The sequence below is a fragment of the Malaclemys terrapin genome, chromosome 11 (genome assembly GCF_027887155.1).
Source record: "Malaclemys terrapin pileata isolate rMalTer1 chromosome 11, rMalTer1.hap1, whole genome shotgun sequence".
NCBI lineage: Eukaryota > Metazoa > Chordata > Testudines > Emydidae > Malaclemys > Malaclemys terrapin.
The window spans coordinates 23,669,238-23,791,133 of NC_071515.1; the positions used below are offsets into that span (position 1 = coordinate 23,669,238).

At 40.6% G+C, this 121,896-nt stretch overlaps 1 long non-coding RNA gene across 1 annotated transcript; it reads right to left on the reverse strand.

Annotated features, from left to right (window-relative positions):
* Positions 1-43,962: 43,962 nt before the first annotated feature.
* Positions 43,963-121,460, reverse strand: LOC128845075 (uncharacterized). The gene is made up of 3 exons (XR_008446612.1): positions 121,435-121,460; positions 119,633-119,703; positions 43,963-45,693 (listed from the first exon to the last, which is right to left on the reverse strand). It is a non-coding gene; the product is annotated as an uncharacterized LOC128845075 (long non-coding RNA).
* Positions 121,461-121,896: the final 436 nt, after the last annotated feature.

Consider the following 121,896-nt stretch of genomic DNA (forward strand, 5'->3'; position numbering starts at 1 on the left):
ACGTCAGTCTTGCCTCTAGCAAGGTCTCTATTGCCACCCCTTTCAAATCACCCCACTTCACACTGTACTCCAGAACCCCTAGCATGTTTATCACTGCAGCACCTCTCTCCAGGGGAGGGTGGAAGGGACCTGCACTCAGGCTAGGGGGCAATAGCATAGGAGTGGCCAGAGGACCAGAACTCTGTGAAGGCCAGAAGAAGGCAGTGTGGGCTGTGAACACTACTGCTCCTCAAGGGTGGCAGCAGTTTGTACTTTTCAGGAAACAAGTCTGACATTTTCCAGTGAGGTGCTGTTAAGCTAAGGTTTTTGGTAAAGGATTCTGTGGGAGCCACTTGTTAAAATATTCATACTTCTCTGGGAGGAAAAGGAGGATGAGAGGGAGGTCACCAGAGGTAAAAAGGAAGAGCAACAGTCTGAGGTAGAGAATAGAAGGGGAGTTGCAAGGAGCACGGGAGTAGAGGAGACAGGAAAAGGAAGGGTAGAAATGTTATGTGATGTGGGTAGGACTGAGCAATGAGAGCGGCGGGCAGGAACCAGAAGACAACAATGAGAAGGCTTTCAGTGAGCAAGTGACAGAGGAAGAAAGAGAAGACTGAACCAAAGGCCATTTTTTCTGGAGGCCTGTGGTATGAGCCAGGGAAGAGAAGACCGTACAAAGGACTGCTTCAAACCTGCTGTAGGTGGCACCAGTGGGCTTGTTATGGGTGGAAGAAATGGTGATGGCTGCAGTCATAGACCATGGTAACCAGTGAGCTCCGGTGCAAGAGCACTATCAGTTCTGCTTCATTCTCAGATGGAAACAAGGAGAGAGCTAGCACCATGTGACCATAGAGTCATCTGCAAATCATCAGCAAATGCTGGGAAACTTATTAATAAATTAAGTCCTATGACACCACTGTTAAGTATTATTTCACCCACTTTATTGCTTGCTGGGTAAATTGAATTGCACATTAGGGGACTTGTTCAAAGTCAGATTAGGTCAGTTTACATGTTGTAGGGCGGAAGGAATGGACCGCGCAAAGGATTGGTCATGTGACATAGAACCTTTCACTTTTAGGTCACTGGTCTAAATCCAACCCAGGATGGTACTGAAGGATAGTAGTTGCAATTTGGTGGCTGTTTGGTGATATGTGCAATATTTTTGGTAGTCTTCCCAATGTACAGGTGTTTGATAATGGAAGTCTGAGCAGAGAGAGGCTGAATGAATAGGTACAGAGATTAAGATCCCCATCTCACCCTTAGAGTTGGCCCCTTCCATGTCAGGTTGAGATACATTAGTGATACAGTCTGGGGAAGTTTGCCCATGCTAGACCTGTTGTATGGTTAAAAAGAGGACTTCCGCCTTCAGGCCTGATAGTCTGTGATGCCTCTTATAAGCACCTGTACTCCTTAAGGCTCTCACACTTTTCACAAGCATTACAGTCTCCTTTCCTGGAAGAAAAATGATCATGCAACAGAGCATGTTTCACTAATGCAAAGACAAATGTATTACATCTAGCATTCCAGTGTACCAAATAGTGTGGTGTAGCCCCACTTCCTGGAACTGGGAGGTTCCCAGTGTATTCTGAGCTGTTCATTTACTTTCCATTTGAAAACTGTACAAACCCCCACCATAAACAGCCTGAAACTAATTGTGAACCTGAGTGCACCTTGCTTGCTCTCCATCTGGAACTATAGATAGGCATTAGTGGAATGATAAAATGCTGTTCCTCTATACTCCAGTCTCTTGTTTCACTGGAAAAGTGGTTAGTCTCTCTGGGGAAACAGATGCTCAAGCACCCCATTCACAGCATGCACCCTTAGGCCTAAATATGTTATCTATTTGCTAGTAAGCAAAAGAAGCATTAAATATTACTGACAGTGATGAAGTATGGCAGGGATCACTTTTACCACAACACGTTGTGTTTTTCGTACTTACTTCTCTGACTGGTTAGAAGGGTAAATTAAGAGAAGATTATTACATGAGACCTTTATGTAGTTCGCTGCCCCAGGATGGTCACTCTTCTAGTTGGCTAGCAACTGTGGCAAACTTCTTTAACCTTGATGATGGAGATATCTAGAGTGGTAGCCAATGGAGAGAGAATACTAACAACTAGAGCCTGATTGTCAGAGATTCTGAGCACCTGTAATACAACAGCCAGGCCTTTCCCTGCCTATGTTGTTGTTTAGCAAACACCTCTGACTATTGTGGCTAACCCCAGTGCTTTCAGTCTCAGGTCCTGCTGGTGCTTTCCATACTGCATCTCTCAGCGTTTTAGTTATAGGCAGAGGAAACTGGTTCCCGAGTCCTAGTGCTTTTCTCTTCCATCTGCAGTCCCCCCCCCCTGACTAGTTGATCACTTCCTTCCTTGCCTCCCACCACAGTGGATATGGTGGACTAGGTTAGATAAAATAATCTACTAGGTAACATACCTATACAGCAATAGAGATGTCAGCCATGCACCCCAGGGTTGGTCTTGAACCTCTCAGCTTGGCATAATTTGGAGAAGCAGTAATATGAAATGTTCATGAAAACTGGATATGTTTTAATAAGTGACATTTATTTGCTAGTGAGCAGAAGAAGCAGTAAATATTATTGTACATCAAGGATAACTTTTACCACAATGTTTTGCTTTTGGGGGGAAAAATGTATCAACGATGCTCATGTGGTCAGCACGTAAGTAATCAGTCCTATGGGACTGCGTCTGTGACCTGGCCAAAAAGTGTAGAGAAGCTGTAAGTGTCTCGGCTATAGCAGTAGACTCGGTGTAAGCTCTGCTTCCATCTGGTTGACCTCTCCAGGTCTATCTTTGGTGTCTAGTAAAACAAATATAAGTATTTTCTGAGGATCTGTAGGAACCATTTTTTTTTAAATGTGTAAACTGCAAATACTTGGCCAGTGTACTGCTAGGTTTTCCTCTCTCTGACTGCATCCGTCCTCGAGGCAACAAGAAGCAGCACTTGAGTACCGTGTGTGAATAGATATTTACTAGAGTAGGCCCAGAAGCGTTTTTCAACAACTTTCTCTGTCTGTGTTGCTAACACAACATTGTACATGTTTACCAAGGGACCAGCTTGAGCAGAGTCACAAATGTTTCTCTTTACAGTGAAAAGTAAGCAGAGAAGGTCTAAATGACAAGCATGGCTCCAATGTATACATTTGTCACAGATCTAATGTCAAGTCAGCAGAGGCTCTTTGATGTCACATAAACATGTCATTTTGAACTGACTCAGTTTTGCTGGCATTTCATCAATGAATGCACAACAAACCGCTCCAATTATGCTTCATCACTGTTTAACATTTACCTCTTTAAAATGCCCATCCATTACCAGCAGGGTGGCTTGCAATGTTTAGTCTCTGGTAAAGATGGTATTCAAGGACCCTAAGCCCTGAGGCAAATTCTCTCTCTTTCTCTGTTTAACCCACTAGTTCAATTACTGTGTGGTTACAATGAATTCCTTTTTGAATTTTGTATTCAAACATATATAATATTTAGACAGTCTCAAAAAGATACATTGGAAATCTCAATTAGAAAGAGACACATTGGAAACATGGCAATTTCCTGTTTAAGGAAGCGGGGTGAGGACCTAGTTTAATCAAGTATTATTTTATTTGCCCAGTTTTTACTTCTATCTAGAGCCCCTTACAAAATCTTACTCACTTGAGTAAACTTGACTCGCATAAGTACTCCAGTGAAAGTCAAGGACTTGCATAAGTAAGGGGACTGGACTTTTAGGGGGAGATTTCCAGCAGCACAGAAAGCAATTATGTGCCCCACTCCCACTCAAAGTCAATAGGCTTTGGATACCCAACTCTCCTTTATGCCTCTAAAAATCTCCCTTCAAGATGAAGATGCCGGTTCAGCAAAGCACAATAAGCATACACCTAAGTCCACCCATCTTCATCAAAGCACTTAAGCAGGTGCTTACTTTTAAAGTCAATGAGAGTTAAGCATGTGCATAAGTGCTTTGCTGAACTGAGCCCCAGATACAAACCAGACATTTGGTTTACAATAATATATTGAAAAGAATTTTAAAACATTATTTGAATCTTCACTTCCATGCTATAAAAATATATAACTGGGTGGAGACATTAAATACATTATATTACATATAGGTTGTTTCATGCAGCTCTGGATACTAATAATGCATAGTTTGAAATAGCAGTACTACCAAGTGCTGTGCTTACGGAAAATAATACATGCGTTCTGTTCCCTTCTCTGCTAGTAGTTAAAAAGTAATGAGTCCTTTTATGCTTTCTTTACATAATAAGCTCCAGCCAGAAAACTGGATGTTTCCTAGTCAATAAAATAAAAAGAAAATCCCAGTATGAAATGAACAAAGATGAAATGGAGTAAGTCCTAAGTTGTTGTGGTTAACAGTCAATAAGGAAACCCAGAGTTTATTTGTTCTGCTAACTTAAAGAACATTAAGCTGTAAATTTCTAACTCCATTTAATTTTAGTCTTTGAACTCAGTTCATGAAAATTTGCCTTCCATTGTTTTGTGTCTTGTTCAGTTTTTTTAAAACACTAGTCAGGTTAAAACAACGAGGAGTCCTTGTGGCACCTTAGAAACTAACCAATTTATTTGGGCATAAGCTTTCATGGGCTAGAACCCACTTCATCAGATGCATGGAGTGGAAAATACAGTAGCAGGTATATGTATACGCATACATACATACATAGTACATGAAAAGATGGGAGTTGTCTTACCAAATGGGGGTGAGACAATTCAATTAACAGTAGAATACCCAGGGAGGAAAAATCTCTTTTGTAGTAGTAATGAGGGTGGCCCATTTCAAACAGTTGACAAGAAGGTATGAGTAACAGTAGGGGGAAACTAGTATGGTAAAATTAGTTTTTGTAATGACCCATCCACTCCCAGTCTTTATTCAGGCCTAATTTGATGGTGTCCAGTTTGGAAATTAATTCCAGTTCTGCAGTTTCACGTTGGAGTCAGGTTAATGATTCCAGGCATGCTCTTGCTAAAAATCCCACTGATCTTAATGGGAGCAGTACTTGGTCTTTCATGGACTGCACAGTATAAGTGGTATTGCAAAACTCAGGAACTTTTTTTTTTTTTCGAAGGATAGAACTGAAGGCCCAATGCTGCAGTCCTCATATAGGCAAAAGGAGTGGGGCTTTGGTTGGAATAAGGACCTCATGACTGGGCCCAGGAGATGGGTATAAGGAGAGAAATAATCCAAAGGGTTGAATGCTTGAGGGTAGAGGTGGATAAAACTATTCATGAACACACTTCTGAAAGCCAAACTGCAATAAGGATTTGACCACTTCCTGTTCACCTGTCAGAAAACATTTGTAAGACCATGTTTTGTTTACACGAATGTTTAGGCAAGTGCTAAAGTAGGGCATTCATCAGCAAATGAACCTATTCCCACTAAAAGTGATCACTTTAGTTCATCTGAACAAAAACCATGCCATATGATTTGGTTGACAAAACCAGTTTGAATAGTGAATTCTGAACATTAGATGCAATGGTGATGGGCCTGGTATATAATATTGCAATATTCATAGACAGATGAAGATTTCATGATTCTAAGGAAATGAAGGAGTTAGAGCAGAAGAATAAGGACAATAAACCACCAAAAAATAGACTTTAACAAACTCAGAGAACTGGTAGGTACGGTCCCATGGAAAGAAAAATCTAAGAGAAAAAGGACTACAGGAGCGCTGACAATTTCTCAGAGACAGTACTAATGGCACAACAGCAAACTATGCAGATGTGAAGGAAAGATTGGAAGACTAGTAAGAGGCTAATGTGACTCCATCACAAGCTCTTTAATTACCTGAAAATCAAAAAGCAATCCTACAAAAAGTCAAAACATGGCCTAATTGCTAAGGATGAGTACAAAAGAATAGCTCAAGCCTGGAGGAACAAAATTCGAAAGGTTAGACATAAAATGAGTTGCTCCTCTCAAGGGACATAAAAGGCAGTACGTAGAGATTCTATAAATACATTAAAGGTAAAACAAAGACAAAGGAAAGCATAGGTCCTCTGCTTAGCAGGGAAGAGGAGCTAATAACAGATGAAAACAAGAAGACTGGGGTGTTTAATGCCAAATTTGTTTGTCTTCATTAAAAAGGTTAATAGTGACCAGATACTTAATATCATTAATATAAACAACAAGGGGAAAGGACTGAAAGCCAAAATAGGGAAAGAACAGGTTAAAGACTATTTGGATATGTTAGATGTATTCAAGTCAACGGGACCTGATGAAGTTCATTCTATGAGCTAACTGAAGCAATCTTGAACCGTTAGTAATTATCTTAGAGAACTCATGGAGGGCGGATGAGGTCCCAGAGGACCGGAAAAGGGCAAACACTGTACCTTTCTTTTTAAAGGGGGACAAAGAGGACCAGGGAAATTATAGACCAATCAACCTAACTTTGATACCCTGGCATAGTCCTACATGAGTTAACTAGGGAGATGTGGTCTAGATGAAATTATTCTAAGGTGGCTGCAGAACCAGTTGAAAAGCCATACTAAGAGTAGTTATTAATGGTTAACTATCAAATTGTGGGAACAGATCTAGGGGGGTCTGTTCTGGGTCTAGAACTAGTCAATATTTTCATTAATGACTAGATTGGATTTATAGAGCAAGTTGTCATTTTTGGATTATTGCATAAATCTCTTAGAAGCCTATTCCAGAACTTAGCTATCCTTATAGTTAGAAAGTTTTTCCTGATATTTAACCTAAATCTTCCTTGTTGCAAATTAATCCCATTATTCCTTGTCCCACGTTCAGTGAATATGGAGAACAATTGATCACTGTCCAGTTTTTCTAATCTTTCCTCACAATTCAGGTTTTCTAAACCTTTTAGTCGCTCTCCTCTGGACTCTCTCCAGTTTGTCCACATCTTTCCTAAAGTGTGGCACCAGAAGCAGACATAGTACTCCAGCTGAGGCCTCACTGAGGGTATCAATGTATTGGCTGCATTGTTTAAGGAGAAATGGACCCTAAAAATTGCACTTTACAAAAAGTGTGATGCAATTTTTAGGGTCCATTTCTCCTTAAACAATGCAGCCAATACATTGATACCCTCCGCATTTTCACATTATTATGCAATAATCCAAAAATGACAACTTGCTCTATAAATCCAAAAAAGCGAGATAAGCATATAGTAAAGGATCTCAGTGCTTTTTGACCTCTTTGGCATCCACTGATAACATATTGCAGTACTTCCCTCAATTAGACACACAATTTAATCTTACTTTACTATGTCAGGAGCAATTTGGATATCTGCAGTGAAATAGCATATATTGTACATGACAACAATTTAATAATAAAAATAGAGGTTTTAGTAACTTGATGAATGCAGTGCTGGCCCTTTGTTACTAGAAGGAAAATGGTTTAAATCCATCTTATTTAAAATACGTCTGGTTAATTTAAGTTGCTCAAACTGAGGTCTGTGCATAGGCAGTCAGATAGTTTATCATGAGCAGTTATGCTCAAGTAGCTCCGGAGTCCTATGAGTGAACTGTTACTGAAAACTAAGTTGGCTCTTACCACTTAGAAGGTGGGCTTAGCAGAGCTCAAACAAGGCGATGTTCAGCTCTTGGAAATACTGTGTAAATAGCCAGTGGAAAAAAATCATAACATCCATAACCAAGAATGGATTACTCCCTTCAAAACATCCATGTTTCAATAAAACAATGTACAGTCAGTGTAACTGACCAGCACTAAACCCCAGCAATGCAAGCTGAATGTACACAAGTGGCATGACTGTCACACCCAGGCTTATAGTGCCTGAACTGAAAACTGGCCATCTAAATATCCCAAGACTTGTAAGGCATCTGAAGACTTGTCTCCACGTCAAGAAGGTTGCATAGTTTAGTGAATTTCTCTTAGGTGAACTTATAGTCTTTCCCTTCATTTCAATGAATTTTGGTGCAGGTTCTAAAATTGAAAGTGTCATCTGGGGATTCTTTTTTATTTTTTCCCTCAATTATTATGTTTAACAAGCGTATAGCTACATTGTCAATCAGTCACACAAGAACCTGATACACTCTCTGCTAGAGCTCATGCTGCAAAAGCCTCCGATTTCTTCGAAGCAAAGCAGCAGGGAGATGAACAATACCAAAGACACAAAAACAATCCTGTGGTAAACACCAGCTGTTCTGGTTATGAAGACGCATACAGCCCTTAAACCAGAGGGGATCTTGTGGGACCCTCTCGGTACGTCATAGCCTAGTCCCACACTCAGGTTGATCATCAGTATGGCAGTGGAAAATTGGGCCCAACGTGCGTTGCTATGTGAAATAGCATTAGATGTGTGTTGCTATAGCTTACAAACATTGTTTAGTACTATCCCATGATCCCCTCATACAGCACTGTAAATGGTTCACCTTCTAACTCCACCCACTTCTACCCAAGCCACATGTCCATTTTATTTTTATATAACCAAACTGGGGGTGTCCTGTGTACTGCCAGATGTATTGTTTTCCATCCAAAGGCATCATACTGACATTGGCTGCGGGGGAGAGGCGTGGTGGTGGTGGGGGGGGGGCAGATCTCTATTATGTTGGAATGACTCTTTGCTCTGCAACATGCAGCACATGGGAGCATATGGCTCTCTGGTTTGTTGGCTTGTTGTTTCTTTGGTTTACTGTCACAAATGTTTTAATTATCCTATGACTTGCCATTTCAGTTATGCATTGTCTCTGTTTCCTTTTGACTCAGGGCAGCTGTTGAGTTCTCCAGATTTAGGGCTCAAATCTGCTTATCGTTATGTGAGAGCACATTGCTGTCTTCTAACATCAGCCACTGTGCCTGGGTGGGTATGTGCTAGGACGGACGGTCTAAAATCAGTGTGCATTCTCACTTCACAAGGCAGGATTGAGCATTAACACTCATTTATGGCTTCTGAGCTTTTAAAGAATCTTGGGAATGCACAGAATAGAGTTATCTCACCGAGGGAAACAATCTTGTGAAAACCAAGCATTCAAACACTGAGCAGACCCCAAAGTCATATGGCTGACTTTAAAAAAAAGCCTGAGACTTTTTTAGGTCAAATCAAAGTTGGGTTCTCTATTGGCTTTCTTGTTTCTGAGCCATTAGATTATGCTAACTTCACTCTTTCAAGGCTTTTTCCCAAACCATGAGGACTAGAAACCTACCAACTCTTTTTAAAGAAGCTGAGACTCTCAAATCATGACTTGACTTCAGCAGTTGCAGCTTAAAGAAAAAAACCCAATAAAAATATTGTGAGACTTGCAATAAAAGCGTAATAGTTGGCAACACTTGGATAATGTTCTGTTGCTGCTGTTAAATGTACTAGGAACTATGGCCCCAGTTCACCAACATATTTAAACGTGTTTAAATCCAAGGATGTACTTGAAGTTAAGCACAGGTATAAGTGCTTTGCTGAATAGGGACGGATTCTGAATCAGGGCATGTAGGCGTGCACGGAGAGGAAAATAACCCTGTATATTTTGGCTTTCATCTATGTTTTTCCTTCATGATTAAAAACTACAAAATACAGGGAGAGAAGCAAAGATTCCAGCAATATCCTTCTAAGTGCTATAGACATTTGTAAAACATACAGCTGTTTCTCTTTTTAATTTGGAGTAATACACAGGGTGGTTGGTTGTTCCTACAAATAAAAGCACATGGCTCAAAGGCAAAATATTTTGAAGACAATGTACAATAAGAGCTTTTTTTTTTTAATCCATGTAAAAAGCTGTTTTATGAAATTAAGCTGGAAATATTGTAATTGGGAAATGACCACAAAATAAATAGGAACTTTTTAGAAAGACAGTAAACATGTGTTATTTATTTTCCTGGTAAATAGAAGTGGCAGATTCAATCAGCAAGAAACATCAGATAGTTATGACCATGTTAATCACATTAAAAAGTTCATACGTTTTGTTAATGGCGCATTTAACAGCATTTGCAGTTTAATATTAAGGGAAGTGACTAACTTGTATTTATCAATAAACTAGAAATAAGATGGAGGCCTTTCTTTTGATGTGGGAAGTAGCACAATGAGCCAGACATGTTGTTACCTTTTGCCCTCTTTCTAAGAGGATGGAAATAAATACAACCAATTGCGTCAGAAATATTTCAAAACTATCAAATGGTTCCAAAGCTTGTACTGTACCACTGTGTAAAGAGAGAGCCGTTTCCATGCTTGCCATCTCCAAAGGCTTGTAGACATGCCAAGCAAACCTGGTTTATAAATTCTGTCTCTGCCTATGTGCTCTTTAAGCTTTAAAATCATGTTCAGAACCATTAATGTTAGATGTGAATTGTGACCACGTGTGTGTAATGGCCAGTTGAGGTTAAATCCCTACATAATGATCAGTGCTTCGGGTTTTGTTACCTAACTGCTAGAGGAATACAGGGGGGAAGTGACCTGGATGGCATATCTCTGAGCTTGGGCTTTGTCTGTACAGACCAAAGAAGAGCAGATTAAATGTTTGTTCTTCTTCCCCTATATTCTGGATGCTGCATAATTCATCTTAAAACCTGCTATAGGGTCACTTCGCGAGTTGCACCAGATAAAAGGCAAGCTCCTATTAAGCAGATGTATAGATTTTATACAGTGAGCTAGTGAAATATATACATTCTTGTAGCTAAATCACTTACCTCCTCACCCTCCAGGACTTTTCGACACATCACCCTTGCTTTGCTTAGTGTGTGGTCTGGGAGTTGGGGAATTCTAATTGCTTGGTGATAAGGTTAATTTGCCCCTGAGTGGAACACTTAGTTGTAGCAAGGAGGGGAGAGGGTTCTGTTTGAGGGAGATGGGGGTGGGGGGAGATATACAAGCAAAAATAAATACAGGGAATACTAACTGTAACAAGAAGTTAGACTGATTTATGATAAGAGGAGGCTGCATGTTGTGGAGGGTATCACATGTGGTATTAACGTGTCTCCCAGGGCGCAAGTATTGTAATAACACAGACATATGTTTCTGGGGAGAAATCTGGGACTTGGGGGGGGGGGTGTTGGAGTCACCCTGCAGTATAACCCAGGCTGGTAAGAGCCCCAGTGTGGCAGGCTGGCTGCAGCAGTGACTTACATGCTGGAGGCTGTTTGTGAGCAGTTGAAGCTGGAGGCGGCAGCAGCGAGGGGTTGTAAAGGGTACCCCAGGTTAGAGGGCAGGGGTGACACAACTACTCATTAGTCTGGATTGTACCCTGGAATGTCACAGGAGGACAATGGTGCTTATGGGGAGCCTTAAATTATGGTGTGTCTAGGCCTCATTTACCCGTAGTCCTCCTTGGGAGTGGGGCATGCGCTAATTTCAGTGGCTTTGAACCGAAGGACTGAAAACCTGGTAGAGCCAGGCCAGGATTCCAGTGCTGAGCTGTTGACTCTCTGTGTGACGTGGAGCAGTTATTAGCCCTCCACGTGCCTCAGACAGCCCAGGTGCAACGTTAGTAGAATATTACGTGCAAAGCATCTGGTACACACTGTGCTCCTGCTTTTGTGTGTGTGTGTGTGCGCGCGCATGCACGTGTGTGTATTTTCAAAGCAACTGCATGTGGACACACAAATGCAGATATGTGGAGAGAGACCAGATGGCTCGGGGAGCTGGTAATCGGTTACAATACAAAGCCTTTCAGCTCTGTCACTTGTTTGACGCCAGCCGCACTCTGGAGTGGCTGAAGGAATTATCGTCTGATGGCAGTTCAGTAATATGTATGGAAATAAATGCGTTGTTTCTAGTGAGTAAGTATCCACCTCATAAAACCCATCCTAATAATTAACCACCATAAGTGTGCTGACAGTCTTAGCAGAGAGGTCAAGGGCAAAATGCACAGACTGAACTGGAGATAACAGAACTTACCCTCTTATTTACACAGGTGGTCTCTGCAGCATGGTCAGCCATGTGAGGGGAAAGTCATGCCTCTACCTGTAGAGAGCACTTCGGCTGTGATGCTGTCAGTCAGCCTTACTCCAAAGTTACAAAATTAACTCATGGAATTCTTACAGGGCTAAAATGCATCATGCGAATGGGGAGTATATATCCTTTTAATATCTAAACAGACCATCTTCCTTCAATCAGGCATATGAAACCTAGCAAAACATCTTCTGACAGGAGTAAAAAAAACTTTCTATAATTAGAACTTAATAAACTCCAGAATAATGGCAAAGATTGTACTAATGTGGATAAAGAATGAAACTTTAACAGTGTGCAACCATACCAGTATCCTTATGGTATGAAACTTTGTGTTATCCAAGATAATAGTTGTAGAGCGAGGGGAAAAAATTCCAGAAGAAATCAGAGAACAGTGAGGGATGGGGTGCCAAGTAAAACTTTGTTCTTAGTTTGGTTCTAAACTGATGGCAAGATAGCATCTTCAAGGAATAAATGAAAGAATCTATTTTTATTATCCCGCCTGGAAAGAATAACGTTTCCATAGCCAGAGTAAATGCAATTTCTTATGTCCATTTGCTCATTGGGTAAGGGAACTGGCTGTATAGGATCCCTCTAGTATTCAGACATTGAAAACAGAACAGAAAGTTTAGTGTAGTAAATCACTAGTTGCATGGTGTCTTGAACTGCATATGTAGGGAAAAATAGAGCCCTAAATCTTTAAGATAAGTATATCATGCATGTATTATAAATCGGCACAATTCAGTGCTATTCGTTTTGCTTACAGACTTTGAAATACCATTTCCAAATAACACAGACATAATTATGGAAAGTGTTAATTATTGAGATAGACAGAATCATGAAATGTGTTTTCTGTTGTGTGCTGCTAAATATATAATTACAGTAGAGAAAGGGTTACTGTTAAAAAGTATTATGTAGCATTGTTGTAGCCATATTAGTCCCAGGAAATGAGAGAGAAGGTAGGTTAGGAAATATCTTTCATTGGACCTCACCTACCTATTCTCTCTCAAAAAAAAGTATGATAGCAGCGTCTCAGCTAAGTCACGTGAACTCTTTGCTCTTAAGTTCTGAACATCATTTTATGATCTTATTTACCCAGCTCATCACATACTGTGGGCTAGGTCTTCAAATGGTGTAGATTATTGTAGCTTCATTGACTGGGATGGATTATTATTTTCATATATTATTTTATTACATAAAGGTGCTAGCCCCTTTCTGCTGGGTGCTCTATTGATATACAAGAGACAGTTCCTGTCTGGAAGAGCTTACAGTCTTAAGTATAAAATAGGAGACAGCAGCTGGATACAAAAAACAAATGAGAGGACCAGAAGGTAAGGATGAGACGATTACGATCAGCAGTGGTTATAGCTCACCAGCTGCCTAACCATTGAGGTTTTTGGCATGAGTGTGTTAAGGAAGTATTTGAAGGAAGACAATGCGGTGGCTTTGTGGGTTTTTATCAGGAACTTCTTCCATGCATGCCAATTTACGCCAGCTGAAAATCTGGGCCTGTGTGCTAGTGATTAGCCTCTGATCTAAATCCTGAAATCGGTTTGTAGCCAAATACAGAATGTAACTATGTTCGATGTGGGAGAGATGACCAAAAAAGGACTGAGGGATGAATGTCAGTAGGTGTCGCCCCAATCCTGCCTTATTCCCTAACCAACCTGTGCTCTGAATTGGACAGAGGTCCAGTATTAAAAATAGCATGTGGTCATGTAATCAAATTATGCCCACTCTGCGAACCTACACACATGACCGTTTTTTAGGCGTTATGGTAGGAGGTGGATAAGGAACCAGGAGAGGAGGTTGTAGATGTCTTTGGGCCTGGGACACACAAGGTGTTTACCCCTCACCTGTAAATTCCTGCCCATGTTCTGAGGAACATGAGCACCTACAGCATGTGGACAGCTGCTGAGCCTCTTAGTAGCACAGGACCATATCTTATTCAACGTAAGAGCACTAGCTAGCTGCAGTTAGGGCCAGCAGAGAGAGGCCCAACTTGGGGCATTTCACAGGATCCACTCACCGGACCTCACAAAAAGTGCTTCCAGAAAGAGGTGCCGGAATATTTATCCTACATTTTTGCTAGAAGAAACAACATGCTGGAGCAGATGATGCTTGTGTATGGAAGTAGAGCAGATTGCACTGCTCCCATTGCAAAGCAATAATGCCACCTTGTTCCCAAGATAGTGGAAGTTCCTCCACTTCTCCAATAACCAGGATTGCTCCTGAATTGGCAGAATTGGGTAAGGCCCATGATACTCATCAGTGCTGAATTGCCCAGGCATGTTTGGGCTCCACTGCACCTCTGAAGCAATTCCAGGACATGAGCTAATGAAGCATAATATCTTCATGTGAGACGGTTGCAGATTTTCTCAAAAGATGATATTTGTACTGTACAAATAAGTACAGCTGGCAACTGAGTGCCAGGATTTTTGACAGCTTAGCATCTAATTGGTGCGTGTGTGCGTGCAGGTAAAATGGAATTTAGACCAGGAAGCAGTCGGTAGAGTTCAACTTCACTGTGGATTTTGAAAGTAAGTGTAAGCCTTTATTTCTCCAGTTATTTCCTTGGGGGCCCTTTTAAAATGGGCCATCTAATGAGATGAAGAGGAGAAAGTTCCTCTCTTCTGTAGATTGTATTTTTATCAGCCATTTCATTTAATTTGTCCCATTTTATTGCAGATGACTTGAATCAGTCCATCACAAAAATGGTGACAAGCACAGCCAATCACAGAAGAAAGTGTGGGGGGGGGGAGGTGAAGGGAATTAATGAATTTCTAGCCATTCCTCCCCACCCCCAACATTCCAACTAGAAAGTTGACCAGCTCCATAAGGAAACAACAGCAAATCTGATGCTGACGCTTAACGCTGTGCCGCTGACGCTGCCAGTTATATTAAAATGAGCTTAGCCGCAGAGTCAGTGCCCTGGTCTTGTCCCCAGTCAGGAGTCTCATGTTAAAGTTACCTAAACTGTTCAGGGCTGGGATTCTGTCTCCCTCTGTGTCTGTACAGCACCCTGAGCCGGACTGGGGCCTCCGAGTGCTCTCGTCGTATAAATATCTAATAATAAAAAATGACTGAATCTGGCCGATACCCTTCAGATTCAGTCATAGGACAGCAGATGAGAAAATCAAAGTATAGGAGAGGTGATTTAAAAAATATAGTCCATGGCAGTATTTTTGCTTTCCCACACAATTAAGTTCCTATACATAAAATGTATATATGAGCATGGTACTCTCTTATACCTTGCTGCAGTTAAAATGTTGCTCCTTTAAGTGCAACAACCATATAATAATAAAATAATCTCATGCAGCAGATGATGAGATGGCCTCTTCCGCAGACCTCAGATGTTTTATAGAAAAGGGAGTTTCCATGAGAGAATGTACAGTGTTAGTTTAATATTAAAACTGAAATTATGCTGTCCCAGGTTACTAGAGAACTCCTTAAATCCAGGTATGCTAGTCAGGTTTGTAAACTACCAGCTTTTTTGGTCATGTCTGTCCTGTGTAAGGATTCACAATGCACTGAGTTAACTTTCAAAGTCCTGTCCAGGCTCCAGGGAGCCCAGCATCTAAAGTAGGATTAAGCCAGTGAGGGCACCCTGTTGTTTGGTTGTTGTAAAGATCCAGTCAGGAATCTGGAATCCCAAGCACATTAGAGGAACCAAAATGAGAAATTGGACACCCCTTCTGACCCACCCATAGAGGATTTTTCTGCACCAGAAAATTGAAATGACTTGCTCAAAAGTTAAAAGGTGTGAATGAGAGACTTGGCCCTGCTAGAATAACTAGCAGTGAACTTGGCAATGTAATGTCTGCTCTGCACTGTAGCTTGTCTCTTTCTCTCTGCCCCCCAACACACACTCGATAACTAGAGTCACAAAAATGTTCTCTCCCAGGAAGGCAGCCCTGGCTGCAGTACAATGCTGTGCACCCTGTGGATGATGACAATGTTGGGAGAGGACTTTCATACTAGCCTGGTTCTCCCTCTCCTAGCTAAATACAGCATTGCTGTTACACTCTTCCTAGCAGCAGTATTGGCTAAAAGAAGTGAACTAATTTGGTTTTTTAATAGTAAAATAAACTCCAGAACTTGGACCTCGTTTTCTTTTGTCTTGGACCTTTGTAGGCATTTATCACAGTTCAAAGTAAATATAAGCTCCGCTACTCTGATTTAGTAGCATATTACTCTTATAATGCACTGGTGTTAATGACTAAGCTCAGTGCAGGATGACAGAAAATGAGGCTCCTTTCTGTCTATAGAACTGGCTGTTTCACGGTCAAGTTAAACTTAATATGGCCTGAACTGCACTTCCCTTTCCATTTCCACTTCCTCGGTCACTTCTGACTGACAATGCCACCACCCTCCTGTTTGCTCAGAACCATAACATGGGTGTCATCTTTGGTTTCACCCTTTCTCTTGCCAGGCTGTGTGTCTCCATATAATTTCCAAGATCCAGCCTTTTCTCTGTCCAAACTTTCATCCAGGTGCTCAAAATCTCATCATTACTGCAACCTCTTTCTTTGGCCTCTGGGATACCCACATCACCTGCTGCAGTCCAGGTGGGATATATCTCCAGAACTCTGATCTCTTCCAGGGGCCTGTAAAACTAATACTGTAATAACTGGAGACATAGAAATTACATACTGTAAAATGAAATCAGCTCTCAGGTAGTACACCTCTACCCCGATATAATGCGACCCGCTATAACACGAATTCTGATATAATGCGGTAAAGCAGTGCTCCCGGGAGAGGGGGGGCTGCGCGCTCTGGCGGATCAAAGCAAAACACGGTTTCACCTATAACGCAGTAAGATTTTTTGGCTCCCGAGGACAGCGTTCTATCGAGGTAGAGGTGTAGTAACTGAAAATGTCAAAAAGTCATGCTGCTGCTCCTCCTTAGCATTTATCTGCTATTTTTACATATTCAAACAGCATGCAGCCGTAATTGTTACTCACGCAGAGCTGTTGGTCAGTCCTAGGCTCCTTGTTTGTCTTATAAAGCTTCAATAGGATGTTGTGAGTTATAATCAAATACTAATATCTTCGTTCCCTGGAATCATTATAAGCATGTACAAGGCTACTGCTGGTCAAAGGCAAGACTCAGGTTTGTGTAAGCCCCACTTTATAAATGGGGAAACAGAGAAAGTGACTTGCCCAAAGCAACACAGGCTTAGAATGTGCTCAAGGCCACGCAGAAGAGGTGAGACTTGAATACCCTAATTCCGACTCCCAGGCCTGTGATTCCTCTATGAAATGGTTTATGCTTCCACTGTCAGTGTGGTGGTAAACTTTTCCAGATTTGAATATTTCCTACTTTAAAAAAAGGCCAAAAGCCTTGAGCAGCGGGGAAATCTGAAAGTCTAGTATAATGCTTGTAAACCAAATAAAGGCAATTTGAAATCTGAAAGGAATAAAGCTTTTGAAGGTGAAGGTTTAAAGTGAGCCCTGCTGATTATCCAGGACTTTATAGATTCATCAACAAACAAATAAAAATTGTTTACTGGCATCAAATGTATATGAGCTTTATTGTTATACAGCCTCTTAACGGCTAGGGTCAGCCCTTGGTGACAACTGCAGATTTAACTGATTCCTGTCAGTGATAAGCAAAAGGAGAGAAGTTAGGGGTGACTTTGTACAGTAGCGTAGCTGGTAAAGAATTGTTCGCGTACTTTCATGTAAGACAGGCAAGTTTGACCTTGGAGTTTCTGGCATATCCAGGTTACTGAATCATCAGTGAATGAAAAATTTGTGACTGCTGATTGCTAGGAATGGACATAATTTTGATACTTATAAAAATGCTACAAGTTCTGATCGGCGCTGGCGCACTAACCTTACGAATCAGTCCTGAGCTGCTGTCACCAGTCTGACAATTGCATGAAATTGCCATGAGGACTCTCGCGGGAGAATGATTAGAGATGTTGTCCAGGGGCAGGACTTAGTGGGTGGCCCAGAAAGAAGTGGTAAGCAGGAGGCGTGTGTGGACTTTCCAGTCTAGCTGTAGCAGCTTTCTGCCTGCTTTCATATATAGGAGAAGAACCAGGAAAGGGCAAGTGAGTGTGTAGCCCATTGCTGCCTTCTCTTCCCAGCTGTGAAGAAGAGAGGTAGCCACCGGGAAGTTGAAGTTGCCTCCCGAGCTGTCAAAGAGGAGGAAGCGTGAGTGAGGAAGCCTGGACGCTCCTGAAAGCCCCACAGCAGAAGCGGAAAGGTCCCGCAGAGGGGGCCAAAGAGACTAGTAAATGGAAGACATTGGATGAGGAGGGCTGCATTGTGATGTAGTAACCTGCTCTGAGTAAGGGGCAGCATGAAGCTGAGCTACCCCAGCCATAGACCTGGGACTGTGCTGACTGTGAAAGGCCCGAGCCATGCCCTGCTTTTCGCATTGCTCCAGTGGAGACGTAATCTGCTACGGCTCTGTACCAGTAACAGATCATTTCTTCCTCGGCACTGGCCCAGCTTTGCTGCAGGTGCATTATGGGGAGGGGAGTCCAGGCTCTGCTTCTTTCCTGCCCACCCACCAGCTCACCTTCCACACAGATAGTCCCCACAGACAGCTTGCTTTGTGCCTCCTCCCTCCCTGGGCTGCAGCATCTGGGCAGGTCACCATCTGGCTCTAAATAAGCACTGCTGACAATTAGTTCACTTGGTCAGAGCCCACCTCCAGCAGAAATCCCTTCTGCCTACTTCTGGGGCCTGCTGGAAGCTGAATAATCCTATGGCTCTCTTCAAATCCGGTCTTCCAGCCAACGTCCCCTTTCTCAGTAAAACTGGTTACAAGCTCCAAAGCATTGTGTGAGCTTCCTAGGAGTTCTTCAGTTTGTCGGTTTATTACTACTTATTTATTTGAATGGTGGTAGTGCTGGGAGCCCCAGTCTTGAACCAGGACCTCCTGGTGTTAAGTGCTGTACAAAAGACACTGGAAGTATGAAAAGCTCTAATTTAAACAAAATTCTGGCCTGTTCTGTAGGGAAACTCAAATTTATGCTAAATTCCTGACTGGCATAATGAAAGAATACTTGAAACCCTCCCGTGGAAGCTCAGTTGTATTTAACCCTACTATTTTTTTCTGTGCGAACTTTTGAATGACCTTTTAAAAAAGAAGAAAAATACTCCTCTCAAATCGTCTTGGTTTTGTGAAAATGTTAAATTATTTTCCTTTCCTACAGGCTGGGATTTGTCATGTCTCACTCACCGACTTTGGCCACTGGTAAATTTCTGGCTATTACTTAGGCATAAAGAGCAGAAAGCTGACCTTCAAAATTACATGCTGTTAAATGACTGAGGAAGAAAAAACAAAACAGTAGACTGAAGAGGTCCTAATATGGAGGTTTATTTTCTGCATATCTGGACTATGTCTCTTTCCAGAAATAAACAAGCTCTTAACTCAGAAGTCTCTGTGGACAGAAACATAATAGATGAGGGAAAGATGGTTGTATCCCTTTGGTTAGTCAGTCTGCATGTGGAATGGTAACTGTATTATTAATGAGATACAATGGTTATTACTTTACTAGAGTTGGCAAATATACACATGTATTAAACCAAACATTTGCTATTAGAAATATTGCAGCCCATTATCAATACAGTAGCTTAGAGTCTTAGCTGCAGCTAAAGAGAGCTCACTGCAGCTAAGAAGCCACCTTTGTACTGCCCTGATCTTGAGGCCAGTCTGCAATGGGCCAAACCCGGCACAAATTAGAGCAGCCTTTAGGTGTCTTTAACTTGTGCTGTCTGAATATGACCCTACGGGGCCTTGATAGCAGACAGAGGTCAGTGGGGATAAGAACACTCCAACCACTCATCCTTTAGCAGCCGTAGTAAGAAGAATGACGAGGTGCATTTTAATGTAACTGGGTTGTTTGTCAAAATCTTGCTGAGTCTGAAGATCCCTCTTTGAAGAGCCGTTCTAGGTATACTCAGTCCTGCCTGAGTGCAGGGGTGAGGGTGGGGGGTTGGGCTAGGTGACAGCTTGAACTTCCTTCCAGGCCTACATTTCTCTGATTCTGTTGTATTAGTCGCTTAATTATAGCACGTCATCTAGTTTGATAATTAAACTCCTGATTCAGTGTGGCCCATACAATAAATAGAATGTAGGTTTTAGGTCTCAGTACATTTATCTTTACTCTTGAAGTCACAGCTTTTAAGTGGCATATCCAGGAGTGAATTATTATAAGGCGTCTCCTGGTTAATGAAGATAAAAGCCATATGAGACTCAAGCTATCATGTGTTTCATGCGTAAAATTTCAGATTTTTCTGTGCCTCACCGACAGGGCTGGCTCCAGGGTTTTTGCTGCCCCAAGCAGCCCCCCTCCACCCCCCCCCCAAAAAAAAGCCACGATCGCGATATGCGGCACTTCAGCGGCAGGTCCTTCACTCCTAGCCGGAGTGAGGGACCCTCCGCCGAATAGCTGGACGTGCCGCCCCCCCTCCGGAGTGGCCGCCCCAAGCACCTGCTTGCTAAGCTGGTGCCTGGAGCCGGCCCTGCTCACTGAGGATTTTTTTTTAAACCCAGTTAATTTTATTTTGAGATGAAGTAAATGGCTGATATGCACCAACTGCAAAGCTATTGCATTATAATACCATCAGTGTAACTCACGTGGGCTGAAATGCTTTGGTCTAAATTTGTTTGTTAGGTTTAGTATATGGGTGCTGGGTGGTGTTGGTGGCCAGTGATATACAGGAGGTCAGACCAGATGATCTGTTGATCTCTGCTGGCCTTAAACTCAGACTTTAACTCCTCACTGAGTTAACATTTCCCTCAGCCACTCTTACATGCATAAATATAATCTTTTCTTAGATCTTTCCTTTAGGCATGCCTCTGTACTGTTTACTCACCATCCATTACGTACCAAATGATTGAGTAACATGAATCGTCACTATAACATAGTAACTGTATTGTTTCCAAAAAAGTACTAAAGTTGTTTGTTAACAAATGCTAATTTTTCATGGGAAATGTCGTAAAATTATGTTTTTGTTCAAAATTTCTCATTCAGTCATGACCCCTCTTCTTTTTCCCAGCTGAAACTTATTTAAGTCATCCGGGAAAGAACTTGCATCCCCTGAATGAGGCTGGAACTCCAAACCTGGCCTGCCACAGATTGCTGAAATTAACATCATGCTGCCACTTCTGAGGTCCAAATACCCATCTGGATTGGAGGCAGCCCCCATGTAGTAGAAAGCATGCACAGCGATGAAATTGAATTTAGACTGGCAAGATCCCTTACCTCACACGAAGGATTATTGCTTATCAAATTATGGCTTTGTGAGCAAACTCATTATTCCGTTAGATAAATGGAAGCTCTTTCCACAAGGAGTAGTGCTCTATTGTTTTTAAGTTTGTATTGCCTCAAAAGAGGCCAAATTAATTTGGGGGAAATTGGTGTGAAGAAATTGGCTGTGACCTTGTTTTAAAGCCATATTGAAGCTCACAATGTAGCTTTATGGTCACACAAAATATTCCTGAAAATAGGGTTTTATTACGGAAATGCCGATGTAGTCCTAATAATAGCAGCAGAAATCCACTAGATGGTGCTGTGTTACACAGAGGTATCCGAGTTCCCTTGCTTAGCGTGTGAGCAAATGTTCTGTCTTGGGAAGAAACACTTGTGTATTGTTGGTTTGGTTATGCAAGGCTCCGTGTGGAGGAAGGTGTGTGAGCAGCAGGAAGTTTGCACTCTGCCAGGGCTCTCATTAGAGCCAGTTCCTGAGGCAAAGTTGCTGTCTGGGAGCTGGGCATTGTTGTTTAGGCGGAGATCCTTGCCAGAGAGGATTGCCTGCAGACTGTTGGACTACCTGTGTTCAAGAACTGGTGTACATGTGACTAAATAAAACAAGTTTCACTTAGACTATACCCAGTATTACCAACCCCAGCATTCAAAAGTTATGAGTCAGGCTCCCCAAAATTATTAGATTGGTTTCAAATCAGGAGTTTTTAAAAAGAATCAAAATGGGGTTCTTTTTCATTGCCTTCTGGTTTCTGAGCCTTTGCTTCACATTTTCAGGTTTTCTCTGCAACCATGAGAGCTAGAAACTTTTTTTTTTTTTAAAGAAAGCTGAGATTCTCATGTAATCTCTTGATTCCAGGAACTGGAGATTTAAGAGAGACAGCCAAAATCATGAGACTTTTGATACAATCATGAGAATTGACAACACTGTACAGTAGAACCTCAGAGTTATGAACACCTTGGGAATGGAGGTTGTTGGTAACTCTGAAATGTTTGTAACTCTGAACAAAATGGTATGGTGGTTCTTTCAAAAGTTTACAGCAGAATATTTGAAATGTTGCTATGCAGAAGAAAACTACTTTTTTAGTAGTTTATGTTTAACACAGGACTGTACTGCATTTGCTTTTTTTTATTTTTATTTTTTTGGTCTTGCTGCTGCCTGATTGCGTACTTCCAGTTCCAAATGAGATGTGTGAGTGACTGGTCAGTTCGTAACTCTGGTATTCATAACTGTGAGGCTCTACTGTATATCCAGTCACCCCTCATCACTCATTTCTTGACCACTAGGAAGACAACCTGCTAGACACTGAACACCTATTACTGGTCAGCAGAGAAGTAACAGTAATAATCATGACCTTTTGGTCCAGAGCAGTTTGAACATAGAGGGACCCACACAAGTGCTCCATAGGGAATGCACAATTTAGAATCCCAGTTTGGGAAGGACATTTATTGTTAAAACATTAAATCATCAGGATTCATCTATTCCGGGAGAATGCCTGTCCTGTCAGGTCATTGTCCTTGTGACTTTCTGGGCTGGACTTCCTAATGTTTTAGCCCAGTCTTCCTCCTGCAGGCAGCAATTCTGAATTATCCTTCGGCAGCAGGGCAGCTGGCTCCTTTGTCGTCCTCTCGCCTGTCTGCAAACCATCTCCCTTGCTTTTTCTCTGATGAAGGTAACCGCCACAGTGTAAGTGTGTAATGTTAACTAGTCTTCTAGAGAATTACCTCAACCAAATTACAGCAGCAGCAAAAGGCCTATCAATTCTGCTGTTGAGTGTCCTGGCCACTTTAATGAGATGCTAACTTCAAAGCTTACCTGGTGATATTTAAATTTTTAACGGTATTTCAGTGGCAATCTAAGACACCGAGGCTCAGCTGGGGTAATACTTTCAGCTCTTTAGAGCGTGTCTTCACTTGAAACGAAGGTGTGGCTGTAGCAGGGATAGGCCTAGCCACACTAGTTTTAATCTAGCCAGCATGGGTAACAATAGTGGTGCAGACAGGCTGGAATGGGCTTTTAGCCACTTTGACCGACGTTGGCAAATTAACTTCAGGGAGGTTTGTGGCCAGTGGGTGGGGCAGGGCTGGGAGAAGGGCATTGTTGGGTGCAGAGCTGAGGTAGTGCGGGTGAAGGGTTCTGTGCTAGCAGTTGGTGCTGGGGGGTGAGGTACCCCCACTTTCCCGGGCCCTCTGGTGCTCTTTATGCCCTCTCTCCAAGGCCCCAACCTGTGCCCCCCACCCCTTATCGGTGCAACACCCCTGGCCTGTGTCCCATGCCTTCATCCCTTGCCAATGCAATACCCAGGGCCGGCTCCAGGGTTTTTGCCGCCCCAAGCAGCCCCCCTCCCCTCCCAAAAAAGCCACGATCGCAATCTGCCGCACTTCGGCGGCAATTCGGCAGAAGGTCCTTCACTCAGAGCGGGAGTGAGGGACCCTCCGCCGAATTGCTGCCGAATAGCTGGATGTGCCGCCCCCCTCCGGAGTGGCCGCCCCAAGCACCTGCTTGCTAAGCTGGTGCCTGGAGCCGGCCCTGGCAATGCCCCCCAGCTGAGACCCGCCCACTTGCCCAAAGTTTGTAGTGTAGACATAGCCTCCAACTTGTTTCTCATTAGACATTATCTGTGCTGCCTGAGGACCATGGCTTTGACCGGGATACATAATTTAGGTGTCCCTTTTGACTGAAAGCCAGAGCAAGGTAGTGAAGTTTGTCGGGATTCAGAGGTTCAGCAGGCATTACGGGGCACTATTTCTAACCAGAGACTGTTTTTATCCAGGGGGGATAGTCTTGTTTTAAATGTTATATTTGTTGTTATCTTTTCGCCCGTGCACAGCACTGTGGCTGAGCATCTAGGTATGTGTACTCAACGCATGTAGAAATGAATAGATGGTATTGCAGTGTAAATAAATGGAATCATAGTCAAGAAGAACTTGTGTGTAGAGACCTTTTGAATTTTTAAGAGTCCAGTGAAATAAGAACTTTACTGCTTAAGTGCAAACAACTAGAAAAATGCATTTTCAACAAGCACCCAATAAAACTGTATTATTACTTCCTGTGAGCAGGAAATCCTTAACTCTGGGATATCATCTACTCTTCAGTGAGACTAAGCTAATAACAAGTAGATAATTAACAAAGGCAAACCAGAATCTCACTACCAGTGACTCCATATTACAAAACCTTCTGGTTTTAATATTTGCCATGTATACATGAAATAATTTATTGCTCTTTCAAAGCAGTTTCAACTGTTAAACATTTATTGGTTTGCTGAAGGAAATAGGAAAAAAATTCTTTCATGTGAACATTAGTTCTTAATTTTAACATTTCCTTATTTTCTAAAATGGGATTTGATGTGGCAATAAACTTTAGGAACTTTTCTAAGTGGAAAAATATTGTTAACAGGTGAAGGTTTTCTTACGTGATTTCTAAACTATCAGCTAAAAATGACATCGTAATTAAGCATCTAGAATGACACTACATTTGTGTAACAGAAGATCTGACCTCTCCTCTATTTCAGCTATGGAGAAACTATGGATAATATATGGTATGATTACATCTGTATAAGCAAATCTGGAAAAGAACATTCTGTTTCTCCAAATTTTGCTAGAGCCCAAACTTTAAGAATTGTGCATGTACAAATAAGCATGTGCATAATTTGTACATGCAGGAACTATACATGGAAAAGACCAGTCCAACAATGACATACAAGTGACCCTTTCCAGTGATTATCTGGTCATTTGTGCATGGAATTATTATTTCACATGCAGTCACAGGAAAGCCTCATCTACACTAGTAAAATTACCTGTGACCACCAGGGTATTTGGAACAGTTGCAGCTGAATCAGTGCTGAACATGGTTTTAACTGCAAGTATAGCTGAAGACAAAAAGTTCAGCACCATTTCAGAAACCATTGTTCAAATATACAGTTTGTCCTTGGCTACATTTCCAACTAATGTGTTTAGTACCCGTTTGGCTGCCCCTGTTGTCAGCTGTGGGTAATTTTCAGTTGGTAGAAAATGTAGTTGTGAATGCAAATTATGCACATATATTTTGTGCACACAATTCATGCTTGTGAAATTCTGAACATTTGAGTCTCAGTATATCTTGACTATGTTTAATGATTTTGTGGCAAAGTGCACATAAATGAAGCATGGATGTAGTTCTAAAGCAGTACGAAAGAAGCTTTGACTGTAAGAAAAATGATTTGATTCTGGAATAATTCCTATGCTGCTCTTTCCATTAGAACCAGGACTGGTTTCGCACCCCAAACTCCCACTACGATAGTATGTACAGCACATGTTTGCTGGCTTTGTTTTGTTTCTTGTGTTGATATGTTCAGAAAGTGTTCATTTAATGGAGCCATAGAGAAAGTGATTACATGGCTTTCTTCCCTAACCTTCTTTTATTATTAGTGCTGTGGGATATATATATAAGAGAGAGAACACACATAAAAGCTGCTGCATACTTTTGAATAGAAAATCTAGCAATTTCTTTGTGGTGTATTTAATCTCCTGCATTTTTTCTCAGTGTTGGTTTTCACTATTATTAAGTAAAATTAAAAATTAGTGAGGTTGAGGTAAGAATTAGTGTTTGTAATTAAATTGTCTCTCCCATGGTTAGAATAAGTTTGATGTCAATTTACAATGAAGACTCCTTTTTGCAGCACGTAGCTTTCCAAGAAATAGAGTGTAATGGGAAACATTTGCTACATTAAAAAGAATATGGTAAACCATGAATACCTACAGCTTGAGTCCCTTCTTCTCAGTATTGATCTAGCAGAGTAGCTTTTGTAGTATTTTTCTGTTTTATTTCCCTAGTTTCCCAGCACATAGCATGCGAATGACACTGACTTAAGGCTGTCATGATTCACAGGCCCAGCTCCTACTCTTTCCTACAAGGCAGAGCACAGGAACCTATCACAGCATCTTCTGGTGGTAGGGGTGCTGAAAAATGTTTCATAGTGGGGGTGGTGAAAGCCATTGAATCAAACTGTAAACCCTGTATAAAATGGAAACCATTTAAAGCCAGGGCATGTGGCAAGACCCCCTCCCCCACCTTACTCCTAGTTTCAGCACCTATGCCTGGTGGGCTCCCAAATCTAGTTTCCTCTGCAGTTGAATAACATTGTCTCTAAGGTGCCACAAGTACTCCTGTTCTTCTTATTGTGATCAGTGGATGTGATTTTGCAAACAGCTATTTGAATCCCAAATAGCAGTTTTTGTTTGATAATGCCTCTATCCTTTGTCCTCTTTTTGTGAAAATTCACATGCATGGCATTTTGTATGCACAAATATCTCAGATAGGGCAGTTTGGGGCTAATGTATATAGCCCCCATGGAAACAAGAGTTTTTGTACACAAACAAGAACTTGAATTCATTACAGCTTGTTTGTTATTCCATCACCTATCCAGGTGGCAGAAACAGTACCATGTGATTTAAGTTAACCCTCACACCAGAAATAAGAAATATCAAACAATTCAAGTGAACACTTTGTAATACCCAATATATGATCACTTTTCAGCCTCTCTGCGTAACAAGTACTTGCAAATACAAACTACAATCTCAGAAATTAGAACTCAGCTGTGAACAATTCATGAACAGAAAAGTGATATGTGTCAGATAACTCGTTCACAGTAGATAACTAAGCCACCTGTAGAGGCTGGGATGCTATGGGGTGGGCAGAATTTACCTTTCGTGTTTTTCAGTAACTTAGAAAAGGTAATAAAAAAAAAGTGCTGCATCCAAGACACTGTTTAAAAGGATCATAACTCTTAGCTTCTTCTATCCTTCCATTTTTCAAAACTCATCTTGACTTCTAGTGTACTCAGCTATGGTTTAGGAAATAAGCACTAAACATTTATATAAAAGGTATTTCAAAGCCTTTATATTAAGGATTTAGGTGTTCATATTCTGTACACATCCCTCTCAGGCAACGAAACTAAGAAAAGTGAGGGATACTTGCATGATTGGCTGGCACTATATAGTACGCGAATCCCAAGCTCTCATTTCATTTCGGAACAAAAGTCAAATGAATGACTCATGCAAAATGGTATGGCTCTTGCTGTCAATTTAGTAGAACTCTGATATGACTACAGTCATTGGAAATGGCTGTTTGTAAATACAAAGCAGAGAGAGGGAGAGCAATACTTCACCAGCTGAAACTGATTTGGTCTACAACAACCCAGTAGTCCTCAAACTTGTCAATTCATTCTGCTGGTTAAGACCGCAAATCTATGTAAGGCCTCTAACCTGTTAATCATTCATACACGAGTCGCTTATTTCATCTAGCCTTATCTTTACCAGGTTGCCTTTTCTAGGAAAGTTCTCTAGTGAGCAGGTAGCAACAAATTCTGCAAAGGGATTGAAAGAAGTCAACTGCATATTCCAAATTCTAAATCATCGTAGTCTCAGCCTTTTTTCTCGACTGCCACCTATTGCACACTGAAAAATACATAGTGATTGGAACTCTGAATAATACTTTAAATGAAAATTGTGTGTCTCAACAGCTCATCTGATTTCACCTTGCTAAAGTTGCAAACGTGCGTTAACGGCTATACCAGTTGGTATTTGGAACATAACTCTTATTAAAAAATCTATGTTAAATGTACATTTAAAACACTTTGTAAATACCAAAATAATTTTTATGTAAAATATTTACAAGGATCCAAGTCTAAGTGGAAGCTAAATTTGATTTAGGCCTCTCTGAGATTGAGGTGCTTTTGAAAATGTTGCCCCTTAGAACAATATTATTACAGATCATTCATACAGGCTAAAGTAAAGTAATGTAATAGAAGGAAGGTAAAGTAATCTACTAGAGAGGGCAGGAAGCAAAATTATCAAGGATGTAGTAATAAGTAATAAAGGCACCTAGTACTACAGGTAAGAGTTGGCACTGTACAGTAGCAGGTGGCTTATTGGGTAGTAGATCAGCCAGGAAAAGCTACCTGTGAGACTGCTGTAGATGTGGAGCTCCACTGGAGACATGATGGGCAGACAGGTAGTCTGTCAATACACAATATAGAAGCCAGTCAATACAGCATGGTTGAAACAATGAGAGCAGATGAGATCATACAGAAACAAAGTCTAGAGAGAGGAAATGAGAGAGTGCTCAGAGAAGCAGAAACAATTAAGCAGAGTCTCAAAAAGCCAGAGAGGGGACAGAGTGGAAGACGATTTGTTGACTGTGGCAAACAAATTGGGAAGAATGAGGATGGAGAAGATGCCCTTGGACTTAGCCAGGAAGAGCTCGTTGACGAGTGCTGTTTAGTGGAGGAGGTAGCAGCCAGACGGTGGGTCAAGGAGACAGCTGGCTCTGAGGGAGTCAAGGCAATTGGAGTGAAGAATGTGCTCAAGTAGCTCTTAAGTGACTAGGACAAGGGAGGTGAGTTTTGAATGAGTTATTTCTCATTCTGTTTTACGCACTGCTTTCTTCCTCCCCCCCGCCCCCTGGAGGAACTATTCTTTGAAAAGGAGAACCTTCTGCTCTGTCACTGACAATTTTTAAAGATAGATGCTGCCTATTCCTACCTCTTTGGCAATAGAAGTCACTGCAACTTACAGATCTTGATTACAGAAATGTGCTAAACACATTGGTGACATCTCAGTACATCTGACAATGGGAGGTAAGCAAGGCAAGGCTATATAGACTAGAATAGCCCAAGAAAAAAAAAAGGGTGGGAGGGAGATCATACAAAATGTGCCAAAAGAGAACAGTATAAAATGAGCGGAGAAAGTCTCGTAATGCCGTCTTGAAGTGGATATTTGAAACATTTGAAAATTTAAAAATCGCCTATTTTCAAAATGTACGTGAATAGTGTCTTTTGAGGCTCATCTCATCCTATTAGAATACTCTGCCTACCACATGATCCAATTCCCACTCAAGTCAATAGAAGTCTTCTATTGAATTCAATGGGCAATTGAGTAGGTCTTTTGTGATTTACACAGTGCTAATCATATTCAGTTGAACTGAGACCAATGCGAGTTGAGGGCACCCAATGTCTTGCAAGAGGCACTCAGCACCTTATAAGATTGAGTCCTATATGAAATGTGGGTTGACTGCAGCAAGACCCATATTCCAATGAGTTGAAGTCCCTGAAAAAATCTGTCCTGGGGGTTTGCCTTTACAGATTAAGTTTCCTGGCTCACCCTTGATGAATACTTTCAAGGACTTCTCTGGAAATTTTTGAAAACAACCAGTGCTTCAAACTTATGCAGCTGTTTTGACCTAGATCCTTGGCTATGGCACAGTGCCCCTCAGAATGGGGGTGCAGTAGTGGCCTTTGCACTCTCCCATTGCCAGTCTATCTGTGTGCTGGTTCTCAGCACCACCCTAATTTATGCTGGCTGTCAGCATCCCCAAAGGGAAATGTGGATTTAGGGTCAGAAGGATGTAAGGAAGCGCTGGTCATACCTACATTTTCTTCCTAGTGACATCATTTATGCCCCCGCTTCCTGCTGCTGGCATATGAACCACTACTTACCATTTATGTTTGGAGGGTTATCTTTGTGTGCCCAGCTACACTGGCTTCACAATCCACCGGTAGGGTGAAGCAATGCAAAGCAGTCAGACTGCACCCCAAAGTCTAGGGTCTAGTGCATATCTTTACCTAGGCAGCTACTACTGTACTCGGACAGGAGATTAAAACTGTGAAGAAAAAACGAATTTAAACCTGATCTTTAGATCTCGTGTGTGCTCCCAATGAGAGGTGTCCTATCCTGATGAGAATTAGGTATGTCCCTCCTCTCAGCATGGCCCCTCTTCAGAGTATGCCAGCAAGACAGAGAGAAGAGAGGAAGAAAATGTGTTTTGATCTTGCCTGCATGTCTCTCGCCGTTCAGTTTGTTTTGCAAATATCCCTTGTCTAAAATTCTCAGCATGTGCTGCAAGGGGTGGAGTAAGATCTTGTTTCTGAGCACTTGCAACTCACTGAAATCAATGCAGGTGCTTAGCTCCTCCCAGGCTGAAGTCCACTATGAGACAGCACACATTGGATGGCGTGTGGTCTTCTCTCTAAAGCAAATTTTCTATGAATTAAGTCGTTTAATAGGTTAATTGATATGTTTAAGTCTAGAGACTCATGAATTAGCATCAGAAAAGTTATGTAACTGAACAGATCAGCTCTGTGAATTAACTAATGAGAGGCACATTTCCGCTTGGTTTGAATATCTGTGATTTTATTTTAAAATGTGCTGCGAATATAAAGGCTGATTCCTCTCTCACTGATACTCATTTTCCACCACTGTAACCCCACTGAACTCACCAGGGTAAGTGAGAACAGAATCAGCCCCATGTGTTTCATCAGTGTTCCTGTTCACAACGCTGCGAACGCATTTAATAATCCCTTTCTGTGAAAGCGCTGTAAAGAGCCAAAGAATAATTACACGTGGTAGCTGAGTATCAGCAGCCGGAGTGGATATTTTCTATTAAGAGGTCATCTCTTCTCTCCAGAGATGCATTGTATTTATACAAGACTAATCATGTCACACATACAAAAGAGCCCGAAGAAAGAAGCACTTTGCTATCAGTAGATGTGATGTCTAGAAACAGCAGCTTTAAAAGGGCTAGGTGTTCAAATGGATGTGTTAAGACAGACACCATGGGCCAAATCCAGTATGAATACTATGATTTTAGAGGGCTCAAAGGTGTGGTAGGCACTCCATAAAGACAGACAATAAGGCTGGGCCCGATTGTCCTCCCACTTCCACTGTAGTCGGTGGAATTATTCTGGTGTGACTGGAGAATTAAGCTTTATGGTACCTGCTCCAAAGAGGTTAGCATTTTAAATACTTCAAGTGACTTCAGAATTGGGACCATCTGAGATAATGTTGTGGTCTTGTTCCAGTAGATAAATGGTCACCTAACATAGCCCATCACATTTGAAATCTACTAGCAATCTCTCCGTGTTGTCTCCTTTCGCGGTGGTATCTGAGCAGCTTGCTCAGTCTCCAGTAGACAGACCAAGGACTGCAATATTTCTGATGCCACTGTATGGCAATTCTTGATGAATGCTGACCTTTAATGGCACCTACTGTACTTAGATAAAGAAAGGAGTAGGAGAAAACTGCTGAGTTTGAATCATCGACACGGCTGGCTTGAAAATCGGAATGGGCAAATTGATGACAGAGTAACGTAGCAAAATCACCTGCTCCTTGCTGACTACCAGCCAGGTTAAAACACAAGAATTCATTTCCTTCCTCTTCGCAGCTCTGTTTATCTCCATCCTACTCAGCCATTTCATGTGTGGTGATAGTATTGTAACAACTTTGGAACAGCACCTCCTATTTAGGCACTTGAAAATCAATTTCTTTAGGAAAATTGGGTTTTTAAAAGACACCAGAATACATAAAGACCCATATTTTAAATGTAATTTTTGGACAAAGAAATCAGTAACCTAACAAGATAGACACAATGCATGATAGACACACAATGGCAAAAGGACACGCAAGAAGACTAAACAACAAATACACATTTAAAACTTTAAAACAAAGGACAAAAGAGATTGGGTAAGTGGGGTGGGGAGTGAGCGCCAAGATAGGAAAAAAACACCATAGAAAACAGACTCAAAATGATAGAACATGTGAAAATTAAAGACCATCCATAATACATCTTACATGAAAGACAATTGGAAGCCTGGTGCTAGCAGTGTGTATCTGACAGATTATTGAATTGTTTTTAAAATATGTGAACAGTGTAATACATCGTGGCCTTAGGGTAGAAAGGAGTACAACTACCATTCAAATTCTTATTTCTTTTGCAGAATGCCATGACAGTACCTGTTTTACAACTTTGTAAATACTGAAAAGTCATTCATCTATGTCTAAGCTAAAACGACATTACATATTTTCTTTGATTTATTAGTAAACTACTAAGTAGTAACATTAAGCTTTTAGGAAAAAGATTAACAACGTTGTGCGGTGGTAACCTGTCATTTTAATTTAAGTAAAAGCTGTTGAAAATGCTCACTCTTTGTGATGGAACATGCAAAATTCTTTGCTTAATGGATGTGGAAATGGCATTAAATCCCTTTTGCATCAGGACATTAAAAACATGTTATTTGGGGTTTGGTTTTTTGGTTTTGTATTTTTGTTTTGAGAACAAAGCAGGAAGTTTTTATTGTTCTTTGTGATTCTTCCTCCTCTTCTTTGCAATAATAGCTAAAAATGCAATACACTGATCCACACCCTGAACTGGTGTGAATTGTTAGAGCTCCATTGAAGTCAAGCTGCCCACTGGAGTGGGTGGAACTGTGTTGATTTGTTGAGGTTCTGATGCTTTGCTTTTACATGAACTGCGCATATCTTTTATCAGAGACTGCAAAGTCAATGTATCTTGTGAAAATGAAGGCAGAGTCGTAAATTTGATAGCATCTCTTCCAGTGGGCTGGACACTGACAATCTACATTATCTATGCTGTAGTATTTACAGTTTCCACAGTGTCTGTGTTTTAAAATGGGAAATACTTCAAATGCCACAGTAAATGTAATGGTGAGTGTAAAGCCCCAGTCCTACAGGGCAAATCCTTGTGCCTATGCAAAGGCCCATGAACCCAAGTGAAGTGAATGGGGCTCTGTAGAGGCACAAAGGTCCACCTGCACAGAGCAGGTGTCAGGATCAGGGCTGCAGTATTCCATTGGTAATGACACACTGTGTATTTCTCTTACCAGTTCCCGACGCAGACTCCATAAATGTTTGTTTCACCCACAATTATTATTCCATAAAAACTGGACAATTCCATATTTGTCTAGATCAGTGGCTCTCAACCTTTCCAGACTAGTGTACCCCTTTCTGATTTGTCTTGCGTACCCCCAAGTTTCACCTCACTTAAAAACTACTTGCTTACAAAATCAGTCATAAAAATAAAGAAGTGGCAAAGCCCACTATTGCTGAACAATTGCTTACTTTCTCATTTTTGCCATATAATTATAAAATATATCGACTGGAATATAAGTATTGTCTTACATTTCAGTGTATAAAATATAGAGCAGTATAAACAAGTCATCGTCGGTATGGAATTTTAGTTTGTGCTGACTTTGCTAGTGCATTTTATGTAGCCTGTTGTAAAACTAGGCAAATATCTAGATGAGTAGATGTACCCCCTGGAACACCTCTGCGTACTCCCGGGGGTACACATACCCCTGGTTGAGAACCACTGGTCTAGATGATATTTATTTTTGCAAACCACAGTTACCTGTTTCCTAGTGTTTGTCAAAGCAGACTTTGTTGTACGATATGAACTTAGAGAAAATAAATCTGATAAGAATGTCAATATTTATCTAACACAATTAAAATACCCAAGGATTTTCTCTTGAACTGTGAAAAATTACATAAGGTTTAACCAATTTTTTTCTCCACTGAAATAGTGGTGACAGCCCCAGAGATTAAATGATAAACTCTTTTGAGTCACCTTCAGCCCCCAACTAAAACCTCTCCAGCGCATCATCAAAGATCGACAACCTATCCTGAAAGATGATCCCTCACTCTCACAGATCTTGGGAGACAGACCTGTCCTCGCTTACAGACAGACCCCCAACCTGAAGCAAATACTCACCAGCAACCACACACCATACAACAAAAACACTAACCCAGGAACCTATCCTTGCAACAAACCCCACTGCCAACTCTGTCCACATATCTATTCAAGTGACACCATCATAGGACCTAATCACATCAGCCACGCCATCAGGGGCTCGTTCACCTGCACATCTACCAATGTGATATATGCCATCATGTGCCAGCAATGCCCCTCTGCCATGTACATTGGCCAAACTGGACAGTCTCTACGCAAAAGAATAAACGGACACAAATCTGACATCAGGAATCATAACATTTAAAAACCAGTAGGAGAACACTTCAACCTCTCTAATCACTCAGTGACAGGCGTTAAAATGGCAATTTTGCAACAGAAAAGCTTCAAAAACAGACTCCAATGACAAGTTTCAGAGTAACAGCCGTGTTAGTCTGTATCCGCAAAAAGAAGAACAGGAGTACTTGTGGCACCTTAGAGACTAACAAATTTATTAGAGCATAAGCTTTCGTGGACTACAGCCCACTTCTTCGGATGCATATGAGAAGCTGCTGAACTTGAATTAATATGCAAACTAGATACCATTAACTTAGGTTTGAACAGAGCCTGGGAATGGCTTGGTCATTACACTAATTGAATCTATTTCCCCATGTTAAAGTATCCTCACACCTTTGTGTCAACTGTCCGAAATGGGCCATCTTGATTATCTCTTCAAAAGGTTTTCTCCCCTGCTGATAATAGCGTCTCAATTAATTAGCCTCTTACAGTTGGTATGGGTACTTCCACCTTTTCATGTTCTCTGTATGTATAAATATTTTCTTTCTGTATGTTCCATTCTATGCATCCGATGAAGTGGGCTGTAGCCCACAAAAGCTTATGCTCAAATAAATTTGTTAGTCTCTAAGGTACTACAAGTACTCCTGTTCTTTTGATTTACCAGCCTGACAGCATTGTCCTCATTCTCCATTGCCCTGCACCTTGTGTAGTGTTTACTCCAATGCAAAGTGGATGTGAAATACTGCCATTCTCACCTGATAACGTTCATGCCCATTTTGCATTGGGCTAAATGACTATGCAAGATGCAGGGCAATGGAGAATCTGCACCATAAAGTATGTCAGAAAATGCAATCAGATAAGGAATGTTTTCATGCAAAGTTTAGGTGGAATGGACCACGCTTCCAGAGCCAGCACTTTCCCCGTGAAAGCAATGATCAGCTCTTGCCAGTTCAGCCAATAAGGCCCACAAAAAACTTGATGTACACTTACTGGTGAAGTTGTAAAAATGATTTGTGCAGCAAGAACCCACATCCAAAAAGCATAACTTATAGGACACACACACATTGCCCTAAATTGCCCAAGAAAAGCAAAAGTGAAGGGGAGGGAGGGAGGGGATTACATTATCCAGGTATATAATATAGCAATATTAGGCCCTGATCCAAAACCCATTACATATTAATGGGAGGTTTTTCCATTGACTTCAGTGCCACTTAATGTGGTGATGTTATAAAAGAAGTGTCAAAACAATATACAGGGCAGAGCATATTTTATGTTGCAGATAGGAAATTGTAATGCTGACTTCAAACTAACACAGCAGCAGAACAGCTGGAAAAATAAATTTGGTTAGCTAGAATAGAGATCTATTTATTGAGCCTCCTTCCAAGAATATACGCATATCAGCGCTGGGATTGGTCTCTAAATTGGGCGGGAGGGGGAGGGAAGATGATCTGGTGAATTCAAATTGATGCACTACTTATTCCACAATAGTAATTCAATTAATGATTTTATAGACCCTGTGTTGTGTTCTCAGTCAAATGGAATATAGAATCAAGCAATTAACTGAGTTTGGCAGTGCAGAGCAGCAGAGCCTCGATCTCAACAAATGCAGAGCAAAATCTACCTTGTGCTGTCTGCCGGTGAGAGCGGAGTATTTTGACATTTGGAGCTTCATTTCCAGGACCAATGTCTCATGACAAGGCCATGCTAGTCCTTGCACTACTCTTGCACATTCAGCGCCTTGATGCATGCTGCTGCTCAACTGCAAATAGATGGGGCAGTACGGATATTACATACTGCTACAGAAAAGGATGCAGAATGGTTTCTATTATAATCCTTTCTTTCCACAATTTCCTGAAAAATAAGCCCTATGGACTGAAACTTTCCAGACTCAGTCTTTGACCAAGGTTGAAAGTGTGAGTGTGTTTGAGTTATATGAGGATAACAAAAGACACAATTTCCCCATTTAAAAAAAACTGTAATAACGACATATTTTCAGTCAAGACACCAGCATAACTAGTGCTTGAAAGCTGGTGTGGGTATAAACTCAAACACTTAGGCACAGGCCTACCTACAGACTTGAGTGGTTCTATGGATTTCACTAGAATTACTCGTGTTTAAACAAGCACATGCTTATGTGATTTGCTGGATCAGAATCCTAGTTGTCCCTGAGGATTATTGCTTTGGTGCATAAAGATGGGTTTGAGTTAATAAAAATTGGGATCTTTTGAAAACGGTGCACTGAGCAAGTACAGTAGATGTTGTAAAGCCTATGGGTAGACACTCTTGGATGTGCATGAATGTTCAGCAAGCAAAGTGCAAATATGCTGGTGCTAGAGGAGAGGGAGTAGTTGCAGGCAGTAGAAGGGTAAAGGGCTTCTCTTTTCCTCTACTTAGCATACTCTCCTGGGTCCCAGGGGTCACTGGGTTTTGTTACTTTTGCCAACCTTCCCAGCTACCCCTTATGATCCACATTTTATCATGTCATTTAAAAATTATGGGTGAAATCCTGCTGAAATCACATGAGCCAGAATTTCTCCTATGGGTCTAATTCAGCCTTGAACTATGCCATTGTAATTCTCTCAATGGGAGTTATGCCCGCTTGAGACCAGAGATTAATTTGGCTCTAAGTGAAGTTTTACTGTAATTCTGTCAGCCATTTATTGACAGCACAAAGCATCTGAGCATGAGCAATGAGTATTTGGCTTCTTTTGTGAACTGACACTCAGTTTTCATGGCAACAATGCCAAACTCTGTTGGGTCACATAATGCATGCCCTCAAGGATTAATTTTGTTATATGCATATATATATAGGGCCGGCTCTGGCTTTTTGGCCGCCCCAAGCAAAAAAAAAAAAAACAGGGCGGCCAGAACGGCAAAGCAAAAAAAAAACAAAAACAAAAAAAACCTGCGGTGCGGCCGGAGCACGGGTGCAGGGGGACCGGCGGGGAGGGGGGAGAGAGAGAGAGAAGGGGGCAGCCAGGGCTACAGCGGGGGCGCTGCTGTGCGGCCCCTCCCGCTGCGCCGCCTCCTGCCGCCTGCCGCGAGGGCTGCGCTCCGGTCGGCGGGAAGGGAAGGAAGAGGACTGCCCTGCAGGGCGCTCTGGTTCTCTGCGCCACCGCCCCCTACAGGGCGGCTGGTGCGGAACAAGAACAAAAAAAACCAGCAACAACAAAAAAGTGGCCGTGCTGCCCTAGGATTGGGCGGAATGCCGCCTCCAACAATCTGCCGCCCCAAGCACCAGCTTGCTCAGCCTGGAGCCGGCCCTGTGTGTGTGTGTGTATATATTCTCATCTGGTGTAAATTGGCTTAGCTCTTTTGAGGTCAGTATTCTAGGCCAACTTACCCCATCTGAGGATCTAGCCCAGAGAGTTTGGTGGATATTTGTATATATGAGATATACTTATAACCATATATACTGTACAAAAGGTGGAGTTTCCTCATATTGAAACATATATCATTAAAATCCTATGTTTAATTTTAAACCATAAGCATGTGTAAGGCACCCTAATTAATTCTGAAATAACACACTCCCTGGGTCACACAAAGGATGAGGCCAACAGCCTCGAGGCATTTATCTCACATTTATTCTTGACTTGCCATCTTACTGACCATTGTGGCCTCTGGATATGAGTGTTACTCTGAAGATTTCAAATTGTAGTTTTACTGGGATGAATGACAAGAGCTATCCTTGATCTCAAGGACAATGCACATCCAAAGGATTGAATTTTTACAATAATGTCAGCTTTATATTGTAACACTGATAACTACCCTATTGCCACAGGGCCTGATTCAAAGACCAGGGAAGTCAATGGATGAGATTGCTAATGCACAAGTGCCTCTTTGAACTTAACCTATAAGGGTAAAGAAGGGAAAATGGTGACTTTGCCCACGTACATGGGACATGGTCGTATTAGTGATGTTTACTACTGTGACACATTTGATTATTTTCTTTCTGTGCTTATTTTCAAGAGAGCGATAGAGTTCGCTTTATTTTGTTCACATAAGCCAGACCTTCAGTGTCAGTGCCTGAAACGAATTACTGTTTATATTAGAAACTTAGTTTAATAAATTAAGTCTCGTCTATGAACTGTCAAAGTTCTTATAGTCTGCAATTCATATATAACAGATGCCTTTTCCATGACTCTTAACTAGAAGTGGCTAACATGATTGCTTCCTCTTTGCCATTACTACATTCTGTAGGTTTAGTTATCTACTGCCTACAGAGAATTAAAAACAATTTAAAAGGGCATCTGGTATAAAGCACACTAAGGCACAAAAAATTCTTTCTATATACAATAACTTTCTGTTTAGGTCAGAGAATTATTCAATAATTGGCACTTGTTTAAATAGACCATTCAGGATCAGTTTGGCTTTGGTTTTCCAACTGAAGATTGAGTTACAGAACTTTTTCTTTTCAAACAAGCAGTTTTTTCAGTCCTGATTTCCAACGTATTTGTGGCATCGCTGTGATTAAGACTAACAACTAATTTTTGTACAAGAAACAAACACATTTTTCAAAAGTGCCATTAATAATTTAGTCACTTTCCCCCCCAGATTGTTTATAAATTATAAATGTTAGTTTACTCTGTCCTAGTTTATATAATACTGATATAAAAAGGAGAGCTAAAGGCCGTGATTTCTAACAGAAGATTCTGATGTGGAGGTGGTAAGGATGAGCCTATACATTGTTTATGCCAGTTTCTTAGCAGACATCATTTAAATAGATGAACCCAATAATCTTTGACAATTTGGATTATTGTAAGCCTATGTTTCCACTGTTTACATTTTGCAAAGCACACTTACTTCAGGAACAGTTGCCACATGAAAAGTTAATAATGAAGCACATCTATAAGGATAAAAATAATGCTCTGGCACACTAATTCATATCAACAGTTATAAGTTCAGACATATGGAAATGTCTTTCCTATATATATTTTAGGTAATTCTTTTGCCATGTTATGCTTCAATATTTTTCTGTTTTTAAATGTTTAATCAGAGAACCTTTGAATCTACTGTTGTTGTTTTTTTTGTTTTGGTGGGTGCACCAAACAAAATTCAATCATAAGGAATGACTAGAACAGTTGCCCAATGGAATTTTCATTGTACTCCCTAGAAATACATTAAGATTTTAATAAAGATAGGCCTATTATGGTGGGAATTGAGGCTAATTTTCCTCCATTCCAAAGTCTGTCCTAGTCTGTGAAATGAAATAGCTAACAGAATAGCATGAGCTGTAGCTGATCCTGCTGCAGCTATGTTATCATTTTGACAAAGATCAATTAAGTAACGGTAGATGAAAAGAATGATGACTGTGGTCTATATTGGGCAAAGCCTTCCATTAAAAACACTCAAATCCAGATGTCAGAAATATACAGTACTACAGTATCTCATTTACAGTCACAGTCCACTGCCTATGCTGTTGTCTCTAGCCAGTATTTTATGAGTGGCTCAGCTTGTAAAGCTAATTCATTTGCAATGATGGGTATATATTTTGGTGAACTATTTTCTCTTTATCTAGAAGACAATATTTATTTGTAATTACTGTTATTTTGTATTTACTCCGGTAACCTTGTCACAACCGTCCTTGAGCGAAGTTGTTTATCTAAAACACCAGTGTCATTGCTCTATTACATAAAACCACTTCCTCTATTAACAAGATGTCCTTTTAAGACAAGTGCTACATGGCTGGAGAGCACCGGGTATACAGCATCTCTGCATGCATGTGAACTCAGCCACAAGGCTGTAAGCTCCCAGCAACCCCTGTTTTGTTTTGTTTTTTGAGGGGGGAGGGAAGGGGAATCCTTCACTGTTGTAGAAGGTGCTGTGGAAAGGGATGTGGGGGTCATAGTGAATCACAAGCTAAATATGAGTCATCAATGTAATACTGTTGCAAAAAAAGCAAACATCATTCTGGGATGTATTAGCAGGAGTGTTGTAAGCAAGAGTGTTGTTCCACTCTGCGCTGATTAGGCTTCAGCTAAAGTATTGTGTCCAGTTCTGGGCACCACGTTTCAGGAAAGATGTGGACAAATTGGAGAAAGTCCAGAGAAGAGCAACAAAAATGATTAAAGGTCTAGAAAACATGACATATGAGGGAAGATTGAAAAAAGTGGGAGTTTTTTATGTCTGCAGAAGAGAAGACTGAGAGGGGACATAATAGTTTTCAAGTACATAAAAGGTTGATTCAAGGAGGAGGGAGAAAAGTTGTTCACCATAAACTCTGAGGATAGGACAAGCAGAAATGGGCTTAAATTGCAGCAAGGGCTGTTCCGGTTGGAGATTAAGAAAAACTTCCTATCAGGGTAGTTAAGCACTGGAATAAATTATCTAGGGAGGTTAGACAAACACCTGTCAGGAATGGAATACTTAGTACTGCCTTGAGTGCAGGGGTCTGAACTAGAAGACCAGTCCTATGATTCTATTATCTACAATATATCACTCTCTCTCAATGGATTTCTTAACGCCAAATACACAGCATACAAACTAGGATTAAGAAGCTAGAAGTTAGAGATGAAGTCATATCATAGTTAAAAGCTAATTCTCTTTACATAAAGGTACAGTACAAATATATTATTGACTTTATATAAGAGTAACATAATTCTTCAATAATTAGCACAATGAGAAATCGGTCAGAGCAGCATTTTAGTGCTGGATCTTTTTCTTTATAGTTGTCTCTATTGTCTGCAGTATTGCTCCCATTGAGGTCATTGGTAAAATTCCCATTTGCTTAAATAGTGTAGGGTCAGGGTAATAAGAAGGGCACTGATTCAGCATGTAGTCTCACCAAGTCAGTGGGTCTGCTCATGTGCATAAAGTGGCATGTATTTAAGTACTTTGCTGAGTGGGGTCCAGAATTGCGAACATTGATTATTGTGCTGTTTCTATAATGAAAGGCCTTCCACTCTTACATAAATTATTGCTAATTAATAGGCCTGTTCCACTCAATGTGTCTGATGTAAAATGAGATGATCAGTTTGAAATGCGGCTTTCAAAAGCAGGCAGTTCGTTCTAAACATTTTCTCTTATTCGATTAATTTTAATTCATTCAGAAAAGTTCCTCCATCTTCTAGCTCTATTTCTCTACATGTTTTTCTTGGATTTTTATTTATTAATCTAAATTTATTTCATTTTCTTTCACTTTTTGTAGGGCTCCTGTCTCCTATACCCTACTTCATTTCTCTCTGTTTTGTGATCCTTCCCTCCTTCAAATTGTTTGGTGCTCTCTTTAACTTTGTGTTTGTAATACTTTTTTATTATTATTTTCTTGTCTTCTTTTTTTTGTCTTTTACCCTTTATTTTACTGTCCTCTCCTCTTCACAATGCTTTACTGTCTATAGCCATTTTGGAAGCCACTAGCTAGGGCAATTTAAATACGTTTAAGCTTGCCAAAATATTCTTGGATGGTCACTGCAATAGAATTATACTGTATTGAACCTAAATCTGACCCTCTGCTACTCTGATTATATGGCTGCCTGTTCTGTACAGAAAAAGCAAGCACCTTTAAAGAGACAAGTTTCCTTTTATCTTCAGAGGCAGCTGTCATTCTCCTACAGTCCATTATTTTTTTTAATTAGTTTAGTGAAATAGTGTCTGTTAATTCCAGTCTTGACATTGATCTTTGCACTCAGTTTCTTAAGCTTAAATTCCATAGTCCTTTAAAACCTCAAGGTCCATTGCCTTGGGTTACTTTCTTTGATTTACTCTATTATGTACTCATAAAAAATATTCTTTCAGCTAAACATACATGGGCCTTTCCAGTGACTTCAGTGGCCTTTGGATCATTGCCGAAGTACAAACATTCTAAACAGCACTAATGTTTTAGCTAAATTCCCAAGGGATTGTCTTTTGAACCATACATTTATCTTTCAAATGTACCATCACAAATGAAAACATCTTTATGACAGCAAAGTATGCTAGCCTTGGGTTACACTATACTGTACCTCAATACTCTACCTCATTTTTCAAACGTTTCTTCCCACTTGAAATCATATGTGCAGAAGATTCAGATGTAAAAAATAATTCCAGCCAATCACTTAGATGCTATGATCATGGGTGTTACAGAAAATGTTAAAATAGAATTATGATTGCACCATTAGGTTATTCATTCACTCCCAAACTATTTTCTCATGTTTACTGACTAACATCCTTTTGATGTATTCACAAGGGGCAAAATTCTGCACTTCTTACTGAAGTAATATACTCATCTCTTTCCATAGAAGGCTAGATTAGGATATGCTTACTCATGCTGATTAGAAGCTTACTCCATGTGTGGGCCCACTGAAGGCAATGCATAAGGGTATCAGAGTCTGACCAAGACTGAGGGCCTAATCCTCCAAACACTTATAAGCAGAACTGGGCAGAAGTTTTCATGCAAATGCTTTTCTCATAAAAAATGCAGATTTGGGTCTACCAAAACAATTTGCAAATTTGGCAAATTGTTTCAGTCAAAAAATAAGAGAGAAAATTCAGAAATGTCTAAACATTTCATTTCAGAACTTGTAAAATGAAACTTTTTGACTTTCTTTTGGAAAAACATTTCAATTCAGAATTTCCCTCATTTTAAATAAATAAAAAAAACATTAAAAACCATTTAAACATCCTCAAAATTGAAACAAAACTCTGTTGCAGGTTGAACAAAATATTTTGTTGAGCTTCAACAAATTTTTTTGTTTTGTCTTATTGAAAAATTAGAAAACTTGTTTTGGGTCAACTCAAAGTGAATTTTTTTCCCTGGTCAATGGCCAAACAGAAAAAGTCAATTATTTGCACAGATCTACGCATAGCTAACTTTACTGAATAATTCCACTTGCTTCAAGTGGAAATACTTTCTGGATTAAGCCAACTGGAATTCATATAGCTTTATGTACATTACAAGAAATTCTATTGTACAGCATTTGCTACTACTAAACTTTGTTCAGTCTGTTACCATGTGCATCTTGAAAAACAATATCGTATAACTGGCAGATTTTTATTGGCCTGTTTGCTCTTTTTTTCTTTACCACAAGTCACTTATTTAATGAAAAAACAAATCTTACTTGACAGTAATTTAAAATAACCAGTCTCCTGTCTTTTATTTTGTATTTCCTTTACTTTAACTTGCCTAAGTTTCAGCCTCATTATATGCATAAGCAAGTTCAACATCATGTTTTTGTACTCATGTACCTGCCCCTCGAGGTTTTCTCTGTTCATAGAGTTTGGGAGGAGGGCCAAATCTCATGTAAGAAGAGATTCATCCAAAGGTACCTGTTACGGAATTGTTGTAAAGTAAAAATCTATTCCTGGCTAGCACATATTTTTTCTTTGGAAAGAGACACAACTTACACTTGATATAAGCTTAATTGCTACCGTTGAAGTCAGTGCTAAAATTCCCATTGACTTTACGGCAAACAGAATTAGGGCAATACTGAGCATTTGTGAAAATCCCACCCAGGGTGTTAAAAATACTCTGTAAAATTCCCAGAGGAGATGAGGTCTTATGGCCTGACTTTCCGAGGCGCTGAGTTCCCATAGCAGCAATTGAAGTCAATAGGAGCTGTGGGTGATCGGTGAAGTGTTAGTTGTGGCTGCTGTGACTGTTTAGAAAGGCCACAAGCTTATAGTCAATAAACTGTTTAGACAACGTTATGGGAGAAGTATGAAAACTCTAAGCGAGAAAGGAATAAAGGTTAGAAAGTTACTCACCCTGGTGTCCTGAATCTCTGTGTATTCAACAGCCAACACCTCTGAAATTCAGGCCTTTAGGCCCAGATTCTCAAAGTTATTTAGGCCGCTAACTCCCATTGATTTCAATGGGAATTAGGCACCATCATCCCCTTAATGTCTTTTCTCTTTTCATTATATGAACAATTTTTTTTTTAAGTGAGTTCAGCATGGGTAATTTAGTATGCTTTTTGCATGTTTTACAAAACACGCATTCTCCTCATACCCGGAATATCCTGGTTTCAGTCAGAGGCAGAAGCAGGAGCTGTGATAGGCTGTTCATTTTGTATATGTATAATGTACAAGTTGCAGAGTTTGAAATGAGTTTAGTTACTTCTGGATGCTTCTCCAGATGAAAACTTCAAACTTGGGGGCATTTACCTTTCACTGGCAACTCACTAAATATGTGGCTTAAGAGCCATATGTTTCAGACAACACAACAGAGCTTTGAAATTTTTTTACCTGAAAAGCTACAAAACTCCCTGTCACAGTTACAGGGCCTGGAGCCCTCAATGATCTCTTGGACTGCACCCACCTCAGGTGTTAAGCCTCTCACCTTCACCTGTGCTGAGGTGGAATCCCATGATTCTCATTTTTAGACCAGGTCTTGTGCTACGGCACCCTGAGTAACAACCATGATTTCTCTGCAGGACTGGGCACCTGCAAGTCTTCCCTTCAGGAGCTGGGACCAGGCAGTCCTCTGGAATGGTGGTTGAAGCATGAAGGGACATATGAATCTTTAGCGCATCTGGCACATAACTATCTTGTGACACCGGCTACAACAGTGCCATGCGAACGCCTGTTCTCACTTTCAGGTGACATTGTAAACAAGAAGCGGATGACATTATCTCCTGCAAATGTAAACAAACTTGTTTGAGCAATTGGCTGAACAAGAAGTAGGACTGAGTGGACTTGTAGGCTCTAAAGTTTTATATTGTTTTATTTTTAAATATTTTTGTACATCATTCTACATTTGTAAGTTCAACTTTCATGATAAAGAGATTACACTAAAGTACTTGTATTTGGTGAATTGAAAAATACTATCTTTTTTTTTAACAGTGCAAATATTTGTAATAAAAAATAAATACAACATGAGCACTCTACACTTTGTATTCCGTGTTGTAACTGAAATCAATATATTTGAAAATGTAGAAAACATCCACAAATATTTAAATAAATGGTATTCTCTTATTGTTTAGCAGCACGATTAATCACAATTAATTTTTTTAATCTCTTGACAAAGATTTTTAATTTTTTAAAAATCTCTTGTTTCTCTTTTTTGCCTGTGTTTCTTTGTTTTGCTGTTATTACAATACAAAGATTCTCCCCTACTGAACAGACCCTATTGACTGTTGCTGCCTTTTGTTACTTCCCAGTCATCCCACTAATTTCTACTGTGACTATGCTCTCTATCTGCCAAAGGTGACAGTACACACGTCAATCTATCTTTTTTTTAATTTTTTTTAGACAGAGCTTGTTTGTTCTCTTTTTAAAATAATATTACTTTGGACTTGCACAGACCCTTATCTGAGCCTGTTCTTTATTATCCTGTCAGTTTCCTAACGACTCCACATATCTAGGCTTGATTCTTCTCCTCGCATTTTCCTGGTTTGGAATATTATCTATTTTGTGGACTATACAGACATATTCCTTTACAGCTTCCAATTGTTTCCTACCCACTGTGATCTTTTTTTCCTTCTGTCTTTGCAATGAATAGGATTTGGGTCTTTTGCAAAAGGATCTGACGTCCACATTCCTCCATCTTGAGTTCCTTCCTATTTGCTTCAAGGTCTTTAGCTTCAGCAAAGATGTGTCATCTGCAAAGCTGAGGTGGTTCAGGTGCTTGAGTCCTTTTCTTTAGTCTTGAAAACCTTGAAAGTTTTCTCCAGGCAGAAGGTGAAGAGTCTGTTAATTTCACACTTCAGAATGATCTTTGCACTCTATTTCTCATGCTTAAATATTATTGTGCTATCCACCTAGATGTTTTAGGGTACTCAGAAACTATGGGGCTTCTGCTCCTTTCTTATCCAGTGTTTCCACAATGCTTTTATTTCCATTGAGTTAAAGCACTTCTCATAGTCCCCAAAGCCATACAAAATAACTGGTGTGCTTCTTCAACTCTATTCGCTGTGAGAGAATCAAAGAAATATGTACATATTAAATAAATAAATCTTCACAATGTTACATTAAGTAGAGTAGGATAATAGAAAGCTATTCTATCTTATTCTGCCTTGACAAAAGCCAAGAAATGTATAGTTCAGGCAAAAACGTCATCCTCCTCAGTTACTCGTGTGTGTGTAGATGTATGTGTAAAAGAGGGGAGAAATCACACATTGGCATGAGGTAAGGAAAGTGTGCCAGCCTCCACTCTGAATTCTCTACCCCTTACTGTAGCCTTTTTGTTCATGATTTTTTATTTTTCATTAGTTTAACTTTTAAAAAAATCATGGTGAGGTAGAGACTCTGTATGGTTCAATTTAGAAACCATAATGAGTCTTTTGAAGTTGCTCCTGCCTCTCATGTGAAGATTTTGGCCCTGATCCTGCAAATAGACATGTGTTTAACTTTATGCATAATGAGCATTGTCACTGAAGACAACCGGCAAAATCCTGGCTCCATTAGAGTCAATGGGAGTGTTGCGGTCACCTTCAGTGGCGCTGGGATTTCATCCAGCGAGACTACTCATGTGCCTAAAGCTCTGCACATGTGTTTTTGCTGGGTCCTTATTGAGATATATTTAGATTCAAGTTAAAAATCACCCGTAAGCATTTATTTAAATTAATCAGTTAAAAGATATATTTGTGGCCTGTATATTACTACTGTATTTTCTGTGTCTGTGCATTGTTTACTTGGAAACATGGAATTCAGTGCACTGGGCCAAACTTAGCCCTGCAATTTGGATTTTCCATTGATTCCAATATATTTTTAATACTCACTTAGGGCGTGACCCTGGAAACACTTAGAGGTTTACTTATGTGCATAAGTCTTTTGGGGATCAGGACTTTAGGCACTTTAGAAAATGAATGTTTTGTGGGACTAGGTGATGTCAGGGGGTTTAGTGAATGGGACTAGGGGATGACATCGGATTTAGCTATGTCACTCTCTTTGTGTGGTGTTTGTTTCAAATATGAGCTAGCAACAAGCATAATGAACTTGAGCTGAGCCTTGTCCCAAAATCTCTGCACAATTAGCTACATCAGGTTAGGGGTGGCCAAGTAGCTGAGGTGTTTGCCCCTACAGTATTCTTAATGGATTATGGAAAATGTGACAGACCTTATGGTGTTAAATGTATGTATTATTGTGGGCCGGGACTGTATGTAACCTCTCTAGGGGGGAGAGGTGACCAATGTTGCAACCCCCTGCGACATCTTTGGGTTCCATTGAGAACCAGGGGGGGTGATTGGGCAAATTCACTCAGGTTGTAACATCTCCAGAAAGATGCTGCCACCTGGAAAGGCTGGCCTAGACTGGTTCAAAGTGGATTCCCCAGAGACCAACAGACAAAGAAAGGACTTTGGGGTAAATATCTTGAATATAAACTGACTCAGGGCCTTCTTTCTGAGCCACTAAATGGTCAGGCTTTTCTGTCCAAGGGGGGCCCACTCAGTCCTTCCGGGGAAGGGTTGGAAAGATTTTACTGAGGCCCCATGAGACTGATGGGTGACCTCTAGTAAGCTGTTAGCATGCATGCATGTTCTTTTAGTGTGTGTTTTTCTAATTAGGGGGAATACAGGTGCAGTTGCCCTGATCTATGACTTGAATTATTTAATTAAGTATTCCATTTTTTCTCTTTAAATTAAAAAGGAGAGAGAAACTCAAAGGTGGCCAGATAACCAGCCATGCATGATTTTTGTTGTCTGTTTTCATTGTCTGTGATGAGATGACCAGTTTTACTAATCTATTTATTTGTTATCAATTTGATTGATAGGTTTTATGTACATATTGAGGTCGTGGATCACTCCTTAACCTCTTATAGAGCTATCCAATATATTCTGTAGTAGGTACTTAAGCTTTGTGACTGGTTATTTGTATCATATGGATTTTTTCATCATATCAGATTACCAGTGGTAGGTGTATCACTGACCATTGAATTTTTCAGGGAGAGGAAGATTAGAGCAAGAGATCAACAGGCCTTTTCTTCTCCAATTTTGTACAAGAAATAGTATCCTATTTGGCCACTTAACATGGATCCTGTCTTAAGAGGCTAGTTTTCTTCCTCACTGACACTGAGAGAGAAAGAGGAAAAAGCCAGATTTACTGCCTAGTGGTTTTTACATACAATAGTTTAGATTGTAGTCTGTTACTTAGATCATAAACTCTTCAAGGCCTGGACTCTCTTTGTGTGGTGTTTGTATAGCATCGAACACAGCGATCCTTGACGGTGCCCATAGACACTGTCACAGCACTAATACTAAACTATGTTTTCTTGTCCTGCTCCCATAAATAATTGCACAGGCACATCCACACGTGGTTCCAGTTACAAACAGCGTTGCCAAGTATTTGTCTGACTCATTAAACAACCCAAGTGCCAAAGTCAGGGCCTTTTGGGACCCTGGGCAAAAGCTGAAACAGAGTCCCCTCCCCCCCTCCAGCCCTTCCAAAAAAAATCACTGCTGAGGGGAAGTAGAGAGGATTGGAAAGAGAGCCCTGTCACTGTGCCTCCGTGGGTCACAGCTGCGGATGCCAAATTCAGGATGAACTGCTGAGAAATAGGGAAAACTCACTCCAAACTGAATCTGATGAAGTGGGTTTTAGCCCACGAAAGCTTATGCCCAAATAATTTGTTAGTCTCTAAGGTGCCACAAGTACTCCTCATTTTTCCAAACTGGTGGTTATTCTTCCATAAGATATATCAAGCCAATAACAAAAGTAAATTTCTGTCTCACCACACTGGTTAACTTAACAAGAAGTCAGAAATGCAGTCTCCTTAGCACTCATTTCACCACCCAGACACTGGACTTTATGATGAGTGGTTATTTAAAACCAATTTAATCAAACAAAGGGTTCTTCTAATCCCAAGAGATCTGCCACAGAGCCAGGTCAATACGTAACTCAGATCCTACCCAATAATCACGCTGTTACCAATCCGTTAGTATCTAATATCTAAAGATTTATTTATAAGGGAAAAGAAAGAGGAGAAAGTTAAAATGGTTAAGGAAATCAAATACATACAATCGTTGCAGAGTTCTTGTATCAGGTTTGAAGTAGTGATGGAATAAAATGCTGGCTTGCAAAGTCTCTGGTAACTTCCAAAAGACTGGAAGGTCCTCAGCAGTGTTACCTCTAATTTTTTACGTCCATGTGAGGAATGAATTTTATTATGTGCACCAATATGGAGGTGATGTGTGACATGTCACCTTCATACTGTGCACATAACAAAATTCATGTACTGGGGGTAGGGCCGAGGGGTTTGGAGTGTAGAAGGGGGCTCAGGGCTGGGGCAGAGGGTTGGGGTGTGGTGTGTGGGGGAGTGAGGACTTTAGCTGGGAGTGCAGGCTCTGGGGTGGGGCTGGGGATGAGGAGTGTGGGAGGGGGCTCGAGGCTGGGGCAGAAGGTTGCAGTGCAGGGGGGTGCAGGCTCTGGGGTGGGGCCGAGGATGAGAGGTTTGGGGTGCAGGCTGCCCTGGGGCTGCGGTGGGGAGAGAGAGAGAGGGCTCCCCCCAGGCCTCTCTCACTGTAACAGCTGGGAGCGAGGCACCTCTTTCCGGCCACGGCAACTCCAGCGGGGCTGGGCTGGGCCTGGGGAGGGGCTCCACTCCCCGGCAGCTTCAGCGGGCCTGGGCCAGGCCGGGCAGAGGGAGGGGCTCCTCTCCCCTGGCCACGGCAAGTCCGGGGCAAGTCCAAGCTGGGGCCGGCGGGTAGGGGTGACTCTCCCCACTGCAGCAGGTCCATGTTGGAGCTGGCGGGGACAGGCGCCTCTCCCCGCTGCAGCCCTGAGTCCCTGCGCAGGGCTTAATAGGCAGCTGCGCAGCCGCATAGCTTAGAGACAACTTAGGTCCTCAGTCCATTGATTGGAATGCTCCTTTTAGTGTAAGTCCAGAGATCAGAGCAGGAAAGAGGCAAAATGGAGAGGCTTCCAGGGTCTTTTATACCTTTTCCTATGTGAAGGGAATGCTCGGTCTTAGTTTGTGGAAAATTACGTGCACAAGATGGAGTCCAGGGTAACATGAGCAAGTCACGTGTCCTTGCGTGCTTTGATGACTTATAGGAATATCCATTACCCATATTTTGGCTAAAGCGTCCATAGGAAGGCTCACGGTCGGGGACAAGCTTCTTCTGTGACCCATTCTGAGAGCTAAGTATTCTTTGATGGGCCATCAGCTTGAATCGTTCATTCACAATGTTCGGGCCAGACTGGATGTAAATTATCTTGTGGGTGTTACCCCCTGAGCAAACATATTTAATACAAAGATGATACATGCATACAAACAGGATAATCAGACTCAGCAAATCATAACTTTTCCATTGACACCTTACATGATATACTTTGTTGAAGATTTGTTGTAATTGTCTAACAGTGGCAATATTAATGATGTAAATGGTCACGTTTCAATCATATAGCATCACAAGCCAGGGTTGTGAGTTCAATCCTTGAGGGGGCCACTTAGGGATCTGGGGCAAAAATCAGTACTTGGTCCTGCTAGTGAAGGCAGGGGGCTGGACTCAATGACCTTTCAGGGTCCCTTCCAGTTCTAGGAGATAGGATATCTCCTTATATTATATTATATTATATTATATTATATTATATTATATTCTTATAAGCCCACACCACACTCACCCAGCAGCAGTAGCTCCTGTCCCATGGGACTATCCTCAGCTCCTCATTCGGGCTTTGCATGCAGAGTTGCACAGTGCCACTTAGGTTTTGCCCAGTTGCCCCTCCATTATGATGGAGACAGAGCCAGGCGACATTTCAGTGAGTGGCACTGTGATCCTACATGCCTAGGGAAAACTGCCACTTTTGCACATTCCCCCCACCTCGCCCCTGGCAGCCCTGGCCAGGGTTCTGTGATGGGAAAGTGCACTGGCAGGTAAGTTTCAGAGTAACAGCCGTGTTAGTCTGTATCCGCAAAAAGAAGAACAGGAGTACTTGTGGCACCTTAGAGACTAACAAATTTATTAGAGCATAAGCTTTCGTGGACTACAGCCCACTTCTTCGGATGCATATAGAATGGAACATATAATGAGGAGATATATATACACACATACAGAGAGCATAAACAGGTGGGAGTTGTCTTACCAACTCTGAGAGGCCAATTAATTAAGAGAAAAAAAAAAAAAAAAAAAAAAAAACTTTTGAAGTGATAATCAAGCTAGCCGAGTACAGACAGTGTGATAAGAAGTGTGAGAGTACTTACAAGGGGAGATAGTCAACGTTTGTAATGGCTCAGCCATTCCCAGTCCTTATTCAAACCGGAGTTGATTGTGTCTAGTTTGCATATCAATTCTAGCTCTGCAGTCTCTCTTTGGAGTCTGTTTTTGAAGTTTTTCTGTTGTAATATAGCCACCCGCAGGTCTGTCACTGAATGACCAGACAGGTTAAAGTGTTCTCCCACTGGTTTTTGAGTATTTTGATTCCTGATGTCAGATTTGTGTCCATTAATTCTTTTGCGTAGAGACTGTCCGGTTTGGCCAATGTACATGGCAGAGGGGCATTGCTGGCACATGATGGCATAGATCACATTGGTAGATGTGCAGGTGAACGAGCCCCTGATGGTATGGCTGATGTGATTAGGTCCTATGATGATGTCACTTGAATAGATATAGGTCCTATGATGATGTCACTTGAATAGATATAGGTCTATCTATCTAAGTGACATCATCATAGGACCTAATCACATCAGCCATACCATCAGGGGCTCGTTCACCTGCACATCTACCAATGTGATCTATGCCATCATGTGCCAGCAATGCCCCTCTGCCATGTACATTGGCCAAACCGGACAGTCTCTACGCAAAAGAATTAATGGACACAAATCTGACATCAGGAATCAAAATACTCAAAAACCAGTGGGAGAACACTTTAACCTGTCTGGTCATTCAGTGACAGACCTGCGGGTGGCTATATTACAACAGAAAAACTTCAAAAACAGACTCCAAAGAGAGACTGCAGAGCTAGAATTGATATGCAAACTAGACACAATCAACTCCGGTTTGAATAAGGACTGGGAATGGCTGAGCCATTACAAACGTTGACTATCTCCCCTTGTAAGTACTCTCACACTTCTTATCACACTGTCTGTACTCGGCTAGCTTGATTATCACTTCAAAAGTTTTTTTTTTTTTTTTTTTTTTTTCTCTTAATTAATTGGCCTCTCAGAGTTAGTAAGACAACTCCCACCTGTTTATGCTCTCTGTATGTGTGTATATATATCTCCTCATTATATGTTCCATTCTATATGCATCCGAAGAAGTGGGCTGTAGTCCACGAAAGCTTATGCTCTAATAAATTTGTTAGTCTCTAAGGTGCCACAAGTACTCCTGTTCTTCTTTTCACTGGCAGGTAAACGCATCCCACGCAATAATATCTCCGTATCTCCAGTACCAGGAGCACTTAATGAATCTACTCATCTCCCATTTTCTATCATCATTCACCACAATCTCTGACAGTCCCAAATGGCAACAGCCTTTCTGTGACCTTTGTGGGTGACCCATGCATGGACTGTAGACTTATACACCTGGCTGTGTGACACATATGGGGTGGGGGAGTTCCTAGGTCAGCCAACCTTAGATGTGATAACTCTACCCCACCTTATCCTTTGACTGCTGTGCTCCATATTCTTGTACTGGAATGTGCACAAAGTGTATTGAGACAATTTTCTGCTGCTTAAGCATCCCTTCTCCTATGTTCCTGTCTCCCCCCTCCTCCTTACTGCTGATCATACCAATTTTGTATTAATTTTTTTCAAGACAGCCACTAATCTTAAAACATTCATAACCCTCACACTCAAACATACACAGTTCACGAAGTGCTTCCCCTGAGGTGTGGCTTAAGCCCTCCTCCCTTTTCTCTCTGATATCACCTATATTTGGAGCAGTTTGAGTGCATTGGAAATTGATTAAAATGACAAACTATCACTTTGTGTGAGGGATTTCCTGGTCCAGGTTGCAGACTAGGGGACTCTGAGGGACGCAGTGTGACTTGGGTCATCTGAATCAGTTAGCAGACAGCCAACCTGGAAAGAGCCATCTTAAAATAAGGGGGAATGGGGTGAGTTGTGTCTTGCTGCCACAGAGAGCAGTCTGTTTTTTCTCTTTCTGTTTTGGGGTTTTTGTGTGTTATCAATCTGAATTCCTAGAAATACAGTAGTGTTACATTTCAGTCTTCCAGCAAGAGTATTTTATGTTTGCATCCAACTTCTGTGTGTGTGCTGTGAACATAACAGAGATCACCCCTCTCCTCGCATAGGTCGGGTCTTGAGTTCTTTTTTCTTCTTGCCTAGTGCCTCCTCTCAAAGCAACTTCTTACTGTGACAGATATATAAGGTGCTTCCCCTGGAGAAAATCAACAATACTAGTACCAGCTGGCAAGGAATGTAAAGCCAAGATGACACTAAAGTCAATAAAACAACCCCAGCAAAGGAATAACACACCAAAAATAACTGTATAATAGAGGCAGGACTTTACTGGGAACAGAAAAATAAGATCTAGGAAAGAGTTAAGGTCAATTAATAAACATTTATAAATAAGCTAATTCCCCATTTCCTAACACTCAGACACTTCCAAACCCCACCTACGTACTGCACCTTCCCAAGGCTGTTGGCACAACTAAAGTTACATGTCCTGAGATATAGTGTTGAAGTGCTGTGGTATTGACTGGCTTAAACAAATGCCTTCTTACTTTTTCTTTGCTCCTGAGTGGGGCAGGGTTCTATCCAGACCCCAGCTTGGTTCCTTGGTCTGGAGTCATCCTGGGGCCTTGGCTGGCTTTTTGGAGCCGGTGCAGGGTGAGACTTCTCTCTCCCTTTCTCTGGATGCTGGTCACTTCAGTGCTGGAGCTGCCTGATCCATGCAACTGGTCTCAGAGCAGTACAAATATTCCCTTTGGGGGAAGCTGGAATTCAGCAGGGACTCCCCCCAGCCACGCTGTCTCTCTGCCGGCTTCCAAACCTGAACTCTCATTTTCTCTGTGCCCAATGACTATGTAAGTATTTATACAAAGTGAAACAGCCTCAACAGAAGACCCTGAGAAAGACCCATACTAGATTATACCATAGCCAGCAGTTAGGGCACTCTCTGGCAACATGCCCCATGTCAGACAGGAGCAATTGAACCTGGGTCCCCCACGTCCCAGGGAAGTGCCCTAACCACTAGGCTAAAAATTGTACACTGGGTGGCCCCTCCACTTCTGGCTATTTTGTGAATGGCACCTAAATCCCCTCACCTCCAAAAAAAATTTGCTGAACCTATTTGGTGAATTCAGTAATACTGTTGGGTTGGCTGAACCTGCTATTTTTTGGATAAACTATTCATCTGAAAACCTTTGTCCAGCTCTACTCCCGTGAACTGCCTATTCAAATCACCCTAGGCAGGAAGCCCCCCTATTGTCCCCAACAGGGACTTCTAGTTTCTTCTGTCCTCACTACTGATTCTGAGCATGCTGGCAAAGAATCAGAGGGCTCTAGTTGCCTTCTTAGTTGTAATCCTTTTGGTAGAGCCCCTTAAAGGCTCAGACAGGTGCTCCAGAAGCCAGGACACAGGGGGATATATGGGGTGGTCAGGCAATGATTTCCAGCAGGCATGTGCATTGGCATGTGAATATGTGTTCATGCACAAACACCCATGTTCGTACGAATGAAAGCACCTAGCAAACATTCATGCAGACACATAACATGTGTTTGGGAAGACTTTTCCCCAGATGTTTTTAGCTTATATTTTTCATCAAGCTGAACTGGATTTTTGTTTGTTTTCTGCCCAGGTTTCTAATTTCTGTAGATCCCTTTACTATAATTTCTCCAGCTTTCTGCTGTTCACAGCTCCCCCCATGTTAGTATCATCTGCAAACATCACTAGCCATTCTAGTAATGGATATGTTAAAATCAGAGCAGTCATATCAGCCTGGCACCTGCTTATAACTTGCTATTTTCCTTTTGTTTATGGGCTTCTGGCTAGTTTCTGGCCTATGTGACAGTGTCTCTATCTCACCCTGTTTGCATTAGTACCCAATAATAAATGGAAATATATCTATCTCATAGAACTGGAAGGTCATTAAGTCCAGCCCCCTGCCTTCACTAGCAGGACCAAGTACTGATTTTTGCCCCAGATCCCTAAGTGGCCCCCTCAAGGATTGAACTCACAACCCTGGGTTTAGCAGGCCCATGCTCAAACCACTGAGCTATCCCTCCCCACTCACAAGACTTTTTCTTTAAAAACGCATTCTGTCCATTACTCATTGTCCCATTGTGCTCTGGAGGTTTAGGGATAGTCTTAACATTTCTTCCATTGTTTTACCAGAAGTTGGGATTTATTATTTTAATTGGGTTTGGATTGTGCCACAGCCCCTTCCCCTGCATTGTCATGACCTCTAATAGGCCTGTACCTGGAGGAAAGAAAGCAAATACGGAGCGAAAGAAAGGTCCAGTCATTAAGGTGCCAGCCAGATACCTCGGTTCAATTCCTGCTCTGCCCAGGCTATTACCTTGGGCAAGTTATTTAGGGTGAAATCATGGCCCCATTGAAGTCAATGGCAAAACTCATTGACTTAAATAGGGTCGAGAGCTCACCTATCTTTCTGTTCCCAATCAGTAAAACAGGGCAAATAGTGTTTCCCTATCTCACAGGTATGTTTTTGAGCATAAATGCGTTAAAGATTGTGAGGTGCTTACATACTACGGGGAGGGGGAAAATAGAGGTACCTTACATAGTTGGAGAGTCCCTGAATGGCTGCTCCATCTACACACACCCCCCCCACGCCACTGCAGGGTGTAAGCGAAGCAAACCCCTTTGTTTGGGCCCCCCTGTGGTGGGCTACTTTTCATCTACAGCACACAAAGGAATTTGTAGTTTGTGTTTGGTTCTCTTCTACCATTTTGATTGTTACCGCCCAGATTGATAGGGTTTTCCATGCACTGTTTGTACAACTGTTTAAATATTCATTATTCAGTCTGGCTGTGCATTTGAGTGGCCTATGCTACACACCGCCTCAAGGTGCCCACTTCCTACCTTGCTACAATTACACCTACTACTGCTCTCATCACAGGAAGGGAAGCACATAGATCCACAGGGCCAGACCCCCTCTGCAGGTGGACAGATGAGAGTGGGAGTGGGTGGCACCTTGATTTCCCGCACCCTTCAACATACCAGTCAAAGCAGTTGCCTGAGTCAGTCTCTTGACCAAGCTGCTCATGGAGCAGTGCAACAACCGCCCTTGACTTGTACCTGATTCCTGCCAGATTGAAAGTATTTGGTTTGGTTGGATCTTGTCGTAAATCGCAAATGTGCACAGTGCTTGTTTAACAGTTGTAAAAAAACACCCTTGTGTAATATGGAAAAATTTATTCATTTGGAAATTAATGCACAAAATTTAAAAAAAAAGAGAGAGAGAAATTTGCTGCAAATCTGTTTGCAACAAGATTCAATTGAATCATAACCTTTCATTCCAACAGAATCCACGTGGTAAATCAAATCTGATTTTTGAGAATTCCTCATGTCACTAACAGAACTTTTTCACTAGCTGGCAGTGAGATCTGTACTATGTCTTCTTAAATATTGATAGACCTGTATTACTGTGGGTCTCAGTTTAGCAAATCCTAATGCAACAGTGTAAAAAGCCGAATGCCTTGGTTTTTACTGGTTAAATGAAACCCACAGTATATTCCTAACGCAGAATAATTTGCACTGCCCTAGTGGCTTGGTTGCAGCATCATGAGCTACCACACAGGAAACCTTTGTTCAAGAGTGGGCTTGGATCTCTCGTTCCCCTGTTCAGTGGAGGTTAAGCACACTTCACAGATGATAACAGCTATATGAGTGGCTCTCAAAGAATGGCAGCCACAGTTTTGGCTGTATGGAAGGGAGCAGACTGCAGCTTCAAAGGAAAAAGTGATGGTATTGAAAATAGTGCGGTAGCTCATACAGCCATTGCTTATGGAATAATTGATCATAGTAAAAATAGAGCCTTCAGTTTGGACCACATACCCAAAGGGAGCACCCATACTGAGAGTGTGCCCAGACAGGGAAACCACTTCCAATATAATAAAATGTATTACCCAAGGGAGTATCATGATAACAGCACTAATCAGGGTTTTCCAGCGTGTGCTCAGTGTGAGGGCCATAATATTGTCCCTACTGCACACCCATGGTGCGCCACACACTTCCATCCTTCACACTGCCAGCCTATGCTATTCACTTCCATCGCCAGTTTTGTGTATGAGCGGGGGAAGATACCACACCCTCTCCCTATAATGACCATACCTCTGGCTCTGAAGGGGCCACCCTTCACAACTAGGAGTGGGGCTGGTGAATTCCCGTTAATCACAAACTAATCAAAACACGTGCCTAAAGTAAAGTAGTAATGTTGAAAGTGGGACTTGAATAGTCTCAAAGCAGCCACTTTAGTCTGGTACAAGTATTAATTTGGGACCTGATCCTGCAAACACTTAGTATTGAGTGTATGGTGCTTACTAATATGAGCAGTCCACTGAACTCATGGGGTACATCTACATCTTCGTTAAACATCCGCAGCTGATCTGGGTCAGCTGACTTGGGCTGTGGGGCTGTAAAATTGCTGTATAGATATTCAGGCTCAGGCTGGAGCCCAAACCCTAGGACCTTGCAAAGGGAGAGACTTGGAAAGCCCGAGCTCCGAGCCCAAATGTATGCACAGCAATTGTTACCACCGCAGCCCAAGCCCTGAAAGCCTGAGTCAGCTGACCCAGGCCGGCCATGTCCCAGGTCTTTTATTCCAGTGTAGACATACCCAGGGAGACTACTCACAGTAGTAAGCACTGTAGTCAGCAGTAAGTGTCTGCAGGATTGTGCACATTTCAGGGCAGGGACCTCTCTTATTTAGTATCTGTAATGCCACCGAGCAGAATGTTGGTGCTATATATGTAATAATAGCTCTCAAAAATTCAATGGCCACCCCCTTTTACACACACACACACCAAAAGTGCAACTAACATCACATTTGCCACTATCACATTGTTCCATCTGGTTGTGTGTGATATCCCTTTCCCTTCATCTTATGTCTGTCTTAGCTATTAGATTGTAAGATTTCTGGGGCAGGGACTGTTTGATCCCTACACAGATTGTAACAGTGCTTAGCACAAAGTGGCCATGTTCTTAGCTGGTCCCTAGGCACAACTGTTATAAACATGATTATGAATAATAATGATGCGCCTCTGTACAAAGAGCATTGCTATTTCTAAGTATAAGTGAAGTGCTCCTTTTTAGTTCTCATTAACAATGACGTTAAAAATCCATTGTTAAATAGAATACTGATGGCTCACTGCACTGCGTGTCATTTGAATATGAGCCCTGAATGTATTTGATCTTTTTTTTAATCAGGAAAAACTTCTCTGATGTTACATAGCAATGTTTGGAAATGTGAAGCCAATCTATTGATCATTTAGCAGAGCTTATTAAATGAAAGCCTTGGTGTTTATTCCTCTATTCCAGGGGGTTTTAAAAAATGTTTTCCAAATATTATTGCGTGCCATAAGGTCTTTTCCCAGTGCCAGTTGCTTCTCTGGTTCTTGGATAAAAATAATGAATTCCCTGGCAGGCTGAATATGGAACAACCATTTCTCTCTCCTGCCACCCAACACCTGTCTTGTGTTACAGACAGGCTTATTTGTCATTGTGGCAGTGGTGCCAGCAGGCCCCCAGCAGATGGGGGCCTCATTGTGAATACTGCACCTAGCACAACAGGAGACAGTGCCTGCCCTGAAGAGTTCACACTCTCAACTGAGATCAGGTTTATCTTCATCCCACAAAGAGCCGAGCTTGTCTGATTTTTCTCCTCAGAGTATGTACAACAATAATGCTGAATCAGGAAATGGCAGTGATGGAAAATACTATTTATATTAAAGAAATTTCTTTTAAACATTCACTTTTTCCCCTTGTGCCTTCCATTTTCAATCAGTTGTCCACATGTATATGGAGAGCTAGTCTTTACTTCTCCTCCTTAACCTAACTCTTTTCAACTATACTAATGCATTTACTAACCTTCCTACTGCTTCTCATTCTTGTAATCTGATTCTTCTCTTGCCAGGCCATCTCCTACAGCCATCTCAATATTTCCTGGGATGATATGCATTTGGGCCATATTGTATTCTGTACAAAAAATCTAAAGCTCTTCCTTAGACATGTGATTTATTAATTCAACAATGAATACTTCATGGTGCTGACTGACTTTGAGTTATAAAGGGCATTAATAGCCCATAGCTCGGGGAGAGGCATGGGGGAGGGTTTTAACCAATGTTGGAAATGCTCCAGTGAGAGAGGAAGGATGGTCTACGGTTAAGGAGATCTGGGGTCATTTACTGGCTCCGCCCCAGACTTCCTGTGTGATGTTGGGCAAGTTTCAATCTCTCTGTGTCCTAGGTCCCAACCTGGGATTGTAACTTTCTCACTATAGGAATGGAGAAAAGAGCTGTGAGGATAATTTAATCAAACAAACATGAGGAGCTCAGCTCCAACAGTGATGAGTGTCATAGAAACACCCATAAAATCAGTAATCCTCCAGCATGAGGCCAGACTCTTCCAATATGCAACACTTCTGGTTAGACACACGTTGCAGAACTTTTTTTGTTTGGAGGAAGTGTTTATAGTGTGAGGGACTAAGACCTCCTGGCTTCTAATTCCAGATGTGCTACTGAAGATTCTTCCAATTTTCCAAAGATCAGCCACCTTCTGCCAACATAATAGCTTCATGCTCACAGGGCCAGATCCAAAGTCCATTCTGGTCAGGGGAAAGGACATTGATTTGAATGAGCATTGGGCCAGACCCCTATCAAGCAGTGTCCAGTGATTTTCAGAAAATTGTGAAACCATTGATACCAGACACTCAGAATATTTTCCCTTCAACTCTCCTCTACCGGTACTATTGACTTGCTCCACTGCCATAGTCTTTCTACCTTCAATAATCACTCACTTCTCCCAGAGTTCTTGCTTGCATTCATCTCTTTTCCCTGTTTACTGTTTTCCTGTCCATCCTCCTTTTGAGTTGCTGTTATAACTGTGAGTTGCACTTGCATTCCACCTTCTCTTCTCATCCAGTTTTCACCAGCTGTCGCTTGTCTTTATTAACCTCTCATAAGTAAAGGTCCCTACTTAACCCACTTCTCTGGCTTTATTTTCTTTGGCCTCATCACTGCTCTTGTGGTTGCTGACAAAGTTTCTTTGCAAATATCTAACAGCCTCTCTGTGTCTCCTTCCCTGGACTGGTCAGCAAGCCAGGCTATCAGTAATGTGTGTCATTCACCAAAGTAAAATTACATGTGTACCAAAAAAGGCCAGCATGCAGACAAATTACAGTATGCAGCAAATTGCTCACTTGTATAGGAAACCAAATAAAGCTTACAATGTTCCTCCCCTCCCAAGGTAGGTGTTGAATTCAACATATTAAGACTAAGAAATCTTATTATAGCTAAGGGGGTGGGGGGATTTGTAGTTGCAAAGAGTCAGTAATTATTGCTCCGGATCCTGGGGTGTGGTGCAGCCACTTTGTGCCATACCGCCAGCAGAATTAGATCACGGATTTGGCATAACTGGCCCTGGGAGGATCACACCAGTGAAGGGTGAGCCAGCAGAGCGAGCAGCTCTGGTGCTTCCCTGCTCCCAGTGTATGGGGAATGACTGTCAGAGGGCAACGGGATGTAACCAAGGCTTCACTATGTCTCACTGATCCTTAATTGTCACATCAGCTCCTTGGGGCCATCGGTAGCCAATGTACTTTAGAGCCGCCCTCAAGTTTTGCGAAATGATGCCAGGATGAACCATCCTGGCAGCCAGCCAGCCCAGGCTATAAGAGAGTAAAGCCTACCTGCATTGTGTGCTCCTTTGCCAATAGGTTTGAGGGTTAAGGGTTTACATTTTTTTTTTATTTAACATTTGTTTAACAATTATGTATTTGTCTACTATTGTTGCTACAACGTCCTTGGGAGTCCAAAGCCAGCCCGTCGGCGATTATTGCCAGTCCCTGGGCCAGGGTCTTGCTAACTACAGGGCCATGGCCAAATCTAGAATAATAGTGACTCGCCAGAGGCACTCTGTGGGCCAGATCATAAGACTTGGGGGAAAAAAGGGTGAGAGCAGCTTGTAAATCCCATTGGCATAAGGGAATCATGGGGGTACCAGAAAGCAGTACTAGCTAGCTGGCGCTTTATCACGCCCCTTCAACTTCCCTACCCACGGAGGGGACGTCCTGGAGCAGAATGCAGCACTGTAAATTAAAGCAGCCCTGAGGCTGCTGTAACTTACATTGGAGCAAACTCCTCCCCCTGCCCCGAGTGAACCCCAGTAAAAAGAGAGCCCCAAACTGACTTGAAGCCACTTTTGTTCCCCACCTGGGATCCCGTTCTGAGAGTGGTTTGGCCTGGATCGGCCCCCATGTTTTTATCTTTCAAGTTGCAAAAGACCCCTCTTACATGGTTAATAGATTTTCATTAATCACAGCCTTTTCATCTACTTGTTTATGCTCATCACTATTTTACCAATTTAATCTGACATCTAATTTACGGATGTCCAAATTTAACCTTCCTTCAGTGTTTGTTTAAACATGTATTTATTTATGTTTGGGGCACATGTATTTCAATACAAAGGCTTTCTACTTTTGGCAAGTAAACCAACCTATTGTTTTTACAGGTCGATGGGCTGGTTTGTGGATACAGCAGAGCACAAATGGCTAATTATGGATTCTAGCCTTACTCCAGTTTAATAGCATCTTACTCCATAAATAGGCCCAGTGTCCTCCCTGGAGCTATTGGTGGAGTAAACTGCTTTTCATTGTTAGGGAAGAATGGTCCAGTGGTTGGGGAACTAACCTGGGATTCAGTTGCCTTCTCTGGCACAGACTTGCTATGTGATCTTGAACACTTTGTTCCTCAGTTCCTGCTCTGTCCTATCTTACTGATTGCTTAAATACTGCGCTAATGGGAGGCACATTCATGCCATAGGTAGAATACAGATATCAGGCTTTGGCCATGTCACTGCAGCATAACATTTTAACTCTGTTCATCACAATCAATACTGTATGATCAAACACACAGCAGCTATCTCCAGAAATAGAGTTTTTCTGTTCCTGAAACAATAATGAATCCAACACTGGCATTTTTTTCTCTTCACAGAGGAAAGCGTGTTTATACTGCTGAGGTACAATAGAAACTAAGCTCTTTGTCTCACGTTGTAGCCAAGATTTATTGCCATTTACAAAGCATCATGCAAAGAGCAAGGGTTAATCTGTAGTGGTTTCTATGTATTTTCATTAAAATTACGGATGGACCAAGGCAGTTCAGAAAACCTTGCATAGCTGAACATTGGGGCATCCATATGCATATCTGAGTATAGACCCAGCATTCCACTGATGGGTCAAGTGTAGCACTTGAGTGAAAACAAAAACCTCACATGGAAGTTAGCGGTGCCATTCATTCTGATGGCAAGGCAAGAGATAACAGCACAGCTTCCCAGGGAGACTCTTGGAGCACTTTACCAATACTAATTGTTTTAACCTCAGAACACCACTGGCATCCTGACTCCCAGTTGTCCACTCTGACCATTCTGACCACACTAAAACTTAAAGGAAAAACTCAGAACCTAAAATAACCTTCACTAAATAACTGACAGAAATGGTCGATGTCGCTTTTATACTTTCTGTGTACAATGCTCATCTGTTTTAGCTCTAGCAGGAGCCTAACAGTGGAGCATGCACTATGAGCAAAATTCAGGCTGGAATTTGTGATCCTGCTTATTTCAGAAATATTTCAGATGGCAGAGTGCGACATGGAGGCCTCGCCTCCCTCTTCCTCCTGGACAGGCCTCAGCCCTTTTCAAGATCTTCCAAAAACTGCCAACTAGAACTGGCTGGAAAATGAATTTCCCATCCCATGAAAAATACTGAGATTTGGAGGGGGAAGAGTCCCAAATTTGTGACAAAAAGCCACAGGTTTGAAATATTTCATTAAGCTAAATTCTGAAACATCTTTTGTTCCAGGTCAATTGAAACATTTCATTGAGATGAATTAGAAACGTTCCATTTTGATTTTGACCCTTTTTATTTTTACCTATATATTTAGGGAAAATAAATTTCAAAGTGAAACATTTTCATTCTGTAACTGCTGGAACAGGACAGTCTGATGCTATCAAAACGAAAGTTTGTTGAAATTGATATGATTCCATTAAGGATTTTGGTTGGAATTGCATTTTCTGAAGGAATTTTCAACTGCTCTGGAGCTGAGAAGTTGCTGTTTAGCCACTGTCTCTCTACAGGTTGAGCCTTGAAGGTGTGTTACCCACATGCCTTAGTATAACAGCTAAGAAACTGGGGGGATGGATAGCTCAGTGGTTTGAGTATTGGCCTGCTAAACCCAGGGTTGTGAGTTCAATTCTGAAGGGGGCCATTTAGGGATCTGGGGCAAAAATCTGTCCAGGGGTTGGTCCTGCTTTGAGAACTAGATGATCTCCTGAGGTCCCTTCCAAACCTCTGATATTCTACCATCTGCACATTTTAGCATCTGTATATTCTGGAAAGAGGATAAGAGAGTGCACATGGTCTCTATTCTACTATAGAAAATGTGCTATCAATAGAATTATTAATAATATTCTCTCTCTCATCTAAGGATCTTGTCACTATTTTGTTGCCTAGCAGTAACAAGCACATTCTGTGACCTGTTCTCCATCTGCTTTACTTAAAAAAAATAGCCTCAAATAATGTATGATTTTCTAGTCTCATTGAATAGATGGATGTGTAGAATCCACTGGCATTTACCTATCCTGTAAATAAAATAATCATTCTGGAAACCACTAATAATCAAGTAAGCAATTTACTCTGACTGAGCCTGCATTTGTACATTTACTGTGACTGTTGCATGCAAATGTCCTACTAGGTCATCTAATAGTCAAATTCACTTTCAGTTAACTACACCAGCACAACAGTGTTTATTGAATACTAACATTCGTAAATCTTAAAGCCAGAAAGGACCATTATGATCATCTAATTTTTTTCACTCAAGTCTCATGCACCACAGCCAATAGGTTACAGTGGAGGATGGTGATAGAAGACATCTAAGACCCACCTGCAGAGGAAGATCCTGGTGGGCATGCAGGGAGAGCCAAACCTGCAGATCCCAGTGGGCATCCAAGCCCACTCTGCCCAGCCTGGTGTCCTTGGAGCAGTGGCAAACTAGACTGGATCTAAGAACAAGTGGCTTCTTCCTCTACTCTAGCGGCTGTAGCTCCTCCTCTGGCTGGTGGCTGCAGACGTCACTGCATCACTTCCATTCAGTTCACATTTTCAGTGTTTCTCTTTGCAAGCGGGGGGTGGGGGGGTGGGAACATTTTTTGTTAAATGAAAGTTGAGGATCTGATCCCAACGCTGCACCGACCTGCATGGAAACTGGAGCGAGGAGCCTGCGTTGCAGAAGGGAAGAGTCTGAAGGAGACACCAGAAAGTGACTCTGTGCAGATGGTTAGGAATGCTAAGGTGCAGGAGGAGCAGCTCCAGCAATAGTCGCTCTAATGAGGAGCCAGTTTTGTTGAATAGAAATAGTTTTGGGTGTGTCCAAACTTCACTGAGGGGAGACCAGCTGAGCACACTTACAGCGAATGCCTAGCATAAGTAGCGTCTCATGTTAGTTTCTCAGATAGACACTGAATTGTGGGCAGAGCTGAGAATACCACTGTCCTTTTCCCAATTCAAGCAGGGCCACCCGGGGGGGGGGGGGACGACGACAAGTGGGGTAATTTGTCCCAGGCCCCGGGCCCCGCAGGGGCCCCCACGAGAATATAGTATTCTATAGTATTGCAACTTTTTTTATGGAAGGGGCCCCTGAAATTGCTTTGCCCCAGGCCCCCTGAATCCTCTGGGCGGCCCTGAATTCAAGCTTTGCTTTTGTCTCTACATTTGTTATTACCCTTGTCTTATGTCTCATAGCCTTCTTAAGCTTGACTACAGTATACAATAAACGACTAACTATAAAGACAAAGTCCTGAAAGAAGATTGTTGTCTTTTAAAGATTTTTCATTTAGCTTCTTAGGCATACAGAGTAATCCATGATTTTTTATGATCTATTGCTGGAACTTGTTATCAGAAATATATTCCTGATGGTTTTTGAGTACCCCTTAAAAATAGCCAGCTGGGTTCTAAAGGGATATTTTCCTCTCCATAAAATATTAGACGCAACAATTAATATATCTCCTTGTATTTCAGTTATCCCTTCCGCCTTTTATTGAACATGAAGCATTAAGCACCTTATTTACCCACCACTGAAATAACATAATGGTTCAAGAACCTTCAAGTATGTGTTCACCACCAGGAATAAAAAAATGCAGCTCTTACAAGAGGCTTGCATAACTGTTTGAAAAGTAATTATTGGCGTTCCAACATCTTTGAAAGCTATTGATGTGCAACAAGAAGAGACTCTCACTATATCAGCTACAATGTACTGCGTGTCCTTCAAATGATAAAGTAAAAGTGAGGAAGTCAGAATTTTGTCTTTGATGTGATCTAGCAATAGGGGTCTTCTTACCTTATTGCTTTCCTGAAAAGAAAAAAAATACAGATGAACAGAGAACTGAATCATATCAAACCCTTGAATCAGTGAATGAGAAAGTTCTATTGCAAATATTAATAAGTTTATCCTCACAACACAGTCGTGTGAGGTGGGAAAGTTTCTGTTAGCCTGGGATCTATGCAATACCTATTTTTATTTGGTATTTTGTGGTTGCAAAGTAAACCTTCCAAGTAACAAATGTAGTGTTGTTTCCTTGAGTCTCTTTACAGCCTGAAACAATGGCTTGGAGAGATGTGAACTCCCTGCCCTGTCCACGGTTAATCTTATTAGGGTGTTAACTTGAATGCTCAGTGATGATTCTTCAAATGTCCACATGAACTCTTTCACTGCTGATGATTTTACTGAGCAGAATAGGGTAGGTGAAACCCACTGATGTGGGAGCTGCTGGAGGGAAGGACTTATCTTTGTCTGTGAAGTGCCTAGCACTCTGTTGCTGCTACAGCAGTGACCCAGGCCACGCTAACTGGGAGGAGAAGCAGAGGCAAACAAGACTAAAGAGATAATGTAAAATTTTTAGAACTTTGTAGGAGAGAACCCAAAAATTGAAGCAGGAGCATAAATACTATAGACTCTTACCAAGCACTGACTACAAAGTATACTAACTACTAACTATACTATAGTTAGTATAGTTATAGTATAGTATAGTATAGTTATACTAAATTAACTATAAGTTATCACCTCATTAACCTTGGCGAGCTTGTACACACCACTCTGTGTGCAGTTACCACTAAATGCATCATTATTAACAAGAAGAAAAGAAATGACTCAATGATATATTGTATCATCAGTTTTTCCTCTCCTTGGTGATAAGGCCAACTCCACTCTTGCTGTCCTCTCCTTTGGTTCTCTTTGGCTTGTCGTGCTCCTTTCATTCAACATTCCTGTGGCTGTACTTCTTTTCACCGAGTTTATCCATGAGCAGGATTTCTTCACCTCATTTTTCCATTAGATACCTTTGAACTGTATTCCTTCAACAGATGATCTCTCTGCCAGGGGTGAAAGTAACTTAGCGGACTTACCAGTACGCAGGGTGGCCAGGCAAGGTGTGTATGTGGGGGGCAGCTCTGGGCCCCCGGAAGGGGCACGGCTTGGGCCAGACTCCCCGAGCCAGCCCTTCAGTGCTACCCAGCCCGCGCTGCCCGGGGCTCTGATGGCGATTTAAAGGGCTCAGGGCTCCGGCCACTGCCAGGGCTGCCCCAGGCCCTGGGGCAGCTGCCCTTCCCGCCCCCCATCCATCAGCGGCCCTGCCAGTACAGTCGGCTGTGTACCGACAGCCACTTACTTACCAGTATGCCGTACCAAACTGTACCAGCTTACTTTCACCTCTGCTCATATACTTCAGGTCCTTTTGTAGTTGGGCTTCTTGTTTGCTGTTTTTGGGACCTGTTTTCATTTAATGCAGCTTTTTAATCAATTCTTTTTTTCACCAATTACATTTCCTTTCAGATTTTTTTCCCTAGATACTCCCCAGTACATCTATAGATTTTATCTCCCACTACATGCCTCTCTAATAGCGTCTGCCCAGTTCTATTCTTTCTGCTTCTTCTCACCTGCAACCATTTCTATTTTCCTTCTCTTTCCTTCTTCTCTCTTCCCAGTCCCCTACTTTTATTCTCCTATTCTTCTCTTCACCTCCTGCCCCAGCTCTGGTTCATCCACTAACTCAGCATCTAGATTCTTCTCCTTCCCTCCTCCTTCTCTAGCCTTGTCTTGCCTTCCAATGTCATCTGAGCCCCTTCCCTAGCTGGGGCTACTCTCCCCCATCACAGCACTTCATAGCACCTTGCGAACTCTAAATTGCAGCAGGTGCCAGTGCTGAGGCAGGGTTACTACATTACCTTCGTAGCAGCCCAATGCTGTTCCATCTGAGGCGCTAATGTTGTAAGAAAAAAAATTATTTCTGAAACAAAAGGTTGTTTTCACTAGCATTTTTAAAAAGAATTGAATTAAAACATTTCTAAGGTTAGTAAAACTCTTTTATTGGTACAAAATCCATATTTTGGGTCAAAATCAACCTTAGGATAACCCTGTTAAGAACAATTCTGTTTAGGTGCAGCCAAAGGATAATTATTGTTTTCAGGCTTTGTTCAGTCATCTAACTTACGAATTCAAGCACTACCTGAAAACCCAGGGCCCAGTCCTACACTTAGAATTTGAACCTGCAAATACTTAAAGCACCTTAGTAACTTTGCCAACCTGAGTTGCTAAGTGCTTTCAGGATTGTGGCACAGGGAATCTCGCCGTTGACTTCATTGATGCCCAGGTTTTAAATAGAAATATATGGGCCTAAATTTTCAAAAGTGACTAGGGCCTCAATTTGGAATGTCTAACTTAAGGGCATATTAAAGGGGCCTGATTTTCCAAAAATGCTGGGAACCCCCCCTTTCATTTCTACGGCTTTGAACAATCCAGACATGTATTCAATAGAACAATGAATCCTTCAGCTTTGTTAGCAGCCTAAATTTTCACATGCTGTTCAAAGAAAAAGTTGTATATAAGTGAATAAGTATTTTTCTCAGATATGTGTAGAAATTTCTTTAAAAAGTAAATCATGAAGCTTTCTCCCTCTCCGTAAAACGCCTTTATACAGTTAACACACTGAAGAATGCAACTGCAGGAGTCACCAACGGAATGGAAGATGATGGTGGCTCATGAGTGCCCCCTAAAGTTCTTGCCAAATACAATGCATTTCAAAGGATGGCAGAGCCAGGCTATCAATTCAGGTAATAATGAAAGGCTGGCTGGTAGCCAAACAGTAAAGATGCCTTGATAGTGAAAATTGAATGTAAAATAGCTTAGAAAATGTCAGCAAAGAGATTTTTAAAGCAAAAGATAAGGAAAGCCAAAAATCTGAGTATCAGTTAACAGCAAACAAATAAAAAAAAGACACTTCCCCTACCACTGAGGTTACAGCAAATAAAACTTTCACTTATGTTTTTATTCCACTCAGTACATGCTCTATGTAAGGATGAAACGGTTGTCAGTAAAGTCTGATTTAGTCCTCTGACAGTCACCGAATTAATAAACAGCATGAAAAATATCCGTATTTACTGAGAAGGAATACTCTTCTTTGCATAAAGCAGCCAAACAGCTTTGTCTCAAGCTTTTGGGATCAACATTTTCGATAGGCCATAGTTGCAGATGAACAGGAATTTGAAGTTTAGAAGAATGGAACTCATCTTTGGATCAAAAATTATATTCACATCGTATTAAAATGTAGCATGCTGACATTTTTCAGACTGTCAGTCAAATGAGTGCTTAGGAACATATCTCTGCACCAACCTTAATATAATGCCATACACCTACTAGAGCCAGGAAATTCGGAGTTTTAAGGCTAAAATTCTGTTAAAATTGGCACCGATTTCCCCCCCCCCCAAATGTTATGTGCTATTGCATTAGTTTTCCCTTTGAATTTCATGGTTTGTAACACAGTATTAATGTTGTTTAACCATGAATTTTTTTATTCACAGATTTCTGCTCTTTTAATATTTTCTTTTTAAACTGTACTTTTTAAATAATGTCTATTAAGGCACAGTACTTACAGTATCCAGGAAACTGGGGAAAGTTCCTTTAAAGTCATTTCAGTGAGTCAGGTGGTCATGTATAGACAAATCAATTTTATTCAGACGTCAACTATCCAAAATACTCATTCATTAGAAATGAAGTCATTTCCCCTGGTATTTGTCACATAGGAGATAGCCTCCCATGTACATGCATGCCAGCACACACACACAAATGTATTCAAAACCCACATCATTATTCAGAATATTTTTTTTTGTCTTCCCACACTTATGTACTTTAAGTATGACTATGTTTAGCATTAGTTTGAATCAGTAAAACAAATGTGTGTATGTGTGTGTAACATTAAAATTGTGTATTCTGCCCCTGTTTATCGTATATTGTTGTGTATGGACATTATTCACCTGAAAGCCTAATTATTCTGTTTGTCTAACTCTATATTTTGTACATTTCTAATTTAGAACGTGTTTGATATTTATCCTTTTTATGGTAATTTAGTAATTATTTTGTTCACTTAATATCACACTATCTACCCAATGGGTTATAATGGCTCTTTTTTGGAATTGCTAGAGTCACAGAAACACATGTATGTTTTCACCTGATAGGTAGTCATAGTAAGATCTCTGAAGGAACAAGTATGGTCTATCATTTCATTTCTTCTATTTGACCTATATATGTTTGCCACGTATATTTAGATGCTAAAATACTTAAAATATTTCTGTTGCAAAATGAGTATATAAAAGAGCACCCTAATACATAAAACAAAGGTTTCAATAAAATAACCTGGCTGGTTATAAAAACTTGGATAGATAGAGTAATCCACATTTTGGAGAGCATTAGCTCACATTACAGACCAGAACATAGCAAAAAAAAAAAAAAGTGTTTTCATAAATCAGCTAATCTCAGACCTTTTTCTTCATCCATCTGTATGTAAATGAGTTATTCTGTTAAAGAATACACCTACACTGAAATCTCCCATGAAAAATTTCTATCCAGAGCAAGCTTAAAAGGCCAGGTAACAAATTCATGGGGAGGAGGGAGCTATAGCAAAACGCTAACTACAGTTGTGGTGTGAATTGTGCTGTTATGTTAGAGTTCTATCCGGTGAGGTACTAAGCACTGAGCTACTACTGATGTCAGTTGGAATTGAGAATGCTTTTCAGGATTGGACATATAGGGGCAAATTTTGGCCCTATTGAAATCATCAGCAAATTTCTGACATCAAGTGGGACTCGTGTCACATCTTTAATGATTTATGCAGTAAAGAAGCATAATACCTTAAAAAAATCTGTTTTTGGTTAATGTACATTATAGAAAAACAAATTATTAATTATGTTTTTCTTTCTATATGGAGATAGGTTACTTTGATTATCCAAAAATGTCAACATACAGAAAAAGCCCACACTTCCATAATACACCTCTAATTCCAGTGCTACCTTTTTTTTATTCTCTTATAAAGAAAACTGAAACCACCCCATAAATTAGCAGGAAAACCATAAATACTTTTTTCGTTAACCACAAATGGCTCTTTTCACAAAGAAATAGCTCACATATGTCCTAAATATGTTCAGTTTCATTAGGCACTGTGGATTTGATAGTTTATTCAAAAAGAAAACAAGGTGCACATATGCACAGTGTAAGTTTACAAGAATGGGTATAACTGAGACATTTGCAGATTGCAAAAGAGAGATACTTGGGCATGCCAATTAAATGTAGTAACTTCATATATCGTTTCCACCAAAATTAATAATACCTCAGCTCTTTCTTTCAAGGGGAGGGATAGCTCAGTGGTTTGAGCATTGGCCTGCTAAACCCAGGGTTGTGAGCTCAATCCTTGAGGGGGCCACTTAGGGATCCAGGGCCAAATCAGTACTCGGTCCTGCTAGTGAAGGCAGGGGCCTGGACTCAATGACCCTTCGAGGTCCCTTCCAGCTCTAGGAGATAGGATATCTCCATTAATTATATTATTATATTTAAATCGCAAAGCACTTTATCAAAAAAAAGTCAGTATCATTATTCCCATTTTAAGAATGGAGGAAACTGAGGTACAGAGAGGTGAAGCGACTTTCCTGAAGTCACCCCTGGCACTATGATTAGCCAGATTAATGTAAATGTTGGTCTTACCATAGGGTACCCATCCTTCACACACAAAGGAAACAATTTCTCCCTAGAGCAAAGGACAGGCTAGTATATTTTTAAAAAATATATTTGTTGTTACAGCAACTTCATATCTAAGAGTGACTTAAATAAAATGACTTGAGTTAGCAGATTGCTGCAAAATGAATGTTCATTCTAGCACCAAACAGCTTGATTCCCTTTTTAACCACTTTTTATCCACTCTGGTCAAAATTCATCTCTGAGCAGAGGGACAGCACAAAGGTTATGCATCACTTATGTCAACATAATATGGTGTAGGTGGCACTTAGCCTTGAATAGTCTATCTGTGTAAGTGTGAAAGCGTATCTCGCTCACCAACATAAATTGGTCCAATAAAAGATATTACCTCACCCACCTTGTTTCTTTGATATCTGCACTAGTGTCAATTTCACTCTATATAAACATGGGTTTTGTTCACACAAACATTTAAGGACTGGTTGTTCTTTGTACCAATGCCCTTCTTTGCAAACAAAGGTACTCCTCGGAACTCAAAAATTTTGTAATTTGAAATATTGGTGAAATTTCAAAATTCTCTCCAAAATTGGGGTGGGGGGAATTTAGTGAATCTTTTGCAATTTTTCCCCATTTATAGAGTTGGTTGAAATGTTTCAATGGTTTGAAAATTCATATTTTTGAATGTTGAGAACATTTTCATAAAATGCTTGCCCTTTCTTTTGAGCAGGTCTTGTATTCACTATTGACTATATGTTCTTTAAAATGTTTCAGTCATCCAAGCAGAAACAATACCATATGATGTAGATGACATACCAACCCCACCCTTCAGACATATTTAAATAGCACCCATGTTCACAATGCAATAACCTTGTTGTGGGGGTCTAAAACCAAACTTTTAGTCCACATTAAAAGTTAAATCCTGCCTCATCAAAATAAATGGGAGTTGTGAGATCGATGTCAATAGTGCCAGGATTTCACCCGTATTCTATTAGAGCTACAGTTATAGGACAACTTTTTAGTGATCTGAAATACATTTGGCTTATTTTAATTAAATTACTGGTGGAGGTTGCATTGTTCCTCAGTTCCTGTCACTTTTCCTAAAAGACAAGTAGCATTGAGAAATTTTATACTATGATAAATGTTTGATTTCTTGCCACATCCACACTAACGATTGCCTTTGAAAATACCTATAGACACTTGGCTTTTTTGAGCTACCACCTACCATACTGCTGGAACATGGACACATCTACAGGTAGCAAAGTGCTATAGTCAATATTTGATTCAAAATTCTAACAATTCAAACATTGTCCAATTTTGAATACATAGTCTTTCCATGAAAAATGCAACATTTCTTTTATATTTTTTCATATATGTGAACATTTTAAAGCTTTGCAAAAAAAAAAAAGTCTTTTTGCATCATTCTGAATCCAGCAAAAAATGTTAATGTGGCTTTTGGAGGTACATTCCTGAGCTGGACTAACTGAGTTTCATCACATGATTGAAATCAAATAATATTTCTTTGGCAGCTTATATTGTGGCATCAAAGACCCAGTCTGGATCCCACCTCTGAACCTTGAGCCCTTCTCAACTGCACTCAATATAAGGGACATTCTGAGATAAAATGTACAGCCCACAAGGGAAATAAATGCCACAGAGACCTTTAAGTGGGGCCCATACAAGGCAATATTTTTAAAAGAGATGTGCTAAATTCGGCATAAAAGCATATCAAGCACATGGGTAAAATTTACATGGCAAAGTGGCCTTTCTGAGGTGGAATAATCATTTATGTTTACAGGAAGGAATTGCTTTATGAAAATATTCATATGACAGATTTTTCATATTATCTATAGCACAAATCTAACCACAAGTTCTTTAGTACAGAAAGGGAAACCCATTTGGAAGGATGAATGAGAGGGAAATGTATGGTATGGCTAAAATGTAATCAGTGAAGTATAGCAAAGAATCTTAAACCCACTCTAGATTTTTATACTATATTAGCAATAAGTTTAAATAGTGGTTGCCGTACTATTAATATACCTGTTAATCTTAGTCTGCTACAATAATGTTCACACAGAAAAGCAAGATGTACAACCGTGACAGCCATGATCTTAGCCAATACCAGAAATTGAACCAAAGACTGCATGGGTTTCAACAACTTGAGCTAAACAGGCTCTAACAGCTTCATATCCTCTATGGATCAGTGCCTCCACCATTCACTGAATCAGATTCATATCATCACTGAAGCATCCCCCTCACGGTCCACAGCAATGTCAATTTTTTGTTGAAGATATTTTTGCTACAAGCAAATAAACCACTGCAAGTCCAATATAATGACATTTACAAAAATAAGGCATAAGATCCTGTCAGCAGAGCTTTTACTCTTTGTATCACCTGCTTTCTCGGCGGACAACTTGTTCTCAGGGTTTTCTGGGGCTTAAGCTTCCTCTTGTTTAGATTTTGCAAGTGGTCTAGGGTCTCTTTAACTCTACATTCATCTGAACCTTAATACCTGATCCTTCAGTGGCCACACACTCATAACTCACATCTCTCAGTGACTAATGATACATAGGCAAGCAGAAGGATGAGAGCTGGCTGAAATTGTCTCTTTTTCACTGAAAAAAAGAAGGGAAAATTTAAACATTTTGGTAAAATAGGAAGGTGGAGGGGGTTAAAAATCTATTTTTGACATCCCAACATTTTTAACTAATTTTTTTGTTATTGAAAACAGTTTTTTGAAGATCAATTCCCCACCCCCACCCCAAAAAAGTCCGGCATAAAATAATTGATTTTTTAAAAACCAATTCTAATGAGAACAAAAGGTGGCGTCTGCCAGTGATTTGCTTCTGGGAGGCAGCACCAGACAGAAAATAGGGGGTACTTTATTTTATGGTTTGTTTTACTTCACCTAATTATGCAAGGGCAGACATATTTGTACCAGAGCTCCTATAGGGCTTGATCTAGAACCCACTGAGATCAATGGAAAGACTCGTATTCACTTCAGTAGGCTTTGAATCAGGCCACCTGCCTTTAGTGTGTCACAACTTTAGTTGGTCTTTCTGTCTCCCCCAGTCAGGGCCCCACATGAACCATGGAAATGAAGCATGTTCAGCCAGACGGCTGCGAGATTAGAAGTGCTGCTGTTATCTCAGCAGGCCTGCACGTGCCCATTCTCCTCACACAAATGCATGCCATGTACTCTTTCACCCATTTTTTTTTTATCCCCAACACTGTACCCACAACTGGAGACTGGTCGCCACGCCTCCCATTCCCACCAGCTCAATGGTCTTTGGGACCTTCCTACTCCCGACCAGCCCTTTCTGTCGCCAGCCTGAAGGAGAGAAGATCCCCAAATGTTTCTTGTCGGGAAGGAACTCGGCCAACAAGTATTTCAGGTAACATAGGGGACACTATGTTTAAAAACAATAAACTTCTTTAGCAGATCTGGCACCAGCACTCAGGGACTACATGGGGATTATAGAATTATCTACCCAGATAGACAAAGTGCAGAGCCATAGTGATTCTTTCATTGCCAGCATGATGCGGCTGATTAGAAATCATGGCATGCTATAGGAATCTGGAATCCTGGAAGATCAGGAATCACGTAGATTTGCTGAAATGGCAACAGCACTATCACTTGTTAAGAGTGGCATGTAAAGAGCTACTCACAAGAATCCATTTGTGATGCACACCATCACCCAAGAGGGGGTGAAGCTGTAGACATAAATGCCACCATAATATTACTGTAAAATACACTGAGCGCTTATTTTAAATAAACTTTTTAATCAAATAAATTCACGATGGGGTGGGGGGGCTTTAATTTCAGTAGCAGTCACTAGGGGACATACAAACGCTACTGATGGTTTTAACAACAGTGTCCAAGAGATTTTTAATGGGTTGCACTTTGATATGAGTTTGTAACTGCTTTCCCCGTACAGACATGCATTATTATTATATGCTCTTTGTATTCTGGTATAGCACCCACCAATCTCAGTAGGGGATCAGAGCCCCCATGGTGTTTGGCACTGCACATACATACAATGAAAAGACAGTCCCTGCCCCAAAGAGCTTAAAATCAATACTAATTTTAAATAAGAATGTTTTTTTTAATTCACAGCTGTAGTATGACGTATGTAGTATATCATAACAACCAATGTGTTACTTTATCATGCATGTTGCCTGAGTGGGTCAAAAGTCTATTGCAGCTGTGCCCTACAAAAGCGATACATGCATAGAGTAAATGGTTAATAGATAAGGTGCCAGCAGATGGCGCTCAAGTATATGCAGTAGGACCAATGAAAGGTCTTTTATAATGGAGATATCCCATCTCCTAGAACTGGAAGTGACCTTGAAAGGTCATTGAGTCCAGCCCCCTGCCTTCACTAGCAGGACCAAGTACTGATTTTCCCCTAGATCCCTAAGTGGCCCCCTCAGGGATTGAACTCACAACCCTGGGGTTAGCAAGCCAATGCTCAAACCACTGAGCTATCCCTCCCCTTGTGAAGGCCAAAGACAAAAAACCCTAATGGAGGAGAGGAGATGTGAGGTTAGCAACCAGTAAGGGACTATAGGGGAGCAGGGCCAAATTCTAGTCAAACGGGAAGACTGAGAGCATCGCAGAGACACAGGACTTTATGCAGCTGGCCTTGGGGTTCAGTGAATCCCCCGAGCTCTGTGGGACAATCCCCACTGCCATTTCCAAGGGGTGGGACAAGCTTCTCACTTCCTCCTCCCAGCCCTAAACACTCACCCTCTCATAGACGCTCTCCAGAGAAACTCAGAGTGCAAACACACGGGATTTCTGTACACGCTCATGACAGGGTGAATGCTGGCCACAGTAAATCCCAGCTGTCACCATGTAGCAGGTTCTTCCACAATCATGAAAACAATGTTTTTATTTTTCTTCTGAAAAAATACCATTCTCTTCATACACTGCCTATACTTCCAATCTGCATTAGTTACTGAGCGGGTATTAGGTCTATCTATATTAAGGGGAAGTATCAGACATAGACGTGTCTACCTACCATCCAGGCACAACCCCTTACATTTTCAATATGGTAGGTGGGTTTAGTTCCATGACTCACCAAAGTCAGTGGATATTTATGAGATTGCCCCTCCCCCTACAAGACTTTAAAGATGTGCCCTGTGTCACACATGTAACTATTCAGGTGGGGTGGGGGGAATGTGGGGAGAATTACATATTACATGCATAGAGTCTTTTTGGTTTAGTTTGGGGTTTTGCTCATTTATTTTGCAAGTCAAGGGCTAATGTGCCAAATTCCTCAGGATTTACCAGGCAAACATTGCCCATCTCTGAGTTTTGAATTATACCAAGTATCATAAAACTGGAAAAAATTCATCATTGTCAGTGGAGCTGTACCAGGAACTAATTTGTCCCCTGGAGTTCACAGTTTGTTTAGGCAAAGGCCATGTTGAATTTAGTGCTGTTGAACACACAGAAAGTTTGGTTAACACAATGCTAAAGGAGCTGTTTCTCAGATGACTTTTACCTTATGGCTTGAAGTGCTATGAATACTTTGGTGATGGTTGTTATAGAAAGCCCTAAGATAGATACATGCTTACCAAGATAGTCCCTTTATAATATGGCTGGACTCAGAATAAAAAAGGACAATTTATGAGTTCTTCGTCACAAAAAGGTGGTTTCATAGAATTTATTTATTTTGAAAATCAGCATTTCAGAGAAATTACAGCAGCCCAGGATTTGCCACATGAGTTGCCTCATTTAAATCACTTATATGGAGCACATTCCTTAGAAATAAAGAAAGCACATTCCTAAAATATACAGGGAACAGTTTTCTAAGGGGCTCCAATGAAAGGATTTGTAAGAAATGACTCCATTATTATTTGTTGACGGTATAAAGCCCTGTTATGTTTTAGACAGTTTGGACGTTTGTGTTTAAACAGCTGATTTGTGGCAGAAAGGCAGTTGTACAACAGAAAATCAGATGCGCTGCGTATAAATTCCTTGACAAGAATGCCCGAAGATCAATAACAATCAGAATGTCTGCAGCAACTTATTTTTTCTAAAAACAGGCATTAGATTAATAATGTTTTTAGATGTGCACTGTTTGTTTCATAATCTTTGTGAAATGCTTTTGAGTATTCCTACCCCTACCAAACAGAGTTTAAGAAAATCCAGTTGCTACTAATAAGAATTCAGGAAGCATGGAGTTAAATAAGTTTGCCTTTTTCTGTATCTGAACAATTGGAATCAGCAGTTTGCATTATTTTAAAAACGAATGCTTAGAATCAGCAATTTTCTTTTTCGTTTTTTTTTTTAAAGATCTTGAGGGTTTTTTTTATTTAAAGTGGAAAACTACATTAAGTGCAAGGCACTCAACAAAGAAGCAGTCATAAAGCCTAAGTATTCTTAGAGTTATAAAATATGTCCGTTGTGGCAATTCTACTGCCAACAATGAAGTTTTAAGCATTAATATGCCTTCATTGCAGTTTTAATGCCTTAATATTGACTCTATAGCTCTTTTGGGTAATTTTGCTTTCTCTGGTACTTGAAAGGTGATGATGTCAGCGTTCTTCCTACTGATTCATATGCAGGTTGATGAAGCTGAGTTATTTATTGAGTTCCATTATATTTTCTATAAACATTAGTTCTCAATAAACAGAGACATTTAGCCGAGGGTTTATTTATTAAATAGGTACTGTACAGATGGTTTTGCCACACATGATGTGCTGCCGAGGATATTACTCAGGAATAATCAGCTGTGTTATAGCTTGGCTAAATTAATAAGATGATAATGATGAAATTGATGCTTTTGAGCTAGGCTTGGTAAATGGTTTTTGCATAAACAAACTGATAAATTTGAGAAGCAATTACTTGCTTGTCAAAGATAAAAACACAACAGGGCCCATTTATAGTTAGGTCCTATTTATTTTTAAAGATTGTACCAGATTTTATGTTTAATACGCTGCAATTAAAAAATAATACTTAAATGAAGAATAATAAAAAAACTAACTTTCTGAGTTCTCCTTCAAATCTAAAGATGCAGCATTGCTCGGTTAGACAGCAAGAAAACTTTTTCAAGGCTTTCACTGCATCTAGAGAAAAAATAATTGGTTTATGAAAAATGCTGTCTTGAGCTGTGCTACATAGACTGTAAAAATGTTTTCTTTGCCTATATGTGTTCCAACAGTAGGCTTATTTCATACAAAGAAACCACACCTCTTATTATGTGTTAATGTGAATGCCATTGTATTGATCACACACACTTTTCATACCAGGTCCCAGTAAAATAATTCCAATTAAATGGACACGCTCTTTATGACTATGAAGACTGATCATTTTACATGTCTCCTAGAAAATTAATACATTTACTACAGCTTTATATACTGGACAGAACTGAATTGGCCCCGAGCAAACATGTTAATTCATAAAAAAGCAAGTGGACCAATTAAACATAGCCATATAGGTTCCACGCTGGAGACAGTAGCCCAAAGCTGTGAAAAAATCAATTTTCGACAGTGGATAATAACAGTTTAAAGTTACAGTATATAGTGGCTTCCAATCGGAGGATTTAAAAGTGCTGAACATGGATTTAGCCTCACAACATCCCTGTGAGGTGAGTATTATTATCCTAATCTTACAGATGGAGAAAAAATGAGCCAGAGAGAAGCTAAGCAAGTCACCCAAGGTTACACAGTGAGTCAACAGCAGAACCAGGCATAGCCTCCAGATCAGTCCCATTTTCTCACCAGAGGCGTGTACACACTGCTGTCAGAGGTGTGACTGCAGCTCATGTAGGTGTCCCTGCACTCGCTCTAATGTGGTTAGTATGAATAAAAATTGCAGTGCAGATGCAACAGCATGGGCAGCCCACCGTGAATCCTGGGTACAGTTCGAGTTGCTAGCCCCTGCAGGGGTCTGTGCCACCATGACGTCACTATTTTTAGCTGCACCAGCCAGATTAAAGCTCATGCAGGTATGCCTGCCTAGCCACCTGCAATCACCTCCCTACAACTCCAGTGGAGACGTACTCCAAGAGACTCTTTCTAGGGACATTTTTAATTGACTCTCAACCTGTGTGGGGCTGCAGGCTTCTCCATGTCAGAGGCATGTCACCCCCTATTTACATCAATGGGAATTACACTTCTGTAGCAAGGCAGAACAAGCCTGGTGTGAGAGGCACACACACGCTAATGTGGAAGTATACCTACTAAGGAGTTATGTCATGTTTGGGCACATTGAAAAGAAGGGCCAGCACTTCAAAGCAGAGACTCTTCTGTAAGATGGAGCAGTCCTTTAACTCTATCAGTGCAGTGAAAAATGAGAGCACTCAGTACCTCTAAAGGGCCCAATCCTGCTTACACTGGTTGCCAGGCACAGTGCATCCTACCATGAGTAATCCTGTGGGGCCGACGCCAATGGAACTACTGAGGGTTGTAAGCACTATGGCCCTGATCCAGCAAAGGCTTATGCACACATTTGCAGACTCCAATTCTACAGAGACCTACTCACATCTACCCTGATACATGCAAGTTGTCTCCCTTCAGTGGGATTATTCACATATATGAATGTAGGCACATGCTCATGTCTTTGCAGAATTGAGGAGTGGGGTGGGAGGATGGATAGGCAAGAATAGATTTACTACCATTACATTTTTTAACATATAGTAACTAACACATTGTGGCAAACCTGGTAGTGAAATATTAGCATGATTTATTACATTACTTTACTTATCTTGGATGAATAATTTCTCATCTTTCTCGGAGCAATCTAAAAAGAATTTTAAAAAGTTGAGAACTCAAACTCCCATTATGGAAAAGTATCCACAGTTTCTTATGATATACTAATGACATGCAAATCACAATGTGTTCAGGTGACATCGGTAATACTCACTGTTCTTTACCAATCAGACTACTTAGTGATTTATTTTTAAATTAACAATAATTGTGCCATGGGATTAATTGCAGCCATATCCTGAGAAAAGGAACAACTAGGGCTTTGGGTGACCTGCAAAATTAGAAAACAAAGTTCCATATATTGTTTTCATGAAATGAATTTTTGCAGTTGTATTCAATGATGTGGTGAGATTTAATAGTATAATTCTTAGCTTTCTGCTAATATCACCTGGGAGCTGGGGGAGACCTAGATGCCTTTGGTCGCAACCTGGCAAAGCATTTATGCATGTGAGTAATCTGGCTGAAAACGATGGGATTACAAACAGGAATTGGCATCCTAGCTAAAACCCATGGCCCATCTAGCCCAGTGTCCCACAGCTGACAGTAGCCAGCATCAGATACTTCTGAGCAGGGCCGGCTCCAGGGTTTTGGCCGCCCCAAGCAGCCAAACAAAAAAAAAAAAAGAAAAAAGCCGCGATCGCGATCTGCGGCGGCAATTCGGCAGGAGGTCCTTCGCTCCGAGCAGGAGTGAGGGACCGTCCGCCGAATTGCCGCCGAACAGCTGGATGTGCCACCCCTCTCCGAAGTGGCCGCCCCAAGCACCTGCTTGGTAAGCTGGTGCCTGGAGCCAGCCCTGCTTCTGAGGAAGTTGCAAGAAACCATGCAGTAGGAACATGCTTCTAATGAGTCTACCCTTGTGTGTAAGTATTTGCTGGGTTGCAGCCTTAGTTACCTCACCCTATCTTCTACAAATTAACCTTCGTTCATGTATACGTTTGGTCCATTATATCACCCGCTTTACTGAAAATTACTGAATGAAATGGGTAGACAACAGTTTCTGCTGTAGTAAGAAAATTATTTGGCTGTAATTTTGGCAAATAACATGTATATATGATGAACAACTTTTCCTACGTGACTGAAAACTTGTCTCTCTCACTCACCAAAGTTGGTCCAATAAAAGATATTACCTCACCCATTTTGTCTCTCTAATATCTTGGGACCAACATGGCTACCGCACCACTGCATAAAATTACTCACATCTGTGCTTGCAGGGTAAGGTTCCCATGATCAGTAAGTGCTATATTATGTGTATACAGAACTAAACTACACTGAAAAAAATCTTATGATCTTTTGTTTCCTGTTGCTTCAGTTTCAAACCTTGGCCTCTCTGTAGGTGCTGCTAATAGAAGAGCCAATTGTGAATATAAATTCTGTCATGCAGAGAGTTCTCCACTGGCCCACGTCCACCAAACTTATTTCATGTCAGACACCAAGCATCAGATGGTAGCAGGTTCCAGGTAGCACTCAGCTGGATCAGATTAGAGCCATTCTCAGATGGAGCTGTTTCAGACTCCTGGTGACAAATGAAATTGTGTTCCTTGTGCTCCCCCTCAGCACCTTTTTTAGTTCTGTAGCTGTGTTTTCCTTTCCCTCTCTCTCCTTTTTAACTTCTTACCATTCACCCAGGAGTGGAGTGCTTTTATTGCCTGCTGGAGTGGAATGCAGAACAACACTAATTTGATGGCAGAAAGTGAAAGTAAACACATTTCATTTTCTACTGCATGATAGGAAAGAAAGCAGCACTCCTGTGTATATGTTCCACTCCAGCAGGCAGAAAAAAATATTTTAGACATCAAGGGGCTAATGAGTGCTACTTGGGTGGCTAAAAAGAAGGATTTGTACAATTAAAGATGACTAGATCTCTACCATAGTATGTTCCTGGGATAATTTTCTTGCATCTTAAAGAAAAGAAAGCAAAAAGGAGTTAAGTGGATATTGAGGGTCAGATTTTGTTCACATGCAAAATAAGTATATGCACAGTTTGAAATCTGAAAATTTCATTAATAGTAATATTACAGTAGCATCTAGAGACACCAGCCATGACCGAGACTCCATTGTGCTAGGCACTGTACATACACCTCATTAGAGACAGATCATGCCCCAAAGAGCTTACAATCTAAATAGACAGGGAAGAGAAAGAGTGGGGGGAATGGCGTATCGTCTCTGTTTTGCAAATGGAGAATTGAATCACAGAGAGATTGTGACTTGCCCAATGTCATACAGGAAGTCTATGGCAGGCCCAGGAATTGAACTCACATCTGCGGAGTCTAGTTCATTGCCCTAACCACCAGACCATCCTTTTTGAGTCTGTTTAAATAAACAACTTACTATATATAGATAGAAATTATTTGTTATTCATAAAAATGCTTAGCTACATGCTTAGATTGGCATGCACATTTATGAATGTTCACAAACACTTGTGAAATGTGTTTGTTGGTTTGTGGCAATATTTGAAAACGTGTAACGTCCATATCATTATAAAACACCTATGGAAGTGCAGAATAATTTCCCTCCTTGGGAAACTTTAAAAGGGGATGGTTACTTTATTGGGCTATCTCCTGAAGAGTTTAATTAATGTGAATTGCAAAGGCTACTGCTTAATCAAGACATAATTTGCAAAATTCTGTTTAGCAGTGAAGCAGTCAGCAGCTACAATGTGCTTAACCATGTTGTAGTTAAGTGTGAAATTCTAAGTTCCTGTCATTTAGGATAGGCACGTTTGAAAATCCTAAATGATTTAAGAGTATGCATCCTATTGAAAGTCAATGGGACTTTTAGGCACTTTTCAAAATCCCAACCTTTATACTTGTTACCGTTATTATGGCACTACAGAAGCTTTATTAAAGAGAGCTTAAGGGTAGGGTTTTTCAGCATTAGCTTATTCTGCTCCAGTCAAAATCAATGTTAAAACTTCTATTGACTTCAACAGGAGGACAGTTAGTTTTGTAAGCCACTGGAGATGATCCTGCTCAAAATTAAACTGCATATATAGAAGTATGAGTCAGTAACTATGTCAAATTTCTAGTGGAGATGCATTTTTACAGGGTTTATGCTTGGATTATTAAAGCAGCCCTGGGAATTAGGTGTACAATTCCCATTGAATTTCCCGTTGAAAATCCTAGCCTTACACTTTGAAAAAGTTTCTTAGCAAAAGCAAATCAGACATGGCTGTGTTTGAAGAAGGCATCAGTTTAACAATACTTGGTTAAATGTACAGAAATAGAGGAGGAGGACGCAATGCAACAATCACTTGGCAGCGTCTAGAATTCTATATAAAGCTTACCACATTTTTGATTTGTAACAGTTCAGAATAATAAACTAGTTCATTATTAATTACTTAAAATAGAAATCCTAGCGCTGCATGTTGATATCATAAATCATGTGATCGTAATTAATACCAAAGGAATAAGCAATTATTAAGCTGTGATAGACTGACAATACTGTGTATTATCTTGAATTGACTTTACTGAATTAAGTTAAACCTTACTGAAGTAGGGTTAATACCTTTGGGGTACATTGTATTGGAAATGCACATGCTTATATACTATTGTGAGATTGTATGGAACTTGATTAGTGGAAAAATAAGATTAATGCAATCTCTGGAAGGGATGAGGAAGTTCAGAGGTCTTTCTGGACCAATACGTGTGAAGTGGATTTCCTTAGGAAATACCTGGAGGTGAGGGGAATACAAATTTTCCCCCCTCCAAAACCAAACATTTGAAGATGGGGAGAGAGACCCTGTGTATACTAATTACCTGTTCCTGGAAACACCAGATAAAAGACCCCAGGATTTGTCTAAAAGGGTGGGCTAAATCTGTTCTGAACTGAAGCTGTGATGAACTTGTAACCACAAGGTCTTCCCAGGGAAGGGGGTTGCAGGACTTATGCTGCCTAAACCCATGTTTGGGGTGATCTCTGGTAAGCTTTTTAGCCTGCACATAGGTTCTTCCATTGTTTTCATGAGTTTTCTCTGTAATGCTTTTTACCTTAAGAATAAAGGAGATTTTCATGGAAAACTCTGTTATATCTGTAGCAATCACTCTGTTCTCAGTCTCTGAAGAGAAAACAAGCAGGTAGTTTTAGGCAGATTGTCTGTGCTGGGAAATATACAGTGAAGGCAGGAAACTGTATAGCCTGGAAGTACTCTGGTCAGGAGAGAGTAAGGCACGAGTCTCCACTCAAGAGAGGCAACAGCTGGTGAGTCAGAAGCCTACAGTGGGTATCGTTGCTGGACCACTGAGGGGAAATACAGGTGCAGTTGCCCTGAACTGTGACACAGGCCATTACTGTAAAGCGTTAGCCTGAACTTTAATGTGCGGCTGAATGTCCACCAGAAACTAACAAACGTGTCAGGGTTATAAATGCAAATTGCAAAACCAAATAATGTCACACTTATTAGGCAGTTATAAAGATCTAAGTGATCCAGTAGAGGTATATTTCCTGTCTTGTTATTACTAAATGCCGGTGTGTATATTCAGAGCAATGAATGTGAAATCAGTAGGTCACTTCTGTTGCAATACCCTGACACTGCACCCTACTTTTTTTTTCTATCTATAATACTTACATGGACCCTACCCCTATAGTGCCTGCACACCTCAGAACACCCCTGTGACACAGGAAAGTACTATTACCTCATTTTGCAGCTGGGAAATGAGGCACAGAGACACTAAATGACTTGCACACAGTCACACACAGCATGTGTGGTGGAGCAGACACTTAAACTAATTGTCTTCGAAGTCCTAGGCTAGAGCCATAACCGCTCTAGGTGTCCTGCCTCTCTAGAGGAGAAACACCTTCAAAACCACCAGCTCGGGTCCCTAACTGGCCTGTTGAGTGATAGAAAGCAATTCCTCCCCCAGAAATGGATTTTTGCTACTTCTACAGAGAACTTCCAGGCCCTACCTGCCTGAAAACCAAAAAGCAGCAATGCAGGGACCAAAGGGTGGTGTTTTGCAGCCTTGTACCTCTTCTTTCACCCTCTGTCATAGCCCTGTGGGGCTTGCAGCAAAGGGGAACACCAGGGCAAAGAGCTGCTCCGGCTGTGGTTCCTTCTGCCCTCAGTCCACCCTCCAATGCTTTCCTGGGTCCCCTTTCTCCTGGGGTGAGGCTATTCCTGGGGTGGGCCTAATGCCTGCCCTTTAAGCTGATGCAAAAGAGCCACAGAGTAGCAATGATTCAGGCACCAGTTCCTGAAATCGAGAGTACGTCTGCTTCATGCCACACCCTTTACTTCTCCCCACATAGGAACAGGCAGCATTTCTTACCCTTAATGGTGGAATGGATTTTTTTCCATCTCCCTAGGCAGCACCCACCCCTCTCACAGTTTAGATTCTGTTCCTGTTCTTCTCTTTCAGCAGGTAGAATACACTTCATCTCAAAGACAATATTGTGCACCAAAGGGGATGTTTGATGTCATCTTTGATGCCTGCATACATTGCCTCAAGTGAATTAATTGCAACATGAGCACCACTTTGTGTTGAGATGCCTTCAACTCCAATCTCCCAACAGAATAGTCACATGACTTTTGATAATGCAAAGTACAATGTTAACCAAGATTCCTGTCTATCTAGATGGCCCTATCACCACAGTGGCTGAGAACTTCCCACATATTTAAATATAGAAATAAAAACAATCTCCCGCTTTGCTTTCCCAGGAAGAATAGTGCGATTACTTTTTTTAGGCCTTCCAATGAAGAAATTAATGGAGAAAAGGTACTTTGAACACCTGAATTTTGCATTAAGTTCTTAAGACGATTCCATGCAGAGATTTGGATAACAAGGCAGATATCTTGAACTGGACTCTGTATTCTAAGGGGAACCAGTGCACAGAATGGAGCACTGGAGAGAAGTGTTCTTGGCAAACTGTAGTATTAAGAACATAGACTGCTCCTGCATTTCAACCTGTTTTTCAAGGTGTGTAGCTTTCTTTCTGGGTATAATGAATGTGTGAACTATGTCCAAGTGTGAGTCTGATCGATTTGCTGAAGACATAGGTAACTGGAAGTGACATCTTACTTTAGATCCTGCATTCAGAGGTGACTAGAGTGGGTCAAAGATCCTTTGCCTTTTTTGAATGAGAACTTTTTGCACAAAAATTTCTATTTTCACCTACATTTTTGATGTGTGGGACACTGAAGAAATGAAACCCTGGCAACCAAAAATGAATCTGTTTTTGCCAACTAAAAACAAACTGTTTTGGAGTTCAGTTGTCAACGCTAATTTTATTTCAACCTCTTCAATGACAATACAAAAAAATTCTGCAAAATATTTTTAATTTTTTTTTCTTTTGTCAGTTTTTCACACAGAATAAAATCTGTTTCCCAACCAGCTCTACAGCTGGTTAGAATACGACCACTCAGTCCCTCAGCACAGGCCATTCCAACCATCTATCAATGCTGATGCCAGATACAAGTCAGAAAATGTAGGGGTTGAAAACTAAGTTAATCCTTAATAGATAATACAAATTTAAAGGCAAAGAAGTTTCCTGAGAAGAACCAAGGAGAATCTTTCCTGACTGAATAAGTGGAAAAAAAGTTTCCTTGTTTCATTTTGAAATTTACAAACAACACACAACTTTACTAATAAAAATGAGTCTTTCCTGAATGGCAAAAACCTCACTCTAGAGCTATGCAATCTCTCACTAGAGAGGTATATGTGCCCTCCTAGGATGGGACGCTTGGTTTTAAGCACAATACCTTAGTGGTTGCTATTTAATTACCAGCTGTTACCGGATGTAAGACGTACATAGTTTTTGTATAGGCTGTCTGCACAAGGGTGAATGTGACCTGCTAGGAAATCAGTGTAGTGGCACACTAACTTTGCTTTACTGGGCAAATTGCTACATTGGTCTGACCCCTGTATAAGTAGGGCATTATGCAATAAGTAGTTTATCCTGCTCACTGTAATACAATTTTTGCCTTGCTAGAGATGACAATGTTGTTAATAATTGGGACGGGTGTTGCTGCAACCAATATTAAAGATAGAGTTTCCTTAGTTGTTCTTATTTAACATTATGAAGGAGTTTTTCTTTATATACAATAGCCACAGATTATTTACTTATTGTACATGCATTAGTGCCGCTCTCTGGATGGTTCTTGATGGGGCCTGAGACAGAGATCCTCTGACTGCAAAGCCAAAACTGAAGATCCAGCAGAGAGATGCTGCATAACACTAGAATTTCAAAAGAGCGCCAGGCAGATTTGCAAGTACTCAGCACCCAAACAGATTTTCAAAAAAGCTCAGTACCCAGTGCTGAAATGAGAGCTCAGCCTTTCTCATAATTCTGGCGCTGATGTACCTGTCCAGTTTAGGCAGAGCAATTCAGAACTTCTTTGTAAACAAGAAACTGGATAACAAGGAAGCTGCGTGTGAAGTTATTTTTGCAGCTCATGCTCTAATATGTAATCAGAGCTTTTGTTCCATGGCTTGCACATCCAAATTAATTAGAAATTTATATGACCAGAAGTTCAGTTCAGCCTGCATTTAAGGCAGAGGCCATTATTGTTCATGTTTTTGCTCGCTTCATCGTGGAACAATTATCCACCCATTTAGAAAATGCAAAATTTGTTTCTATTTTAATAGATGCTTCAAACCATAAAAATATCAAACTGCTTCTTAGTGGCGTCTGCTTGAAAAAACCTCCTAGAGGAAAACAAAACACTCAGTTCCCCATGCACTGGGAGTGACACTGTTGATTGACTTTCCAGAAGGCTACATGACAATCATTAGTGAAAAGTAAGAGACTGGAGTCAATGGGGGCAGGCAAATCTAACACGGTGCTGGAGGCAACAGCATATTTACCTGGGAGCTCAGGGTGGTGTGGGGCAACAGTAAAGACAGGTAGGCATCCAGGGAACAAGAGCAAGAGTAAACATGGAACTTCAGCTGATGTTTTTTCTTTGTTATTATTATTCATTGATATTAATATGTCTATGCTCAGTAACGTATTTTGTTACAGATGACTCGATGGCTTTAACCATAGCCACACAGTGTCCAGTGAATTCTTAGCTACATTTGCAGTTTTAACTGCTTCCTAAATTCAAAGTCAATACTAAAGGCAATCTACAGCAATGGTGGTGAGTTTCTTTATTTCCTGCCAGCCCTAACAGAAGGACAAGGACAAGATTTTTAATCATAGTAGGTCACGGCAGTGTGGTTTATCAGTGGCTCTTGCAGGGGGCAAATGACTTCAGGCCCTTTTAGTAAAATAGGTCATGGAGAATGGAGTTAAGTCCCTTTGTCAGCTTCCCCACTTCCCAAATACGAGGCAATCTAACCCTAGACCCCAGCATCAGGTGTTGGGGACCCTCCTGATGTTTGGCAAGCCAATAAGAGCACATCATCAGGACCAGCCAGACCATCCACCCACCCCTGCTGCACAAACATGTCTGCAGCTCAGACCTCCTCCCCCCAAGTCAGGCATCCAGAAAAAATGAGGCTCGTACAATTAGTGGGCATGTGTGAAAAAACTGGTTGCAGTGACTTGCCCAGCATCACATAGGAACACTGTGGCACAGACAGGTACAGACTAAGTCCCCAGGAGAGCATTCAACTGCACTAGGTTTTAATAAAAGTTAACTAAAAAAAAAAAAAGGAATTCTACCATGTAGCATCAGGTCAGCAGCATGCATGGCACCTTTGCCACCTAAACCTCTGCCACTTGTGCTAATGGAGTAATCGATAGCAGTAGCAAGTTGTCATCCACTTAGGGAGCTAGAGGGGAATGGGCCATTTTGCTAGTGGAGGTTCACAGATATTTGCTGAGAGCAGAGGAATGGAGAGACTCAGGAATTCCAGATTCTTCTATCCTTTATCCCCTCATGTGACCCCTTCTGCCCCAGCCCCTCCAACTTTTACCCACCCCATCTCCTTGTTCCAGTCCCATTCCTCTCACCTAGCCAGTAATAGTCTCCTCTCATTAAGCTTCTCATCCCGGGTCCAATCTCCTTGCCCCACAACTCCTAGGCTCACCCCTTTTGCTCCTCTTCTGATCTCTCTCTCCCCGACACTGGCCTCCAGACCCCACCCCCACTGGCGTCTATGCTGGGATTCTGTGACCCTGGGCTCCTCATCCAATCTCAGCATCTCCCTGGTTCCTTTTCCCAGGCTCTTTCTTCAGCCAATCCCAGTTCTCCCCCTGCACCACAACTTGTCAGATCTGTCTCCCCTCTTCCTTCATCTTCTTCCCTGCCACACCAGTAATTTTTCAGTCCCAGTCTCCTTGTCCAGATGGTCTCAGTCTCCCCCCACCCCCATCCACCATCAGTCCCTCCCTTCTGCACCACCTACTGGCTACTTATTTCTCCATTTCCCTCCCTGGTTTCTAGTCCCAGTCGCCTTGCCCAGCTACTGTCAGTGCCCACCCCCCCCCCCCCACACACACAACTCCCACTCCCCATTGCTCCCACACACACACCACCACCACCATCAACAAGATTGGTTCTTATCCCCTCTGCATTTGAATCAGGCAGCTTCCTCTTCCATGCTCGGTGGGCCCACGGGGGCAGTCACTGAAAGAACAGGCTTGACAGGATACCTGGAGCAGCCATGAGATGAAATTGTTGGAAAGTTCTGCTCAAGCCCTGGCTGGAGCACGTCCAGTGTGGACATGGGAAATCTAGCTTTTAAAGTCTCTACTAAGTATGTGTAAGCTGTGATTTTTTTTTCAAAGGCTTATAACTTGGGGCAGTTTTCACAAGGATGGCAAAAGGCACAAAGGTCACCCTCCTGCCCAATTTCAGGTCCTTGATCCAGAGCGTGGAAGTATTGGAGCTTTTCAAAGAAAAGATTGCCACAATTTTTAATATAGGCAAAACAAACTATTTTTCCTAGCCTTGTTCTTGGAAAGGCCTGAACTGCTTTGGCAGAAAACGTAAAAAAAAAAAGTTCAGCATGAAGCAGGCCTGTAAAATTTCAGACCAAACAGTTAAAATTTGGCAAAGTTTAAGCAAATTAAAAAAGGGTCTTAAAATGGGAAGTGACTGACAACCTTAATGGGTGGCACTGCTGCAGATAATACATATGGGAAGAGAATGCAAATCTGTGTGAGAGGAAAACAAACTAATGGGCAAACCAGGAAGAAAATGGGGCAATGGATTAAGCTCATCACCATAAAAGGAGTTGGTATATTGATCTAATTCTTGGCAGAACAGAGCTCCAACAGATACAGCAACTGTGAGCCTTTTCGGGCCTTACGTAGTCATGTTGGCCCAGGACAGAGTGAACGAATGGAGCCTTCATTCTGCTGATGGGCTCTGATGTGGATCCCTCAAAGCTTGTTCCCCTCACCACTGTGAAGTAAAGGCACCACTCCATGCCCTAAAGCTTCCTTTAACCCTTTTGAAGGGAGCTGTAAGACCAAATTTCACCTGAATGGCTCATACTGGCTTTGTAAGATGGAGGTTTCCTCTGGTTGACGTGGCAGAGCTGCTGCTACAGCGCCTAACCTGCTCCAGTATCTCCTGAAAGTTTGGAAAATCTTACCTGAAAACACATGCAAGTGACCCATCCCACCCGAGGAGAAGGCAGCACCGCACTGTCACCATACAGCCAGTGTGGAGAAAACTAATTTCACAGCTTTTGCTCTTGTGTTAACCTTCTGTCAGAGCTCCTTCCAGGCAATCCCTGCTGAACTGACTGAGGGAGAAAATCTGGTGGGGTATATATGTGCCAAACTTGTCTCTCAGTAGAAATATTGTTTTACATTGCTCATTTTGGGCCTGGTCCCACAACACATTGTTTATTTTCAGGCTTTTCTACAATGCTCTTCATCAGAGCTTTTGAGTTTCACATAAATATTAATCTATCCTTACAACACCCCTATCTATCTAATCTAGCTATCTATCTAATCTTTCTAAGGTACTTACCTGGTCCCCAGCACTGTGCTGTCAGACCACATCACAATCTTTAATGTATTTATCCTCACAACACCCCTGAGAGATAGGGATGTATTATTATCCCTATTGCCCAGATGGATAAAGTAAGGCATAGGCAGATTAAGAGACTTTCTCAAGATCGCCCAGGAAGTCTGTGGAAAACCAAAAATATGCCCCAGATCTCCTGAGTCTCAGCCCCTTTTCTTTTACCATATGACCATCTCTTCCTCACTAATGGGTCTACTCATATGTGCAAGGAATAATTACTAGAGTAAGGGCTGCAGGATCCAGCCCTTTCAATTCAGGATTTCTGTTATCTATCTTCTGGTTACCATTTGCGTCTTGTAGCAAATTTGCAAACCAGTTAAGACCCTGAGCCTCAAAAACAACATGTCTGAGTACATTAAGTTCAATGGGACTGTACGCATACGTAAGTGTTTGCAAGATCACGGCCTACTTCCCTAAATTAAATATCCCAATATACTGTAAAGAAAGATGCATGTTTTAAAAAAAGATTTCTCTGTTTTTTTGGGAACTGAGATAGAGGTTTCCTTAGGAATTTCCCCAGTAAGAATCATTTATGAAAAGAAATTGAGTGTGCAACAATAAAACGACTGACACCAAGATCTGGAAACTCATGACAGCCCCTAACCCTGCAGCTACTGCATTAGTGCGCGCCATCAAGAAATCACCACCGCCAAGAACAAAGAATTAATAAAATAAAAAGCAACTCTACTTTGCATTATTAAACCTAGAAAATTAACAAAAGGGGACCTCAGATAGACAATTTATTAATATGTTAATAGACTGAGTCAGCAATTAGTCAGCGTGCGGCATAATTGAATAGAACATACTAATTACATTGCCATCTAATTATTGCCTTGTAGTTTAAGGTAAATATTTACTATCTTTTTTTCATTTGACTTTCACATGATACAAGAGCATCTCCATGCAGACTCTGAATCAGAGTTTTTCAGCAACTTTCAGAATATATGTTCCCACCATTATTCATCTACACTATATTTTAAGGGAATCAGTGAATTTAACCTCTCTGTCTGGCAACTGTACAGGGTTGGAATTGGACCCGGTATCTATTTTAACAATGTAAATCCAAAAGGCTCACTTTGTTCCAAATGTAGCCTTGTTAAACTCCTTCATGTGTCCTATTTTATGGAATTAGTTCAAACACGCTTAAGCACTATGGATATGTGTAATATTTTGGTTTTATAGGCTATTACTTCACATCTTTCTCTCTTCTATGCCCCCCTTGCCTAACTATAGAGGTTGTATCACCAACAGTATTACTCAGCTTCTGACTCTATTGAACTCCACCCCACCATAGTATCAGCAAGCAACGTTACTATCACCATTGTACACGGGAGAGGTGTCTAATCTCGGCTATTCAGACTTATGGCAGGTGTAAATATTTAAACTGAACAAATCAGTGCTAATCAGTCTAATCTTTGTGGCATTCTGCTTGTCATCTCACCACTCTACATCCCAAACTGCTTCCTATTGCAGGAACACATGCTCTCTCTGACATCCGAGTCAGACCTTTATCCTGCCAGTTAGCACCCCCTCCACCTAAAACACACCATGCTTACTGACCATGTAGCTTAGTCTTTGTTCTTGTTGATGATTACTGTGCAGACAACACACTCATCTGGCTGCGTCGAGAAATTGCGTACAAACGAAGCTATGTGCGGATAAGTAAAATACTTTTGAATAGAGCCTTAGGAGATAGAAGAACATTATTTTAAATTATCTAGAACATAAAAACTAAGTGAGGATTTGGCAACCTTGCAGCAAAAACCTCAAAACCAGTTATTTCTTTTAAATAAAAACAAAAATGAGAAACAGTAACTATTAGAAATCCCACCTGGTGCTTTTTCTGTGTTAATGATGCTTCTTAAATTGCATGTGGGTAAATGGTAATTTTGTCTCACACCATTAAAAACTAATGGAACCCTTGATGATAAGAAATGCCATAGCTAGCTTGTTGGAAAACGTTTAATTAATAAAGTAATAAAATTATTGTTAACTAGTGCAGTTTCCCAGAGAATTCAATGGGATATAAAACAGATAAAACATCCTTGAGAGTTGGTACAAGAAATAAATGCTACTATATAAAATCATACAATATAAAATTAAGCTGGTATGTGTCATACTGAATTAAATTAGCTATTGTACTAATAAAATATCTACAGAATTCTTTCACTAGAAATTTTGGGAAAATGAAGCCAGGAGCATATTTCTATGACCAAAAGAAAAGTATATTTTAAATCTAACTTTTGATAGAAGGGCAGGTAGTTGTTGTTTAAGTTTACAGGAATTACCGTATTGTAAACATACACAAAAAGATGTATTATTATTTTATTCCGTGGGAGTCTTCCCATTGACCTCAATGGGTGTTGAATCAGGTGCTATCCACATTGGATGTTAAACAAAGCCTCCCAACTCTGGAATGTAGCATTACCTTCCATAATACAAAAGACTCAGACAAATAAGTGTTGACAGGTCTAATATAGGCCATTCCCCCTACTCTGTTTGCTACAGTAGGTTGTTCTTTACTGCATCCAGCTCAGTTTTAAATTACACTAGGGATGGCCTGGCTTGTATCACAGTCCTAGCTCTTGCTGCTATTATTATTTAACATTTGTATTGTGGTAGTGCCTAGAGGCCTCAATCAGGTTGGGATTCAAATACACTAGGCAGTGCACAAACCGCTAGAAAGGAACAGAACCTGACCCAAAGAGTTTACTAATCCACAGTTGGATGAAATTCATTGTAAAGAAATCTTACCTGATAATTCCCCTAAATTTTCCCTTGACCATTTTTATTTCATCTCGCCTAACATATACTCTTGTGACCATCCTAAACAGTTCTTTGCCCTTTTGGGTCTTTATACCCTTATTTGTAGACTTGACGTCTGATCAAACTTTACATATGGACAGTAGTTCCTTTTAGCTCCTCTAAATTTAATGAATAAACCTCATTAATCTCTCCACATGTACACACATTCCCCGTTTCTTTAATTTGTTGACACCTGGATGGTATTGAGGTGCCTAGTGCTGAAGACACTAATTTAGGTGTAGTCTCATCAGAGGCCTATCAGCTCCAGGGAGCGGGAGAGTTAGGCAACCAAAAAATTACATTGTGAATTCTATGGCCACTATTTTGAGTTGTAAACTCATATCTAATTTGTGCTCCATTATGTCTCTTTTGTCATTACTGCTTTCCCAGTATCTCCCTCCTATTGACTACCTGTGTTTCAGATTCTTTTTCTCCAGATACATTTTAAATTGACTATTGTTTCCTACCCATTACCTCTACAGCCCCTTGTATTAGTTCTCAGTCCCCATGTTACCTTTTAATTTGTGAGTGTAACTAGCATGCTGTTTACTGCTCTTCCAGATGGCTTTTAGAGTTGTTGATTAAGACCAGGCCTAATAGTGATCTTTGCCCCCTTGCCCATATCCATTTGTTATTACCCCTTTATTTTTTTTTTAACAAGGGTACTTTGCTAGATGTCAATCCATGTGACAGTGCTCAGATCCCAGACTATTTGAATTTATTTTTCAAGTCAAAATTCACAAGTTACTTTGATTTACAGATGACCACACCCCGGGGGTGGGGGTGGGGGGGAGGATGCATAACGGGAGGAGGCAGAGACATTTTCTGGGCTTGCAAGAGGCAGGGTATCAGTACTTGAGGGGTGCGATGGGGGGAGAGCGAGGCCAGAGGCAGCTGAAAAGAGGGGGTGGGGATCAGCATAGAGACGCTGCCTCATTTCCAGGGAACAGAAGTGCAGAAGGCTTGAAAAGGGGCAAGCTCGAGCATGAGAAGCCCCATCTCCATGCAGCAGGTGAGGCAGCACTCACCCTTCCTCCCGCCCCTTGAGGTAGCAAAAGTTGCATTGCACGATCCACTCCTTTAAAGGGCTGCTAGGAAGGAATTTTTCCCTCCCCACCAGATTGTCCTAGGTAGGGTGGGGTTTTTTGCCTTCCCCACAGCACATTCAGGGAGGGCTTGTTACGGTGAGGCAAAAAGGGGGTTAGGCCATATATCGCAAATCATTATGCAAGTGCGGGGCAGATGTCCCCTGCAGGTATGCCATAGGAAAGGCATCCAGTGACCAGATAAATAGCTTGGTAGAGGAATTAAAAAGAAGGTGCTGGTTAAAGGAATGGAATAGGGGGAGGTTCAGGGCTCCCTGAGGGGTATGGCAGGGAGCCAACCCCCCTTTCTTATAGCCTACCATAGCCCTCCTACAAGCAATGGGTTGGCTGGGGGATCTGGATGGAAAATGAATGAGGGCTGTTGGAAGTCCCTGCATAGTTATTGAATGAACATGGACTTCCCAGCACTGTACACTTTTATCTGCCAGGTAGTCCCAGACAGCTGATAATAAAGTTGCGGCCTGATTAAATCCATATCAAGTGTCTCCTGTCCTTCAGTCAGAATAGCCGGACAATGACTAGATCCAGTCCAGCTACCGCTCTGTAATTCAGTCAAAAATTCAGTTTTCTCGTGTGTGTGTACACACACACACACACACACACACACACACACACACACACACACACACACACACACACCCCCCTCCCTCTACCAACCTTATATTCATAGCTTCACATAGGCTCATAGATGTTAAGGCCAGCAAGGACCATTAGATCATCTAATCTGATTCTGTGTTTAACACAGACCATAGCATTTCACACAGCTACCGCTGCATTGAGTCCCAATATTGTGTATTTAACTAAAGTATAGCTGCCATAAAAACACTTTAAAATTCCTCTGTATTGGGAAGAGATCAGCTTCTGGTGACTGAAATATGTGGCAGGAAACAGGGCAGAGAAAGGAGCAAAAAACAAAAACAAAACAGCTTTCCAGACATCTAGAAATGGTACCCATAGAAATTAATGGCACAGCCTAAATTTATCCATACAGTAACTCCAGTGACTAACAAACTGAAATGAAATGATTCATATAGTAATTGTATTACCCATCAATACAACATCTACATAGCTGGAGCATTAGCATTGTATCATTTCATAAAATCATTTATATTGATATTAAGTATATACTGCCCCAAAGCTATCCATGTTGTAAATCCATTGAAGTCAATCTCTCCTGCAATGTGTTTAATGACAATGCACTCAATGGAATTATTGTACACTGTGGATGGATTTGGCCCAATGTGTTCAAAATGCAGATAAAACTTGGCTCAAATTTAGCTCCTGTATTTACACTTGACCTTTCTGTTGGGCAATAACCAAACCCAACCCAAGAGTGTAGTGGAGAGTATACGGGGAATCAGTATATATTCCCTTTTTCATTTTGGAAACATGGATGTGTGCATAGACACTTATGGGGCAGCTGTGATTGCTGAACAAACATTCTCAGATAACAAATTCTTGTCTCCCAGACATGCAGAGAGCAAGAATGTCTTTAAAGCCATACACTAAACAGTTCACAAAGTGAGTGCAATATGTGTCTATGTAATATGCTACACGCCCAGAGAATAGACAGGACCAGTATAGTATATGGCCACTTCTGAAATAACTACACCATAAGCAGACCCCATGATGGAATCAAACATGCATTAATTATTTTAGTATCAGATTCTCCTGGTTTTGCTCCCCTGACAAGTCAGTCCCTCCCTCTTCTCTTTTCTTGCATTATTTATCTGCTGTGCCATCCCCACCCCAATATCTTTTCCCTTCCCTATTTTGTTCACTTCCCATGTGCCTTATCCTTTTCCACTTCTCTCCATCCTCCTCTTCCCTCTTGCTCTCTGTTCCTTTGTTCTGTCCTTTCCCCATTTCACTGTCTCATTTTATGACAGTCTCTCCTGTCTGGCCCCTAAGCCCATCTCCCCCACCATGACTGTGTCATTTGCCTACACCTTCAGCCCTTTTTGTGGAAGCACTGATCATACCACTTGGTCCAATGGTCCAGCTCCTCTGCGCAGCACATTGCTCCGCGTATCTGATCGCTGAGCTAGGCACTGAACTCGAAGACCCAGACACAACAGGCCACTATGCATGACAATGACTGTTTTTATGTTTTCTCTGTAATGCTTTTACCTTCAGAATAAATGTGCCAGTTTAGAAAGAGCTGTAACAGCTGGCAATACACAGTTCATAGCCCTCAGAGATAAAGCAAAGCGTAAGTACAGGGCTTTGGGCAGACTTGCTTAATGGGGATATCACAGGGTAATGCAGGGAGCTATGCAGCCTTAACGCTCCAGTCTGGAGGGTGAGAGACATGGGTCTCTACCCGAGTGCAATGACAGCTGGGAGCCCGAAATGTTAGTGGGTGCCCTTGAGCAACCATGGAGTGGGAATACAACTGCGGTTATTCTGAAACGATGACCAGGAGACCATCAACTTAAAAGTCACTTCGCTCTGAAGATTTCTACATATTATTATTGATACAAGTAATACCAAAGACGTCAGTAACTGAAAAAAGTTGAGAAAAAGGAGGTTGTTAATGAGATTTTGTGTGTGTTTGTTTTGTTGTGTTTGTTTCAGTTTGTGACAACCTGTTGGATAAAGCACCTTAGTGATTAGGAGCCTAGGCTCCATTTCCCAAAGAGACTGAGTTTAGACTTATGTCACGTGGGCATTTTTGAGAATGTTACCTTTTGTGTATAGCCTGCTTCATTGTTTCCCCAACAGCTAGCTAGTGATCCCTGTTGTTTAGTGAGGAAATTTCACACAGCCACAAGGGAGAGAAAACATTTTTTAGCAATAGGAAAATGTGATTATAAAACCACAAAAATTCAGGGACCAGTGTATACCTGAGACAACTTTCCCTCAGGTTTTGAAATTGACTAGAGTGCAAGTTGATGCTATCTCTGTAAGCTAGTTATTCCAAATTGAGATAACTTCCTGCTTGAGTGTATTAACCCTTTGAATGTTGGTTTTATGAAAGTATGATTTGATGTTAGTACTGAGGACACGTACCTCACCCGCAGTGGAAAGTTACACATAGTCGTCACTGTTCCTGTTGAAGCAAAGACGACATTTGGGGCAGGACTTGAAAATCACATTGACTTTGGTACAACTATGGCTCCTAATTTCCTTAGCATCCTTTGAAAATCACAGCCTTGATACAAAATCAAAATATGTTTCCAGTTTTGGAGGTTGTCTCATTTGATTCACAGTTTTAAAATAAAATCCTACTTCCTTTTACAAACAAATCACTGCAACTAATACTGCATGTAGCAACATTACATCGAGTACATTTTGGTTAAAGCAAGATATGAGATGAATGCATCTCTTGACTCCTTTCCTGTGTTGTGTTAACTTAGAATATAAAGCAATATCTATTAATGAACATAAAGAGAATCCAACTGGCAAGGAAGGAGCAAAAGGGATTCTATTACACAGATGACATTTTTATAGAATGAACAAAAGTAATATCATCAAGCAGTTACTTAATTCAAACTATTGTTCAGTTTACTCAATTATCAATATATAAAAAATTGGGTATTTTCCCCCTCAATCAACTTTGTCTTAGTATAGCACTGGTAGATGGGCATGTTAAAAAGATCACACATGAGGGGTATTTTGTTTAACAATGGATTGGACTTTTATAATGAAAGCTAATGTGTCTATCCTTGCAGATAGATCATCTCAGAAAGAATCTGGCCATATGGAGAAAATTGCAATTGTCCCATTGAGGCAGGATACAAACAATTACAATGGTACAATGGTTCATGTTTAAAAAAAACATTTTTCCCCATACCTAGAAAACGAAAAAGTGCAGTGACTCAGTAATCATGGTGCGGTAAATGTTGGTAAATATTAACTCTTTACTGGCAAACTGTCGTTGCCATATATTCAGTTATGGATTTTCCATGCTATTTTCGGTAAAAGTTACAAATGACAGAGGGCCTCATCCAGGGCCCATTGTGGGAGTCCTTCCACATATTTCAATTGGCGTGGATCAGGTGGAAATTGAGAAATAAATCATTTATTTGGGATAACTATGTCAGGCCTTAACATTAAAAATTGCAAGCACCGGTGAAAAGGGAACAAGGGAAATTACATAATCTGAAGTTCTATTCCTTTGTATATGGACGGGACCAACTGAGTACAAGTATTATGGTTTGACTTGCACAGGAGCTGAGTGCCCACAACCCCAGAGACTTTTAGGGTTCCAGACTTCAAGACAATGGTATGATGGGACTGTCGACGATGGATGTGGCCCACCAGGGTTTGCCTGTAGCAAAAATCCCCACTGGCTGGTGGATCTTGCCCACATGCTCAGGGTCTAACTGACCCACCATATTTGTAGTTGGGAGGGAATTTTCCCCTAGGTCAGAATGGCAGAGACCCGGGGGAGGGGGTTGCCTTCCTCTGCAGCATGGGGCATGGGTCACTTGCACGTTTAAAGTAGTGTAAATGGTGGATCCTCTGTAACTTGGAGTCTTTAAATCATGATTTGAGGACTTCAGTAGCTCATCCAGAGGTTATGGGTCTATTATAGTAGTGGGTGGGTGAGGTTCTGTGGCCTGCAATGTGCAGGAGGTCAGACTAGATGATCATGATGGTCCCTTCTGACCTTAAAGTCTATGAGACATCCTGCATTAAACTGACTAGAGTCTGATGTGCCCTAGGAACATTAGCAAAGAAAATGTCAGTAATTTTGGTAAAATGATTTTAATCTGCTACAATATAGTCCCAGCACTATGTTTCTGCTGAGAGAGTCCAGCAAAGAAAGCTTCATCTCTCTACTTCTTTCCATATGGTTCCCACAAAATAGCAACAAAAAAATTGAGACCTAAATTTGGAATTTTGTTTAGCAGCTCTGTTTTTAGGCTACCCCAATTAGCCATCCCCTTGTCTTATTCACTTAAACATTTAAAGAAGATTTCTACCTTGTCCCTACATCAAATCTACCAATTTTAGGTCCAATATGACTGGGAGGGGGGAGAGGATGGCTTATAATGAAAATTCAGATGCACTCTGAGATGGAGAGACTACCGACACCCCAAAATAATAATAGTAATCCCCAGCAAGTATGCTATTGCACTAATGGAGGCAGCATTACATTTTGTATGTAGAATTGCCAAGTTATTTCTGCTCAAGAACAATTCTTACAAAATTTAGAATGAAATAGGGGCAAAATACTGCCAGAGACTTAACGAATGAGTTGTAGACAAAGGGATCAACCAGCCGGAGAGAAATAAGAATAAGACATTAATAAGCCATGTGGAATGACACATAAAGTGCTCGTTTCAAAGGCTGTCTCACTATTGAAACTTGTAGCTTGAATCAGGTGCAAGCAAAGGGCTTCATCTCAAGAATGTACTGCTGTCTGTCAAAGTTTTTTTTATAAAAAATGACATGTTTTCTTTTGGCAGATGGGAACAAGGCTTGGAGAACAAATTTTCAGAGGCAGACAAATTGGTTGCTTGGAAATATGTGTGTACACACACACACACACACACACACACACACACACACACACACACAGATAAAGAACCTGTTGAGTATCTGCATGTGCTAGTAGAAAGCAAAAGACCACTGTACAGCCAGCACCTTTCCTCAAATACATTCACTCCAATCTATCATTCAGCCTCCAGGGACAATATAGAACTCTAGCCTACATCTACTGAGTATGAGCCAAACAACAATTCTCACCTAAGATTTATTTTAGATACCTTTGAAATTGCTTTGTCTCCACCTTATAAAATTTCCTTGGTGGCAGTTTTTCCAGCCATGGGATTTTACCAAAATGGAGGCCTTCACCTCTTTCCTCCTGGCTGCCAAAAATTCACTTGCCAGCAAGTGAAAATGATAATTACCCTGTAGCCTCCAATTGATCAACATCTTAATGCTCTTTACAAAGATGGGCAAATATAATTATCCCTTGTGTCACAGATGGGAAAACTGAAGTGCAGAGCTGTTAAGTGATTTGCCCAAGGTCCCAGATCACCTCACCTCTATGTCAATGCCCTATTGACTGGACAATGCTTAGACCCCTAGATATTCCTGGTCTGGGGGATGAAGAAAATGCTAGACTCCAGCCCCATCTGTGCAGCCAGTTTGGGATTCTAGCCCTGTCAACTCTCCTCCACCCTCAGCGCTCCATCTCTTCCCCACACATTGAGCAACAGTAGGTATGGGACTAGCTAACTATGCATGTAGGGCAGTTACTGACACACTGGAAAGTAAATGTAAGTGCGCCACAAAAACACATTTTCCATCTATTGCTGAAAATCTACCAGAAATCAAAAGCTGGCAATATGGTTTGACAAGGGACATTTTTCACACAGCGCTAGCAGAATGTCGTCGCACAGATCGTGCCCCATTACCTTCACAACTGAAACGGTCAATCTGGGACGAAAAGCAACAAAACAGTCACTTGATCCCTTTTGTGCCATGCATCAGTTCAGGTCTAGGTCCTGTTATAATTCCAAAAGAAGAACTATGAAGCAACAGGACACAAAGCATATTTCCCTGAACTTGTACAAGGTTCCCTGATAGCTGCTGCATGATACATTTTAAGACACTAGAGTGGTTAACAGCAATTTACAGAAATACAGAGTTGAAGATCTCCTGATAAAGGGGTGCTCTGTAGATAAGATGTCTGTCTATATACATAAATAGATAAGCTGCCAGGAGACAGTGCTTAAGAATACGGAACATAGTTCCTGGGTTTTGTAGGACCAAATTCTTCTTGTGCACTGGAAATGTCATCAGCTTTATGTGGAGTTTTAAACACCTTCCTTCATTGTCACGTTAAAGTATTGGACACAACAATTCTTTATCCTATCTCGTTTTATCTTTTAGGCATCCCTTTGGAATTTTACTTGAGGCGACCTTCTTCCATTTTCCTTTGCATAAAGAAAGACCATTAATTATAAATATTTTTGAAAAGTCAGAGAAAATGAAAGACAAGTGTTAGAAAATATTTGTATAAGGAGGTTAATATGCCCAAGCCCTCAAATCCCTAATCATGAGTTTGATATAATATTTGCCCTAATGGAAAATAACTGGCGGAATTCCAAAGCAAACCTCTAAGACCGGAGCAATGAAACAGGAAAAATGCTAGCTTGGTATTTAAAGAGAGAGGAGACAAAGAGAGAACTGCCACCTGGGATAATAAGGAATTAACCACAAACCCTTTTTTTCTATTAAGCACAAAAAACTCTATTAAAATAACCTAACCCTCTTAAATATTTAAAGAGTTGTATCATGTTTTAGCTAAGCCACTTCCATATGTATCATTTGGAATCACACTGCTAAAGTCCCATGTAGTCAGCCTTCCAAAATATACCCTGTAATGTAAGAATGTCCCAGCTGGGCTGAGAGTCACGAAACTTGTCCACTCACAAGCCCTGCAGTAACCATGTACATACATTGTTTTACCTGAGTAAGTGCAAAGTCCTTCCTCATGCTGCCAAAGTGTGTTGGAAAAGGAAGCGGACACTAGCATGGTCCTGCCCACAGATAAGCATGGAAGGCTTATCCGAATACTTGATGGCCTCAAAGAGGCAAGGTCTGCTTTGGCAAGAGCATTTCGAGCACCCAGGCACATATTTCTGCTGCAGTTGGCAGCAAGTGCTAGCAGATGCTCACCTATCTGTGCTACATACTTGTAATGTGTCTTTCACTACAGTCTCCAGGTGCCAGGCCTTTTGTAGCCCAGCGGGAAAGTGTGTCACACCTCAGCCCCCCTGAGCCATCCTCCCACACAGCCAGATGTGCTCACCTCCACTCCAGTGGAGCACACAAATGCAAAGGACCTACCTGCCCCCAATTACACTTTGGAACTGAAAGCATCACCACGATGGCGTCGGATTGCTCTGACTTGCCAGATGGTAGGAGGAATGTAAAGGAAAAACTGGCATGCTGAATAGCTGAAGGGTTTGATCCTACACTCACTAAGGTCAGTGGCAAAACTCCCATGACTCTGCTGGTGCGGGATCAGGTCTAAGAGTGTTGGAGTCCCTCCTTTGCAAAACAACCTGAAAAATTAAAGGAAAGTCTTGGCAATTCTTCAGGGGCTGATTTTCAGAGGGGCTGAGTGCCAACAACTGCATTTGAAGTCAGTGGTAGATGTAGGTGATCCCCACTTCTGTAAATTAGGCCTACCGAATCTGAAAAACCACCAAGGGGTGTGTGTAGCATGATCTAAGGCCCCCGTGGCAAGCTGTTGGTAAGACTGAATGTAAAAATAGGGTTTTGATGAGAACTAATTGTTAACAAACCATTTTCCCCATATATACAAAGTGCTTTTCCTTCTGTGATGATGTGTAGCTCAACTTTGTTTCTATAAAGCCCTGTGGAAATCCTGCACATAGTTAGCCCATAGAGTCTTACATTAGCCCTAAGAATCCATTTATTTTGTAATTTTCTCTCACCTTGTGCCTGCAGTTCAAGCCAATAGGAGGGCAAGAAAGAGTCTAACCGTACTACATAGCATTATAGGGGGATTATCGAGACACACTGAGTACTGTATACACAGGAAATAGGAGTTATTTGGTGACAATGTACAGTAATTTATTATTTTTCCCCTCTAAAAAAGTAAAATACCTAATTTTCATTTTATGGATGGCCTGTAGGTTTGCAGGAGCTGATTATGATGATACACCCCAAATGACTTTCATAAGCCAAGAAATTAAGAACAATCTGCCCTCAAATCATCTTGTGAGCCTAGGTATTGCAAGCAATATATATATATACACACACACACACACATATATATAGTGTGCAATACCTAGGCTCACAAGATTGTTTTGTAAAACAAGCTAATTTTTGTAAAGCATTTTTTTAGAAACATACTAGGGCTATCACATGATTAAAAAAGTTAATTGTGACTAATCGTGTGATTAATCACACTGTTAAACCATAATAGAATATAATTTATTTAAATATTTTTGGATGTTTTCTACATTTTCAAATATATTGATTTCAATTACAACACAGAATACAAAGTGTACAGTGCTCACTTTATATTTATTTTTTATTACAAATATCTGCACTGTAAAAACAAAAAAAAATGTATTTTTCAATTCACCTCATACAAGTACTGTAGTGCAATATCTTTATCATGAAAGTTGACCTTAGAAATGTAGAATTATGTACAAAAAAACCTGCATTCAAAAATAAAACAATGTAAAACTTTAGACCCTACAAGTCAACTCAGTCCTACTTCTTGTTCAGCCAATCACTCAGACAAACAAGTTTGTTTACATTTGCAGGAGATAATGCTGCCCATTTCTTGTTTACAATGTCACCTGAAAGTGAGAACATGCGTTTGCATGGCACTGTGGTAGCCGGCGTCGCCAGATATTTACATGCCAGATGCATTAAAGATTTTTATATCCCTTGATGCTTCAACCATCATTCCAGAGGACAGGCGTCCATGCTGATGACAGGTTCTGCTCAATAACGATCTAAAGCAGTGCGGACCAACGCATTTTCATTTTCATCATCTGAGTCAGATGCCACCCGCAGAAGGTTGATTTTCTTTTTTGGTGGTTCGGGTTCTGTAGTTTCCGCATCGGAGTGTTGCTCTTTTAAGACTTCTGAAAGCATCCTCCACACCTCGTTCCTCTCAGTTTTTGGAAGGCACTTCAGATTCTTAAATCTTGGGTCAAGTTCTGTAGCTATCTTTAGAAATCTCACATTGGTACCTTCTTTGCATTTTGTCAAATTTGCAGTGAAAGTGTTCTTAAAACAAACAACATGTGCTGGGTCATCATCAGAGACAGCTATAACATGAAATATATGCAGAATACAGGTAAAACAGAACAGGAGACGTACAATTCTCCCACATGGAGTTCAGTCACAAATTTAATTAACACATTTTTTTAAAACGAATGTCATCACCATAGAAGCATGTCCTCTTGAATGATGTCGAAATCATGAAGAGGCATATTAATCTTTAGCACATCTGTCATGTAAATAGAGAATCACAGAATCATATGTCGCAAATATTTTACAACATCGGCTACCACAGTGCCATGCGAATGCCTCTTCTCACTTTCAAGTGACATTGTAATTAAGAAGCAGGCAGCAGTATGACCTGTAAATGTAAACAAACTTGTTTCTCTTAGCGATTGGCTGAACAAGAAATAGGACTGAGTGGACTTGTAGGCTCTAAAGTTTTACATTGTTTTGTTTTTGAGTGCAGTTATATAACAAAAAAACTACATTTGTAAGTTGCACTTTCATAATCAAGAGATTGCCCTACAGTACTTGTATGAGGTGAATTGAAAAATACTATTTCTTTTATCATTTTTACAGTGCAAATATTTGCAATAAAAATTATAATATAAAGTGAACACTGTACACTTTGTATTCTATGTTGTAATTGAAATCGATATATTTGAAAATGTAGAAAACCTCCAAAAATATTTAATAAATTTCAATTGGTATTCTATTAACAGTGCGATTAATCACGATTACTTTTTAAAATTGTGATTAACCTTTTTGAGTTAATTGCGTGAGTTAACTGCGATTGACAGCCCTAAAACATACATATAAAAGAATTGTGCTGAGGTGTTTGTTAATATTGTTTAAAATAAAGCTCACTTGGTTGTGTTGCTTCTTACAATTTTGCAGTTTGTGAGACATAAAATACATGGAATGGGGTTAATTATTTAAATGTATTTTTATTATGTTTTTTTATTTTGAAGTTCTAAATTTATATACATAGATACATACAATTTTGTGCATGGTAAAATTATTAAATTCTCAATTTTTATATTGATGTTTATAAGAGCAAAAAAAAGAAAGAGAGAGTATCATACCATAATGATGCATTTACTGTAGTTGTTTCCTGGTAGGTCATAGAAGCCTTCTGTTAATTTCCTAATATATGTTTTGAAATATGGACACTTGTTTTTAAACCTGGCATTGAAATAGTAACACATCTGATCCAGCATTTGTAATCTCTACTGAATTCAATGCACTACTACTTCAGGTGCAAAGTACGGTCAGAATGTATCCCAGGCTGCCATTAATCTCAGTAGATGACGACATCTACTGTGTCAATGCATCCTTGGTGATAGTGATCCATGAATCAGCGAAACAATAAACTGCAAGGCTCTTAGAACCATAACATCTCCTTTGTTTTTTCTCATACAGGGGATGAAAGGAACAGAAACTGAGTTCAAAGCTGCTGATTGGAGAACATGAGGGGAATCAAAACACAAAAGAGGAAGGTTGTGGAATCAGGGGACACTTGATATATGCAGTATCAAGCTGAGACTCTATAGGGATTGTACTGTAATATTACTAGGAGTCATTGGGGGTAATACTACAGACAGGCTTACACATTCTGTTTAACTGAATGTATAGGCAGTTAGACCTTGGAGAAATTCTGGTTGTGAGTTGTGATGCAGTTCTTTTGAGCAAATATATTTATCATTAGCAAAAAAAAATGTCTCTCTCCCAAAGTTATCCTGACTGCTATCAAGATTCAAAGTGGCCTTCAGGATAGCAAACAAAAACACTGCTGGTGTCAAACATATTTCTGAAGTTAATGCCAACTGTGAGGATTAACTGTGGTTTTTTACTTCATGGCTGGAAAAAAAGGAAATAATAACATGTATTTGCTACCTTGCTATAAAATCCTACTGGAGACAAGACGTAGTTTTTATCATGAGGTAAACTAGGTGAGATCAAGCAGAGGACATAGTGTTGACTTCACATAGCAATCTTCAGGTAAAAGCTACAGGTGCCTTGTCTCCACTGAGATTTTACACTGAGAGAACTATCGTGCATTAGTCGTTTCACTATCTTCTTTAAGGCAGCGAAGATTTGGACAACGTCTTGGTCTCCAATGTCAGAACATCTTCCATAGGACTGTGGTAGAACCAGACACACAAGCTACAGTTGGTACAAGAGTGCTGGTAGTGTGGCTCCCCCATGGGACACAATGGATGCAGGAAGCTCCTCAGAGGATCTGGACCATCATGCAGAAGAACTTGTCTTTCAAGGATGCCCCAAGATCCATGTGATTTTTACATGGGTTAAAAGGATCAAGCCTTTTGCCCAATTTGTGTGTGACCAAACCCCATCCTTTGAGTTACATAGTATAACAGAAACTCTGCAGCCTCTTGCACACTGATACTTCCACCTCAATTAAATTGCACATTTCACTATGGCAATGCAAAATCTAAAAAGGGAATCTTAATCCACCAATTATTGACCCAGTAGCTGAACGTTGCTCCTTTTCTTTATGCCGATGAGACTTTAAATCGGTTCTATTTAGAAGGCATTCTGACCTAACTTTGTTCATTAGCACATAGGGAGACATTAGTCATTTATACAGAGTAATAAAATGTAACAATTCCTTTGATACTTTCTTATTATCAAGACCTTTAATACTCAGTTTGACAAGATAAATTATAAGAGCTCTGAAGGAGCTGTTCTAGTTTATTGAGTCAGTGCTCATTTGTGAATTAGTAATTCCCAAAATACCAATCAACATGCTAAACCAGAAAGGTGTCCATCTAGTAAGATAACATAGATATTTAATTTTAAATATGCAGTTGTATTTACACATTAGGCCAATCAATCATGCTAATAAGAGCTTATTTAAAAAAATATTCAGTGCTATATGTATAATACACTGAGCATGCCCTGTAAGCATGTGAATTATAAATCCTTATGAAAAAAAGCAACTGCAAGTGCAAGTCAGATATGGTACATTTTACACCTAAACTTCTCTGCCCTTTTCAACTTGTCTTAAACATTTTTGAAAATATGTACAAAGGGACTCTACTCCACAATGTTATCAACTAACTGCCTGCAAAATCTTCCAGCTAAAATCAAAGCTGCTCTTCGAGCTATGCCAGTGTGAAATAGGAGTGTTAAACACCACCAGCACCTTTCCCGTGATCTAAATTTAAAAATGCCTACGCAGCGTTAAACTAACTATTTATAGTTAAAAAAAAGAACAGTTCCAATGTAAGACCTTCCATGCCAAGTACCAGCCCAGATCAATTTTTAAAATGATTAAAAAAAATAAGGATATGTTTAATAAACTATTGTAAGCTATAAGCTCAGCTCTTTGAAACATGTTGTGAGCAGAGGTAAACTTATATTTGGTTCACATGCTCCTAAAACTATACTGTCCTAAAAGGGGGGGGGGGGAGCATTCTTTAGTAGGTAAGAATTCTTAGTGTTCTAACAGTTATCTTCACATTTAAATCAAATTAAATCCCTGTTCCAGTCAGGTTTATGGCTGAATTATACATCCTTATTTGATTTATTAATCACAGTTTGCATGCATATTAGAACATATTATTTTTCCCATTATTTGAAGTATCTCAAACTACTCTTAAATCTCATAGTTCTTACTGATCTTTTCTTTGTTATATTTCTGGCAGCAATTTCCCGGCATCATATTTTCAAGACCTTGCTTCCTAACTGTTATCGTACGGCTCATTTTAGCCTAGAGTTAGTACTAGTCTCACAGTGCCCTTGCACCGCAGAATCATCAAAATGATCCCCAGGGCAGCAACTATTGTTCCACTGCTTCAGATTGTGCAGCTACCTAGAGTAGTTTCCTAATCTGACTTTCTTGTACAGTTGAATGAGTAATTCCCAGTGAATAATTTGATTAATTTTGCAATATTTTTTCTGTTTGTGACTTGTCCACAAACAGATCATCCAGCTCTTGAATTTATGTAATGTCTGAAAATATTCTCAAATTTCTGATGTAAATAATTCTTGGCCTACGGACGTTTTGTGAAAAGTTAGTTGCAAACATATGCAATTCAAAATTATTGTTGTGTTGGCTAGTTATGCAAATCATCCAGTCAGGAGAGAAACAGTACCACCTGGCTTGTACAACTAGCCAATGCACTGCAGATTGAAACTTTTTTTTTTTAAATGAAAGATATAATTTGGAATAGCTGCTGAATGCAAATGTGCTTTTCTTGAGTATTTCCAGTAGTGAAGCTCAAGTGGTTAAATGTTCAGGTAGATCCAGTTTCTTCATTGAATATGGACGTCAAGGTTTGCAGAACAGTGACCGTGTAACAGTTAGAGCTGGTCAAAAAATTATTGAATGAATAAGCTGCTCAGAAAGTTGACTGAACAAAATATAGGGGAAAAAATCATATAATTAATATGATCAATAATATTTTACCAGCTCTAATTACAATTACAAACAATGATATCCAGACTCATCACTCAGTATTGCCAAATGAAACGTTTCCATGTAGACAACATACTAGCTCCAGCGACGCTAGCCCGTTTTCCTCCAACCTTCCCACCGTTGAGACCACCAGTGCAGCTTCACTAGCAACTCTGAGAGCTAGTGTACGCAAACTTCCTGCAGCTTCCAGCATTTTTACCACTATGTTTTCTAACCTTTTTCAGAGCAGAACTAGGCAACATTAGAATCAAATCAACAGCAGCTCCCACTGGTGCAGCTGAACAGTTGTAGCAACGTTAGAAAATTTGAGGGGAAAGAGTAGCATAGACAAGGTCAGAGAGTGTCAAAGCCTGGTCCCATTCAAGTTTTACCATTGATGTGAACGGGTTCGGGGTTTGGCCCAGAGGAGGGTACAAAGGCATGGAAGAGCAAAATGCCGGAGTAGAGATGTAATCACAATGGCTGACTGCCCCTGCCTCTACTCAATCTATAGAAGACCAGCCTTTAGAATCAGATGTATCAGTACATAAAGCTGCAATGCGTGTGCGTGTATCATCCTATGCAAACAATAGTATGCATGTTACACTAGCCCTGTGCTACCTGGGAAGGTGGGAAAAAAGTGTAAGTTTCCTTTTCTCACAAACACAATTACAGATGACAAAATTTAAATGCATTGAGAAATCAGTCTGTACAAAGAAGCAAAAGCACTGTAACAAGTAGCGTATGTTTCTTTTAGAAAAATGTTCTTTATCTCACAGACAGAATGAAGTGTGTGGCATTCAGATGGTAAAATTTTTACACACTTTCATGAAATACTAAAGAGGAAAAGGGGGGGAAAAGCCCATGTCACTTTTCAGCTAGTTTGGTTAGGGCTGCTTATGAGCTACCATAACATATGCACTTTCCCTATTGAAAATGTATCAACGTTGTTATTTTGGAGGTGGGATAAACTCTTATTCATGCATATCTTATGTTTTAAAGCCAAGAATGCCTGAGATTCTACGCTGGATATGCACATCAGATGCATAAGTGATTAGTGACAAGTGACACAGAAACAGAAAATGTTCTGTGTTACAATGAATAATAAACACATACAATTTATGCAGAAAGAGTCTGGAGATGGCATCATGCACTTTTTCCATCTAAAGCATGTGAATCTCTTAGAAATGGCTCCAGGTCGAAAGGGGAGTTCTTTCAGTAAGTTGACTTTAGGAGTTACCAATTATTGGTTTTGGGGTATAGTATTGATAAAACTACAAAGCAGAGCTGTGAGCTAATGAGTTATTTATAAACATTCTATCAACTATTTGGTTCTCTCAGTTTTGTTAGAAAAAATATAATAATGAATCTGCTCCTTTAGACTAGACTAAAACCAGCAGAAAATAGCAATGACAGATTGGGTCAGAATTTTTCATTTGAATTTTTTTCTGACAAAAAGGGTCTATTTTCAAAATGAAAAAAATTACTGAGAATGTTCATTTCTTTCTAAATCTTCTGGGGGGTTGGACAAGAAAACATCTTTTTTAAAATTGTATTTGTTTTTGGTTTGGTTTTTCCTTTGATAACTGAAAAAATGTGTATTAAAACTTTTTTAAAAAAATTAAAATGTGTTTTTCAAATTTTTCACAGAAAATCCTTACCATTTTCCAACCAGTGCTAATAACGAGATGACAGACTTATTACACCAGAGTTCCATGAGCAATCTCTTATGTTTTTAACCCCTTTGGAGATGGTGCTCCTGAAATACCACACTGAGCCAGCCTCTAGCAGGAATGGTTGGAGAGGCTCAGAACTCCATTTCCCGGATTGCCTAGGGCCCATGGCGGAGATAGAACTGGCTACCAACGCTACCAGGACCAATCAGAGCCAGAACTCTGAGACAAAGGGTATGGTTTTACTTTTGGTTTTGGAAGACAGAGATGTGTCACAGCCCAGGAGGACCCTTCTACCCTCCACATTCCTACCCAAGGGAAGAGTTTGAGTCATTTCGGGATTTCTGGGACATGGAACGGTGTCATCTCAGCATAGACCAGAAATCCAGGAGACTGAGGAGAGTCACAGTCAGGCTGCCAAGAGACAGTGAAACTGCACATTGGAATCCGGATTAGAAAGCCATAAGGCTGGGCCTACCATCGTGGGGTGGACACTTTGTAAGAACACCCATTTGTTTAGTTTGCTATTTTGTTTTAACCCACGGATTTCAACACTGCACCACCCATCGAAGACTGAGCCTAAACCCACTATTTGCCTGGGCAGGTGCTGGGAGGGAGCACAGGGTAGTTTGTACTGGCTACAAATGTTGAAAGGGGTAGAGTTTGTGTATTGTTGTTTTTGTCTTAATCCCCTTTCCCACTGTCCTTTATCCAGAGTTGCCCATACCTAAAAGCCCTGTTTACTGTTTTATTACCTTGAACATTTTGACAAGCTATTTTATTTCTGTGTGCTCTGACTGACACTCCGCTATATGAGATTGTGTGATCAATATTTTCCCAAGGGACAAGCCCTCTGTGTTCTCTGCACCAGGAGGGGTTTCCCTGGGTGAAGGCATCAGGCGCCTTATAGGTGAACCCAGGACCCATAACCCTGAGGAGAGAAGAGAGAAGGCTAAAGCCATGGCTCAGGGCTGAGGTTACACGTTTAAAGAACAGGCTTTTAGGCCCAGATCATCAAAGCTATTTCAGGGTCCCTTCTGTGGGCAGGTCATAGGGGAACAACCTCCCTCCCATGTTAGTGTTCTACTGAGTTTTATTGTCTGAAGGGATTTTTCTAGCACATATAATCCGCTCTCATTCCCCAAGGCTGAAGAGAAAGTTTTTCTGTGCCATACTCTTGTTATATGATGTGAGAAATAAATTGATACTTTTGCAAATTCGGAACTAATGAAGCCTACTGAATCTCCTGTAGTCTCGACAGGAAACTAGAGGTAGTCGCAGTGCTTCCAAATTTCTCTGGAAGCAAATGGCATTAAAGGAAAGAGATAGCAACTAGTGAAGCCAATCAGGATCATGGTCCCTTGGAGAAAGGCCTGAGAAGAACTGAGAAAGTAGCTCAGAATTATGCTCTATTAAATATAATCTATGGAACGAGTTTTATTTTGGCTTATTAATTTTCCATAGATAATCCATTATATTCAATGTAACACGTGTACCCTTAAAAAAAAAGCCATGATTTAAGTTCAGTAAACTTCTGCACCTACCCCATTCTCCTGATTCTAAGAAATTTTTTCACCCATTTCTTACAGCACCTAGACTGTACACAATTCAAAGAGAGGCATTTCAAGAAACCGACATATCTGAATAAAAGTTGAACTAAGAGAGAAAAATGCATATGCTGTAAAAAAAAAAAGTTTGTAAAGTGTCTAAAAGAGAGATGTATAAAACAATCAAACTCCTACTTTAAATCCTTCTCCAAGCTATATAAACTGTACCGTGACAATTACCGAGATCTGCAAGATTAATAAACAATTACCATAGTAACTGCACCATCGTATGAAGACTGTGCTTATACATTTTTAAAGGATAAATGGAAATACAAGATGATTGAAAAAGTCTCCTACTTGTTTTATTCTTAGAAGGCAAGAGAGATGGATCCATTAAAGAATCCCTTGAAGTAATTTTTTCCTCTACCAGTTCCCACAACCATACATAGTACATAATATATGTGAGTTGGCCAAACTAGTAGCGTCCATTATTTAAAGTGTGGTTCTACTGTAGAAAACATCTGTGCAAAAATTGCACCTTTTTACTCAACAGCTCTGCTTCCTGTGTGCATTCCGAGTCAGACCACTTTACTATTGTGACAATTTTTTCAACTCCTTTTTATTCCAGCAAGCATTGCAGAGCCACAGTGAGTGAGTGTCTATATCTCCTTGTGCATCCTCAACAGACCTGTTTACTAAGTTCTAATTAGTTATACTGTGCAAACCCTCTGAAGACAATTTTTGGGGGGAGAGGTGCAGAATTTGGCTGGTAGACCATTTTTATTGGCCAGAAGGTGTGAGAAAAGCCCCCCAGGATGCATTTACATGATAATCAGTTGGGGAGTTGGGGGAAGTCTCATTTGTGTTCTCGGTACATGTGAGAGCAAAAGTGGAACCCTATCATGCCATTTTAACTTGCCACAGTATTATATTCTGATATTTTAAGAATTTTTACTTCAAAAAGTACAGTAGATTCTGGTACTGCTAAAAAATGTTACAATGCACACTACAATACATTTCCCACAAGCATTGACTTGAATTTATCAATGAATTCCCTTCAGCTGTCTTCATGTCATTTTCCTTTCCACTTTCCATAAACATTAAAATGACACACTTGTAGTTACACCAATGACCTACCTTTTCAAAAGTCATTAGTGATTTTGGGTTACTTATTTCTAGGAGCCCAATCTGAGACACCTTAAAAGGGCCTGATTATCTGAAAGTGCAGAGCACTTGCCATCTAAAAATCAGGTTCCTTTAAGGTGGATCAACATGGGCACCAAAAGCATTAGTCATTTCTGCAAATCTGATTGTAAAGCAAATGTTAATTTCCAGCATGCTTGAGTATTCACACTTACCCTGATGAATGAGATGGGAAGTTGATTTAATCCAGGAGAGCGCAAAACCCTTTGGGCCCTGACACTGAGGTACTTAAGTGAGACAAAGGTCTGGCTGCCTTTTTACAGCTAGGATGACACATGCCTATGCAGTTAGCGTTTGTCAACAGCTGTAGTGATGGCAAAAATTAGTAAAAAATCAATGCAGTTCATACATTCATAGATTGTAAATGCAGCAGGGACTAGTGTAACTATCTAGGCTGACTTCCTGCATCAGACTTCCCTGAATTAATTTCTGTTTGAAGTAAAGTGTATCTTTTAGAAAAACATCCAATCTTGATTTGAGAATTGACCACAACACTTGGTAAGTTGTTTCAGTGGTTAATTATCCTCACTGCTAAAAGTTTGCACCTTATTTTGAGTCATAATTTGTCTAGCTCCTGCTTACCACAATATCTTGCTATACCTTTGTCTGCTAAATTGAAGAACCCCCTATTATCAAATTTTTGTTCCCTATGTAGATACTTACAGAGTTTGAGCAAGTCTCCCCTTAATCATCTCTTTGTTAAAGTAAATAGATTGACCTTATAAGGCAGGTTTTCTAATCCTTTAATCATTCTTGTGGTTCTTCTCTGAACCCTCCCCAATTTTCAACATCCTTCTTGAATTGTGGACACCAGAACTGGACACACTATTCCAGTCACTGTTGCAATGCATTTGGTGGGGTCTACATGCTGAATTCAATTTGAATTTGCCAGCTTCTTACACTGACCTCCAACAACCTTGTCAGACAAAAATAGGGTTTTTTTAGTTGTTCCCACTAAAGTGTAAAGGGAACATAATCTTGGAGCAATATTTCTGTCCTGCACACCAAACTTCTCTAGCCCATTCATGTGGTACATACCAAACATGCCATTGCTTGTTCTCAAAAGACATCATCTATTAAGTGTAATGTACAGAGATACACGCCAAACTCATCAAACAAGAGATGGGAAAACTGTGCATTTCCTCCACCCCCCAATCACCATCAGCTCACATATTTTACTCTCATGGTTGAAGATCTTGATTGAAAGATACAGCCTTCATTTTAGATCGGAACTGCATTTACCGCATCTTGCAATTGTTCCTTATTTTAAAAAAAATCAAAATTCAAAGCAACATTATTATATATCAACCTGTTGATAATTTTGACAAGAAAATTACTCAAAAAAGGCACTAAGTTAAAAAAAATAAAGTAATATCTAACATTTGGGGCAATATTCTAAAACATTAGGTGAACCCTCTAACTTTAAGTTTGAGCCACTCACTTTTAATAATTTTCATGATCTGAAATAATATTCCCTCTTACACGGAAGCATTCCTTAAAGCACTCTAATACTTAGGAAAGCCATTAAATTCTTGTAGATTGAAGGTAGAAAAATAAATTGTTTGTATTTTAGACCTTGAATGATCTTTCTATACCGACTTTAGAGAAAAAAACTATGAAGAATTCTGCAATTTTAATCTCCTCAGTAGATTCCTATTACTAAACAAGCAGAACGCCACAGTACAAATGTAGATGTTACATGTCATCTTGATCTGCTGCTTTTTTCTTTCATTAAAGCTTTAATGCAGCAATTACGGCTACGTTGCCCTATAAAAAAAAGGAAGAGGCAGTTTACTTTAAAAAGTGAAATTGCATAGCCTACTATTTAATTATACACAAATGTAAATGGCCTATTTTTCCATAACTGGTTATTACAGCACTGTTTTACTTTCTGAGTTTTCACAATCTCTAAAACCTACAACGCTTCCTGCTATATAATTGTTTTGCTACATTATTGTTTTCATCTTATTTTTTCTTTTAATGTGAGTTCAGCGGGATAAATCTTGGTTTTAAGCCAGCCAGTACTTCATCTACTTAAGCTTTTATAGATGAAGATTGCTGTAATTATCAGAATACCCGCTTATTTCTGAAGTATTATCTTGGCAACCTGCTGGCATTTACAACCAATTAACAAGCTTTGCCCATTAGTTGCATAAGGGGTATCACAGAGTAAACCCATTGTGTGCTAATTTTCTATTTTAGATAATCAGTTTGGCCATCCAAAATGGAAAAGGGAAGAAAAGAAAGGTTGACACTCAGTGGCAGACATGTAGAAATTATTACGTGCCTCCTAGAGACAAAGGTATCCAGCAACTTCATGATTGCTTCACTGTCGTCACCACTGGGCCTTAAGTATTTATTCCCTTTGTCTCTTTGGGAAGATAAAATATAAAGTACAGCTTCAGCAAAGTAATCATGTCTTCTTTTTATTTTTTAAACAGACCGGCTTCTCCTCTTGTGCCTGTAATTTCACCAAATTGTACAAGTGTTACACATGATTAAAAAAAAAAGAACACTGCCCGCTAGTAGAAAAAGTAGCTTTCAATGACCTCCTTTTGTAATTAAAGGGAATTAATGGGCTGGGCTCCCTCAAAATGTAGCCCCTCCAAGTTATCCCACACATGCTGCGTTTGGTTAAAGGAATATGTTTTGTGGAGTTTTACTCTTCACGTCAGTATTTTTAACCAGTCTCTGATATTCATATATAGGTATTCTGATTCTATTCTATTCTATTCAGTCTCTTAGGCCATGCCCATCACCATGATATCTGATCACCTTCCAGAAGTGTCTTCAGCCATACAACTAGCATCTTTCACGTGTGGTTCTTTCCTTTCTCCGATCCTCATCCCAGCGTGAGGAATATTGTTACAAAGCCTGTATTGTATTTTATTTATTTATAGTATTTTATCTCGAGGCGGTTAGGAGTTTTCCATCGGCATTATTTTCCAATGGTAAATTTACTTTTTGCAAAATAAAAATTTTCAGTGGGAAAATTTCAACTTCCTGTTGGAAAATCATTCCCGGCTCCACCACTCCTCAGCAGCTGCTGGTGTTCTCAGGGGTCTATGACTCTTGGCAGCCCATAAATCCTGATGCCCAGGCTTCTTGGCTCTCAGCAGCCCAGAAACCCTGACTCCCAGGCTACCTTAGCTGCCTGGCTCCCTGCCTGGTGGCTACTGGGGCTCCAGGCAGCTTGGGGAGCCTTGTAGATGTTTCGAAAAGACTGGTATGAAAATGTCATGACAACTTTTTCAGAATTCCCATTTGATGGGAAAGACCAGATGCATAGTGAGGCAGAAGGCTCCACAGAAGATAGCAGCACGCCTCAGGGAACACCAGGTGAGAAGGTTCTGTATCGTATTCTGTGGAATGATATTCTTTGTTCCAGAGATGATTCCCCAGGGAGACGGGTGGATGCTAGGACAGCCTGGAGAGAGGAGGGGTTTATAGTTTGCTAGAGGGACTCATGGGGGCTGCATGCACTGGAGCTACAGGTGATGGCTTATGACAGGTGGATTCCAGGGATACTGCAGACATTCGGAATTAGTCCCCGGGGTTATTGAAGCTGCTAGAGCTTTTTCTAGGTTTTGCCAACTATTGATTCCATAGGCAGGCTCCAACCTGCCCCCTACATGCACTGGTCTGGGTCCTAGGAACTGCTGCTCTAAAATAACCCTTTTTAGTTAACTAAATTTCCATTCCCTTTTATTGGGGGCAGAGGAAGAAAGTTGCAATATTTTCGTCTCAGTCCACAATTAAGGAGGAAATATCTCACGGTGCTATTACATGAAATGTTTCTGTTCCTTCATTTTTTGCCTCAGAATAGTCTCTTGTGCCAGATTTTCTTGCATTGCCTACAAGACTATTCTTTTCGCAGAGCAGGGCAAGGGATTGTGACAAGGCATGTGCTATTTCCTTACTGCAAAAAATACTCGGAGCCTACACATTTAACTTTATCAATTTCACATCCATTCTTTCCCACTCTCCCTCCTCAAACATGTCGTTGGTGACACAGCCCTCTGCACCACCCCAACTGATCACTCAGTACCCATTCACCCCAGTGACGGAATCCCTTCTTTAATCTCCCTCCACCTCATCATCCACCTTGCCCCCAAATAAGAGGGCATCACACAGCCATTCCACTCCCCTTCTCAATCACAACCTTCCACAGCTCCATCAGTGTGGCCAAGTGGACAGAGCACCAGACAGGGAGTCAAGAGCCTTGTGACCTATTCTCTCCTCCAACAAGCTGCTGTGTGACCCTGGGTGAGTGACCTTGCCTCTCTTCCCACCTTTTTCTAGTTAGACTGTAAACTCTCTGTGCCACAGATTGTCTCTCATGTGTGCGTGTGTAGTGCTGAACAAAATGAGCACCTCTATATAAATAACAACAAAATGATTATGCCAGAGATAGCAGGGTTTGCAAACTTAACATGTAAATAGAATTAGATGTTAGACCTGGCTACACACTCCTCTGTTTTGTAATCTGGATAGAACCTAATCAATTTAAAGACTTCAGTGTGATCCTTGAAGCCTGGTTAGATTCCATCTACACTGCAGATTGGAATGGTTGAATGGTTCCAGCTGTAAAATGATAGGAAATGTATTTTATACACTGTAGCAAACTGTACAATGACGTGTTTTATTTTCCTCCTGTGGTTTAGATTCATATTTTCCCTTAGCATAAGTTAAACAAAATTAAGACTATGATTATTCTTAGAGAATGCAGCGATTAAAGGAAAAGACAGAAAATGTTGAACTCCTCAAAGTCATAAAGAATTATCAACTGTGCAATTAGTAAAGACAGAGCATGCACACTGAAGTCTATTAAGTCATAAATGAAGGAGAAAAATGTTGTGCTTGGCAATTTGATGTGTATATTTGGTTTAATTATTTTAAATTAATTGCTATTGGCTACAATCATTAGAAAATTAAAGATTTAAGGTACGGCAATAAACACGCTCCTATAAAACAAATCTGGTTATACGGCCAAACCGTTTGTTTAATTATTTAGATTGAATACTAAAAAGGAAGAAGTAATAAGGGTTGCCTAGCAGAACAGTTCAGGAGTGCGAAGACTGATCCAGCCACAATGTGGCTCCCTTGATTCAGAATCAGTGCTTGACTACTTTGAAGAATGTTAATTCTCTTCAAGGAACATTAGTCAATCAGAACAATTCTCAGTCCCACCAGGAAAATACTAGCAGGCTTAGAGGGCGCAAACTTTCCTTCAATAAACCAGTACAGTGCTGGGTACCTTAACTCCTACCTTAACTGCAAGGCATCGCTTCTCCTTCTTCCCTCATTTCAAACTACACAAGTGGATCCCTTAGCTATGGCATGACTATTTATAGTATGTAGTCAAGAACAAAGCAAAACATTTCCAGTGAAGCCCCCTCAATATAAGGCTGTTGGTTCCTTCCTTCATTATGGCTAGGAGAAAATTATTGTTGAAATGAAGAACCACATGATAAGATTCCTCAGTGCCTCACCCCTCCTGCACAGCACTTGTGCCCTTGGGAGACAGTGTTTTATGAGAGAGAGAACATTTTTTGTGAGAGTCCCTTATAAAGTATTGGCAGCTCATCAGTGCATCTGTTCACCTAAGTGCTGGCCAGAGAGTTCTGTAAGTACCTGTGCACACAATGGATGAAGCAGCTGGGAAAACCTGCCCTCGCTCCTATTGCTATTTTAGATATCTTCAGGCCCTTAATTACTCTTCCTTCCTTAGTTTGGCTGACTTCCGGAATGGGGCTGCTTACTGCAGAAGATTAACATCATGCTGCATTAGGACACATCTCTGAGCATGGACAGTGTGATGCTTCCCAATGTCATTACCAAAAACCTGATTAGTGGTAACTGGAGTCGGGGAACAAAGAGGCTTTAATCTTGGGGGAAAAACAGTGCAGGAGGGCCCATTACACATTCTACAGCTACTAGAGAGGAGACACTTTCCTCCAGGACTCTAAGCCCCATGACTATTAATTATTATTAAGTATTCACATAGCACCATAATTTTGTATGCCACTTTGCAGAGGATAAAAGACATGCACCGAAAAAAAAAAAAAAAGCTTTCGACCTGCATTGGACCAACAAAGAAATGGAAGCTATCAGGGAGAAGGAAGGATCAAGGCTTAAAACATTTGTATAATGCAAATGATGCTGAAGCCCTGATAATATTGAAAATTGAGCATTAGGTAGGGCTAGAGCAGAAGAAGGCTAGTGGGACACATTTTTGAAAGACCAGGCCTTCAATTTGCTGTGACAGTGTATTAGCCACACAACTGCCATGCACAATCAGAATGTTCATTTGTGCAAGTCCCCCTTCAACTTTCATTGAGTACAAGTGAAATAGCAGAGTAATGGATATTCCTTTAAATAAAAAAACTGTTTAAAAGAATCTGTTGCTGTTGGGACAATACCAATACTGCACTTTTCCATACTAGACAGACCTGAGACAGGACATCCTAATGCACCAGAGGGACAGAAATGGAAGGCATTGCTATATCTTTCCTTTGCTCAACTGCTTAGTTTCATTTACATTCTTGACAGTACAAGTAAGGACCCTTGATTTTCTCACCTAAAATACACCCCATCAGGGTATCTTCTGCCTTTGAATTCGCTTTGGATATTGGCAATCCTGGCAGACGCCTGATGGCACAGAAGCAGACGGAGAAAAGTGGGGAAATGAAAAGAACTAACACAAACCAACAAGTTTCAAGTAAACAGAGAGTGTCACTCTCGCAACCTGTCAGAATCTACCAAAAAATTGAGGAACGTGTTAAAGCATCCCACAAAAACCATCAGCTTGCCTGGCTGGATCTTTTTTCAGCAGATCCCATTTGCTGGTGATTAGGCAGGTCTCATGGATCCCGGCATACATCACTAAGTATTGCTGGTCAATATTTGTAGGTAAATTAACAATTTCAAATTCTCTGGTAGTGCCCAATCCTGAAAATACTTAATCACACGATTAACTTTCCTCAGGTGCTTATGTATTTATAAGTTTGGGCCTGTAGACATTCACTCTTGGCAAACTAGCTGGTTCCTCCAGAAATTGGCTGATTTCCTAAAGGACTGGGGGCTAGCTAACAGCTGCGATGACATGAAGTGAAGAAGGCTTCTTGCTATCCTTTATGGAAAAACCCCTATAGAAATATGAATGAAACCAATAGGTTTCAGTAGACCTTACTCTAAAACACTATATAATTCTACAGAGAATGAGAATGATACCCCTTTTGTAGAATTTTTAAACCAATTGACTGTTTAATATAGAACTACATCCCTGCTATAGGATTCCATGGGCTGGCATTATAACTCGAGAAAAAAGTTCTCATTCTCTAGTCTGCTCCAGCGGAGCTTTCCCTAAGGAAATGGAAGGGACGTCCAGCTGAGGAGTTGGCATGAGACTCAATGGACCTTGCCTTTCTCCTGCTGGAATGGTCTCCTCTTACCTACCCTGCACTGCTAACATGACCTGCCTTTATGTACTGCCCGTTCCTGTACTCCTTCTCAAATGGCAGGGGAGGAGGATGGCAGGGGAACTGGCAGGCGAGGAAGAGCACAGTGACAGGGAATGCTTGGATAGGGGAGCTCCTAGCAAGGTCGTTAGGTTTGGGACTGAGGGTCGTTGGGCAGGATGAGGGACACTTCTTCATTTTGCAATAAGGTATTGTTGGGATTAGCGGATGGGCTAGGCTGGTGGGAGTATAATCATCCCACATGCTCAAAAGTTAAAGACTGTAGGTTGGTCTTCTAGTTCGACCTTTTCTTTTTTTATTCACAAACACAGGTAAAGTGAAGAATATAATGAAAAACATATTTTTGGTGGTTCTTTTAAAAATAATCTTAACAATGATTAATGGCCTTGAACCATCACAGCAAATAACGGTTTGCCCAGGCACGAACAATAAATACCTTTATATACAAAACTCTAAAAGATTACAGTGATACAAACAATTAAACATAATCTTCCATAGATATTTGTACAGCTCTCCCATACTATGGAAGTAGCATGAGTGGTGAACAGAGGGCAATATATGGCTTATATATATGGCAAATCAGTTAAATTAATTCACCACAGATAGCCTATAATTTTACTATAGACCTTGTATAGTACTTATGTACAAGGACCAGGTTAAGCATTCTGCATTAGATACATAAATACTTATCTCAACATGGGAGTTGTGAGACTCAATTAATGTTTGTAAAGTCCTTTCAGATCCACAGAAGAAAGGTGCTATAGAAGCACAAAGTACAGTTATTTCACTGCATACAAAAGAGGAGGTGAAAAGAAATGTCTCTTCCTTACACATGAAACTATTGACCACAACATCTGAATTAAAATAAAAACAAAATGTTAAGACAGAAAAGAATTCTGACCATGAACCTACTTCAGTCTTCCTCTGTGTCTTTTTCCTCTGATTTCTGGTTGAGTGAAATAATAAACTATTGCATTGCTGTAAACTCTTTGTAAGTAGATTTGACTAAGACAACTGAGTTCAGTGCCAGCAGCTACTCCAATCATTCTTTTAAATGGAAATTTACCGTCTGCTGCTTCACATGGAAACTATACAGAACTATTTTTCACAGCTTGTTCACTGAACAGATTATCAGAGGGGGAAAAAAATAAAAAGGCTTCATTTTCTACAGATCCCAAAATTTCAGTGAAGAAAATCTTGGCAATTTTCTTTTGAAGCGAGACAGATTTTACTTTCACATTGATATAGGTCATTTAGCAATGGTATCATCTTCCAAGCTAAGGGCCCAATTCTGCAAACAGTTCTGCACATAAGTAGTTTAGCTCACATGGGTAGCCGCATTTGATTCAAGGGACTTATCCAT